The following is a 118,698-nucleotide window of genomic DNA, read 5'->3' on the forward strand; positions in this document are numbered from 1 at the left end:
TTCCATTCCATTCCATTCCATTCCATTCCATTCCATTCCATTCCATTCCATTCCCAGCATGTCTCAATAGCATCTTCTGATGACTCCCTCCTGATTCTATACAATGGTCCTTTTTCTGGAGAAGTAGGCAGATGGACTTTTTCATACGCCTCAAGAAAAATTCACGTTAACAGCACTTTCTCAGTGGGAGCCTCATCTGCCCAGACTCCCCTCTGACTCCGCCTCCCCAGCGTGGCTACCACAGGGATTCAAAAAGTCACGGAGAAAGTCAAGGAACAGTAGGCACCTTTGCTTATTTGATAAATTAGGGAATAAGCTCCAAAGATTGTGAGCTAAGAAGGAGAAACCCAACCAGCTGGTCCCAAGAAGGTTCCTCAGTCCTTTCGAGAAGACTGTCTAACGTCTTGTGCTGGTTCTGAGCCTCCCTTTACCAACCGATGGGTGCTGTCCTATGGTGGAACGTCATCTCCCTCCACTCTTTCATCCTCCCAGGCCCTAGAAGAAACAGCAGTCTTCCCGGGTCCCTGGCCTCATTAGGGTACTGCTTCTCAGAGGTGGCCCAGTGCCATCAGAAGGTGTACAACCAGACAAGCCGGGCACAGATCTTAGCTCTGCGCTGTACCACTCGCTGACTCCGGGGAAGTGAATTAACTACTCTGAGCCTCGGTTCACTCCTCTGTGAAGGTGAGAAGGACTAAGTGAAGCGATATATATAAAGTAAAGCACTTAGTAGAATAACAGGCGCTCAAATTTTTATTTTCTTTCAGTCTTGCCAAAGAGTTGTTCATTGTCTCATCTCACAGAGAAGAAAGCCTTTCTTTCCTCTCAGTCTAGGGTTCTCGTCCTCTGAAGCACATGGTCCCTCAAGTCCACGGCCACTGGAGCTTCAGAAAGCCCAGAATATAGCATCTAGTCTTTGCACATGCACACATAAATGGCAGGACATATTTTCGAGAAGGATGAAAAATCCTTTGGTTGTAAGTCCTATGATCTTACCAACCTGTAGTCTGAGACCCAGAAACAGAAGAAAGAGAGAGCGAGAGAGGAGAAAATGTCACCAACCTTAGTGCAGTTGCTGCCAGAGGTCCAGTCGGGGGAGAAGAATTATCTAAGGGGAAAGGGGAAGGTGCTGGCTATTTAAAGTGTGGCTCTGACCCCCAGCCGCACTTGTAATCCTAAACTTGGCCCGGCCCACATTCCGCCTCCTGCCTCCCCACCCCTCCCTCCCCTGAGCACCAGACCACTCACACGCGAGTGATTTCACAGCCCGGGGAGTGTGAGCACACCCCGGCAGGTCAAGCCAGCTGCTTGTGAGGCCGGCCAGGCAGCAGGCTGTCTTCCCCAGAGCTCACCGCTCTTCCTTCTGGCAACCTCAGGGGCTCCCTGGAGGGATCCCGCCTTCCGCCCCTTCTGCAGCTCCAGTGCTCCTATGCTCCCATCAGGAATAGGTGTTCCTTTGGTTGGGTGCCCCGTAGACTGAATGTACTTTTCTCTTATCCTTCTGCAGTTTATGATTTGCTGTGGACCGCGATGAAGAATAAAGATACATATGGGCACCTGAAATTAATGTCATATCAACTATAATCAACTATACCTCAATAAAAAAAAATACATTAATGGAATGAAAAAATATCAATCATTATTTTGGCAGGTTGTACCATATTATCTATTTTTTATTTTTTACTTTTTGTTTTACTGGCAAAATTATATGCATAAAATTCAATAAAAGAAAACTTGCCAGAAAAAAAGAATAAAGATACGTAGATCACAGAAATCTGAGAAGTCAGAAAAACTTCCTCAACACACACACACACATTTTTAAAAGATTTTATTCATTTATTTGAGAGAGAGAGCATGAGCCCGGGGGGAGGAGCAGAGGGTGGAACGCCCCGCTGAGCAGGGAGCCTGACATGGGGCTCCATCCCAGGACCCCAGGATCATGACTTGAGTCCAAGGCAGACCCTTAACCGACTGAGCCACCCAGGCGCCTGGCACACACACATTTATATACATACAAAAGGGGGCCGGGGGTGGGGCGGAATATATATATACATACAGAAAAGTCTGAAAACGTATTCACTAAACAATTAATACTAGTCCTACCTGGAAGGTAGGGTTGGGGCCCGGAAATGAAACATGAAGTAAGGGACATTTTTCACTTCTGCTTTTGAAGCTTCAGGATTTTTTGGATTGTTAAACAATGTGCTAGTTTTGATTTTTTTTTTTTTTTTTTTAATTTTTAAACCAATAAGGGGAAAAAATTGCCAAGCTTTAAAATAAAGCAAAGCCCTAAACTCATCCTAAGCAGAAGAGCTGGGTGGGAAGCGGAGGCGGCCGCCGGCCAGTCCTGGACATTGGGCACTTCGTGTGGGGGCAGGAGCAGAGCGGGGTGGCAGAGCCCCCAGGCCATGAGCTGGGGCGAACGCTGGGCCCGGACGTGCCCTGGGCGCCCAGGCCAGATGCTCCAGGGTGGAGTCCCGCCTCCATCACTTTCCCCTTTGTGGCCTTGTTGCTCCAAAACCTTGTTTTCGAGAAATCTATAAAAAGGGGTGCCGACTCCTTACCTTGCAGGGTTGAGTGAGGTTTCGGGAGATAATGAGCATTTGTGAAGGGCCTAATACTTAGCAAGCCTTCGAATGGTAGCTGGTATTGGTCCTTAGGAAATCATTCACAGTGAGCAGGGAAGATTTCCTGAAGGGGATGAGATCGGGAGACCCCTGAGCAAAGATGGGCTCGGGCCAGACAGTAAGAAGCAGTCAGGGGGTGGGGCCAGGGGTGGGGGTGGATGACGGAATAGGATAAAACAAATGTGCCTGGGGGCGCCTGTGTGGCTCAGTCGGTTAAGCGTCTGCCTTCTGCTCAGGTCATGATCCCAGGGTCCTGGGATCGAGTCCCCTATCAGGTGTGTGTGTGGGGGGGGGTCTCTGCTCAGCGGGAAGTCTGCTTCCCCCTCTCCTCCCTTCTCCTGCCCTCTGTCTTTCTCTCTCAAATAAATAAAATCTTTAGGAAAAAAACTATGCCTGAACATACACAGAGGAGAAGCACATCATGATATTACGCAGGGAGGGGCGCCTGGGTGGCTCAGTTGGTTAAGGAGCCAACTCTGGATTTCTTTCAGCTCAGGTCAAGATCTCAGAGTCCCGCGTCTGGCTGCCGGCTCAGCTTTCTCTCTCTCTCTCTCTCAAATAAATAAATAAATCTTTAAAATAAAAAATGCACAGGGAGCCTCGCAGAGACTATTATTCCTGTGTTTCAGCTGCCCCTTCTAACCATCCCTCCATCTTATTTAACTGTTAAACAAGAGACCAAAAGTGTTTTCCGAGAGAGGTTGCAAACTCATACAAAAAAGTCCATCTTCAAAGGCAATGCTATTAACTTCTATTCTTACTTACCATCAAGTGGTACTTACTAATGACCTATTAAATGAGCTGCTAAGCATTAGAAACCTAGTATTTGTGCTCTAAAATGACCAGGTAACTGGAGTGTACTGAGGCCTCAGATGGGGATATATGTATAGTATTCTAAGTTAGGACACCATACAACTTTTAGCAATGTTGCACAGCCCTCCTATGTCCTCTATGTGCAAAAATTGGGGTTCCCTGTTTCCAGGAAAGATTCTCGGTGACCAGGACATCATCAGGATCAGGCTGAGTTGCTTTAGACTTGTATTAGAGTTGTTTAGAGTTGCTGGTCTTGTACTAAGGAATGTTTGGCTTTGCTTGTTGAGCCTATTGTTTTTACATAACCACTTACATATTACCTTTTTTTAAAGATTTTATTTTTAAGTAATCTGTACATCCAACATGGGACTCGAACGTACAACCCCGAGATCAAGAGCCACACTCCGTTGACTGAGCCAGCCTGGTGCCCCTTACATATTATCTATGATTGCTATTTAATTCCTCTCCAAATCTTTGTTATCCCCAGTTTCTTTTTCTCCATAAAGTAGGAATTGATGCTATAAGTCTTTTGTCCTGTTTAGGTTGACCAAAGTTTTAAAACATTTGAGAACTACTGGTAAATGAGTGTTCCTGACAGTTCTTCACAACTCCCTGTCTGGGGTTTAGCACAAATCAGGCAGGACTAGCTTTGCTTCTACTTCACATCGCCATCATCCTTTGCCCTCTTGGGTCAAGAAACCTGGAAATAGGGAACACTAGAATCAGTCTTCAAGAGTTCTCACTCAAAAGGCTGCATTCGTTTTAAGCCTCACTGGAGGCTGTTAGGATAACAGAAGGATGTGCTTCCCAAACAGGATGTATGATATAAAGTGAACCATGGAGAAAGTGGGCCTGGCAGGTCTTGGCTTCTATCCTGTAGACCCTGGGCATATTTCAATGCCAATATGCCATGATATACTCCCCCACGCAATTTTTTCTCTCTGCTAGGAGTGACACAAGGGCAAATAAATTTTCGAAGGAGCATGATTCATTTCGGAAAGAATATTTCTGAGCAACACCAGTTTCAACATTGGAATGGGTTGGTGAAGGAAGTGGTGGGATATCTTTAAATTAATAGGCATTGGGGCGCCTGCGTGGCTCAGTCGATTAAGCATCTGCCTTTGGCTCAGGTCATGAATCGAGCCCCGCATTGGGCTCCCTGCTCAATGGGGAGCCTGCTTCTCCCTCTTCCTCTTCCTGCCGCTTCCCCTGCTTGTGCTCTCTCCCTCTCTCTCTCTCTGACAAATAAAAATATAAAATCTTAAAAAAAAATAAATTAAATTAAATAAAAAATAAAAGTAGAAGGAAAGCAAGAAATAGAAACTCACCATTAGACAAACACCTCTGTAATAATTGTTGGAGACAAGATCCACCGATGACTGCTAAAATTAGTGGGTGAGAAGTTTACATAGTCTCAAAGCATCTCCCCCAAGATGTTTATTAACTACAAAGAGAGAGTCACTTCATGGCGGAGACGTCAGACAGAAACCACCAGAATCAAGTGGCCCAGGCCAACATCTCCAGCAAAAAGACATATCACTATCCATACCACGAACCACAGGAGATGATGTACTAAGACAAGCACAACCACACTCTGCCAAAAACACAGCTCAGTCATGAGGAAACATAAGACAAAGCCAGAGTGGGGGACACTGGACAAAATAACTGACCAGTGCTCTTTAGAAGTGGCACAGTCATGAAAGACAAGGAGACAGGGACTATCTTAGGCCGCAGGAGACTGAGGGGAAGTAACACTCACATGTCCCCTGGGATAACTACCTCGGGTCCTAGACAGGATGCTAGAACAGAAAAGGGCCATTCGTATCAAAACTGGTGCCATTCAAAGAAGGCCTTTAGGTTGATGGTGGTCCGCACACGTCATGTTCCTGTTCCAACAATCATGCTACGGTCGGCTAAGATGTTAACTTTTGGGGTGTACGGAAACTGTACTATTTTTACAACATTTCCTTAAGTCTAAAATTAATTTAAAATAAAAAGGGTTTTTTCCAAAGATCCTGGTTTGCTCCCTGACTATTGCTGTCGAAGCACTAGACCCTGTTGGGAAAAGCGCTGGGACCGCAGGCGTACCAAAACGCTGGTGACTCTTCTCTTGTGCTCTGTTTGATTCCAGGTAGGATAGCCTAAACTCTATAAGCCCAAGGTCTCAAAGAAATAAAACTTATGACGAAGAATATTAATATCAGTCATCACCATTACTCTTTTTATTGGGTGCTTCCAATGTATCAGGCACTGTGCTGAGTGCTGGACTCACACCATCTCATTTTACCCTCAGAATAAGCCTATAAAACAGATGTAGAGGTCGCTTTTGGGCAAGAGGCTTGAACGATGGAAGCCTGAGTGAGGTAGAAGGGCCCACGGTGCCCCCAACCCCCTGGCTGAATACAGACAGGCCCATCAGGCGACCCAGCTCAAAGTATCTATAAGCTCTAGCTGACCGATAGGTTACTTACACCTGGACGCGGGTACCAAAAAAGGAGAATCCCATACGTTCCCATACCTCCTCACCCTCTCTGCTTGGTACAGCCTTCACCCACTGCCTCGTGCCACAGACTCTGCTCTGCGGTTCTGCTTTGCAGTCCTGCCCACAGCACCCTTCCCTGTCTTCAGTAAACCTCCATCTCCTTTGTTCTGCCTCCGGTGAATGCTTTTACCTCCTGCGCTTCTGGCTTCCACCCAAGTGGGTCCCCCCACATTTGGGGGCCCCCATCTGATCAGGAAAGACAAGAGAGATTGCTAGTATGACCTCTTAAAAAAGAGAAACCACCAGCGCCTGGGTGGCTCAGTCGTTAAGCGTCTGCCTTCGGCTCAGGTCATGATCCCAGGGTCCTGGGATCGAGCCCCTCATTGGGCTCCCTGCTCCGCGGGAAGCCTGCTTCTCCCTCTCCCACTCCCCCTTGCTTGTGTTCCCTCTCTCGCTGTGTCTCTCTCTGTCAAATAAATAAATAAAATCTTTAAAAAAGAGAGAGAGAGAAACCAGTAAATAAATAAATAAATAAATAAAATATAAAAATAAATAAAAACCCAGAAAGTAAATGACTTTCTTAAGGTCACGTAACTAGAAAATGGTTAGAGGCAGAATTTGAACTCAGGCTTGTAAGATTTCAAAGTCCACTAACTTACAGCTACCAGGCTACACTTTAACTCTGGGAGGAAAAAAAAGACAAGGGCTACCGAGCACAGCTCTGGCACTGTTTTTATTTGGGCTATTGCTGACCCATGGGCTTTCTTAGGAAAGAGGTCAGTAATGAAATGACAAGGAAAAAAATATTGCTTTCACTGAAAACTTCATCAGACTTGAAGAATATTTTAACAATCTAATTAGAGGCGTTCTCCTATCCAGATGTACGTACAATCCGCGCCCCTACTCTGCCTTCCCGAGCAAGGCAGGAAAAATCATAACTTTTCTCTTTAACTCCACAAAATTGTTATTTTCCAATTGTATCCAGTTTCTTCTGATCCCTGTTTCCCTGGTTTCTCATCTGATCCTCAGAATACAGAGAGAGGAGAGTTTGCAACATTGATGTAACTAGTCTCAGCAGGAAACTCTTGGCTGATTAACAGTTAGCGATAAGGAGCTCTGACTGGAGAAATTCTCAACATAGCTTTGACACCCGGACACCATAGCCCAGAGCCACGGTGAGAGGTTAGGGCAGAGGGACCACGCGTAAAAAGAACAGTTTCAACCTTTGGACAGTCTTTTATGCTAAACATTTTTAAACAGCACCGCAGGAGTTTATTTGTGATAGGCAAGAACATACATCCATGCACTATCACTTCGCTGATGGATACGGAATTGGAGGTATGCCCATAATCTCATCTCTCACTGCTGATGACTCTTTTCTTCATCCAGAGCAGGAGAGGGAACCCAGAAGGGAGCACGACGATATAGCTCTCCTCTGTCTCTGTTCCGCCAAACTAGAAAAGAACAGGGCCCACTCACACTGTTGGGTCAATGTCCACCTGCCAAAGGCCCCAGGGACACCCCCAGAGTTAAATAGGTTAACTACTTACTGCAACGAGGGAGAAGCAGAGCACAGGAAGTGTGGGGCGTCTCAGCAAGAGGGGGTTAGGAAGGATTTGTCATAAAATGAATTTGTGTTAGGTGATTTTGTGAGGGTTCAGGAAGCAGCGCTTTGCTCCGGATTGGATGCTGTTAGGAGGCAGAGATCATTTTACGATCGGATCTCTTAATCAATTTTATCTGGAGAGCAGGATGAATGAAGTGAAGCTAGCCGTGGGGACTAGTGGGGAAGCAGCAGTCCTCAGTGTCAGCCAGCACAGGGAGATGTTCGGTCGTTTCTTGTGATCTGGACGCTGTTCATGTCTTTGTCTCTCGTTGGACGTGATCACAGAGCCGTCTTATTTCTGTCTTTACCCGTCATGATCACAACGTGGACTTGTCTGATGCTGATGTGTGAGCAGGTTTATGTTCCCCGGGAGAACACCGGGCCCAACCGTGACTGTCAAGGTCCAGCAACAGCAAGGTTTTGGCAGGTGCCGCTGCAAGTTTTAGCTGCCATGGGCCTCTTTTCTCCATCATAGCCACATGCTTTCATGGAACTGAGTGGGGGGAACTGACTGCAGACAGGAGGAAACCTAAGGTTCGCTCTCAGAGGCCTTGGCCCCAGCTTCTCACGTGCCCTTTCCCCTGTTCTCAAGCCTCTGAACAAAGCCCTACCCCGACCTTCTTCACTCTTGTTACATCTCACTCCAGGGAGCTCCACTAAGAAAAAAGAAAAGAGGGCGCCTGGGTGGCTCAGATGGTTGGGCGTGCCTTCGGCTCAGGTCATGATCCCAGGGTCCTGGGATCGAGTCCCGCATCGGGCTCCCTGCTCCTTGGGAGCCTGCTTCTCCCTCTGCCTCTCTCTCTGTGTCTCTCATGAATAAATAAATAAAATCTTTAAAAAAAAAAAAAAAGGAAAAGATTTTCTAGAGTAGACTAACATCATTTGGCCATTTTCCTCTCGATTCTTCTAAGATTAATATGCAAAATCTTCTGAATCAGAAATCACAAAGCATTACCAGGGAGTCTGGAGGAAACCTTGCTTCCATGGGCTTTGTGTCAGCTAGGAAAGAAAGGATTAGGAGAGGATGACCTCCCTAAGGGGTTGCAAACCCTTCTTTGACATTAAGAACTCAACTGCTCCAGGAGGTTGCCAGCTTTGTTAGAAAGTTTACCACTGTGGCTGATGGCCTTGCACACGACAATTTGGCCCACGCACTCATGCCAACTTTGCTTCCCTCTCCTTTTTTTTTTTTTTAAAGATTTTATTTATTTATTTGTCAGAGAGAGAGAGCACAAGCAGGGGGAGCAGCCGGCAGAGGGAGAAGCAGGCTCCCCCACCGAGCAAGGAGCCCAATGCGAGGCTTGATCCCAGGACCCTGGGACCATGATCTGAGCCGAAGGCAGATGCCCAGCTGACTGAGCCACCCAGGCATCCTTCCCTCTCCTTTCAAACATGGTCCTCCCCTCCTGTCAAATGCTTTTTCCCAAAGTCCCCAAAGATGTCCTCCTCAGGCCCATCTCGCCTGGTCTACTCTCCCTCATTCACTCTTTCCAGATCCTACCTGCTCTTCAAGACCGGCTCAAATATCACACTTTTCATGAAGTGTTCTTCAGAACTGGACTTCTGTCGCAGTCTGTACCATTTAAAGATTTATTTATTTGAGAGCGAGGGAGTGCGGGAAATAGCAAGAAAGAGCACGAGTGAGAGGGGCAGAGGGAGAGAGAGGGCATCTCAAGCAGACTCCCCACTGAGCACAGAGCCTGATGTGGGGCTCGATCTCAGGATCCTGAGCTGAAACCAAGAGTCAGGCAGTTAACCGACTGCGCCGCCTAGGCACCCCCAGCAGTCTGTACTATTTAATTCAATAGTCTCTCATGTGTGTTTCCTAATCGGTTTCAATGCAAGAGTTTGTGAACTTCTTAAGAGGGAAGAAAAAACTTAGTTTTCTCTATTCTCAAAGAATACATAGTGTTAGACACACAGGAGGTTCTCGATGATATCTGCTGACTGATGGCTGCCAGGCTTCCACTTCAGGTAAGCATCTGTGGAAACTGGGAAAGGAGGCGGTGAACATAGATTTCTTCCCAGGTACACAGCCCAGGGTGTTTTTCAAGGCAAAGTTAATGCCGTCAAAATCTGCAGTATCTTTCCCAGAGCAGGTGTTAGTGAGAGGTGCTGCTAAACTAGGAAATCAGGAGTATGTGATCCTTTCCTAGAAAGTGAATCCCAACACTGACTGTACATCAGAATCACCCATAGAGCTATATAAATGTTAAGATAGCTATATTTAACTACATAGATAGATAGATAGATATCAATCTAGCTAGCTATATATACATATTATATATAACATATATAAATTTATAGTCTGGGTCCCATCTAAGAGATTTTGATTCAGTCTTCTGGGGTGGGGTCCAGATAGCTCTCTATTTTTAAAACTCTACAATGTGATCCTGATGCACACTGACCCTGATTCTAACAAAGATAAACTTGATGCACAACCAGGGTTGAGAACTCCTGCAACTGTAGAAGGCTACCACATCAAAACTTATCTCTAAGGGATATAGAGACAGACAGATAAACAGATAGATGTAGATATAGACAGATACCTGTATAGACGTATCTATCTATACCTATCTATCTACACCCCAAGAAGCTAAGGGTCTAAACCATTTCCAAATAGGAAGACGACACACTCCATTCAGAGTCCCCTCCCAAATCGCATCACTCTTAGCAGGTAAGGAGCTTTTATCTTCACTCTTAACCTTGTTTGCCCATTGGAATCACCTGGAAAACATTTTAAAAATTACTGACGCTTGGCTTCCAACCCTAAAGATTCTGATTTCATTGTTCTGAAGTGCAGCTTGGCCATTGACTATTTTTTTTTTAGATTTTATTTATTTGAAAGAGAGAGCGAGAACTCGAGTGCACACAAGCCGGGGGGGGGGGGGGCACAGAGGGAGAAGGAGAAGCAGGCAGATTCCCTGCTGAGCAGGAAGGCCAACACAGGGCTCAGTCTCAGGACCCCGAGATCACGACCTGAGCCAAAGTCAGAAGCTTAACCGACTGAGCCACCCAGGGGGCCCTGGGTCATTGACTTTTTTAAAAAAGCTCCCCGGATGATTCTAATGGGCAGCACAAGTTGAAAACCTCTGTAGCCAAAATCCTCCTGCTACAGTTACCTTATTTCTCGTTCCATCTTCAAGGAAGATGTGCTACAGCTGGCCTTATATGTGAAACTCTTTTTGAAAGCCTTTTCTTTTCCAAGATAAATAATCACAGATCCTTTTATCTTTTCTAAGAGTTCTCCTTCCTTACCCCACCCACTGCTTTCATTGCTGTCCTCTGGATGCTCTCCAGGCTCTTAATATCTCTGTCGAGCTGGAGTGCCCAAAACTGCCCCCTGACTCCCCCATGCCCTGTTGCTACTGACTGGTTTGGATTGCTGAAACAGTGGCTCTGCGCTGCTGACTTAATTCTTGGTTTCCACCAATCAAGAAATCCAGCAATCAAGGAATTCCACTTAGGCACTAGCAAACTAAGAAGCAGAAGCCTAAAGAAGTGACTGTTGGAATCAGGTGGTAAATCCTACCAGGGACCAATGGCAGGTGCACAGAGGAGGCAAAAAGAAAGGGCTTAAATGCAGAATGAGGGAAGAGCAAATCTCAGTGCGATGGGAAAAATGGGTAACCTGAAAGGCAGAAGTCCAAGATCTCTGCAAAGCAGAGAGGGTGCAGATATGACTCTGGAAAAACACAGCTTAACAGAGAAACCCCTTCAAACCTGGCAATTTCATGTGAACTCAGCACAGTATCTCCTTCTCCCTCCACCTGTCCAGTCATCATCTCCCATAGCCTCCACGCATCCCACAAACCAGACAAAGCTTTGCTTGGTAAACAAATAATTATTGTACAATGGTAGCTTAATTAGTAATATTAGAAAAAACAAGGTGGAACTAGGCTATTTATACATAATATTTCCCAGACATGTTTTTCATGCAAGCATTAGCCATGTTTTAGAAATGAGTTAGATGCTATTGTACTGGCAGCAGAAGCATGAAAAAGTTGACATTTGGATGCCTGGAAATGTTAGGGCTGTGTCATTCTAAGACATGATTTAGGACATATGTATATATATGCATATATACATAGAACTTAAAGCAGAATATTAAATATATCCCAGAAAAGACCTGCAAAACAAGACACAAAGCCGGCACTCACTCATGCCCTTGCTGAGGTATAAAAAGGTCTGTAGACAAGTAGATATATAGGAATCACCCATCAGTAGCAGAGATGGACATCTTACTACCTTCAGAAGAAATTACTATTAGTTTACAAACTTGGGATGAGAACCTTTAAAACTCCGAATTCTTCATCTAGTCCCTTGTCTCCTATCTTTTATTACCACATTTCAAGAAATCAGCTTACGAAACTCCCAACTAAACCATCCCTAGGAACAAAATAGAAACTCTCAAGATACACAGGAAAGATAAGAGTAATTTCAATGATGAGGGAATCCTCACATTTCCATATTTGTGAATGAAACTTAGGAATGGAAAGTACAACAATATTTGCTCACAGCATCCAAAAGCATGAGGCTACAGAAGACAAGAAAATGTATGGAGAGGAGGCAAATTTGCAAAGACTCTTAGCTATGCATACTGTGAATCTTATGAATTAAGAAATCCAAGGGGTGCCTGGGTGGCTCAGGCGTTAAGCGTCTGCCTTCGGCTCAGGTCATGATCCCAGGGTCCTGGGATCGAGCCCCATATTGGGCTCCCTGCTCAGCAGGAAGCCTGCTTCTCCCTCTCCCACTACCCCTGCTTGTGTTCCCTCTCTCGCTGTCTCTCTCTCTGTCAAATAAATAAATAAAATCTTTTAAAAAAAAAGAAATCCAAGAAGATTTGATTCCTTCCTCCAGAATTATAGCTTAAAGATTAAAAGAATGCTTTGCGCAGTCATTAAAAAGGATAGGAACCATTTGGAATGTGTTCAGAAGGGAACTACCAGGAGGGTCAAGGAACTCAGAACACCTAGGAATAGACGTAATGAGATCTGGAAATTTCTATTTCTCTAAAAAGCAGATAAGATTTGTTCCGCTGAATGCAGGAGGGGATTGGCCAAAGGGCAATTATAATTACTCCAAATTGCAGCAGTCTGATAGAAGTTTAGCCCAAGTGAAAAAAGTTACTGCTTTTCTTTCTCATGAACATTAGAAAAACAAAGCCATTATACTTTTCTTTTTCAATCTAACTTGAATAGGAAAGTATGGGAATTGTCAATGTTGCGAAGCCTAAGGAAGTCACCTTTTTTCCTCAGGCACTTCAGTCTTAAGCTGATGCAACGTATTACTCACACTCACTGTGTGTGTATGGGACAGACAGACGTAAGGTGGCCCCCCGACAATCACTGCCCCTTGGTATCCCTCGGTGATCTTCTCCCCCTGAGCGTGAGCAGGACCTGTTACTTCTAAGAACAGAATACAGCAAAGGTGACAGGATATATGTGATTAGGTGTACATGATTATATAAGACTGTAACATCTGTGGGACGCCTGGGTGGCTCAGTCAGTTAAATGACTTCAGCTCGGGTCATGGTCCCAGGGTCCTGGGATCGAGCCCCGCATCGGGCTCCCTCCTCCGTGGGAGCCTGCTTCTCCCTCTGCCTGCCGCTTCCCTTGCTTGTGCTCTCTCTTCCTCTGATAAACAAACAAATAAATAAAATCTTAAAAAAGACTGTAACATCTGTCTTGCTAGTAAACTCTCTCCCTTGCTGGCTTTAAGGAAACAAGTGGCCAGGCTGGAAAAACTCATGTACCAAGGAACTGAGGATGGCTTCTGGGTAGCAGCCAATAAAAACAGAGGCCTTTAGTCTGACAACCCACATGAACTAAATGCCACAACAACCACATGAGCTTGGGAGGGATTCTTCCCCAGCCAAGCTTCACATGAGACCACAACCTCAAACACCCTTGATGACAGCCTTGTGAGACCCGGAAGCAGAAGAACAGCAACATTGTGCCCTGACTCTTGACGCACAGGAATTGTGAGGTGGTAAATGTGTGTTGTTCTAAACTGCTAAATCTGGGGTATTATCGATACACAGCAGTGGATAATGATTGCAGCCAGTATGTGGGATGTATCCACATGCGTAGTTATGTTTGCATATTAGAGGTTTGGGAATGACTGTGTTTCCATATGCATAGAAATGCAAGGCTCAAATACTTTGAAGAGTGAATGAGTTATGCTATAAGAAACTTAAGAAATGTAGTCAACAGAGGGATAATCTAAAGAAACTTGTCATTCCTCACACCAATTAATTCAGGATGGAACAAAAATTTAGTATAGAGAATACAACTAGAAATGTAGTAAGCAAAATCACAGAGGTATTTTTATTATCTTGTAGAAGTCATTCTAAGCATGTCAAGAAAACCAGGAATTATAAAATTAAAGACGTTTACATCATAAAATAATAACTTTTATAAAGTAAAAAATAGAGTAAAAGACTAATAACAAAGTGGTCAAAAATTTGCAACCAAAGACAAAGAAATAATGTCCTCAATATACATAACTCTTAAAAATCATTAAGATTCCATTTAATGTAAAACTATACAGCCATTAAAAAGAATACTAATCTGTACTTTTGTCTTATACAAATGCTCTTATTATTAAATAAAAGAAGCAAGTTACAAAGCAGCAGAGTGTGACCTCATTTATGTAAAGGTGTACATATTTGTATACATGCCTACATAAATATGACAGCTGTCAGAAAGTAAATTTGGTTAAATTTTAACAGTGGTCATTTTTTGGTGGAGGGTCATTTTTCATTTATTCTTAGTATTTTTCTTAAACAAATGTGCATGTACTATTTTTTATTTTTTTTAATTTTTGTGAACATTTTATCTATCTATCTGTCTATCTATCTATCTGTCTATCTATCTATCTATCTATCTATCTATCTATCTATCTATCTATCTTTGGAGAGAGAGGAGTGGGGGAGGAGCAAAGGGAAAGGTACAAGGAGACTCCATGCTGAGCACAGAGCCTGATGCAGGGCTCGATCTCACAACCCTGAGATCATGACCTGAGCTGAAATCAAGAGTCAGACACTTTACAGACTGAGCCATCCAGGTGCCCCTGTACTATTAAAAAAACAACAAAAAAAAAAGCGAAATATATTTTCCCCAAAATGTTTTGGAAATATTAGTGCAAAAATCTATATTTGGCAGAGAAGTTAAACAGAAAACATTCAGTGAAAAAATACCAATGTGAAAGATACTGAAAGGAAAACAGCTTCATGGATGGGATCAATACCAGTATGTTGCAGTCATTTCTGGAGACTACATTATCTCAGGGAGAACACGCCTGAGATCACTTCTATCACTGGTGATTTACAAGCAAAAGGGATAAAAGCAGACTAGACATATATTTTTTTTTTTAAGATTTTTTTTTTTATTTATTTGAGAGAAAGGATGAGAGGAGAGAGAGAGCACATGAGAGGGGGGAGGGTCAGAGGGAGAAGCAGACTCCCTGCCGAGCAGGGAGCCCGATGCGGGACTCGATTCCAGGACTCCAGGATCACGACCTGAGCCAAAGGCAGTCGCTTAACCAACTGAGCCACCCAGGCGCCCAGACTAGACATATTTTAAAATAGCTTGGGGAGAGCATGGGAGGCAATTTTTTTTTTAAGATTATTTATTTATTTATTTGCCAGAGAAAGGGGAGGGAGAGAGCATGCACAGGAGGAGGAAGGGCAGGCAGAGGGAGAGGGAGAAGCAGGCTCCCCACTGAGCGAGGAGCCCGGTGTGGGGCTCCATCCCAGGACCCTGGGATCATGACCTGAGCCGAAGGCAGACACTTAACCAACTGAGCTACCCAGGAGTCCCGGCAATTTTAATTATGACTCTAAGAGGTATAAAAGGAAAATAATAGAATGGTCTATTAAGTTCCATTCAAATTAAAGATCTCGTCATACTAGTGATGGGTGAATACACTGGCATAGGTGGGAGGCACACACGTAAAAATACTTATTATACACAGCTCTTAAAAATCATTAAGACTGGGGCGCCTGGGTGGCTCAGATGGTTAAGCGTCTGCCTTCGGCTCAGGTCATGATCCTGGAGTCCCGGGATCGAGTCCCGCATCGGGCTCCCTGCTCAGCAGGGGCTCTGCTTCTCCCTCTGACCCTCCCCCCCCCTTACTCTATCTCATTCTCTCTCTCTCTCTCAAATAAATAAATAAAATCTTTTAAAAAAATCATTAAGACTCCCTATAATGCATTTAGAACTGTGGTTCTCAACCTTTGGCTGCATTATTAAAATCACCTGGAAACTTTTTTTTTTTAATCCTAATGCTTGAGTTTAGAAAAGGCAAAGCTATAGAGACATAAGTAGACTCATGGCTGCCTGGAGTTGGGAGTGGAAATGGGATGACTTTGAAGAGGCATGAAGTCTCTTTTTGGGGTGATGGAAACATTCTAAAGTTAGACTGTGGTGATGGTTGCACAATTCTGTAAATTTATTAAGGAGCTATGACTCATAAAACAAGTGAATTTTATGGTATTATATCTCAAAAAAGCTGTTCAAAAAAATACTGGCACCTGGGCTCTACTCCGAGATACTCTGACTCAACTGGTTTGGGGTGGGAGTGGCAGGGATGGTTTTCTAAAGCTCTCCAGATGATTCCAATGTGCTATCAGGACTGAGAACCACCAATTCAGTTATAGGAGACCACTTTACAGAATTACACTCATGTTACCAAGGCCAGATTCTTTGAGATTGGGAATATAGAGAGCTTCGGACCACCTCTGGTTTCCAGTGTACATATCCAACTGTGCAAATGGAATGTTAGTCATATTCATCACGAACTTCACTGTGTTGGGGTGACACCATACATATAGTTCCACCTTTGGAATCGTAGCTTGAAAGCTGAAAGGATGCTCTGAATATGTATTTAAGATGGATATGAAGTTGGACTTTGTTCAGATAAATCCATTGAGTTTGAGTTTTAAGAGACTCAAAGTCATAGCACATGAGAAAGAATTAATATTAAGCCAGAAGATTGACAAGGGGTCGGGAGGTAGAAATAACAGTCATTGTCAAATACTGAAAGGCTGCCAAACAGAGCCAGTTTAACTAGTTTTCATATCCTCAAAAGAATCAGGATTGATGTATGAAGCTACAGGAAGATGGATTTTAGTTCTTTGTAAGGAAGATCTTTACAATAAACTTGTTCTAGGCATTGTGCTAGAAGTTGGAGATATAAATGCAGTGACTATGATACAATCTAGTGGTTCTCACATTTCCGCAAGCATCACAACAACCTGGAGGGCCTGTTAAGATGCAGGTTGTGGGTCCCACCCCTAGAGTTTCTGATTCAAGATGTCTGGGGTAAGGCCCAAGAATTTGCATTTCTAACACATTCCCAGGTGTTGCTGATACTGCTGATCCAGAAACTACACTTTGTGAACCACTGTATAATCTAAAATGCTATCAGTTCCATGAAAGGACATCTAAATCAGATTAGGAGGAAAGGATTAATCTGAAAGACTTCTCAAAAGTTTTGGGGATGAGCTGAATGTCGAAGAATGAGGACTTTTCAAAAGACAACCATAGGCCCAATATGGAGTCACTTATGTCAGGCCAAATCACCAAACTGGGGCATAATACCTAACCTAATTGCAGTTTCAGCCTCCCCCAGAAATGTAGTCATAATCAGTCAGTTGGGAATTTTCTGGTGAGCACCAATGAAGTAATCTGTTGCTTGGGCCCTATCTATCCCCCTCCCAAAAAAAGATATGGTAGTCAGCTTGAGATCTTCCCCCTAAGGGAAAGTGACTTAGTTTGAAACAATCCTTTCTTTTCTTTTGCTAATAACTTCATTGCCCCACCCTCCTTCCTATAAAAATTTTCCATTTTGTACAGGTCCTCAGAGCTCCCCTTTAACTTGCTAGATAGGATGCTGTCCTCATGAATCATTTAATAAAGCCAATTAGATCTTCAAATTTAATCAGTTAAATTTTTGTTCTTTAACAGGAGGCAATGTGGATGAGGGCATGGCAGCCCAAACATAGAGTACGATAAACTGAGAGATAATATATAGGGAGGAACAAAGGCACGAAACAACATTCATTCAAATCATTTATTGAATGCTTACCATATGCAGGGGATTCTTTTTTTTTTTTTTTTTTTAAGATTTTGTTTATTTGACAGCGAGATATAGTGAGAGAGGGAACACAAGCAGGGGGAGTGGGAGAGGGAGAAGCAGGCTTCCCGCGGAGCGGGGAGTCCAATGCAGGGCTCGATCCCAGGACTCTGGGATCATGACCTGAGCCGAAGGCAGATGCTTAACAACTGAGCCACCCAGGTGCCCCTGCAGAGGATTCTTCTAGTTGCTGGGTATAAAGAGATGAAGGAAACAAAGCTCCTGCCCTCATAGAACTCATAAACAAATACCTCACATGTTGCCAAGTCCCATAAGGGAGTAGAACAAGCTGTTGTGAGAGAACAAGGGGACTCTGAAGAGCTGGCATTTAAACTGGCATTTTGAGAATGAGAGAGCTAGAAGAGCATTCCAGAAAAAGCCTAGGAAACCATCATCCATGTCTGAAGCAGTGACTGAGGGTGTGTGTGGAAATAGGAGCTTAGAAAGGTAAATGGGGCAGACTCCCTAGGCCAATGTGGGTTGTTTTTTTGGTTTTGTTTTTTTTTTCATAGGATAATGTGTTGAACAGACTGGCTCTTCAGATAATTCATTGTAGTAACTTGCAAGATAAACTAGCTTGACCGGACTAAAGACTAGTGCAGAAATCCAGGTGAAAACTGAGGAGGGCGTGAGTTAATGCATCACAATGGGAACAGAGGATATAATTGCATACAGGAAGGGAGGGGTCAGAAAGAATATAGGAGGGTTCCTAGAATTTTGGCTTGGGCACCTAGCTATTCTTTTGGAGGTAATAAAGAAAGAGGAACTGGTTTGGGGTTGGGAAGAAAAGTTCGGTTTTTGACACAAATAGTTTAGAGTGAATAGAAACACTTAGCAGGCAGTTGATTAAGGAGCAAAGAAAGCAAGCACAGGCAGGTCATACTGATTTGCGAAACATCTGTATAAAAGTGGTAAGTGGTAACTGGAAGTGAACTCGGGAATCCAAAGAGGGTATATCAAGAAGAGTCTCTGATGAAACCACTTTAAGATGTTGATGGTATAGTTGACTAGGGAAACTCAGAGCTCTCCTGTTGGCTTCAATTTGCTCAAGTCGGTGTTAGGAGGGTAGGCCTCTGCTGAGGGAAGAGGTGGCAGGTGGGGATTTGACAACAGTGAAAGCTGGAAGTAGGCTTTACAAATGGAAGAGGTTGCTGGACCACTGGGGCTTTGAGAGCCCACCTACTTGTGGTGCTACCAATCAGGGATGTGTACTCAGTAGTATTCAGCAGCCCATGAGAGCAAACAAGTCAGATGGCTAAAACCCAGAAATCGGTTCTGCAGGGCCAGAGTGATGGGGAAACACCATGAGTGATAGGCCATGCAGTCTATGCTAAATGGAGAAGAAAGAGGGTGGAATATTCAATGTAGTCTATATTCCCTCATCAGAGTGAACTGAAGGTTGAAAGAAAACAGCGACTGGATGTTTCTCAAGGTCACAGAGTAAACATACCGAGAGGACGAGATCAAAGGACAAGATATTAAAAATCAGACTAGTATGAATAGGATTCTAGACATTAACATTTCAGAAATAAGGTTTTTTTTGTTTCTTTATTGGTTTTTTTTTTTCTTTTTTTTAGAGAGGGGGAGAGAGAAAGAGGGAAGGGGGTGGAGGGGAAGGAGGGGGAGAGGGAGACGAGAATCTTAAGCAGGGTCCACACCCAGCATGAGCCCAATGTAGGGCTCAGTCTCACAACCCTGAGATCATGACCTGAAGGGAAATCCGGAGTCAGATGCTTAACTGACTGAGCCACCCAGGCACCCCCCCAAAATAAGTTTTTGAGAGTCCAAGCTATGACCTTGGAACTGGTTTGCTAAATGGAGTGAAAATAATTATTGGAGGTGTAAGTCCAGAAACGGTAAAGTTATCCATGATCAATGATATTGCCCAAATAATGGTAGGGCTGGAGGCAGAGATGCCCTTGAACCATCAAAGTCCTCAATGAATGTAAAAGAATAACTAGAGATGACAGTAATGAGGATAGATGGTGGTACAGCTGAATATCAGAGGCCTCAATGTGTGGTGGTGGAAACCAGTAATAACATAAGCACAGCACCCTTATAATCTATCGGTTCACACCTGTAGTAGTGAGAAAATGAGCACCCTCAACTTGAAATAGCCCTAAGGTAAGTGTGGCTGAGAGCCAGGTTCCACTTAAATGAAAAAGTAGGGAAGTTCACAAAGGAATAGGGAAGCCAGAGTCTCTATAATGCATATTTACTTATTTAGATAATAATCTTTCCACCCATCCTGGGGTTTGAACTCACAACCCCAAGAGAACCACATACTCTACCAACTGAGCCAGCCAGGTGCCCCTCTATAATGCAAGAAATTGGAAGAAAGGGCAGCAATGAGACCATGAATTGGGGATAGTAGGTAACAGCAATGGAATACAAGAAGAGAGGATGGATGACTGGGTGGGCTATCATTTATTTTCTTTCTTCCTTTCTTTGCTTTTTCTTTTCTTTACTGTAAGTAGGCTCCACACCCAACATGGGGCTTGAATTTACAACCCTGAGATCAATACTTGAGCTGAGATCAAGAGTCGGACACTTAACCGACTGAGCCACCCAGGCACCCCCCTGGACATCTATTTTAGATGGCAGCAATGAATTACCGGGATGGGAAGCCAAGTGTATTAAACCGGCCTTAATGTTCCAACTGGAACTCTGAAGTAATGTGTCTATGACAAAATAAATAGAAGCACTGAGCACTGACCAAGACTAGGTGTGCTTGAACTGTTGTTCTGGTTCCAAAGAGTATTAGTGATTATTCATTTTGTGTCTCAACAAAGCTTAGCCCCCAGCTCGAGAGGATGGCAAGGTTAGGCCAGAAAGAAGACTAAAGTAGCCTACTAAGACTAAAGATCAGTGAGTGACCTACTGGTTTCAGCACAGTGCAGCCTAGTGTGGAGAGGGAAGGAGCCTTTGCTTTGAATGGTGGGAAAATATTACTAAGGCCAAATACCAATTCAGGAGGAGGGAGTGGTACAGTTAGGTCCATCAAAATGTGTCTGATACTATCTACCTTACCTCCACAGAGTTGGGCACTGGATAGAATGGTGAGATGTCAGTCTTGGGGCATACATAAAAGCGCTTGATGAACTCTGCAAAATTCAGACCCAAGTGAAGACTATGGGTAAGCTCTAATATATGTGATTAATATTTAAATTTTCTAAAAATAGAATATTCACTATAGTCTGTATATTCCCTCATCAGAAGTACTGAATAGATCATTAAATAGTGATTTGGACTACCTGTCCAAAATCCCTCTACTATCTTCCTCTCGAAATTCTATAAAACTTTTAGTAGGAAACATCCTTAAAAATCATCATCTGTCTCACCTTCTCTCAAGAGGAGGGGCTATGACTTAATGTCTTTCTATCCACCTGAACTAACCCACACATGGTAGGAACTTGGTCTCAAAACTAATATAAGGTTATATGCAGAGCTAAAGCCCATTATTTGATTCCTAAATCTATGTTCTTTACTTTATGTAATCCTAAAGTCCTCATCTTTTTGAAGTTTTTGTTCGTTTTTGTAAACTACAAACAATTCTGACTTCATCCCAATATTCCGGGGGAACTCATCAGGGTTCCTTAATACAAGGTTTACCAGCTGGATCCATTAAGCCATTTACTAGACTGTGTGGCGCCTTCTTTCCCATTAATAAGATACTCAACCTAGCTCCAAAGACAAGGTTAGGGAAAATCTTTGGTAAAGAAATTTCATGGAACTTTACTAGACGGAAATGTGAAGTAAATCTTTCTTCCTACTAAGAGTAGTGTAGAAATATACTTTAAAGAACAAGTAGATAAAAAGAATCAAGAAATTCCTAAATTATTCTGTTTATTCATATAATATAGTATTTTTTTGTGTTCGTTTTCTCTACTTGTATCACGTGTTGACTTCCCAATTAATGGCTAATGGCCAAGATTCTGGATCTTCAGTTTATTCATATCAACCACAATGGCAAGGCCCCATGAAATATTTGCTAAACTGGGAGGATCTCACGTAATTTTTAAACAAAATCTGTCACTGTATGGAATTTCAGGGGTCCTTTTTTGCTGCTAAGAAAAATATTTTCCAATTTAAGAAATAACTAGATTTTTTTTTCCCTCCTTCTTCCCACCAATTTTTCTCACCAGCACACATATATACGCAGTCACATACTTCATATTTGAGGCCAATTTCACTGAAAGCAGAAACTTAACATTTTCATAAATGACTGCAAGACCTGGTAATTTTGGCAATAAAAAATGCTATCTTTGAAGTAAGCTGCAGTTTGAATTAATTTAAGCATTAGGAGGCCAAAATTAAAGTTTTTTCTCGTTTTCCCTGCTATTACTGGTTTGCTGCAAGGAACAAATTGCTCAAGAATCAAAGGTGGGGAAATGTCTGCTGGTCATTGCTGGATTCTTGCTGAAAATAGAGGACAGGTGAAATCTTCGGGAATCACTTCTTCCACGTCACACTTTCTGAAAACACTATGCTCAGGAATAGGCTAAACACACCACTGAAAGAATTATTTGAGGCCAGTATTTTATTTTATAGAGAGCAATTGCAATATTAGAAACTGCTTTGGCACAGGTTAAAAGTGGCTCTCATATCACTTGCCAGTTTTCCCCAGGATCATCAATACTCATTACCAAAATTGACCTTTACGTGGTTACCATTTAGAGTTGCCACCAATGTAATGACAGAGTAGGGGGGAACCTGAGCACACACACAAAACTTTTATTTTTCAGATGTAATGCAAATAACCATATCTAATATTCTTTCAGAAAACAAATGAAAAACATGCTCAAAAAAAAAAAACCAAGAAATCAAGTTATACTTTTCATAAGGCACCACAAAAACCCTGGTAAATTAGAGTCCATATTATATTTAAGTGTCTCACTAACAGGTAAATAAATATGTAAGAGAATAATCAATAGAGGGTCTTGAGGTTTACAAAAGACATTCCTGTTCAGACATCTTGGAGTATTGCAAAAATAAGAATAAGCAGGCTACATCTGAACCCGGCATCTCCTTTCCCAGTGCACATCATTCGTTGCATAGTGGTGACTGGATATGATCCAGGCCAAGAGAAGACTGCAATTCCAAAATATATTCACATTCCATTCTTTCCTTCTCATGTTGTGAATATCACTTGGCACCTCCATATCCAAAGAAGTAATGATATGCTTTAACTTTAAAAGGGGAGGGATTCAAAAGGTAAAAGACTAATCAGTTGCCTGCTTTTTAAAATTTATACTTAACAGACCTACTGCAAAAGCAACTTTCTACACACATATGAAGCTAGTTCCATATGTAAACCTTTATTGAACCTGGTTATATGTGGGACTTTAACAGCTTAAATTCTTCCACAATTTACAATTCTTAAATCCCACTCCAAATTGTCACTTTCTCCTTTAAAAAGTAGATAGTCCCACCATTTGAAAGAAGAGGTTTCTCAATTTCTCCTTTCATCCTCCTATTTTAAGTACTGGCTGATATTCACACAAATGTACTACAGAATTAAAATATTGACAAGCAGGGAGTTTCTTTTTCGTGCACTGAACTGCATCCAGAATCTTAAAATTAAGAAAAACAAATAAACTGACATTTTTTGGACACCAAAGACAAAAGCAGAGAAGAACAGAAGTGAAGCACAGGTAAAATTATTCTACTCTTATAGGTCTGCTAGCCTTTGCTAAGATTTTGATTATTAAGTAAGTACATGGTGGGCAATCACAGATTTAATGCTTATCTTTTCAATTATTCAAAGTATGACATATAGTAATTTGTAATTTTACTGAGGCACAAATTTGAATCATGCAGTGCAAAGGTGGTTTGCAGCAACTCAGGAAGGGAGTCTTAGCATCTAAATCTCAACATGGCTTTGTTGCAATAATTATCTGTACGTAAAATAAACATTTGTGGGAAGAAAATGTCCCCTCTTCTGCCAACAAGAAAGCAAACTACTAGTGCTATAGTTGTAAACTTGGGGATTTGCATAGTTCCAATGACCTACCCACTTTGAGAATATTAAAGACCTACATAGCATTTTTTCATTTTTCTTTCTATAACCTTCCCCAACATAGTTATAATGAAGGTAGTAAGAAATACCTTTGATAGAATTCACATAGAAATTAAAACACCAATGGTGAAAATTTGCAACTTTGGAGAGAAGGGTAAAGGAACATTTTAAATCAGGTTGTAATATGAAATGTAACAATGTTGAAGAACGGAATAAGTTGTAAGTAAGTAATTTCCTCTAACGGAAAACAATGTTTTATATTATATTAGGACACAGGCATGTCTTTAAATAGATCTTAGTTCATTATTTCCACAATTACAGACTTGTATATGTTCATTTTTCTCCCCCCCCTTTTTAAATTTTTTTAAACTAATTTCTCTTATCTGTTCTTCTCAGCCTTGGTCTAAATCTACACTCAAGAGTCAGACCAAATCCTCTGTGACTTTCAAATAAATACAGAAAAGCTCATAGTATCAACTAAATCATATATTTAAGTTTCAAAATACCAGAAGGTAAACAGAGAACTACTCATGGTTGGAGACTGCCTCGCATCTCTCTCTCATGTCTCCAGCAGGTAAATACCATATTAAGGACATAAATTATTCCCTAAACAGCCACCTATATCCATCCACCATATTCCAGGAAGCAGAGCACCTTAGTCATCTTTCTCAGCATCTTCATGCCCCTCCACTGATGGCTGAATAAGGTTAATAGGTGACTAGGAAGAAAAATGAAATATTTTTAAATGTATTCCACCCAGGCAGCCATCACTTAAAACTGCATTCAATTTTTTACTCACAAGTATTTGAAGATCTTTACAGAGAAGATGAAAAGGCAAAAAAATATTGTGCTTTCTTTTATAACATCAACCAGATGAAATTTTTTAACTAAGTAATATCTTTATATAGATTGGCAAAATGAAAACTTATGAAATTGGTTAATAGTTACCTTGCAATATCCACTGAAATCTTAAATCATATACACACTTAAGATCATGCACAGTGACACCTATGAACCTCTTAACAGGTCAAAACACTAAAAATATTATATAATATATTAAGGGAAGAATGACCAAAAATTAGGTAGTATGAACCACAGAGAATGCATTTACAGAAACTGGGTTTTACAGGAAAGCTTTTGCTTTTTTGGAGTAAGATGCCTTTTGAGTTAAATCTCATACCCACTCAAACTGTAACTGGACAGTACATTTCACTTCTAGTTACTAGAAGACATTTCTTTAAAAGAGATTGAGGCCAAAAGGGAAAAGCTGTTCTCTAGGCCCACCCTGCTCCTCCCTTTTAAAAAGAAAACTGATGAATTAAGTCAAACCACAGATTTTTAACCAAAATAAAGGGACACAGGATAGTGAAGACCAAACACTACTTTTAGGTTTTTTTGGTTGGTTGGTTGTTTTTTTTTTTTTTTTTGTCCTTTAAAAAAAAAAAAAGAGTCCCCTTCTAATAAACGTTTCCATATAGCTTACCTAACACCTTAACAAGAATAGAGAACACAACAGGAGGAAAGAGGACACAGCACCATAGTTTCAAACATTCACATACAAAAACAAAACAGCCACCACAGATAGAAAGACCAAGTTTCCCAACAGACAGGGACAAGTTCCAACACACAAAGGAAATGTAATTATCTATTTGAACAAAAACAACATGGAAAATCTGGTCAGGCTAGGACGGAGAAGGAAGTGCTAACTCCTTGTACTACAAGGAAGGAATGGGGTTGATTAAAAAGCAAAAAAAAGAAAGCAAGCCCCCAAATGGATTTTTGATGCTGTAACTCTGTCATATGCTGCTGGTAACAGTAAATATATATATTTATATATTCATATATGTATATTAAAAAAGGAAAAATAATCTATTTATAGAACAGTCAGTAGTCAGAGACATTTAGAAAAAAGTAAAAACAAGTCCTTTTTTTCTTTTTTTAAAAATGGATTTACTAAAACAACTTTATCACCCAGAGGTGCTACAACCCCACATTCTCTGATGAAGCCATGGTGTTATTCAACAGCATCTGCTGTGGGCCACAATCAGAAATTGCCAGTGTTGGAAACAGCAGACATTGGGGTCAGGGCTGCAAGGCAAAAAGCTGTTATTTGCTGGTCTTGCTCATGGCCATGCCTGAAGCCTGGTGGTATCTGGTATACTTGTGAATGAAGGTTTCCCCGAAAAGCATGCATCACTGTGTCTCAAGTAAAACATTCTGACTTGTCTTCTCTTCTTTTGCAGGAGGCTGGATCCGTGTACCTGCTTGTCTCTAAAATGCAGACCCAAGACAGCAAGACTTCTCAAAGCCAAAAAAAGGCTCCTTGACTTGAAATAAGAAAAGCTCTTCTTCCCAGAATCCAATCTAGTCAGACTTCTGAACTAGAGGACATACTCCTCTCCTTAGGAAGATAAGGTGATCTGCCTCTCACTTGGGGCTTTCTTCTTGGTACAAACACACACAAGTAGCTGGGATCTAGACTCTGGCTACTATCCCATGACTAACAGGAGTAACTTTGGCCCTGTTGCTCCCATAGTTCTATCTGCAGGGCATTATATGCCAGGTAACAGCAGAAGGAGAGTGGTACTCTCACTCCTCTCCAACTGTCCTAAGGAGTGCCAAGTCATCAGCACCTCAAGATGGTGCTGCCCCTGGGCTGTACACCACTAACTAATATCAACTGGCCATAAGCCACAGCCTATATGCCCTGCTAGCATACCAATGTATTAATGCCAACCAGCATTCTAGAGCTCAATCACATGTCTGGCTGTAAAGTAACAAACCATACTCAGAGGAGACATAAATTGAAATACTGGCTGCTGTACCAAAGACACCCTCTGCATAGATGTGTTGAAGAGAATGTAGGTCACACAGTCCATGCAAAGAGGAAGTCAGCTAAGAGGACTTTCTCTGAAGGCCATTCGTCTTTGGAAGCAACATTCTGAGTGGATCTACACCACTCTACTTGATGACTAAGGTCTCAACGTGGTCCATTTCTCCCCATGTCCCAAACTAACCCAGCAACTGCTAACTGGTCTCCTTAAGATCCTCCATTGGTAGTTTGTAGCTCATTATGAAGGAAGGAGGTGGTGCTTGACCTGGGCTATCTGGCCCTTGCTTCTTTGCACAGTTTATACAGATGTAATCTTCATTTTCAGCCATTTCTGGAGATACACCCACACAAACTTGATGAAACCACTCATCACAGCCACCATCACATTGTACCCAGTCTACCTGTAGGAGACAAGATTGGGGAATGTTTAGGTTACATAAACATTAAGCCTAGAAAAAACAAAAAAAACAAACCAAAGAGCTTTCTTGGCTTAAATGATAGCAATAACTGGGATGTCCAGAGACAATGACTTCTTATGGGGCTACTTTTTAAAGACAGAAATTGGGAAGTTAATACCCCCAAATTCTATTTTACCATAATATGTCCACAAAATTGGGCCTCTTAGGTACTCCATTACCTCATAATTACCCGGGGCTCCTTTTGAGGCAGAAACATGTTTGAGAAAAACTTGACAAAAAAGGAACGTCTAATAGAGCAGCCAAGTAGTTTTAGCTAATATTAACAATTTCTAGGCTCTAAGACAATGCAATTATCTTAGATCAAGAAAGGAACAGTACAACAATGTGAAGGCAATCCTGTGTATTAGCTTTATTTCAAAGAGATAAGCCAAAGTACTAAGAGCATTAAATACCTTTTTAGAAAAGCAGTCACATAGGCCACTTTTAAAACTAATATTTTTTATTCTTCTCTTCTTCCGTTACAAATACAACTCCCTATAAAAAGTTAGCAAATATCAGAGGTCAAATCTTACAAATTAACCAATTAAAACAGTCAAAGTCATAGGTCAATAGATCACCCTGGGGTTTCAAATTAAAGTCATTTGTAAAATAGGTCAGTGGCAGATACTAGGCAAACTTTGACCCTCCAGAGAATATTGTGATTATAGGAGGCTAGAAAGCGACTGTAGTTTGGTGACTTTAAGCCTTGGGCCTAGGGTTAACAATAAGGTGATCTGGGGCTTTGTATTTGGAGGGTGACTGTCGTAGTTTTTATTAGCTGACGTTACGGCAGATGAGAACCTTTAAGATTACAAGAGCTACTCTTCCTCTCCCCAGCACAAAGCGGATCTGGATCATCTCACTGGCAACTTACAAAGCCACTTATAACACTGAGCTCTGCCAGATTTCAGAGCCAAGAGGCATGAAAGGATCAAACAGGTACCTCAGTGCAGCTTAGGAGAAAGAACAGAGGAAGGAGGTTTTGGCTAGGCAAATGAGTTTCAGAGAAAGGGAGTAGTTTCCAAAATCAGTTTCCAAGTACTATAAGAATCATCAAAATGATGATACTCATGTTAGTGGTTTTATGGTTGTGATACAGTGTGGGAAAAATCATTTGTCAAAATCATCTTTCTATTCCAGAGTTCTAGATCTTAAGAGATGGTGCTGTGCAAAATGAAGATTACTGAATTCAGTCACAAGTTCTGAGTTCTGATACATATAATTTGAGGCCAATACTTAATCTCATTAAGGCTCAATTTCTTCATCTGTAAAATGGAGATAACATCTTGTTTACAGATTATTTAGAGGAACAAATGAAATAATGTATGGCAAAACAGTTAGTTCACTGCCTAGGATACTAGACGTGTTTTTTAAGATCACAGATTCATGGCTCTACTCATTATTCTATCTTACACGAAAATCATTTTGCACCTTGTAATAGCTGCTGCAGCACTGTTTCTCAAAATGTGTAGACCACTTACATAGAATTACCTATTGTGTTTGTTAAAAATGTAGCTGAGACCCATCCCAGACCTACAGCCTCAGAATATCTTGGGGATACAAACCAGAAGCCTGTATTTTCAGTCAGAGTCTAGGTAATTCTTATATATTCTAAATTTGATCATCCCTGGCACTCTGTGATACTGCTTGCTAGTAAATTCAGAGCCATTTTACAATTCATTCCTAAAACAAATTCTGTTTTTGTTCTGTAATTGTTTATGTAATATTTAGCTTCTGAAGTCTGTGTAGTGAAGAAAATTGATCAAAATGTTCCTACTGCAGCAAACTAGTACATGAAAGAAAGGGGCAGATAAATGACTTCTAGGCAACAAACTAAAAATATAGGTACCGCAGCTATGAAAATTTACGAAGTGCCAATCTGATGGTAAGTGCTTTGGCTATCTGGAGCTCGTTAAGAGAATTGGGAAGATGATCTGTTTCTTTGAGCTGCCCAAATCTGAGATATTATATTACCCTCTTTATGATGCCACCCTGAACCAAGAGACAACTCTACTCCTACCTCCAACCCTCTTAATCCAGTCCAGTCCTCAGTCATGCTAATCCACAGGATAAAAATTCCTAATTTATCAGTATTTGCTGCCAAGAAAAGTGGTTCCATGTTTCTTAAAATCTAATTCTGCACTATACTCACTGGCTTCCAGGTTTCCTCAAATTAAATCTATCAGTCTCTCTCAAGTAAGGAAGAAATGTTCTCTTCTGTGATTTTGGCTACAGGTCCATTCCTAAGCCTAGCTCTCCCCCACCATTCCAAAAAAGTATAAACTTTTCTTGAGATATTCATCAGTACACAGATTCTATCCCAGCCTACAGATTATATAAAAATTCACCCCAATCATCTAGCAGGGAAAAAAACAGTCCTTCCCTTACTACTATCTTTTTATCACATTCACGTACTAACAATCCAACTCCAGTGCTACTTTTGTTTGAAAAGGCCCACCGGATCATAAAGCAAACTAACGTTTGGAATGTCAACTCAATCCACTGATGATTTTGACACAGGGCAACAGACTATGTAGTGGCCTGAAGACTCAAGAAGACAGAATGTGGTTAACTGCATATTAAGTTCTAATAGTCACTTCCCCTTTCACTATCTTCGAGAGATCTACTTACCAAATCACAAAAATAATTATTAAAAAACTTCACAGCTATTAGCTGTTCAAATATTAATGGATAAGAGATTTAGAAGTATAGTACAAATAGGTTACCAGTTGGATTTGGGGAAATTTTAAGAGAAATATGTTAAATACAATATTAATTTGGTATTTCATGTTTTGCTATATGGTTTCATATTTACACTTAAAAATATTTGGCATATTTCATCTTGTTCACTTCACAGAGCGTATTACTGCAATGGGGGAAAAAGAAGGCCTGGAGATTTAGTGATATTCTTAGCTTAGTTCCCCCACGGAGCTTTTGTTATTTTGGCATTCAATCTCTACTGCACCAAGTTTCCTTGCAAAAACCAGATATAAAAAATTAAAACAATCTACTCAATGAAGTACAATTTAACAATGTTCAGAATCCTTGTGTGTATTTTTTGGTGCTCTCAACATTAAGTGACCAACCTTCCTAGCCAGCCCAAGATCGGTATTTCCCAAGACACAGGAATTTCAGTGCTAAAATTAGGAAAGTCCAGGCAAATTGGAAGAGTTGGTTAACCTATCTCCACATGGCTGAGACATCACCATGACAATCTTTTAAAATCAGAATAACTAACAAATAATAAATGTGAGAGACATAGGTTTATAAACTTAATCTCTACCATCCCAAACTTCTTATGGAAATAGTAATGGGTAAGGAAAAGGCCCACAGGAAGAGGGGGAAAAAAAGTCTATTTTCCTAAATAAGATGATTATTTATTCTAATACAGGGGAAAGAAAATGTTACTTAAATGTTAGCTTGAAAGAATTTGCTCCTTCAAGTTAACTTGTTTTACTCTTGGTAACAGTATGACTGAATGAAAGGGACAGACCTCAGGGAGAAAAAGGTTCTGAACCTTAAAACTAGTTTTTTGAAAACAGTTCTTAATATTTTATCTTTTCTTCATTATTTTTTAAATTAATTTCACCTTGAAGTTAATTTGATAATGATGGAAGAGACAGTTTTTTTTTTTTAAGCCCCTTACAACATTATTCTGATAATATTTTTCTTTTCTCTTTCTAAAACATCCTGAAATTGAGCCTAGGTATGTTTAGGTAGCCCTTCAAAGTTTTCTCAATCTGCACGTTTTGGGGGAAAAGTAATAGTAAGTTAGAAAAATGGTAAATGTACATTTACCTAAATATGAATGAACCCTAGAAGTTTTTTGCTGCATGATATTTAAAGAACATAGACTTCTCTAAAAACATGCTTTTCTTATCATTATTTTGTTCTGAAGATGTGTGTCATGCATCAACTGGTTTTCTTAGAGAAACACTATACTTCAAATTGAGAAAGTTGTAAAATTCTTTTACAAAGCAGTTAAAGAAATATACCTTTTATTTAGTAAAACTAGTGCTGAGAACAAACTTGGAGAACCATAAATATTGCAAAACAGCAACGATGGGCAAAATGTTTACAATCTGAAATAATTTGTTTAAAATTAAACACATTATAGAAATACATTTACTAAGTTTCTTTTATGTAGGATGATGACAGGTTAAGGCATACCTTCCTCACTTTTGTATATGTTTTAACAGTTTGAAACAGACATTTTCTCTGAATGTTCAGCTAAGTCTCCCTTTGTTCTATTAAGACAATTTTGAAGGTTTTAAAAAAATACCTTTAATGTTAGGAGCAAATCTTAGGGCTCACTTAAAAATAACCATCACATTTTAACAATGCATTTTGTTAGCAAGTGCTTTCATATAGATTATCTCCTCTTATTCTCATAACCCCGAGAGTATGCAGGGTTATGTGTTAATTTAACAATTTTACAGCAGATGAGGAAAAAAAAAACTGCCTATAGTGTTTATATGCTACAGGAAGGTAATAGATGACCTGAGCGATATTTAAAAATGCTGAGCAGAGGAGAGGGGAAAGATTATTAAGTGAAAAGGTGAAAAAAGAGAAAGCAAAAGGTTCATGATGGATATAAACACTGTAGAGGAAGGATGATAGGAAAGCTTGAAAAAGAACCACTACTTCTTGCTGCCACTCTGAAACTACCATAAAATCAGTTAAAAGAGAAACAAAGGGAGAAGGTTCTGCCAACACTAAGCTGCCAATACTTCAGTACCCAAAGAGAAACAGTTAACCTTTCATCAACCTCTTTAATGAACAAATTTAGATGAGAATAAATTCAAAATGAAAAAATACATACACATATTTATAAGGTAGCTACTAAAATATTTTAAAATGTTTATAAAATAGAAACATATTTAATCAGTAAAGATACAAAAGTGAGTAGATAGTATGACATGATATAAAATTATATGGAAAAAGGACTAGAAGGAAACACACTAAAATATGTATAGGTATTGTCCTTGGAAGGTTAGACTATGGGGATATGTGTCTTACCAAAAAATATTCATTTTCCAAAAATGAGTGGAAAACATTCAATAAGTATAATTTAAATATAAGTGTCATTTAGTTTTGGAATGTGTTTTTGTACTTACATCTTAATTACAGGTGGGGTGGGGATATTAGTGGTGAAAACCTGGTCCGGGAGCCAGGAAACCATGGTTCTACTTTTGGCTTTGCACTACTTAGCACTGTGACTTTGGTCACATCATTTATCTTCACTGAGTCCTGGTTTCATCATTTGTAAAATGAAGAGCCTGGCCAAGGTGACCTCTTCAAGCTCTAACAAGTATCTGACTAAGGAGGAAGTAAGGGAATAATGATGCAGTATATTTATTCTGTTCATATATTCAAATTGAGGAGGTATTAAAATTTTAAATATCAAGTGGTATAATGAGCATAATAAAATTAAAACTATGAATTTACTAATAATCTTGATGGGAACCATAACAGACATCTCCAATCACTGAATGAATTGGGATTTTTCATAAAGTCTTTCCATCTTTCTCAGAAGTTCATACTACCTAAAGAATGGCCACTATATAATTACTATACTTAAAATTTAGGGCTGAAACTTTTAAAATAATATCTTTAAAGGTCCTAATTATTTTTTGCAAGGTATTTGAAAAAAATCTTACTCCATTTAGAAGAGTGCACACAGGCCTGAGTGTGGGTACAGCACAGACCAAAAGGGAAGATTTTTTAGGTCTTTAGAACAAAAATTGTAATGCAATTTGCCACAGCTCTTAAAATACTGGCTCAGAACATTCTGAGGCCACTGTGACTAACTAACTGACAAGGTATTTAGTTCTCTGAGTCACCGTACAGGGAAGGCAAAAGGACTAAAGGACTACACTGCACCCGGCTAGGCCAACCACACACGAAATGCACTGCTACCCAGGGTTATCACACAGCTTCTCTCTGCTCTGGTCTCGTTACGTTCACCAAGTCCATGATTTTGAAAGCACAACATTTCTTCCATTAAGCACACTGACCTAAGAGCCTCATAATTCAAAACAGTTTATAGAAACTGTAGAAAACATATTCTGCTGGAAGCCCAAATCCTGGAATCAAAACCAGATTCTCATGACATCAGGCCTCTGTCTCGCGCCCGCCGCTGCTTGGCCGCTCTCCCGGGGGTGTACACGGTTAGAGCTCACCTTGTCCTTGCAGGGCCGCTGGCAGTTCTGTGCGGCGCACACAGCGTTTTCGTCATCGGACTCCTCTGCTCCGGACCAGTCGTACTTTGAGGGGATGTCCAGCACCTTTTTCTCTCTCTTCTTCTCAGTAGTCTCTTTCACAAGGTCAGCTTTGGCTGCAGCAGCCTTCTCCTTCTTTTTCTTTCTCTCTTCTTCTTTTGCCAGTTTCTTAGCCAGTTTATTCAGCTCCTTTGATTTTTCTGCACTTAGTTTTAATTTCTTCTTTTTAGGTTTATCCATTTTCTTTAACTCCTTGGACTTCTGTTTTCCTTCTCCAAAAAGCTGTTCTACTTTTTCTAGCTTCCGTTTCCGTTTCTTCTCTGAAGAGTCTTTTCCTTTTATTTTTAATGGTTTCTCTTCCATGCTGTCATCCTTCAACAATATAAAAGTAGAAAGAATTTTAAAGCCAGACATTTAAAAAAAGTTTTATTCTCTTGCAGGAGGTACCTTGAATAGACAATTTCATAGAGACAGAAAGCAGAATAGTGGTTACTGGGGGCTGAGGGAAGGCGAAAATGGGACTTACTGTTTAATGAGTACAGAGGTTCTGTTTGGGATGATTGAAAAGTTCTGGAAATGGACAGTGGCAATACTTGTGTAACACTGTAAATGCCATTAATACAAGTGAACTGTATACTTAAAATGGATTAAGATGGTAAATTTTATGTTGGGTACATTATACCACAATAAATGTTCTAAAGATATTTTAAAGACATTTTAAGAAAGCAAATATAATATTCAATGAAAACAGAAGATAATGGCAAGCCTGTAGAAAACATCTGACTTGAGCTTACCGGGGAAAAAAGATCATTGTCAGCCTGTATTAGTATAGTGCTGTAGCACATCTAATTGAGATAAAACATACATATAAAGCTAAAGTACTAAACGTACACTGAATTATGTAATAACTTTCTTGGTCTTCATTTACCACGACTACAGTTCTTTATTAACTCACAATAAATTCCCGATGGCTAAGAAGTGATTAAAATTGTTGGTAAAACAAAAAAATTGTATCCATGATCTCATTACAAAAGACATGTAGTGACTTTGGCAAGGGCTAGAGAATAGCTGATGTGACAAAGCAAAAAAACCCTTATTTTTCAATTTTCTAATATTGTTCCAATTTCTACTATATGCCAATATAATAAACATTAAAAAAATTTAATTTTTTGAAAGATTTTATTTATTTATTTGAGAGGGAGAGGGAGAGAGAGACAGAGGGAGCACATACGAATGGGGGAGGGGTAGAGAGACAGAATCCCAAGCAGACTCCCTGCTGAGCACGGAGCCCAGTGCAGTGCTGGATCCCACAACCCTGAGATCACAACCTGAGCTGAAAATAAGAGTCAGGATGCTTAACCTACTGAGACACCCAGGTGCCCCAGCATTAAAAATTTTTAATAGTGAAAGTATGTCTAGCAACAGGAAGAACAAGGAGGTAGAAAAAGAAATACTGAAAAACATAAGCTTGATAATTACTTAAGAAATACCACCTGAGAATTCATTTTGCGACATATTTGAGACTCAAAAATCTTTGACAGGAACCTAAGAAACTGCAGAATGCAGCAGAACACTGCATTATAAATGTCCTAAGTCTATCATATCTCAAACTATATATCTACCTTCTCAATAGTTTGTGTTTGCTTATGTGTAAAATAAAGAGGATCAGATGAGATAATGGATGTGAAGAAAACCCTTTGTATTTTGGAAAACACCATCTAAATCAGGCTACCTTTGATCTGAATTCCAAACCAAAAGCTAACTATCATCTGCCCAGTGTATCTGTATCAACTGTCAGTGACACTGTATCATTCCACTGCATGAAAATAAGTAATGCAAAAGAATAATGTAAAGAGGGGCGCCTGGGTGGCTCAGTTGGTTAAGCGACTGCCTTCGGCTCAGGTCATGATCCTGGAGTCCCGGGATCGAGCCCCGCATCGGGCTCCCTGCTCGGCGGGGAGTCTGCTTCTCCCTCTGACCCTCCCCCCTCTCATGCTCTCTCTCTCTCTCAAATAAATAAATAAATAAATAAAAAGAAGAATAATGTAAAGAATACTAGGAGTCAAAAGCCAGAGTTGGAATCCAGGTCTCTCTGTTTTTACCAAATGTCTGACCTAGGGAAGTTTCCACCTCTCTGACCCTTAATTTTTTCATATGTAGAAACAGGTCTATCCTTTCCTCTCTCCCATCCAGGATTATTTATGCTGAGCACTGAATGAGATCACAGATATAAAAACACTGTATAAACTGCAAACTGCTATTTAAGTATTAATATATGAACATAGTAGACTCTCCCACCCCAATCTGCTTTCTATTTAACGCTTCCCTCTTGTTGCCCCCCTCCTCCCCTACTTAACCCTTCCCTTGCGGCTTTTTTTTTTAACCACTGTATTTTCTTGTGCCTTCTTTTTTTGGGCCTTTCAACAGTGGGAATATGGGCTAAGGAAGCTGTTCCTTCCTTAAGAGAAAAACTGGGAGTTTTCAGTACCCTCCTTTCTTTTTAGTGGAAATGGTGTTTGGTTTTTTTTCCCCAAAATATTACATAAAATCGCAGTAAGACCAGGGCGCCTGGGTGGCTCAGTTGGTTAAGCAACTGCCTTCGGCTCAGGTCATGATCTTGGAGTCCTGGGATTGAGTCCCGCATCGGGCTATTGGGCTCCCTGCTCAGCAGGGAGTCTGCTTCTCCTTCTGACCCTAACCCCTCTCATGTGCTCTCTCTCTCTCTCTCAAATAAATAAGTAAATAAAAAATCTTAAAAAAAAAAAAAAAAAAATCGCAATAAGACCATAAAGCAGAACTACATTTGGCTTAATGGAAAAGAAGGACAGCCACAGTACTACCCACTCAGCCATTCCCATCCTGGCATTTGTGGCACCTCCAAAGAACCAAGGCATTCTAAAATGTTAAAACCACTGTTTAAGTAAGCTTTTTATCTTGCCTCCATGATATGCAGAAATCTGTCTTCAGAGGGTAGATGTGTGGCCTGCAAAATCCGCCATATGTGTTGAGTCTCATCCAGAGATACTTCTAGGAGATCTCCAACCATCATAAGTTCTTCCAGCTGGGCTTTAGCTCCAGGTGACAACTCTAACACTGGAGGTTCCAAACTTCGGGGCACCAAAGGACTCTTCCGAGGTTGTTTCCTTGGGGTGCTAGAACCTTTCCAATAAAATATAAGACAAAAACAAAAAAATGAAAACTATGGAAAAAACATAATGTTTCCAAAGTAAATATTTAAGGGAATGGTCCCTCCTCCTCCAATACCTACTTTAGATACCTGAATTCACTATATCCATATGAAAGTGAAAAGGAAATCTTCAAAAAATACAAAACAAAAAGATCTAGAATTCTAATGCCCACTCTAAAAAATTGGTTAAGAGTAAAAACCTGGTTTCTTATTGATTCTTTATTCTGTGACTGAATAGTGGAAGGAGAATGGGAAAGAATCTCTTAATCTATTCTCTCTCCATTTTAGAGGGGACCAAAAGATTAAGCACATGAGCTGCCCATAATAAACCAACAGTAATTTGCTAGTCCATAAGATCGTGAATTTTACTATGAAAAGAGAAACACGCCTTACTTCCCAGACGTGTGATCTACCGCAGTGTGATGTATTTTCACTGGGGAAAAGCAAAGTAGACGTATGAGGGCAATTATCTACCAAGGGAAGAACTTCTAACACTTAAAACTTTCTAAAACAAGAATGAATATTCTCAAAAAGCAGCAAGTTCCTCGACAACTGGTAATGAACAAACAGAGGCTTATCAGAGATTTTATATAAAGAGAGATGGGACTAGAGGACCTCTAAAGTTCTTACTAGGATTCAATAATTCCATGTAAGTTTTTTTTAGGTTACCACCTAGTAACATAAAATGCATATAGAGACTTAGCTTTTGTTAATCAAAATTGCATTTTTAGGTTTTACTATTATTTCATGGCCAGGATGTACATTTAAAGAGGGATTCATAGTCTGGGGCGCCTGGGTGGCACAGCTGGTTAAGCATCCGACTCTTGGTTTTGGCTCTGGTCATGATCTCAGGATCATGAGATCGAGCCCCGTGTCAGGCTCTGCCCTTGGCATGAGGTCTGCTTGAGATTCTCTCTCCCTCTCCCTCTGGCCCCTCCCGGTCTCTCTCTCTAAAATAAATAATCTTTAATAATAATAATAATAAATTTTAAAAAGAAGGATTCATAGCCTTGATTAATACAATGTTATCACTGGTTTCAGGTATATCTTCTTCACACTGTTTTAAAGGGTAATACCTTGAGTACAACTCTTAGAAGCAGAAGAATAAGCATGTTCTGCACAGAATGAAGGTGCTGTCCACATGTGAGTGACCACCTCTTCAGACTTGATGGGAATTTCTTCGTCACAAAAAAGATTGGGTTCCAAACTACTGGAGGACTTCACACTGGCTGTGTCCTGAGGAAGAAACCAAGAGGGGTATTCAGAATTAGAACCACTTCATTTACCCTATGACAAGGATCTAAATGCACGCTTTCAGGTTAAAGCCTGCAATATACTAAAAATATGACCTTAATGGAATACTATTCAGCCATCAAAAAAATTGAAATTTTGGGGGCGCCTGGGTGGCTCAGTCGGTTTAAGCGGCTGCCTTCGGGTCAGGTCATGATCCTGGGGTCCTGGGATTGAGTCCTGCATCGGGCTCCCTGCTTGGCGGGAAGCCTGCTTCTCCCTCTCCCTCTGCCTGCCACTCTGCCTACTTGTGCTATCTCTCTGTCAAATAAATAAATAAAATCTTAAAAAAAAAAAACTGAAATTTTGCCATTTGCAACCACATGGATGGAACCAGAGGGTATTATGCTAAGCGAAATAAGTCAATCAGAGAAAGGCAATTATCATATGATATCACTCATATGTGGAATTTAAGAAACAAAACAGAGGATCATAGGGGAAGAGAAGAAAAAAATAAAACATGACAAAATCAGAAAGGGAGACAAACCATAAGAGACTCTTATTATAAGAAACAAACAGGGTAGCTGGAGGAGAGGAGGGTGGGGGGATGGGGTATGTGGGTGATGGGCATTGAGGGCATGTGATGTAATGAGCACTGGGTATTATGTAAGACTGATGAATCACTGAACTCCACCTCTGAAACCAGTAATATATTATATGTTAAGTAATTGAATTTAAATTAAAAAATAAAATTAAAAAATAAAAATATGACCTTAAAATTAAATGCACAGTATTAAATAAGACAGAAAATGCCCACAGTAGGGGGCGGGGGGGATGGGGGGACAGGAATGACTACAGTTTTAAGCCAAAAGGGAAAGAGTAAATCTCAAAAACAATCCACAGAGATAACAAACCTAAAAGAAAATTACTATTAAATAATCTACCTTCTTCAGTCTACAGCTCATAAAAACTCCTATACCCAACAAGTTAGAGAACCTTGACACTTAAAATGGACTTAGGAAGGGAAGAAAGGTTTAGATATGACATCAAAAGGACACAAATCATTTAGTCCTCTCTAAAGGTTTTCAAACCTAGAAGCTTATCAATTGCTCTTACTTACCGATTGTTCTTACTTAATACAATGAAGAGCCTGACAATATTCAAATTATATACTTCTGACAGCTCTAATTAGTTCTAAGATGATTCTCCCCTGCAGTTAGTTTCCAGAGGTTCACATGTACAGCTTTAATGGTAGAATGCAATCAGGAAGGCAGAAATCACAGGCATTTCAACAAGGATAATTTAATGAAGTGAACTGGTTAGATGTATATTAAAGGTTTGAAAAGACAAAACAGAAACACCGAGCTAACACCAAGAAAGAGTTGTCAACCCTAGAGTTTAAGGTAACAAAGGAAAGAAGTGGGGTTATTAGAACCTACAAGCTCAGGGAAGGGGCCCTGCAGAGGTGGGAGCCAGACCTCTGAGAAAGAAGTGCTGCCCAGTTAGTTCTGCTCTCTCTAATGGAACGTGATGTGGTTGGTTTCAGGAATGTGAAAAAACAGCTACAAATTAGACCCAGTTCCCACTGCCCGAGTTAAAAAAAGCAAAAGGAAAAAAAAAAAAAAAACAAAGCATGCAGTTCAGATGATACACACAGAAAACAAAACAAGGAAAAGATCATGTCCCTTCTCACTGTTCAGGCCTTTTGATATTTCCTAATGTCCTCTATTGGCAGAAGGAAGGCAGCAGGCGGGAAACAAATGTGTAGAGCAGGAGTTTGTTGGCATACTGTGACCCAGTTGGCAGCTCGTTTTTTGTATGGAGTATGAGGTAAGAATAGTCTGTTTTTAAGGAGTTGTGGGGAAAAAAAGAATATGCACTAGGGACCATATGTGGCTTACAAAACCTAAAATATTTACTAAGCTTTATTGTGTGTGTGTGTGTGTGTGTCTGTGTGTGAATACACATGCACATACGTATACCCTATTAATATATATTATTGCATATTAATGTGTTCTGACATATATACATTACTTTACAGAAAAAGTTTACCAGCCCCTGGTGTAGAGCCCCAGTCCCAGTATCACAAAGCAGAGTACAGAAGTGTGAGTTAGGAGAGGAGCCAACAGCTTCATGACTAATGTGACACCTGATTCTCTCGGTGGGGTGCACGAGAAGATCTACTATTATCATGAGATAATCCTTAATTAAATAGGATACTTAAAAGGTTTTATTAAGAGGATTCTGGAAGACAATGCCACTCACTGAGAATTTAGGAATAGCAGTTCATAGTCTTCTTCCCTATTCAAGAATTTAAGTCCTAAAAAGCAGGAGATGAAAGAGTACTTTAGTTCTCTCCTACTTTCGTTCCCATGTGCTTTTTCTCATGGACTAGAATTGTCTTTTCTGACTTTGACTCTACTCATTTCATTGTTACTCACACAGGGAACTTTCTGTTAAACTTCCAAAACAGAAAGGACAGTGATCAAAAAATAATGACGGAAAATAATGATAGCAAAAAAGAGATTTGTTAAAAAAAAAAAAAAAATTACTTCCCCCAAGGTGAAGCATGAAAAGTGAACATGTACAATACTGACTTTGGTAAGTTAAAGACACATTGTTAATCCTGGAACAATCACTGAAAATACATAAACAAACAAAAAGAGGTATAAGGTAAGAAGTCAATAAAGGCAATAAAATCAAACATTAAAATTTTTTTTCAATTAACCCAAAGAAGGCAGGAAAAGAGCAACAAAGAAAACACAAGAGATTAAAAAATTAATAGCAAGATGATCAACTTAAACACAACCATGTCAACAACTACATTAAATGAAAATGGACTAAACACCCACAATTGAAAGACAGAGATCATAATACTACTTAAAAAATAAAACACAAAAAACAAAAGACTCAACAGCATTTTACAAATACATACAGACGCAGAATTACAGTCCAGAAAGGACCCTACTATATATGCTATCCTCAAGAGACACATTTTAAAGAAATAGATAGGCTGAAAGTAAAAGAATTGACAACAAGCTTAAACAAACTACTCTCCCTAAGGAGGAAAATTACAGTTCAGTCCCATTAATGGCAAATATACAGGAAAGGTAGAATGTCCTCTCTGTGAGAAATGTGTTTTATATACAGATCTGTCGCTCTACCTTATCTGGTATCATGCTGGACTAAACTCCCAGACAAAACTGACTCAATTTCCACCAAAGCTCAAGCCGTCCAAGCATTAAAAAGGGTGGAGAGGAAAACCTAAAAGAATCTAAGTGTTTTACTTGCCTTTCTCATTTTTAAAATAAGCAATTACTGGGCTGCAAAAAAGAACTTCCCGGAAGATAACAGCTACTACTGTTGTATATCCTCCTTTCTGATGTGCAATTCTGCACATACATGCATTTGCAAAATACAAACTGTGATATGGATAGACAGTTTCAGTAAAGGGAAACAATATGCCTTAAAAGGAAATGATCATGTGAGTATATGAAAGGTTATGCCAGGCACACAGGCAAAAGATCCATGACAGACTCTGCTTCATTAAGTAATGATTTTCCTGAATTGCTGCTCAGTGATTCAGTGCTGATTACAAGATATTACATGCAAATGAAGTAATCCAACAACGCACAGCACAAATTAAATGCTATGATAACTAAGATCAAATGACTGATTTTATTTTTCTATGTAATTACCTACTCTTCTTCCTAAACCGGTAAGGGGCTATCTCTCAAGCGAAGATACTAAATTCAAACTATTTTAAAGATGAATTCATGGTCACAATCAGGGAACATCATACAAAGGGAAAAATCACCAAACTAACTATAACTAAATCAACAAATAAAATTTTAATTATGCAGTTAAGTGCTTGCTCTATGGGAAAATACTCGATTAATTTTTTTAAATATTTTTAACCTACATCAAAGGTAAATGTGACCTTGAATTACCCTTTTTTAAAAAATTTAAATTCAATTAGCCAATATATAGTACATCATCAGTTCCAGATGCAGAGTTCAATAATTCATCAGCTGCCTATAACACCGAGTGCTCATCACATCATGGGCCCTCCTTAATTTAGCCCACCACTCAATTACCCCATTTCCCCACCCTCTTCCCCTCCAGCAACCCTCAGTTTGTTTCCTATAGTTAAGAGTCTCTCATGGTTTTTCTTCCTCTCTGATGACTTCTCATTCAGTTTTCTCTCCCTTCCCTATGATCCTCTGCGCTGTTTCTTATATTCTACTTATGAGTGAAACCATATGATAATTGTCTTTCTCTGACTGACTTATTTCACTCAGCTTAATACCCTCCAGTTCCATCCACACAGATGTAAATGCTAGTATTCATTCTTTCTGATGACCGAGTAATATTCCATTGTGTGTGTGTATATATATATATATCCATTTCTTTATCTTCTTTATCCATTCATCTGTCAATGGACATCTCAGCTCTTTCCACAGTTTGGCTATTGTGGACATTGCTGTTATAAACACTTTGGGTGGGGCACCTGGGTGGCTCGGTTTAGCAACTACCTTCAGCTCAGGTCATGATCCTGGACTCCCCGGATCGAGTCCTGCATCGGGCTCCCTGCTTGGCAGGGAGTCTGCTTCTCCCTCTGACCCTCCCCCCTCTCATGTGCTCTCTCTCATTTTCTCTCTCTCAAATAAATAAATAAAATTTAAAAAAAAAAACAAAAAACACTTTGGGTCACTACACTTATATCTTTGGGGTAAATACCTAGTATTGCAATTGCTGGGTTGTAGGGTAGCTCTATTTTTAACTTCTTGAGGAATGTCCATACAGTTTCCAGAGTGGCTATACTAGCTTGCATTCCCACCAACAGTGTAAGAGGGTCCCCCTTTCTTCGCATCCTCACCAACATTTGTTGTTTCCTGACTTGTCAAGAATTACCCTAAGTCTTGCACCTATTCTTCTAAGCTGTCAAATATATTGCTAACACTATAAATTCCTAATTTATATTATAAAGTCCCCCCTACCAAAGGAAAGCCCATAAGCTAACACCGCTATATAAATTTTATTAAAAAAAAGACTACTCTATACAACCATATCAAACCAGCTTTGGTCCCTAGCCCTAAAATCATGTAATACTTGTGATATTTTGTTTTCATAGGTTTCCAAAATGCTTCCAAACAAAGTCCATCCCGTTTACCAATTCTAGAGTACTGGCTGACACTTAATGTGCTAGAAAGAGAACAACCCAGGCAACCCAGGTATCAAAAGCCTCTAAACATAGTAAACCAGCAATTCTAGTATTAGCTAATTAACTTATATGTGGCATGGGCTGCATTCCCGTTCAGCTGCTCCTTCAGAACTTTACCTTGGTTTCAACTTTGCTCAAGTCTTTAATTCATAAAACTAAAAATTCCCTCATTAAAACATTCCCAAGATCAATTTTATCTTGAGAAAAATATTTTACAGCAGATAATTTATAAGCATCTATGATGGATGGTTTTAATTTTATATTTGTTGAGTTTTTTTTTTCTTCAAGATTTTATTTACTTATTTGACAGAGACACAGCGAGAGAAGGAACACAAGCAGGGGGAGTGGGAGATGGAGAAACGGGCTTCCCTGCGGAGCAGGGAGCCGGATGCGGGACTCGATCCCAGGACCCTGGGATCATGACCTGAGCCGAAGGCAGATGCTTAACCAACTGAGCCACCCAGGTGCCCCTAACCATTTTTTAATGCTGATGATATTCATGCTCTAAGAATGAGCTTACCTACCTGATTTGCACACTGAAAGGACAAAGGAAAGGTAGCTGAAGAGTAGGGGGAAAAAATGCACCCTCACTTTTTCACATATCAGAGTATAAACTCTCTGGTTACAGACACAAATTCTAAACAGTTCAACAAAGACTGATATAAAACAGATCAATGGAATAACTGTAACCTGGCAGAATTTCTGCCTAGATCACGTTATTACTAGGTAAAAGACAAAGGGCTTGGGCCTGACACAAAATAATAAAAGGCCAACAGGATCCAACACAAAACAAACTTGCCAAAACCAGTGCCGTGTCATTATCAAAAGAGCACATGGGGGGGGGGCATGCCTGGGTGGCTCAGTCGTTAAGTGTCTGCCCTCAGCTCAGGTCATGACCCCAGGGTCCTGGGATCAAGCCCCACATCGGGGCCTGCTTCTCCCTCTCCCACTCCCCCTGCTGGTGTTCCCTCTCTTACTGTGTCTCTCTCTGTCAAATAAATAAAATCTTAAAAAAAAAAAAAAAATCACATTGAGGGTAATTTGTTCTAGCTGCAGCTGTAACTCTGCAAATTCAAACCATGGGCCCAAGTATAACTCACCTCTGAATAGGACATTCTATCTAGCACCATCCAGATGAGAGATCAGAGCAAAAGAATCGAAACACAGCTAGAATGGGTTCTTAAAACATAACTATACAGATTTTAACAACTCAAAGGAAACAAAATACTGAAATAAGCCACGAAAGCTTTCAGTAATCTAAATGCCTTATTTTTCCAGTCCCTTTAGGTCATAAGGAGTTACAAGGTGAAGAAAATAAACACAGATTTTTTTAAAATTCCATCCTTTAAAAAAAATTGTTTTATCTATATTTTGGGGGGCTTAGAAAAAAATGTTATCACCATAAACCCAGGATAAATAGATTAGCTTTCTCTTCTACTTTCAGGCTTCAAACATCAGTGTTCAATAGTTTTAACAAGCCCAGTGATCAGGTATGCCTGTCCATTAATTACCTTCATGTCATAGCCATATGTCTCCCGGATATCCTCATCAGAATCTGTTTCTTCATCATCATAGTCCATCGTTTGTCGAGGGGAAGAAGATACACTGCTCACCACCCGGTTAAAAGCAGATTGCTGGAAACTAGGTAAGTGTCCCTAAACAACAAACAATTCCAAGATGAACAGAGGGACATACTAAATAAACAAGGGTAATGAATGTGCACTTCAGACCACCTAAATGTAATGAACTTGCAAAGTGGCCAACAGAATTCAACAGTTAGTACCGATCAAATTATTTGGTTATGATGCCAAGGTCCATCTCAATGATATTTCCAGGTAATGGTTCACTAAAATGACCTAGGTATATACCCGAAAAAATCCTATAGGTGTATCCAGAAAGATGTTATGGATAACATAGCTGCTGGCAACTTGCTGTTGTTTTCCTAATCACCTGGTAAGATATATTTGATTTACTATTTATACACATAATCCCATGAAATAAAAAAAGAAAACCCTAAACTTGCCTGTAAGTCTGGATTAGCAGCTGCTTTCTGGAGTTCTGCACTGATGATCTTCTCAGTCTTTTCTCGAGCTGCCTGCTCCACCATGCGCTGGCTCAACACAGACAGTTTGGCTAGGGCAGAGGACAGTTCATCTGTGGCTAGGGCCTGCCGTGCTCTATCTTGCCAACTCATAGCTCGTTCTGTCAAACACTGCAGGGCCTCTCCTTCAGGCAAACGTACAGGCAACTTCTGAAGGGATACCAGGAGTGAGAGAATAGTCTCTAACCTTGGCCTTCGAGACCGCATACAAAGAGGGCAAAGGAATTTTACTTCTTTAGCCTGCCAGCTAGACCCTTTTTTTTGGGAACCTGATTTAGGAAGGGGAACACAGCTGTTATGGAACCAGTCTTTGCAGAGCTCACACTGTAGCATAAACCCACTGGCTGTCTTGCGGCAAATGCAAAATTTTACTTCTTCTATGCGGTCCACCATTGTCATCTTGGCTAGGTTGGCTGCTCTGAGGGAATGCATGGCTTCAATCTCTTTTTGCTCCCGTTCTTTGAAAACCGCCACCTGTATACAACAAACATTTAATTAAAAAGAGTCACTGCAAAATATTCCAAAATGCCAAATCCTCAGAGCTGAGGGATCATCTCCACATTGTGCCCTCATTGTAACAAAGTATTTCCTTAAAAACAAACATTTATCAATCATTTCCTATAATTTGGGTGCAAACATTCCTCATCTGTGAAATGCGCAAAGTGCTACCATATTTGGACAATTTATATCAGTAGGGTACTTTGAACTCTTCTGTAGGGAGCAGTAGAAAGATAATATGCCTTGGAGTCAAGCAACCTGAGCAAAAAGCCTGGCACTTGTACTTATAAACGGTTGATCTGGCGCACAAGTTTTCTGAATCTGTTTTCTGAAAAATGAGGATACCAACCAACCTCGTTTTGTTGTTTTGAGGATTAAATAAGATAACACATGAAAGTGCCTAACTTGGTGCCTCACACAAGGTAAACACCCAATAAATATTACTTCCCTATCCCCTTATAATTCCTTCCCTGGGGGTGACTTCTATACAAATCAATTCTTATTTCTTTAAACAGCCTCTCCAACTCATGTAGAAGTAGAATAACAAAGTCTGATGGCCAATTATAACAAGGTTTTATGTAACTCATTTCAAAAAAAATAAAAGTAAACAATTTAATTATCAGGAACACTGTCAGTGTATTTTCTTTTTCAAACTGTGGTAACTCTGAAACAATTTTGAAATAATTTCCAGTTCTATTCATCTGGCAAGACTGACTTGTTAGGCTGGCTCGCTAATAAATCATTTCCACTGGCCTCAAAACAGGATCATTTGGGGGCGCCTGGGTGGCTAAGTCAGTTTAGCATCTGGCTCTTGGCTTCAGCTAAGGTTGTGGTCTTGGGGTCAGGGGATCAAACCCCGCATCAGGCTCCCCCCTATGTAGGGAGTCTGCTTCCCTCCACTCTCTCCCTCTATCCCTCCCCGCCCTGCTCATGCATTCGCATGCTGTCTCTCAAATAAATACATCTTAAAACAAAACAAAACAAAACAAAAAACCCCAGGATCATTTGTAGGCAAAAACATCTGTTATCAAGTGACTTAATGTATGTAATTCACTACTGTTACATATAGCCTAAACTCATTTTTTATTTCTCTTTACATCCTCAGGCTCCTAGTCATCTTCACACATTCCTCCTCCTCTCCAAAAATACCCATCATTCTAATAAGTTACAAGTATTTTCTTGGGCACTCACTATATTATGAATGAGACTAAGAGAAAGGAGATATTTTAAATAGCAGCTGGTATCATTAAACAGATATAATTCCTTTTAAAAGCACAGGATTAAATGTCACAAAATGCTATTAAATTCTAACCCAGTAATCACATTCCTAAGAGCTAAGTATAGGAAAATAATTTGAAAAAAGGAAGACTTTATAAAGAAGTTCACTTTATATTATCCATAATAGCAAACATTAGTAATAATCCAAATATTTGATGTATCAGAAAAGTATTAAACTACGGACAAGGGCGCCTGGGTGGCTCAGATGGTTAAGCGACTGCCTTCGGCTCAGGTCATGATCCTGAAGTCCCAGGATCGAGTCCCATGTCGGGCTCCCTGCTCGGTGGGGAGTCTGCTTCTCCCTCTGACCCTTTCCCCTCTCATGTTCTCTCTCTCTCTCTCTCCAATAAATAAATAAAATCTTTAAAAAAAAAAAAATAAACTACGGACAATTTGATGGAATATTAGACAACTATTAAAACAATAATAAAGAACAGAGATATGGAAAAGACAATTTTAGGGAGAGAGCAGACTAATAAACTTCTATTACAAATATAAAAAAATGAAATATTTTACTATAAAGCCAAAGATAAAGTATACACAAATAAAAATAGTTAAGAACATAAAACCAATGAATCTGCTAATATCTTCATAGAATTTTATATTCATGAAGCAGACTCAAAATGCATTACATAATTTCTTACCACCATAGCTGTATCTCTGGTTTCCTCTAATCCTTCCTCCAGATCACTCAGAGGCTCAAGGTCCAGATCCTTTTCTTTTTCTTTTTCTATTAGTTCTTTTACTTTTTTCCTTCTGTTCTTACCACTCCCGTATATACCAATGTCAGTCCGGGGACTTAGCACCTACAAAAATAAAACCAAACACTGAGTTCTAGTTTAAAAAAAAAATCTTAAAACTGAAAACAATAAAAAGGAACCATTTACTGACCACTCATCTTGTCCTAGGCACTTTCTTATGTACCTTCTACACACACCTAACTCAATCCTTACAACAACCCTCTGTATAGTAGGTGTATCATCTGTATTTCACAAATCGGGGAAACTAAGGCTCAGAAAGAAAACAACTTACCCAAGCACACAGGCTTAGCAATTAGAGAGCCAGTGCTCAACATGAAAGTACCTTACTCCAAAGCCTATGCCCTTTAACTATTAGGATGTTCAAGTGCTCAAGATGAAAAGGGTAACGAGTATAAAATATTTCAAGGACAGAATCCATTAGTAACAGAGATAAGATCCAGGCTGATTGCTTTATCTGGACACAGTACAAGATGAACCGGAGATAAGTCTGCCTAAGGATCCAGATTTCCAGTCAACATTTGATATCACTTAATAGGAATCACTTATATAACCATGACCAGATAAACTGAAAACCCTCACCAATAAAACCCCTACCTACAGGTATTAAATTACCAACTGTTCTTTACCTGCAACAAGGTATGGCTAGAATTCTTCTTAAGAAAGGTCCGCCCGGTCCGTTCTCTCCATGCCCGTGCAGCTGCTACTTGTGATTCTACCTGGGGCAACGCATCCAGGCGCACAGGGATAGGTCGCCCTTTAGCAGATAAGCTCTCCAGCTGCTCCAAGTAAGCATAGTTGCTGCCACTCTGAAAAACGAAAGTGCATTCTCACACAACTTGCACTTTCTTATGGAGTCTATCTAGTGATACTGGTCGGAAGATCTTACAAAGAGTTTAGTGTTAAGTTTTTTATTAAATGTTATTCTTTAAACCTAGAGCTTCCAATGTCCTTTTTAAAAATTCTGTAAATTCATACTGTCAGAGATTTTTATTAATTAATGAGGGAACCAGTTAAGATGTAAAAATCAGTTCAAAAGAATCTAAAGAACAGACATATAAGGGGCACCTGGTTGGCTCGGTCAGTTGAGCATCCGACTCTTGGTTTCAGCTCAGGTCATGATCTCCTGGTTAGGACATCAAGCCCAGCGTCCAGCTCCCTGCTCAGCGGGGAGCCTGCTTCCCTTCTCCTTCTCCCCTACCCCTCCCCTGTTCACACACACACTCTCTCTAAAATGAATAAATAAATCTTTAAAAAAAAAAAAAAGAAAGGACAGACATATATAAATACAATCAGGAATGAGACAAGAAATTTGCTAATAGATGGAAACAGATATTTAATATCATATGGGACAATTCAATCATCTTTTCTACCATGGGGAAATAAATTGTTCTGTTATAGATAAATTTAATTTTCTATGGACATAATTCATTTGTATTACTATCATTTTTTAATAATTGACAGAGCTGTAAAATAGCCTGGTCAAAGAAAATCTACAGCACACACTCCTAGAATGAGATAATCCTGGAGAGTTGACTAGACAATATCCAGTACTCCACAAAAAGGACATCCGGTAATTTCTTTTGCCTATTTCAAAGTCTTTCAAACTCTTCCAACAACAATACTGAACCATTGTGACTTAGGCAAATATCCATTCTCATCTGTAGCAGTATTTTATTTCTGATAACCACCTCCATTTTATGCTTTATAAATACAGATGAGAACGGATATTTGCCTAAGTCACAATGGTTCAGTATTTCCATGTAATGAAGTCTTTAGAACTATTACTGCTGTAAATTTACTAAATAAATCATTATATGAGATGAGAGGGTTAGTAAGTAATCCATTCCAGGGATTTGGCAAGAACACCCGAAGTGGGTTGACAGCCAACAGGCAGTAATTCAGATACCTTAGACTGGATGAATCTCCAGGCGGACAGAACACATAACCATTCCTGTAAGAAACTGTATATATGTCCTTAACATTCACTGTTACTCAGAAGCCCTGAATGAGGGAAAGGCATAGTTACATGCTATACATAGACATTCCAATAAAAGGTTATTTCCTATGTTAACTGACTCATTTGCCTATAAATTCATTTTGAAAGTTACACTGAAACATGTGGAAAAATAAAGGCAAAAAACTTAAGTGATTTTTTTTTTAAAGTAGGCTCCACACCCAATGTGAGGCTTGAACTCACAACCCCGAGATCAAGGGTCACACACTCCACTAACTGAACCAACCAGGCACCCCAACTTAAGTGAATTTTTAATAATAATAATAATAATAATAATAATGGGAAGGTTCTAGCCCTAAGAGATATTATAATGGTATCATTAAATCACTGTGGTACTAGGATTAAAGAATAGTGAAATGGAAGAGAAAAGAAAACTCAAATAGATACAGCTGAGAAATACCAGGTTTACTGCTACTCCTTGTACCCAACTATAGCTGTTTGACTAGGAAAGACCTCCTAGCTAAGACTTGACTTAGCCTGCTCCCAAGCGCTGTATCTTAAAGAAGAGTCTGCCTGTCAACAGAAGTTGTCCACTTACTTAGAACTACGAGTCAGTCTCCCCATTGAAGGAAGGGCCTGGCAGAGGGCAAGTCCTTCAAAATTATAGAGGAAACACAAGACAGCCATCTCTACTTGTAGACTTGGTCTTGTGGTCATAAATTAACAGCCAACCAAGGGTTATCAAACATTTGAGGACAACCAACCTGCTGAAATAGGTTAAAGATGAAACAGAGGAGCTGTCCTGATGAAAACAGAGATTAATTTTTTTCTTCCAATATTTTATTTAAATTCAAGTTAGTTAACATATAGTGTAGTATTGGTTTCAGGAACACAATTTAGTGATTCATCACTTACAGAGAACACCCAGTGTTCATCACAACCCATGCCCTCCTTAATGCCCATCATCCATTTAGCCTATCCCCCCACCCACCCACCACCCCTCCAGCAATCCTCAGTTTGGAAAATAGAGATAATTTTTATTTTTTTATTTTTTTATTTTTTTTTAAAGATTTTATTTATTTATTTGAGAGAGAGAATGAGATAGAGAGCATGAGAGGGGGGAGGGTCAGAGAGAGAAGCAGACTCCCTGCTGAGCAGGGAGCCCGACGTGGGACTCGATCCCGGGACTCCAGGATCATGACCTGAGCCGAAGGCAGTCGCTCAACCAACTGAGCCATCCAGGCGCCCGAGATAATTTTTAAAATAGCACAGAAAAATGCAGCTAAGAAGCTCCCAGAAAAAGTTAACTGGAAACAAACTAAAACAGAAGTCATTAGAACTTGACACCTAGAATATGTTCTTTCTTGGGACAGCAGAGAGTTGGTTTCATTTTCTTTGGATATAGGTTTACAATAAAGAGTATGTACATCCTCAATACTGAAAATGCTGCAAGGTTTTTATAATTCAGGAGGAATATTATATATTGTTTTAAATTAAAATATATAATACATGTCTTTCTGAGGGCCAAGGTACTGTCTTTATACCCTTCCCTCACATTTCTACTCCCAAACAACTAGAATAATACCTACCATGAGTGTTACGGTGTTCGGTAAATATTAATTTCATTTTCTTTTTTCTGCCTCTTATTTTAAAATTTATTTGCACACATGGCAAAGATTCAAAGAATACAGCAGGGAATAAACTCCCTATTGCTAAGAGTTAAATAAATAGCTAATTCTGTCATCTTTCATAGCAGGGAGTCAACAGAAACAAGTAACATTTAAATAGGTAATATTTATTTTGAATGACAAAATCAGATGGAAGAACAACTGAATTTTAAGTACTATTATTTTATTATGGTTTTTCTATTCTAAAAATTAAAGGCTTACAGGATTCATCTGTAAGACAACATTACCCAAATGGTGGGATAATTCAAGAGGCTCCTTACCTGAATAGCTTCCACTTTAGCTGTCCATTCTCGAGCCTTTTGTAACGCTTCTTTCAGGGACAACACATTGGGTAGAAAGGCTGGAATGTTCTTGGCTTCATTCACTATGCTTTCTAAACTTGCCACACTGTGCCGTGGTCTTAAAAAAAAAAAAAACACAAAGATAGGGTAGATGCATGAGGAAAAGTCGAACTGCTACCAACATTTAAATAACATTTTAGAATGTGCAGAGAAATTTCATATACATGATTTCATTTAGTTCTTACCACATCCTATAAGGGAGGCAAAGCAGCTATTACCTTTATTCCCAATATACAAATAAGAAAACCTTAAAAATCAATTATTTTCCCCAAGTCATTTAATACAGTGAATGGCACAGCTGAAATACTGATTCAGAATGAGTCTCAGATCCCTTGCTCTTTTCACTACTAAACTGGATCTATTTTAGTTCTCCACAATATCTGAAACTGTCAGAGATGCTTATCAGCAGTGTGGAAAGCAACAGTCTAGAAGTCCAGTAATGTTGACCATGTACATTTAATTCAACTACATTCAATACCACCCAGTTAAAAGATGAATAAAATAGACCTATCCTCAACAAATCAGAATACAAGATAAGAATTAAACTTGTACTGGGGACGAAGAGCAAATCACTACAGGCTTACCACTATGGGAAGTTGTGATTAATTCTGCTTAGAGGAGCTGAGATGGGCTTTGAGCTGAGGCTTAAAGAAGTGTGACTTTCTCAAGTGAAAGGTTAAGGAAAAAAACCCAGGAATATAATGAACAAAGACATGAAGAAACATTTAAAAATAAGTTAGAGGTCCCAGAGTACCCGGCTGGCTCAGTGGGTAGAGCATGTAGCTCTTGATTTCAAGGTCAAGAGTTCGAGCCCCATTTGGGGGTAGAGATTATATATATTCTTTTAATTTAAAAACTAAAATCTTAAAAAAAAATAAGTTAGTAGTCCAGTTTAAGATGGGAGCTGGTGTGAGGACGGGGGTGAGGCAGGAGTTAAGAGCAAGAAGTAGGGGAATTTGACAGGAAAGAAAGATGCAAAAAGATATAAGAGGGCTCAAGAGCCATGAATTTTGCCATGGAAGCATTAGGAAGCTAATAAGGGTGAGAACAGTTTCATTATCCATGAATCCTACTATGTGCTAGGCATTGTGCTAGGTCCTGGAGATTATTAACACACAGGAGTGATAGAGACCTTGCCTCATGAAACGTTTTAATCTTATGGTAGTAGAGGGGGATTATTCATAGCACGTAAGATGCTATCAACATATACAGCAGGAGGACCATAAACTAACTCGGCAGGTGACGGAAGGATTCCCAGAAGTGACTTCTAAGCTTTCTTATCCTTTTTGAATAGGAGTGAGTCAGGTAAGCTGGGACCAGAGGCCGGGTAGTGGTACACCACAGGGGATGGGCAGAAGGGAAGACTGTTCCAGAGGAGAATAAAATGAGCACATGCGAAGGTCCAGAGACAAGAAAGAACATGGCATATCTGAGGAAAGCAGGGGGATCACTACGCTTGGAACATATAATGCAAAGAAGAATGGCAAGGGATGAGGCTAGATCCTTAAGCAAGGGGCTAGATTACAGATGCTCTTATGAATCAGATGAAGGACTCTAAATGTCATCCCCAGGGAAATGGGAAACAGTGAAGGGCTCTAACCAAGGGAATGAAAAAGCCACACCTGTATTTTAGGAAAATACTAGTTGCAGTGTAGAGAATGGGTGAGAACAGGGTGAGGTCACAGAGCCTATGATTTAGGCCAACTATGACAGCACCCCCAAAGAAGAATGAAAGTGATAAACATTGAGGAAATATAATCAACATGACCTGGTAGTTAACTGAAGTTGAAGGTATGTAAATGGAAAGGAAAAGTCAAAGTTAATTTCCAAAGCTTGTTTAAAGGAGGAAAAAAAAAAGGTGTAATTCAAAGAAAAAAGGAGGAAAGGAAGAGATGATGGGAAAGAGTTAATGAATCCAATTCTGGATATGGGGAATTTGAGGTACCAACAGGACATCCAATGGAACTACCTAACAGGCAGATAGTATCTATGAAAAATATCTATGTTATAGATGAGAATTTGGAGTTAATCAGTATAAAGATGGCCAATGGAGCCACAAAATGTATTAGATGAAATTTCCAGGGAGATGTACAGAGTGAAAAAAGAAGTGGTCTAGGCCAGAATCTTGAGGAAAGGCATTATTTGAGAGGCAGGGAGAGAAGGCCAAAAGCAAAGAAGGAGGATATTGAGAATATAGTGGTCAGGTGTTAACCAATGCTAAGAGGCCAAGAACATTGTAGATGTGTTTCAGAAAGCTAACTTTGACGGAAGTTAGAAAACAAAAGGTTCTACTTTCCACTATCCCCACCAAACCCTATCACCCCCTATATCTTTACTAATTATATTTTCTTCATGACAATTATCTGAAATTCATTCATCCATTCGTTCACTCACTTATTCACCTGTCTCTCCCCACTAGAATGTTGGCTCTATTTTACACCAGGAACATTGTGGGTCTTTTCCCCTACTATCTTTATTGCACTTAGAAATAGTGCCTGGCGGGCGCCTGGGTGGCTCAGTTGGTTAAGCGACTGCCTTTGGCTCAGGTCATGATCCTGGAGTCCCAGGATCGAGTCCCGCATCGGGCTCCCTGCTCTGCAGGGAGTCTGCTCCTCCCTCTGACCCTTCCCCCTCTCATGTGCTCTCTCTCTCATTCTCTCTCTCTCAAATAAATAAATAAAAAAAATCTTTAAAAAAAAAAAAAGAGATAGTGCCTGGCATGTAGTAGGTACTCCATAAATACTGAATTGCAAAGATTAAGTAAAATACAAGAGCACCATAACTAGGTCAGTGACAATGAAATCGAAAAAGACAGATACGAAAGACATTTTGGAGGCAAACTCATTAAAACTTAGTGATTGATTAAATGTGGAAAAATGAGAGAAAGTGAGTTTTCAAATATTACTACCAACAAAATCTCATTCTGTAGACTACAATAAGTTGCATCAGGTATATCAAATCATGGTTTTGCATTCCAAAGTTATTTATCCTTTCCCATTTAATATGCTCCTGGAACTGTCATGAATCTGAAGACACAGAGTAATTTGAAGGTTTCAAACAAAAAGCTATGGATACATTTTAGTACGTATTCTCCATGATAACTAGAGAGCAAAATATCCAGCAAAAATATATGCAGCCTTTTCTTGGTTAAACAGAACTGTGTTCACTGAATTATCTAAGGCTTCTCCTATCAACTGCAACCAAAATAAGTGGCTGGCAATTAAGTACATGAAGACTTTGGAATGAAGTGGTAAAGGCTTTAAATTTGAGTTGTGTTGGGGCACCTGGGTGGCTCAGTTGGTTAAGCATCTGCCTTCGGCTCAGGTCATGATCCCAGGGTTCTGGGATCGAGCCCCACATCGGGCTCCCTGCTCAGTGGGAAGCCAGCTTCTCCCTCTCCCACTCCCCCTGCTTGTGTTCCCTCTCTCGCTGTGTCTCTCTCTGTCAAATAAATAAAGTCTTAAAAAAAAGTTAGTTGTAAGACATCCAGAGACACTTATAAATAAATAAATAAATTGATCAATCAATCTGAGCTGTGTATTTAATAACTATGGACTCTAAGTATGCCAGGTTCCTCATCCTCACAAGAGAAATTATAGATCTTAATTTTAGCTAAAGAAATACTTTCATAAAGAACATTACAGTCTAATTAGTTGATATACAGTCAAGTATGGTGAATGCTTTACTGAAATCTCAAAAATCCAATGGGGGTGCCAATGCTAATGCAACTGCGTAATGTTCTCCTTTCTTGCTTCTTTCCCACTACTTTCCTACATAAATCCTCCACTCCAAGAAAGCCCATTTAACTTGTCACCTAACCCTATATATATATTCCTTAAACTCAGCTTGATCTTTCTCTCACGCCCCTTCCACTTCAATTTCACTCATGCTTCAAAGCTCTACCTAAAGTTCTTTTCTCTCAAGCTTCTCTTCTGACCACCACAGGTAACAATGACCTCCCCTCCTCTGAATTCCTATAGCATTTTTCTGTACCTATTAGTTAATAATAACATATTGCAGTGAGCTTTACATTTCTTAGCTCTGAACTATAGTATAGGTAATGGGAAGGTTCTTTTTTTTTTATTTTTTTAAAGATTTTATTTATTCATTTGAGACACAGAGATACAGAGAGAGAGAGAGAGAGAGAGAGCATGAGCAGGGAGAGAGGCAGAGGGAGAGGGAGAAGCAGGCTCCCCGCAGAGCAGGGAGCCCGATGCGGGACTCGATCCCAGGACGCTGGGATCATGACCTAAGCTGAAGGCAGACACTTAACCATCTGAGCCACCCAGGCGCCCCTTCTTTCTTTTTTTTTTAAAGATTGGTAATGGGAAGGTTCTAAACAAAATACTACTTTGTTTCACTTAAAGTACCTAGCAAAGTACTCTGCACTAGCATGCACACAGTATCTGAAACTATTTGCAGACCTATTTGATAATTTAGTGGCTGGTCAGGGAAGGCATAAAACATCTAATTAAATATTTAATGAAACATGGTAGGTACTGAGCAGGGCACATTCTGCATGGAGCACTGGGTGTTATGCACAAACAATGAATCATGGAACACTACATCTAAAACTAATGATGTAATGTATGGGGATTAACATAAGAATAAAAAATTTAAAAAAATATTTAATGAAACAGAGCCTTATGTTCCTCCTTCGGTTCTACCCTTAGTTATTAAAAGAGGCAACAGTCACCAATGTATGTGTTCACCTTGCCTGTAGGCAGACCTTAGCCTTTTCTTCCCATCGCTCAGAGACTGTAAGGAGCTCCTGTAGTTCAGCCATTGCCTTCTCCACAGCATGGTGGGGTGCCAATCCCACCCCAGAGTCTATCAGTTTCTTCATGACATCCAAAGTGACCTGTTGTGGATCTGACAGGGTCAGTCTTACTTCATCCAACCATCGAGCCTGCTGTAGCTCTTGCTTTAGTCGGGCCAGTTCAGGTAGCTCCACATAGAGACTAGAGCCCATGTCTATCAACATTTGGAGTTTGGAAGAATCTGGGGTTTCATCCATCATGGCCTCTTGAGCACGTTCATGAAACTCTTCCACATCATCCAGCAGATTCTGAAAAAGTCAAAAGAATAAAAATAAAAAACTAATTTAAAAGATACAGAATGAGTTTGGAATAGACACAGTTCAGGAAAACTATCAAATTCTAGACTATCTAATCATCTCACCATTATAGCACCAGATATGATAGTTAAGAACATAATTATGCTTCTCTGTAATACTTACACAAACTTACTTTTAAAACATGATTAATTCATTCAAACAATATTTAATGACTACGGACTTAGATGCAGCCACTGTTATAAGCACTAAAACATACAAAGTCCTTATCTTTAAGGAACGTATTTTATTTTTTTTAAGTTTTTTGTTTTGTTTTTTTGACAGAGACACAGCGAGAGAGGGAACACAAGCAGGGGGAGAGGGAAAGGGAGAAGCAGGCTTCCAGCCGAAGTAGGCTTCCTGCCGAGCAGGGAGCTCGATGTGAGACTCGATCCCAGGACCCTGAGATCATGACCTGAGCCAAAGGCAGACACTTAATGACTGAGCCACCCAGGCGCCCAAGGAATGTATTTTAATATAAATAGACACTGAATATATGAATAAAATGTTCCAGTTAGTTTTAAGTGCTGTGAAAATAAAACAGGGCAACACAATAGAGAATGACCAGAGGGGGTGGGCATATTACTTTGCAATGGTGGTCACAGAAAGCAGATGAACTGAAACTAAAACGAGGAGTTAGAGGTGGGAACTATATGAAGATCTGGAGGAAGAGCAGTTCAGGCAGAGCGGATAATAACTGCAAAAGCTTTTACAGAGAAATGTCTTGCTCTAAAGTGGATGATGGGGAGCGAAGTGGAGAAATGCAGTTAAAAAATAAGCAGAGGTCAGATTACGTAGTGCCACACAGATTAGAAGTTTAGATTTCATTCTAATGGCTTTGGGGAAGCACTGGAGAATTTTAACCACAGAGAAGCGATATAATTTGATTTATAATTTACATGGTCACACTGGCTACCGAATAAAAATAAACTGTCAGGGACAAGAGAAGAAGAAGGGAGACGAGGTAAGAGGCTAGTACAGTGATCTCAGGGGCAGAATCTAGAGGCTCGGAGCACAGTGTAAGCAATGCAGATGATGGCAAATGGTTCACTTTGGGAAACATTCTGAAGATAACGGTAGCACTTGTTTAGAGACTGGATATGGGGTATAAGGGAAATAAAGGAATCAAGGATTTCTGATTCATTAAAAGGCTTTTAAGATGCCTTTTAGTCTGCCACGGGATACACAGAGTATGCAATGGATGTAGAAGCTTGTAGGAGAGAGCAAAGGCATTGAGAGCTGATGATCTGGGGATCAACAGGATACAGGTGATACTTACTGTCACTAAACCAATAAGATGTCAGGACCTAAAGAAAGAGCTGAGACTCTTAATACACTCCAACACTTAGAAGTCAAGCCAAGGAGAAAACAAACAGCCAAGAACACCGAAGAAAAGGAACTGTGAATGAATGAAGAAAACTAGAGCATGTGATGTCACAGATGTTCAGAGAATAAAGTCTCTCAGGAAGAAAGAGCAGTCAACCACCAAAATGCTTCTACGACATGGGGTCACAGCAGAAACACAACCGATACTAGATTTCACAAGCTGATAACCTTTTTTTTTTTTCTTTAAGATTTATTTCTTTTGACAGAGAGAGTGAACGTACAAGCAGGGGGAGTGGCAGGCAGAAAGAAAGGGAGAAACAGGCTCCCCACTGAGTAGGGAGGCCGGGTGATGTGGGACTCAATCCCAGGATCCTGGGATCATGACCTGTGCCAAAGGCAGATGCTTAACCGACTGAGCCACCCAGCCACCTCAAGCTGATAACCTTGATAAAAACCATTTTAGATACCCTGCCCATGGCCAAATCACAAAACATACCACAAACTATGAGAGGATTAGAACTATGCTGATTAATACATTTGATAGACACTTTTTGAGACTGTGTATGAATTCAAGAAACCATCAGGGATCTAGTAATTTCAGAGCTCACATTTTTAAAAGCTCATGAACTAATAACTTCCTGATACATTCAGGTTCTTTTAACTATTTTCTTGCATTTCAATTACATCTATGCTAAATGGGGATTCTGATCTAAGATTAATGCAGAAAAAAATTCTTTTTTTTTTTTTTTTAAGATTTTATTTATTTATTTGAGAGAGAGAGAATGAGAGAGAGCACATGAGAGGGGGTAGGGTCAGAGGGAGAAGCAGGTTCCCCGCCGAGCAGGGAGCCCGATGCGGGACTCGATCCAGGGACTCCGGGATCATGACCTGAGCCGAAGGCAGTCGCTTAACCAACTGAGCCACCCAGGCGCCCAATGCAGAAAAAAATTCTAAACTAACTACTCTTGGTTCCAGAATTTTAAAAGGAGAATTAAAGGCTAAGAATGAAACCAGGGGATTCTTACTGCTTACTGAAAAACTTCAAACAGCAGCACTTATGTGACAAACAAACAGAACAAAAAGCTAGTCTAGACACACTGTTTACCCAAAACAGAAACCCATACTACAAAGGATATTACCCAAGAAAAGAATGTAATACTCCACCTTTACTTGTCGAGCTTGGCTGATGACACATGGAAGACTAAAAAGTTGTTGGACAAAGGCCTTCAATTCTTCCACTGTCAGTTTGGTCCGAGTCCTCCCACTATCTGGGCTCTGCCTGATGTGAAATAATATTGAGATATAAGTAAGAAAAATCCATAGTCATCTGATATCAAAGGGGCTTCTAGTCTCTCTAGAATTCTAACCCAAGCAATCCCAGAATATGAGTGTTTGAGAGGTTCCACTGTAATGGTGATCACTTTCAAATTAGGTTTTTACCTCATTAGTTAATGACTCAAAGATTCAACTCTCCAAGTTATAGTTCCTCTAATCTTATAAGTATTGAGCATTTTAAACAGTCAATAAATTCCTCAGAGTAAAATAGTATGGTTGTTAATAAAACTAAATCTTCTACCTCAAAAAGCTTAAAATGTGGAACAAGGGCCTTTAACTTGGCTGGGGGCTAATAAACCCCTCTGAAACGGATTCAGAATTGTATATGTATGTGCATTTTTCTAAAAGGGTCCCTACGCTTTTGCCAGATTCTTCAAGGGGGTTAGTGACCCAATGACAGGTGAAAATTCCCTGATCAATGCTTCAAAGAAAGGTTCTCCAATCAAATGTACAAATAAAAAACGCACAAAGTAATTTAAAACCCAATGTGAAGGGCCATAGCAAAAGCCGTTCAGATACCAGGAAAGTGTTGGCATGAATACAAAACAATACCACAGAAAATTTAACACATGTGAATTCCATGAAATCAAGGGCACATACTTCTACACGTAATAACACAGCCTCTCCAGCATCCCTCAAGATTACTCTCTGCTGCCACCTGCCTTCAGCGTGTAGTATCATTTATTTATTTACAAGAAATAGAGCAACGAAAAAAGGGTAAAAAATCTCCAACATTCTAGTCTAGCAGGTGTCTAGTGGGACTGGGAAAGAAAGGAGGAGATAATAAATAAATTAGTATGTCAGGAAGTGACAGGACTAGGAGAAAAACAAAGCAGGAAAGAAGAATAAAAAGGCTGCAATTTTATAAAGGGTTGTCAGAGAAGGCCTCTTCAAGAATGTGTCAGCTATCTGAAAAGACCTGAAAGAAGTGAGGGAACAAGCCATCTGGATATCAGGGAAGAGCGCTCAAAGAGCGAAGAAGTGAGAAGGCCCTAAGCAGAACCGTGCCTGCCGTGTACAAAAAGCACAAAGGGGAAGAGGACTGCAGAGTGGAGCAAGAAAGAAGGGACAGTAGTAGGAGAGAAGATCGGGACATGATTGGAGGGAGGGTGGGAGGGAAATGGCCAAGACAAGAGGTCAAAGATAATATAGGGAGGGGCCAGCAAATAAACAAAACCAAAAAACCCACAGGAAACCACTGGAGAACTCTTCTTAGTCTTACCTGTGCTTCTGCTTTTTGCTCAGAAGCAGCTGAGCGACAGAAGCGCAAGTCTCAGCTTCTTTCACAGCATCTCTGAGTTTTCTAAAGAGATCATTCTCTGGGTATTTCCTATCCTCAGCATCTTCCAGCATTACTCGTAATTCAATCAAATCTGTAAAAACAAAGCTATATACTATGACCACAGACATACAAAGTCATTTAAAAATACTCACCAACCTCTCTCAAGTTAGTCATCAATCTATTAGTGGAAACACTGCAGCTGTAAAAATCTCACCACTGCAATAAAAGCTTAAGAGCAGGTGCTCATTCCTAATCCTTATGGACAATTTCTCTCCAGGAAGGTAATTCCTCTTTCTTAATTAACCTTTAGTGGCAGTCCACTGGTAATAATGACTCCCCAAAATACGTATCTACTGCCAAGTTAGCTATCTGTCCCATTTTATATTAACTTTTTATGTAAAAGAGAATTCTCAAATAGAAAACTAAATCTATAGTCAGTCAACCAACCCATTAGTCGCAAATCGCATATGAAGCCTATAATTTTTCCTTAATGGAGGAAAAGCACATAAAACAAAACAAAGCCTCTTTCAATGTGACAATAATTTCAGTGTATGCATACAAAAGGAGGAAACTTAACCTTTCTTGTGGTTGAAGTTGGCAGATAATGCTTCTGTAACACGGCTGACCCACGTGTCATAGGATTGTGCCCTGACCTTCACACCATACAGCAGAGAAGGGAGGTCCTCTAACGGGTAACGGTATCTAAAAACAAACAAAAACAAACAAAAAACACAGAAATTTAAAACTTTGCAAAAAACCAACTTGAAAATAAATTTTAAGTACAATCAGCTTAATACAATGACCAAGAAAATGGGTGTCTTAAATCAAACCACCCACAGAGTTTTAATGCAGGGAGAGACAGGGAACATGTGAAATCAATTGATAAAAAAAAAAACTAACATTAGTTGTCAAGTTTAGGGCCAACTTTAAAGGACTGGTCCTCAGCAGGGAGGCAGAGAGACAAGGAAAAGTTACCAGTGCACACATGGGGAAGAGGAATTACAAAGAACAGTGCATTTGGTTTTAAAAGAAGTAACAAGTTTACAAGAAACGTAAGGATACCTAAGACATTTCTTCTGCATGGGGCAGGGGCACAGATCAGTTGGATGGTAGAGACACACGAGGCGCTCAGGATTACAGGAACATGTGAGAGCAGAGAGAAAACACGTGGTTCTGCACGCTGAACACTGTCGCTCATCATCAGGAACAAGTTCAAATACTTCTTCTTCTGACATTAGAACACCCTGAAATACAATTCACATCACTACATCAACTCTTTCAAGGCTCTGAAGCATCAAAGAACTTAAAGTTACTAAATTTTTTTCTACAGGTAAATCTGACTTAAGATATATACATGGGAGGTAAAATAACACATCAAAACATTTTCTAAAATTAATCATTCTTAATTTTTTTAAAGTGGGAAAGACTAAACCTTGGTGTGGAAGAATACACATTTGACTGATACAACTATTTTTTAAATGTAAGGAACTGGGGCGCCTGGGTGGCTCAGTCGTTAAGCGTCTGCCTTTGGCTCAGGTCATGATCCCAGGGTCCTGGGATCGAGCCCCGCATCGGGCTCCCTGCTTGGCGGGAAGCCTGCTTCTCCCTCTCCCGCTCCCCCTGCTTGTGTTCCCTCTCTCGCTGTGTCTCTCTCTGTCAAATAAATAGAAAAATCTTAAAAAAAAAAAAAGATTTAAACATTTAAAAATAAATAAATAAATAAATAAATAAATAAATGTAAGGAACTTACTACTACAAATGTCAAAGCAGTCATTTTTGAGGGGGGAGGGAAATTGTAATTGGGAGGTACTTTTGGGGTGGCTAACAAAGTTCTATTTCTTGACCAGAATTGTGATGACAACAAAGGTTACTATATAACAATTCATGAAGCTATATATTTTGTCTTCTCCTTAAAATAAGAAAAAAATTGAATTTTTTTTTGTCCCAGGGATAATACATCCTTAAATCCTGAATACAGATATATTAGTTATCAATGATCCAAAAATAACACTAATAAATACAGATGCAAAGATAAAGTAGTAAAAATTAAACTATGCAAATCAAAATATAATCTACTTCAGCAAGACATCAAAAAGAAGCTTAATTAAATTCGATCTGCCAGCTTAGTAAGAGCATTTGAGTGCATTTTATAAAGACTTCCATTTAATACACAAGAAAGCAAACTCTTTTCACTTACCCAAGGTAAACCCCGATAATTTATTCACTGGCAGACACAATTCAATTCTTGCAACACAGATTTTGTTTTTGATACTGGTTTTAATCTACATGTCTCTTAACTACTCTCGTATCTTCCCATTTCTCATATTAGCATTTAATATTAGCTTTAAAAATTATTTCATGTAAAAATGGTTCCAAAATGCACTGCAGATATTTCTTAGCTTACAAGAATTTACACAGCGTCACAACAGTTGGCAAACAGGACATTAATACATCAAGAGAAGTGGAGCACCTGGATGGCTCAGCTGGTTAAATCGGCATGGGATTCTCCCTCTCTGCCCCTCCCCCCCCACACTCGCTTTCTCTTTCTTTCTCTCTCTCTCGGTCTCAAATAAATTTTACACCAAATCCTAAAGTATGCTCCAGGAACCCCTAGCCCTAGAAGATACTCTGCAAAAAACTTAGTCTATGGGGAAATGCTATGTATTACTATATCCCTCCCAATTTAAGAGATTATCAATGAACACCAGCATATCATAGAAGTTTTACAGTAAAGAATTACAGTAAAGTTTCACAGTTTTACAGTAAAGAATCATTTATTATTTCTTTATCCCCAATTGATTTTTTCTTAATCTACCATTTCCTAAGCTTTGCCATCACAGAACAATTTTTCCTTGTAATGCTTTCTAACATTACACAGCTCAGAAAATTATAAATTATTAGGAGAAAGTGGAGAGAAGAAAAAAGAGATACAAATTAAAAGGCTATTTGAAATAATCAAGGTGAGAAAATTAAGGAATGGAACCGAATGGTAGCAGTAAAGAAAAAAAAGGGGAGGAGTAGAAGTGATGAGAGACATTGCAAAATAAATAAAAACTTCAAATCAGATAGCAGATGACTATCGAAGAGACAGATGAGTCAAGGATCACATTAAGTTTTTAAATAATGATCCTGATACTTACCAGCAATTAATAAAGTGGTTTGTGAAAGGGAAGATGGAGAGGAGATGATATTCTATCTCAGATGCTGAAAGTGAGATTATAAAAAGCTAAATAGAAATGTACAGTAATCCCAAGGAGACCCGGATTACATATGGGTGACGGGACATGACACGTCTTTCAGAGTGACAATAATTTGTGTTTGCACAAACTAGGAGGAAACATCAAGACCTGAGAAATGAAACCACAAGGTAATAGCTGAAAGAGAGGTAAAATCCTAAGAAAGGCTAAGAACTCCTTGAAAAGTAGCAAAAAAGAAAAACAATAAAACGTCAAAGGCTGCACCCTGCAAACACTGGCAATTGAGGAAGATGAGGAAAATGATTAAAAGTGACTGGCAAGGGGCGCCTTGGTGGCTCACTTGGTTGAGAGGCCAACTCTTGGTTTCAACTCAGGTCATGATCTCAGGATCCTGGGATGGAGCCCCAAGTCAGGCTCCAAGCTCAGCAGGGAGTCCACTTGTGGATTCCCTCTCTCCCTCTCCCTGTCCCTCCCCCAGCTCATTCGTTCTCTCTCTCTCTCTCTCTAAAATAAATAAATAAATATTTTATTAAAAAGTGACTGGCAAGTATTATCAGATGCTAAAGAAACAGCAGAGCAAGTGTTAGCAAAAGGAACAAGGAAGCAAAATATAGTGCAACAAAGAGGTCATGGGGATAAAAGACAAAGAACAACGAGACTTGGCAATAAAGTCACTAGCAAATTCTCAGTTTCAGAATGACAGTGACAATAAAGGGATAAAAAGGAAATAAGGGCAGTGACCACAGAAAAACCACTCAAGAAGTTTTTTGGAAGAAAAAATAAAAACTTTTTCAAGATAGGAAAGACAATACGCAAAGAAAGGGTAGAGATTAGTGTCTCAAGGGCACAAGAAGAAGATAAGTTTATAGGAAAAGAGTCCCTAGAGAAATGTGATCAAAGGATAAATAAAATGATCAAGAGATGTGATATTCAAATTATTGTACAAAAAGGAAAAACAACGCTCCATTAATAACACAAGTTAAACCTGAAATGAGACTATGCCACAAAAACTCACTTCATGAGTCTCTACCAATGTACAAGCAGACCTGGAGATATTGCAGGTTTGGTTCCACACCACAACAATAAAACGAGTACCATAATAAAACAAGTCCAATGAACTTTCTGGTTTCTCAGCACATATAAAAGTTCTATTTAGGGGCGCCTGGGTGGCTCAGTTGGTTAAGCGACTGCCTTCGGCTCAGGTCATGATCCCAGAGTCCTGGGATCGAGTCCCACATCGGGCTCCCGGCTCGGCGGGGAGCCTGCTTCTCCCTCTGACCCTATCCCCTCTCATGCTGTTTCTCTCTCTCTCTCTAATAAATAAATAAAATCTTTTAAAAAAAATAAAAAAAATAAAAAGTTCTATTTACCCTATACTGTAGCCTATTAAATGTGCAATAGTATTATGTCTAAAAAAGCAATATATATACCTTAATTAAAAAATATTGCTAAAAAATGCTCAACATCATCTGACATTTTCACTGGTGGAGGGTCTTGTCTCCATGTTTATCATGCTGCTGACTGATCAGGGTGAAGGTTGCTGAAGGCTGGGGTGGCTGTGGCAATTTCTTACAATAAAACAATGGAGTCTGGGGCACCTGGGTGGCTCTGTTGGTAGAGCACACGACTCTTGATCTCAAGGTCATGAGTTCAAGCTCCACAGGGGGTGTGGAGCCTACTTAAAACAACAACAACAACAATAACAATAACAACGGAGTCTGCCACATCAATTGTCTCTTTCTCTCACATGTGACTTCTCAAGCATGCAATGCCGTTTGATAGCATTTTACCCACAATTAGAACTTCTTTCAAAACTGGAGTCAATCCTCTCAAACCCTGCCACTGCTTTAGCCACTAAGTTTATGTAATATTCTAAATTCTTTGTCGTCGTTTAAATAATCTTCACAGCATCTTCACCAGCAGATTTCATCTCAAGAAACCACTTTCTTGGGGCACCTGGGTGGCTCAGTTGGTTAAGCATCTGCCTTCGGCTCAGGTCATGATCCCAGGGTCCTGGGATCTAGCCCCACATCAGGCTCACTGCTTGGCGGGAAGCCTGCTTCTCCCTCTCCCACTCCCCCTTGCTTGTGTTCCTGCTCTCACTATCTCTGTCAAATAAATTTTAAAATCTTAAAAAAAAAAAGAAACCACTTTCTTTGCTTATCCATAAGAAGCAACTTTTCATCTGCTCAAATTTTATCATGAGATTGTAGCAATTCAGTCCCATCTTCAGGCTCCACTTCTAATTCTAGTTCTATTTCCACCCCATCTGCAGTTACTTCCTCCACTCAAGTCTTGAACACCTCAAAGTCATCCATGCCAAGATTGCAATCAACTTCTTCTAAACTCCTGTTCATGTTGATATTTGGATCTTGTTCCATCTATCACGGATTTTTTTTTTTTAAGATTTTATTTATTTGACAGAGAGAGATAGCGAGAGCAGGAACACAAGCAGGGGGAGTGGGAGAGGGAGAAGCAGGCCTCCCTCGGAGATGGGAGCCCGATGTGGGGCTCGATCCCAGGACCCTGGGATCACGACTTGAGCCGAAGGCAGACGCCTAACCATCTGAGCCACCCAAGCACCCCACCCCTATCACGGATGTTCTTAATGGAATCTAGAATAGTGAACCTTTTTTCCGGAAAGTTTTCAATTTACTCTGCCTAGACCCATCAGAAGAATCACTATCCATGGCAGCTATAGCCTTACAAAATATAGTTCTTAACTAGTAAGACTTGAAAGTCGAAGGACGCCTTGATCCGCGGGCTGTGGAACAAATGTTTTTTTTTTTTTAAAGATTTTATTTATTTACTTGACAGAGACACACAGCGAGAGAGGGAACACAAGCAGGGGGAGTGGGAGAGAAGCAGGCTTCCCGCGGAGCAGAGAGCCCGATGCAGGGGGTCGATCCCAGGACCCTGGGATCATGACCTGAGCCGAAAGCAGACGCTTAACGACTGAACCACCCAGGTGCCCCTGTGGAATAGATGTTGTTTGCCGCATGAAAACAACATTCATTTTGTTGGACATCTCCATCAGAGCTCTGAGGTGACCAGGTGCACTGCTAACAAGCAGTCATATTTTGAAAGGATCTTTTTCTCTGCAGAGTAGGTCCAAACCATTTGTAAACAGATGTACTGTCAGCCAGGCTTTGTTGTTCCAGTTATAGAATATAGAGTAGATTTAGCGTAATTCTTAAGGACCCTGATTTCCAGAATGGTAAATGAGCATTGGCTTCAACTTAAAGTCATCAGCTGTATTAGCCCCTAACAAGAGAGTCAGCCTCTCCTTTGAAACTTTGAAGCAAGGCATTAACTTCTCTCTAACTACAAAAGTCCTAGATGGCATCTTCTTCCAACAGAAGACAGTTTCGTCTACAATGAAAATCTGTACTTAGTGTAGCTACCTTCACTGATGATTTTAGCTAGATCTTCTGGATAACCTGCTGCAGCTTCTACATCAGCACTTGCTGCTTCACCTTGAATTTTTGTAGTACGGAGATGACTTCTTTCCTTAAACCTCATGAACCAACATCTGTTAGCTTCAAACCTCTCTCTGCAGCTTCCTTACCACTCTCAGCCTACATAAAACTGAGGAGTTAGGGCCTTGCTATGGATTAGGCCTTGGCATAAGAAAATGTTGTGGCTGGTTCCATCTTATATCACTAGAACTTTCACCATATCAGCAATAAGGCTCTTTTAGTTTCTTATTGTTCGTGCGTTCACTAGAGTAGTATTTTTAATTTCCTTCAAGAACTTTTCCTTTGCATTTGCAACCTGGCTAACTCTTTGGCACAAGAAGCCTAGCTTTTGACCCATCTAGTCTTTCCACATGCCTTCCTCACTAAGCTTAATCATTTCTAGTTTCTGATCTGAAGTAACAGACATGTGACTCTTCCTTCTGCTTGAACTTAAAAGGACATTGTACGGTTATTGATTGGCCTAATTTCAATATTGTTGTGTCTCAAAGAACAAAGAAGACTGACAATCAGACAAAGAGATACAAGGAAACAGCCAGTTGGTAGAACAGGCAGAATATACACAACATTTACCTACTAAGTTCACTGTTACATAAGCACAGGTTGTGGCACCCAAAAAAATGATAACGGTAACATCAAAGATCACTCATCAAAATGATCATAACAAATATAATAGTGAAAAAGTCTGATCCATTAAAAATTGGGCAGGGGTGCCTGGGTGGCTCAGTCGGTTAAGCATCTGACTCTTGATCTCAGCTCAGGTCTTGATCTCAGGGTCGTGAGTTCAAGTGTATTTAAAACAAAACAAAACAAAAACCAAAGGGCAGAAGACATAAACAGACATTTCTCCAAAGACATACAGATGGCAAAGAGACACATGAAAAGATGCTCAACATCATTCATCAGAGAAATGCAAATCAAAACCACAATGAGACATCATCCTACACCTATCAGAATGATTAAAATAACAAATGCAAGAAACAAGCGTTGACAAGGATGTGGAGAAAAAGGAACCCTCATGCACTGTTAGTGGGAAGGAAAACTGGTGCAGCCATTGTGGAAAACATATGGAGGTTCCTCAAAAAATTAAAGATAGAATCACCACATGATCTACTAATTGCACTACTGGGTATTTACCCAAAGAATACGAAAACACTAATTTGAAAAGATATACGCACCCCTATGTTTATTACAGCATTATTTACAACAGCCAAGTTATGGAAGCAACTCAAGTTGAATGGATAAAGATGTGATATATATACAGTGGAATATTACTCATCCATAAAAAAGAATGAAAACTTGCCATCTGCAACAATATGGATGGACCTAGAAGATAGAATGCTAAGTAATATAAATCAGTCAGAGAAAGACAAATACCATCTGATTTCACTCATATGTGGAATTTAAGAAACAAAACAAAGAAAAAACAAACAAACAAAAAAACCCCCAAGACTCTATTAGAGTATTCCACTTTCTTTTTCTAAGTAAGCTTTACACCCAACATGGGGCTCAAACTCATGACCCTGAGATGAAGCGTCACCGACTGAGCCAGCCAGATGCCCCAGATTCTATTAAATACAGAGAATAAACTGGTGGTTACCAGAAGGGAGGTTGGGGGGGGGGAATGGGTGAAACAGGTGAAGGGGATTAAGAGTACACTTATTGTGATGAGCACTGAGTAATGTACAGAATTGCTGAATCACTATATTGTACACCTGAAACTAATATAACAGTGTGTATATATATATATATAATTTTTAAAGATTTTATTTATTTGTCAGAGAGAGAGACAGAGCAAGTACAGGCAGGGGGAGAGGAAGAGGGAGAAGCAGACTCCCCACTGAGCAGGGAGCCCGATGCGGGACTCGATCCCAGGACCCTGGGATCATGACCTGAGCAGAAGGCAGACGCTTAACCAACTGAGCCACCCAGGCATCCCTGTAACACTGTGTATTATATGACAATGAAAAATGAACAAAATAAATAAATGAAATAAAAAGTTTAAAATATTGTGAGAATTACCAAATGTGACACAGAGACACAAAGTGAGCAAATACTGTTGGAAAAATGGGGCTAATAAACCTGCTCAATGCAAGGTTGCCACAAACCTTCAATTTGTAAAAAACACAATATTTACGAAGCACAATAAAGCAAAGGCACATTAAAATGAAGTGTACCTATGCTTAAATTACAAGCTTCAAAAGACAGACACCAAGTAATGGGAAAGGAATTCCTTTTTTTTTTTTTATTTTATTTTTAAATAATCTCTACACCCAACATGGGGCTCGAATTCACAACCCCAAAATCAAGAGTCACATTCTACTGACTAAGGAATTCCATTTCAAATAAACATATATAAAATGAATAACCTAAGTTTCCACTTTAGGAAACTAGACAAAGAAGGCCAAATTAAATCCAAAGAAAGCAGAAGAGGGGCACAGTGCCTGGTGGCTCAGTTGGTTAAGCATCCAACTCCTGATACTGGCTCAGGTCATGATCTCAGGGTCATGAGATCAAGCCCTGCATTGGGCTCTGTGCTCAGTGCATAGTCTGCTTGAGATTCTCTCTCTCCCTCTCTCTGCCCCTCCCTCCACTTGCTCACTCGCTCTCTCTAAAATAAATAAATAGGGCACCTGGGTGGCTCAGTCGGTTAAGCGTCTGCCTTTGGCTCAGGTCATGATCCTGGGGTCCTGGGATCGAGTCCCACATCGGGGTCCCTGCTCAGCGGGAAACCTGCTTCTCCCTCTGCCTCTGCCTCTCTCTGTCTCTCATGAATAAATAAATAAAATCTTAAAAAAAATAAATTAAATAAATACATAAAATCTTTTTTAAAAAAAGAGAGGGGCGCCTGGGTGGCTCAGTCGTTAAGCGTCTGCCTTTGGCTTGGGTCATGGTCCCAGGGTCCTGGGATCGAGCCCCCCATTGGGCTCTCTGCTGGGTGGGAAGCCTGCTTTTCCCTCTCCCACTCCCCTTGCTTGTGCTTGCTCTCTGTCAAATAAAAAAATAAAATCTTTTAAAAAATAAAAATTTTTTTAAAAAAAGGAATTAGAGGGGCGCCTGGGTGGCTCAGTTGTTAAGCGTCTGCCTTCGGCTCAGGTCATGATCCCAGGGGCCTGGGATCGAGCCCCGCATCGGGCTCCCTGCTCCGCGGGAAGCCTGTTTCTCCCTCTCCCTCTCCCCCTGCTTGTGATCCTGCTCTCACTGTGTCTCTCTCTTGTCAAATAAATAAATCTTAAAAAAAAAAATTAAAAAAAAAAGGAATTAGAGCAGAAATCAGTAAAATTAAAAAAAGGAAATCAATAGAGAAAAATCAATAAAACCAAAAGCTGGTCCTAAGAAAAGTTCAATGATATTGATAAGCCCCTAGCTGAGCTAACTAAAAAAAAAGAAAAAAAGACACAAATTACTAAAATCAGAAATGAAAAAAGAGGGCGCCTGGGTGGCTCAGTTGGTTAAGCAACTGCCTTTGGCTCAGGTCATGATCCTGGAGTCCCAGGATTGAGTCCCGCATCAGGCTCCCTGCTCAGCAGGGAGTCTGCTTCTCCCTCTGACCCTCCCCCACTTCGTGCTCTCTCTCTCAAATAAATAAATAAAATCTTTAAAAAAAAAAAAAAGAAATGAAAAAGGAGACATCACTAAAGATCCCATGGATATTGAAAGTATAATGCAAGAATACTATAAACAACTCTATAAACAACTCTATGCCCACAACTTTCATGACCAGGTGAAATGGACCAATTCCTGAAAAGACAACCTGTCAAAATTCACACACACACACACACACACACACACACACACACACAATCTGAATAGCTCTATACTTCTATTGAGGAAATCAAATCAATAATTAAGAACCTTCCAAAACAAAAAGCACCAGACCCAAATGGGTTCATTGGTGAATTCTACCAAACATTTATGGAAGAAATTATACCAATTCTCTATAATCTCTTTCAGAGGACAGAAGCACAAGAAACACTTAACTCATTCTATGAGGCCAACATTACCCTGCTACCAAAAACCACTACAGGCCAATATCTCTCATGAACATAGGTGCAAAAATCTTCAATAAAATTAGCAAGTTGAATCCAACAATATATAATAAGAATTACATGACAAAGTCAAGTGGAATTTATCCCAAGTATGCAACAATTAGAACTTCTTTCAAAATTGGAGTCAACCTCTCAAACCCTGCCAGATGATTCTATCAATAAATGCAGAAAAAGTATTTGACACCCATTCCTGACAAATTTTTCTACTACGATCAGGTAGGTACAAGACAACAATGTCCCCTCCCACCACTCCTTTTCTTTTTTCTTTTGTTAGTTTTACAATTCATTTAATCACAACTGGTAATCATCAAATTAGCAATGGCTATCTTCAAAAGTTGTGACACTAGCTTTGCTGTCATTTCTCAAGGATAATCAGATACCAAGTCACAGGCATTTCCCATATATGATACATCATATAATCAGACTTGGTTTATCACCAGCATTGATAAAACCAGACCTAGGGAAAGCACTAGGTCTGGGGACACATGCATGGTCTTAATATAGCGAATGTTTAGCCTGCCCTGATTATTACAAAATCAGAACAGCGAGAATATTTGCGGCCACCACTCCTTTTCAACAGGAAGGCCTAGCTAATACAAGAAGACAAGAACAGGAAATAAAAAGGATACAGATTGGGAAGGAAGAAACCAAACCATCTTTGTTCATGGATCATAAGATCATCCATGAAGAAAATCTGAAAGAACTGACAAAAACACTCCTGGAACTAATAAGCAATAACAGCACAGGATACAAGGTTAGTATACAATTCAATTTCTTTTCTATATGCCAGTAATAAACAAGTGGATTTTGAAATTAAAAACAAATTACTATTTATATTAGCACCCTCCAAAAATGAAATACTTAGGTTTCTAACAAAACACGTATAAGAAAGAAAACTACAGAACTCCTATGAACAAATTCAAAGAAAAGCTAAATAAATGGAGAGGAGTTCCATGTTCATGGACAGAGGTGTTCCATGTTCAGTGTTGTCGTCAGTTTTTCCCAACTTAATCTATAAATCCAGTACAATCAAAATCAAAATCCCAGCAAGTTATTTTATGGATATCGACAAGGTATTCTAAAGTTTATATGGAAAGGTAAAAGACTCATAATAGCTCAATATTGCAGAAGAACAAAGTCAGAAGACTAACACTACCTGACTTCAAGACTTACTATAAATTGTACACCTGAAACTAAACTGTGTGTCAACTATATCAAATAAAAAAATAAATAAAATTTTTAAAACACTATAAAGCTATAGTAGTAATGAAGACTATGTGGTATTACAAAAGAATAGACAAATCAATCAATGGGACACAAGAGAGAATGTAGAAACAGACTCACATAAATACAGTCAACTGATCTTTCACAAAGAAGGCAACACAATGGAGCAAAGATAGTCTTTTCAATAAATCATGCTGGAACAACTGGACAGTCACATGAAAAAATGAAAGGCAATCTGAAAAGACTACATACTATATGATTTCAACCATATGACATAAAGGCAAAACTACAGAGATAGTAAAAAGATCAGTATTTGCCAGTGGAAGGGGGGGTAGAGATGAATAGGTGAAACACAGTGAAATTTTAGTGAAGTGAAAATACTCTGTATGATACTATAATGATGGATACATGTCATTATATATTCATCCAAACACATAGAATATACACCAAGGGTGAACCATAATATAAACTATGGACTTTGGGTGATTATGATGTGTCAATGCAGTTTATCAACTTTAACAAAGGTACCACTCTGGTAGGAGACGTTGATAATGTAGAAGGCATTGCATGTGTGGGGATGTAAGATATATAGGAAATCTCTGTACCCTACCCTTTCCCTCATTTTGCTGTGAACTTTCAACTACTCAAAAAAGACAGTCTTTTTTTTTTTTTTTTAAGATTTTATTTGACAAAGAGAACAAGAGAGCACAAGCAGGGGGAGCAGGAGAAGGAGAGGGAGAAGCAGGCTCCCACTGAGCAGGGAGCCTGATGTGGGGCTCGATTCCAGGACCCTGGGATCATGACCTGAGCCGAAGGCAGACGCTTAACCATCTGAGCCACCTAGGCGCCCCTAAAAAGACAGTTTTATTTAAAAAATAATAATTGGGGTACCTGGGTGGCTCAGTTGTTAAGCATCTGCCTTCGTTGGCTCAAGTCATGATCCCAGTGTCCTGGGATCAAGCCCCGAGTCGGGCTCCCTGCTCAGTGGGAAGCCTGCTTCTCCCTCTCCCACTCCTCCTGCCTGTGTTCCCTCTCTTGCTGTCTCTCTCTTTGTCAAATAAATAAAAAAATATATTTATAAATAATAATAGGGGCGCCTGGGTGGCTCAGTCATTAAGCGTCTGCCTTCGGCTCAGGTCATGGTCCCAAGGTCCTGGGATCGAGCCCTACATGGGGCTCCCTGCTCAGCGGGAAGCCTGCTTCTCCCTCTCCCACTCCCTCTGCTTGTGTTCCCTCTCTCGCTGTGTCTCTGTCAAATAAATAAATAAATAAAATCTTTAAAAAAATAACAATAAGTAAATAAAAATAAAAATAAAATACACAGGCGCCTGGGTGGCTCGGGTGGTTGGGCGTCTGCCTTCGGCTCAGGTCATGATCCCAGGGTCCTGGGATCGAGCCCCACATCGGGCTTCCTGCTCAGCGGGAAGCCTGCTTCTCCCTCTCCCACTCCCCCTGCTTGTGTTCCTGCTCTCGCTGTGTCTCTCTCTGTCAAAAAAATAAAATCTTTAAAAAATAAATAAATAAATAATAAAATAAAATACAAAAGGCTAATAAAAAATAAGCAAACAACCAAGAAAACTTTCAAGAATACAAGTATAACATGAGAATATTAACTATATCAGTCATACACTTACCTCAAAAAAATTTTTTTTAAAAATGAAAACAAGATTCACTTGTATCTTGTTCTTTTTTTTTTTTTAAGATTTTATTTATTTATTTGAGAGAGAGAGAGCATGAGCGGGGCAGAGGGACAGAGGGAGAGGGAGAAGCAGACTCCCCACTTAGCAGGGAGCCTGCCGCGGGGCTTAATCCCAGAACCCTGAGATCATGACCTGAACTGAAGGCAGACACCTAACTGACAGAACCACCCAGGCGCCCTTCTTGTTTCTTATCACAGGTAATTCAAACTAGAAAAAGAAATCTGACTATTTAGTAAAAATTCTTATTTCCAAGTTAACATAAATTCTTAAAAATAATTAGCTTATAATAATACTTACATCATTTGTAATATGTATAGCTTTATACAGCTTTATATAGCTTTATATATCTATAGATGGTTTTTGTTTAAAGATCTTTTTCCCCATTTATGCCCATAAAAAGAGTGGTGAAATCGATTTCTCTTTTACTTTTCAGATCCAAATCGCTATCCACTACAATAGTTTTCTTCAGCTTAAACCTATATTCATTTTCTTAAAACTCTTCAAATCTAATTTAATATATATAGAGAGAGCCCATTATTTGAAATTCTTTCAAAATAGAAACAAAGGCCTTAATTTTGTGATTATATAAACTTTTCTAACTGAAAATGCTGTTTTCAAGAATTCTGATTTTATTGAGAGGAAACAAGGCTTCTGTTACATTCTACCACCTTGGGATATGTCAAAAAATAAAGTGCCTTCTCAACCTACCAATTGTTCTGGTTATTCTTGGTTACTTGGTTATTAAGCCAAAACAGGAGATCTCAAATTAGTATTCTCATAAGTGGGCGTGAAATCGTAAGTGACATATGCAAGAAAATAAACTTTGATCCATAACTCATTCCACATACAAAAATTAACTTGAAATAGACCATACGCATAAATGTATGAGCTAAAACTAAAAAATTTCTGGAAAACATAGGAGAATATCTTTGTGATCTTGAGTTAAGCAAAGATTTCTTAGATATAGCCTTTTGGCTATGCCAAAAGCCATAAAATCCATAAAAGAAAAAACTGATAAACCAAAGAAACTCCTGCTCTTCAAAACAATACTATTAAGAAAAGGAAAAGACAAGCCACAGACTGGAAGAAAATACTTCCAAATCACCTATCTGGTAAAGAATCTGTATCTAGACTATATATAGAACTTTCAAAATTCAGTAACAACCCAAGTTTTAAAAGTTGGGCAAATGATTTGAACAGAATCTTCCCTCAAAGATATAGACAGCAAATAAGCACCTAGAAGGTACTCAACATCATTAGTCATTAAAATTAAAGCCATGATGAACTACTACAACAAACCTATTAGAATATCTAAAGTTGGGGAAGCCTGAGTGGCTCAGTTGGTTAAATGTCTGCCTTCGGCTCAGGTCATGATCCCAGGGTCCTGGGATCGAGTCCTGCACTGGGCTCCCTGCTCAGCAGGGAGTCTGCTTCTTTCCCTCTGCCTCTCCCCCAGCTTGTGCACTCTCTCTTGCTCACTCACTCTCTCTGTCCAATAAGTGAATAAAATCTTTAAAAAGAAAAAAAAAAGTAAAGTTAAAATTCCAAATGTCAGTGAGATTGCAGGACAAATGGAACTCTCATATTCCTTACAGAACTATAAAAACTGTTTTGGGGCGCCTGGGTGGCTCAGTTGGTTAAGCGACTGCCTTCGGCTCAGGTCATGATCCTGGAGTCCCAGGATCGAGTTCCGCATTGGGCTCCCTGCTCGGCAGGGAGTCTGCTTCTCCCTCTGACCCTCCCCCCTCTCATGTGCTCTCTCTCAAATAAATAAATAAAATCTTACAAAAAAAAACTGTTTTGGAATACAGTTTGGCAGTTTTCAGAAGAAATTAAACACACACATGTCCTATGACCCAGCCATTCCAGTCCTAGTATTTATCCAAGAGAAATGAAAGTATATGTCAACATAGAAATTTGTTCAGAAATGTTCACAGCAGCTTAATTTGTAACAGGCAAAAGTTAAAAAAAATTAATATGTCCATTCTTAAATGAAGAGATAAACTGTGGTCCATATAATAAATAATACTTGGCAATTAAAAAGAATAAACAGGGCGCCTGGGTGGCTTAGTTGGTTAAGCGACTGCCTTCGGCTCAGGTCATGATCCTGGAGTCCTGGGATCGAGTCCCGCATTGGGCTCCCTGCTCAGCAGGGAGTCTGCTTCTCCCTCTGACCCTCCTCCCTCTCATGCTCTCTGTCTCTCATTCTCTCTCTCAAAATAAATAAATAAATAAAATCTTTAAAAAATAAAAATAAAAATAAAAAGAATAAACAATTAATACATGGAATAACATAAATGAATCTCAAACACTATTATGTTAAGTGAAAGAAACTAAACAAAAACTATAAACTGTAAGACTCAATTTAAATAATACACTTTTTTAAAAGGCACACTAAAGAAAGCAGATTGGTGTTTTCCTCGAAGGGGGTGGAGTAGGAGTAGTGAAGAGGGGGAATGGGACAAAAGGGAATGATCATAAAGGGGCATAAGAAAAATCTCAAGGTGATATGTTCATTATCTTGATTGTGACAAAGGTTTAGTTTATTCTAAGCATTCAAAATCCCAACACTTGTGGGGAGGGTATGGCCACCCCACTGCCCAACCACCACCATTATCAAGAACTCCACCAGAAATCCAACTGGCTTCCAAACTGGGGGGAAAAAAAGAAAAAAAAAATCCCAACACTTGGTTATTCAGTACTTCCTACTCATTAAATTACTTAGAAAGAGAAAAAAAATAAAACCAAACCACCAGATCAATGCACTCTGACAGCTGGAATCACAGAAACACAACTTTTTTTCAATTTCAAAGCTCAGAGAAAAGGATCTGAACTTTCTCATTTAAAGAAATAATACTGTATGTAGAAGGCTTAAAAAAATATATATGTAAGAAATTCTACATGACAGGATTCCATTTTTTAAAATCTAGAGGTGACCTAAAGATTCCTAAAACTTTTCAATTTGTAGAACCCAAAATAGCAAGTATGAAAATATACCTTCTCCAGGGTGCCTGGGTGGCATAGTTGCTTAAGTGCCCAACTCCTGATTTCGGCTCAGGACTTGATCTTGTGAGATAAGCCCCATGGTTCAGCAGCAGAGTGTACTTGAGATTCTCTCTCCCTCTCCCTCTGCCCCTCCCCACTGTGCACTTACTCTCTCTCTCTAAAATAAATAAATCTTTAAACACACACACACACACCCCTCCAAACTTTTTTGATTTTTGTATTCAACTTCTAAAGGAATCAAAGATGAAAATGGATTCTTTCTACAAGTTCAATTTTTAGTATATTCCATGAGCAGTATCAAATACAGAAAATGTGCTCCACAAACTCACCATTTGTACAACAGACTCCCTTAATCTTGTCTCTTCTTCAGTCATGAGAGTCAATTCTTTGCACACCATGGCAGCCAGCCCCACGTCTAAGCATTCTGGATCTGCTGCCATCTTGAAAATGAGTTCTTCATGTGAAAAGACACAATGGCGCCTCAGCCGTCGGTAATGATTGACACACTGACGTCCAATGGGCAACTGTAAACAAGATTGTCAAATTAAATTACTTGCTTATAACATCTTCCAGAACAAAACCACTATTTAGCCTACAGATCCTGTTTTATTATAAAAAAGGCAGAATATCAAACTCCATTTGAACATAAGAGGAACTGTAAATATTAAATCTTTATGGCCCAGCAGGAATTTCAAAGGCCTTCCCACAGAAAATTTCCATAATTTTGAGATGCTAAGCTTCTAGCCTAAGCTATTGATTTTCTACTCATTATGTACAACAAGAAGTACAAGTTCCTTGATATTTAAATGAAGCAGCAAACTCTTAGACCACTTTAACATAAGCTGCCTTTAAAGAAAGAAGAAAAAACATTTAGGTAATAAAGGGTTAAGTGGACATATTCAGCATGGAGGTTTCCACAGACCAAAAAGCAGAGATGTTATTAAAAGTTAAAAAAAAAAAAGAAGAAAAAGAAAAGAGGAGGAAAAAAGCACTATTTCAGCAATTCACATTAACTGACTTTTATTGTAAGAACCAAAGCAAAAGATGATTTACATTTTAGCATCTAGAAATTCTTTTAAAAACATCAGTCTGGCCTAAAGAGAATCCAAGTGAAATCACTACTTTATTCTCCCTAAGTGAATAAACAAGTCACTAGATGATCACTTTTCATAAATCAGATACACCCTTTAAGATAAATTCTGAAAATTCTTTACCCATCAAGCTTTAAGCCAAATTATAGTACTAGTTATACTATATAGGCATACCTTAGAGATACTATGGGTTTAGTTCCAGACCACCATAAATAAAGTATCACAATAAAGTGAGGAAAATGAATGATTTGGTTTTCCAGTGCATATAAAAGTTATATTTACATTATACTAGTCTATTTAGTGTGCAATAGCATTATGCCTAAAAAAAACAATGTACACAACTTAATTCAAAAATACTTTCTTGCTAAAAAATGCTAACCATCACGAGAGCTTTCAACAAGTCATAATTACTAATCACAGATCACCATAACAAATAATAATGAAAAAATATGAAATATTGACAGAATTCACAAAATGTGACACAGAGACATGAAATGAATAAATGCTATTGGAAAAATGGTGCCAACAGACTTGCTGTCTTGACACAGGGTGGCCACAAGCCCTCAATCTGTAAAAAATGCAGTATGTGTGGAGTACAATAAAGCAAAGTACAATAAAACTTTGCCTGTACACAAACACACACACATATATACACACACACTTCTTCCATCCCTCCTCCCTCCTCTCTCTCTCTCTTTCCCCAACTTCTATCCTCCTGTCCAGTGGAAAAACTTGGGTAATTTAAATGGGAGTTTTAGTTTATATTTGAAAACTATGATATAACAGAGAAAAAATAAGAAAATGGACCTTTAAAAACCTTTAAGAATTCACCTCTATTTTGAGAAAGGCAGAAAACAATCACAGGAATCACATTTTGAGAATATAAGACTATCTCTAAATCAAGCAGTATTCCCATATTTTTTTTTTTTTAAGTAGGCTCCACGCCCAGTGTGGAACCCAATGCGGAGCTTGAACTCATGACCCTGAGGATCATGACCTGAGCTGAGATTAAGAGTCGGATGCTTAACTGACTGAGCCACCCAGGCGCCCCTACATACTCTTTTAAAGAAACAATCTTTCCAAAGAAAATAATGATACTGAACTTATGATCAGGGATTATTTTGTCTATTAACAATATACTCTTCCATTTCCTAATTCATAAATATTTACTTGTTAAACATTTTTCATATAGATTAACAATGGCAAGAAAATATGCAGATCTTAATTATTACAATCTGTAAACAAGCCATATAAAATAGAACTGATTATCCATTGTGGCTTATAAAACTTAGTACCATCACTATATTCTAAATCTAAAGTTGCTATAACTCTTCATTTCTATCACACCCTTCTTCTAAAGAGTTTCAAGGACTTCTACATATAATCATCTCACTTGTCTGAGGTTATTAAGCGTATCTTAGTATCTTCATATACAAGGTAAAAAACTTAGGCTCAGTGAAATTAAAAGAGCTGCCCAAGGCCACATATCAATAATAACGAACACATTATAGGCAGAAACCATCTCTAATTCATTTCTGAATTATCTCTATTTCCTACCCTACATCTAGACAGGAAGTAAATCATAAATTCTAATAAATGTTAGTTGAATTTTAAAAAATAGACCTCAAACCCAAGGGAAAGTCCTAAGCTCAGTCTTGCTCATACTGCTTCCTAAGCCTAATAATGTTTTAAATTACTAGATCAAATAAGGTTACTCATCATGTCATTCATATTAACCAAGGAAACAAAAATCGTGAAATCATGAATCATGAAATTTAATATATTAATGTGCCTACAGAAAACGTAAGACCCAGTACTACTAAAAATATCTCCCCCTTGGGGCGTTTGGGTGGCTCAGTCGGTTGGCATCTCTTGATTTTGCTCAGGTTGTGATCTCAGGGTCCTGTCTTCAATGAGATCAAGCCACGTGTCAGGCTCTGTGCTCAGCGTGGAACCTGATAAAATTCTCTCTCCCTCTGGGTGCTCTCTCTCTCAATCAATCGATAAATAGATATATAGATAGATAAATAAATATCTCCCCAAATGTTGAGAGGAGACCAAAAACAGAGCATCACTAAAGGAAAAATAAAGTCAAAGAATGTATCATAAATTTGCAGTCTTTTCCCAACATGACATAATCATAACTAGTTACTTTTTGATATCTACCTCATACAAAAAAGCAAAATAGCAATCACTGGCATTATCATTTACTTTATTTTTTAAAAGATTTTATTTATTTGAGAGAGAGCAAGCGAGAGAGCGTGAGCAGGGGGGAGGGGTAAAGGGAGAGGGAGAAGCAGACTCCCTGCTGAGCAGGGAGCCCAATGCAGGACTTGATCCCAGGACTCCGGGATCATGACCTGAGCTGAGTCAGATGCTTAACCAACTGAGCCACCCAAGCACCCCTGGCATTATCATTTAAACAAAAGTATATCCCATAGAGATCTCAATACTATAGTTACTCTTTAAAATAAGTTTCTTAAAAGAAATACAAAAAAACATAAAATGATAGGAAGAATAAAATCATCTGTCTATAAGAAGGAAAGTAATAAAGGGGTATTTTAAAATAAAAATCTGAGCTAGATATTTGAAAATATGGGTAAAATTAATTCTTAAAAAGATTTGGTTGTCAAAAAAAAAAAAAAGATCTAGTTGTCATTATAAAATCCTTAAGTTGCTCAGAGAAAGCAAAGACTAGAGGAACGACAGTCTCTCAGAAAAGAAAGATTTAAAAACTATCGAGTGCTCATTTAAAATTCAAACAGAATGAGGAAAAGAATGAATGGATGAGAAGTAAAGAAATAAAAACTGTAATGGAAACTCTAACCGAACTTTCTAAATTACAATAGCCATTCCAGTCTCTACTGAAATATTCATGAATCCTCCCCCCGCCAGCTAAGTAAATATGGCCACTAAGACGCATTTTCCAGGAGTGTTAGTAGACGTACAACAGCTACTTGCTATAGAACAGACCCAGTCAGCAGTACAGAAGTTCACAGCTTCAGCAAAGTTGTAGCCCTGGTTAAATCCAGAATGATAGGCACGAGGAAATGTCACAACAAACTCGCCAGCACACTGATTGGTCCTGTACACCTAAATGCAAAGTGGGAACAGGGATACAAAACAAAACAAAATAAAAACAACAAAAAAGAGGAAGAGATTTTATCAGTCACTTTCAGAAGCATTTTCTAAAATTAAAAACAGTAAAGCATTCACCTACACATACCAGAAAATAGTATCAGGGTTTAAGAAGCAGCCTGAACTCTTTCCTTCTTAAAATAGTCAATGATAACAAAATACAATAATTCACAACAAGAAGTAGCAGACAAATTCTCAAAGAGAAAACGTTACTCTCACCGGGCTACTAGTTTCTGAAACTTGATAAAATTTTTACAATTAAGAGACTTTTTCTTTTATTCCTTTTATCCTCCTGTTGTCAGTAACATTAAAGAATGGAATTTCCTCCTACTCTTACATAATTTTTTGGAAATTAATTAATTAGATCATATGTTATATGGAGATATCCCCAAAATCAGTTTTCCTGGATCCCACTTATTTTTATAATATTACATCTTTACTTATTTTAGAGAGAGTGTGTGCATGCCACCCAGCCACCCCAATACTATGTGTCTTTAGAAAAATCCCAGATTCTAGTACGAATTCACTCTGCTTTAAGCTCAGGTCATGTTCCCAGGGTTCTGGGACTGAGCCTTACATTGGGCTCCCTGCTCAGTGGGGAGTCAGCTTCTCACTCTGCCCCTCCGCCTGGCTCGGTGGACATGTGCGTTGGGGCACGCACGCTCTCTCTCTCCCAAATAAATAAATAAAATCTTTAAAGACAAACTAACACTGGGTGCCTGGGTGACTCAGTCAGTTAAGCATCCGACTCTTGATTTCGGCTGAGGTCATGATCTCAGGATCGTGAGATCCAGCCCCACATCAGGTTCCATGCTCAGCGCAGAGTCTGCCTGAGATTCTCTCTCTCCCTCTACCTCTGCCCCTCCCCCCGTTCATGCTTGTGTGCTCTCACTCTCTCTAAAATAAATAAAATCTTCTAAAAAAAAAGTAAAAAAGGTATTCATAGTATTTCATTATCGCATATAAAAAGAAAGCTGTGAAATCTTTAATGAAATATGATCTCCAAAGGATAAGTATTAGTTACTACAACTATCACTTAAAATACTTACACTCTGGTTAAACAAAGATAATACAGATAATAAATAATACGGAGTATTATTATATACACTAGATAATAAAGAATATAAGATTTTTGTCAAAACCAGGATATGGGGCACCTGGGTGGCTCAGTCGTTAAGCGTCTGCCTTCGGCTCAGGTCATGATCCCAGGGGCCTGGAACCGAGCCCCGCATCAGGCTCTCTGCTTGGCCTGGAGCCTGCTTCTCCCTCTCCCACTCCCCCTGCTTGTGTTCCCTCTCTAGCTGTCTCTCTCTGTCAAATAAATAAAATAAAATCTTTAAAAAAAAAAAAAAAAAACAGGATATAATGGTTCACTGAAAACAGAAGGCTATTTTAATAGGTAGCTATACATAAAGTATGATTAATACTTTAAAACACCTCTTTCTTACCAAAGAAATGGCTGTTCCCTTCAGAATATAAATTCTAATTTGGCTAGAAGATGAAATAATCTTTTGCTTCCAGTTATAAAACAAAAGATATGTTGTGTTTCTAATGAAAAGCTAACATAACCTTAAAATAAAAATACTAAAAGGAGACACAATAAGACTCACAGGCACACCATGCTCCATCAGTACATTGGGGTTCATGATGGTGACTAACTGATGCAGGAGATCAGGCTGGGATTCAAATAACTCAGGAGCCAGCTCCCTCATCACCTCCTCCAGTTGTTCGGCAGCATGAGATGGCACACCATACCATGTCTTTGGCTCCCCCCTAGCAAAAAGAAGTAACTGTTTAGCTAGGTGAGCATGGTACCAATGAGGCCAGGGTCTCTCATTCGAATCCTCTAAACTATAATTAATTTTATCTTGTTCCATGGTCACAGATTATATACCCTGAATCTTGGCAAACCAACTCATAAATCTGTTCATAATAGGAGGTAAGGCAAAGGATATAAATAGGTAAATACATACTTATCACTACTATTAGAATTAATTCAATTCTAAATCAATTAATTTAATTAATTCAATTAATGCAATTCAAAGCACATGAACTCTTTAAGGTGGATAACTAAATAGTTTCTTCAAGAAGGAAAGACACTATATGAAAAATAAGCATCATTCCAAAGGATACTGACATACTACCTTGTTTCCCAAGTCTACTGGACATTCCAATTATCCCCACAATCCTCAAAGTTGAAGTCAACACTCTGTAGAATACCTTTTCATAACTTCATTAAGTTGGATTTTACTATCCAAAAAACTAAGGCAAGGGTAGAAATTGTTGAAACCTTGAAGAGTTCTATCTACAAATCTTAAGGACCAAAAACTTGGCATCATTAATGCACTAGACTTTAGTGGACTAGAGTTCATTTATGATACTAAGTTGTACTCCTAGGAAACGGATTTAGTGAGTCATGCTATTTATAAAATAGCTGAATTTCCTAATCCAAATACAATCCACTGCTATCTCCAACAGAACTTACTGCAACAATGAGAATGTTCTATGTCTGTGCTGGCCAAGACATAGGGCCCTAGTCACCAGTGACCATAAAGCACTTGAAATGTTTCCTGTAACTGGGGAAGTACATTTTTAATTTTACTTAATCTTAACTAATTTAAATAACCACATGTAGCTAGTATTACACAGCACAGTGATGAAGCAGAGAAATAAAATCACTATAGTTTTCCAGTACTACATAGTGTGATTTGAGTAGTATCATCCAAATGGAGAAAAATATCATTTAATTGATGATATAATAATGGACAAGGAACTGGGCAAGTAAATAAAAGCTGTGGGGGAGACATAAAAAAATTCAGCCAAAGAATTTAATGAATATGCATGTAACAGGCATTTTTAGGGAAAATGTTATTAAAAAGAAAAAAATCATTTAATAATTTCCAATCCTAAAGGTTTAGTCAGATCTTAATTATATATACTTTTTAAAATTATACATCCTTTAAAATCATACCTTGCATATCAAAAGATATATCAAAGTAATTTTCATGTATACCAAATTAAGTATCATTTGGTCTAAAACTCTAGGCTCCACTGCATGTTGCATGCACATACTTTAAAAGGGAAGATGTCTGAGATGTATATACCCTTAGGACCTTCTATACTTCTCAATATATTATCCTACTTTGGGTAGGAAATACTTTTAAATTCAGTTCTTGCTAATTTATCACCTAGTATCATTATACCTTTAAAAGGTTCCTAAGCACGTAACAAAGATCATACATACCAGTGTAAGTAGTTGATGGAATAACTCCAGTGATCTTCAATGTGCCAGCAGAAAGAAGAGAAACACATTCCTACATAGAGCCATGGCACTTTCATACCAGAGATGTCTACATTAATATGTGCAAGAACAGACTGCTCTAGGACAGGCATATTATTCAAATTCCAACCAGAAAGCGCATATTCCTATCAAGAAAAAAAAAGATGTAAATGCAAGATCAGAAATGACAAGTGCCCAATAGAAATTTCAAGGGAGTCTTAAAAAAACAAGTAAAAATTGTATATAATATTTAAAATAATCTAGTCCATCTGTGCTCTTTGCAACACATAACTCATATACCTATTTAATCTTATCTCCTGTCTAAGTGGTATTCAGATTTCCCTTTTAATTATTTCAGATACCTCTGGTTTATTCTGAAGCATATAAGCATTTTTACACTACCCCTCCCCCTAGCTTACTAGTAAAATAATGTGAGACTCATTTTAATAGGTCAGTATTATATTTCTATTTTACCCTCAGTAGTGTAACTTCCCAAAATGTTTACCACTGTATTTATAGAACGGTGTCAGATACTATGATAACAAAAAATAATAAGACACATAATCCTGCATTTATGTCAACACCAAAGACTAAGATGATGCAGAGAGTCACCACTACCACCCTCACTACAAACGCATCTAGAAATATTAGATAAATTATAATAATAAAAACATCTGTTTCATAGATGAACTCAAAAGAAAAAACAATTTCCAATTTCCAGAAACAAAGAAAGGAAGGAAAGGCAGAATGAAAAAGGAAAGCTATTGCTGAGTTTTCAGTGAGGTTTCTTACTGGTTATAAAGACCAGACACCAAGTTTCAAAAACCTACCCCTGAAGCCATATGAAGAAAAGCCTTAAAGTGCTTATCATCCTTCTGAAGAGCAGTTCTCAAAGTGGGGTCTAGGGAACCTAAGACTATTTCAGGGAATCTGCAAAGTCAAACTATTTTCATAATAACTGTAAGATGTTATTTGCCTTTTTTACTCTCGTTCTTGCAGGAACATAGTGTGAGTTTTCCAGAGGATACAGGATATTTGACATCACAACAGACTGACAACAGACTGAATGCAGAAACAGATAAAAGAATCCAACTGCCTTCTATTAGGAGGTTGGTAACTGCTGAACCTGGATGCCAGGTACTGAGGGAAGGAGGGAAATTCCTTATTATGTATACTTTTACACATTTGAAACTTTCTGTAATACAGAGTTTAAAAAATAAAACCTGCAAAGTAAGGGGTTTAACAGCCAAGGACAAAGCTGAAGAGAGAATATGTCAACTAGAACTCAGATTTGAAAGTATCGTCCATAATGTAGCACAAAAAAATGAAAACTCTATGTGTGATTAAGAGTCGCAGAGGATAGAATAGGAAAGTCCAGCACAGGTTTAAGTTAAGAATTCCATTAAGAAATAAAGACGTATGATTCATACCCTCAATAGGCTTTTTAAAAATAAGGCTTTCAGGGGTGCCTGGGTGGCTCAGTCAGTTAAGCGTCTGCCTTCAGCTTAGGTCATGATCTTGGGGTCCTGGGACTGAGCCCCACATCGGGCTCCCTGCTCAGTGGGGAGTCTGTGTCTCCTTCTCCCTCTGCCTCTCCCCCTGGCTTGTGCTCTTTCACTTTCTCTCTCTCAAATACATAAAATCTTTAAAAAAAAAATAAAAATAAAAAATAAAAAACACTTTCAGTTGTTTTATATTTTAAGATTTTATTATTTGAGAGAAAGCAAGCGAGCGAGAGTGCTCATGAGCAGGGGAAGGAGCAGAAGGAGAAGCAGACTCCCAGCGGAACACAGAGCCTGACTCAGGGCTCAATCCCAGGACCCTGAGATCATGACCTGATCCGAAGTCAGACACTTAATCAACTGAGCCGCCCAGGTGCCCCAAAAGGCTTTCAAAAATTACTACTCAATATGTTTTTTAGTTGGTCAGCTGGTTGTCTGAAAACATAATGAACCAGCTGAAGAGATAAGACCTACATACAAAAAGTTTCAAGACAAGGCCTGAATGGTTCAGTTGGTTAAGCGTCTGCCTTCAGCTCAGGTCATGATCTCAGGGTCCTGGGCCCCTGCTCAGCTGGGGGTCTACTTCTTCCTCTCCCTCTGCCCCTTGCCCTGCCTGTGCTCTGTCTCCTGCTTTCTCTCTCTCTCAAATGAATAAATAAAATCTTAAAAAAAAAAAGGGCGGGGGGCGCCTGGGTGGCTCAGTCGTTAAGCGTCTGCCTGCGGCTCAGGTCATGATCCCAGGGACCTGGGATCGAGCCCCGCATCAGGCTCCCTGCTCAGCGGGGAGTCTGCTTCTCCCTCTCCCACTCCCCCTGCTTGGGTTCCCTCTCTCGCTGTCTCTGTCAAATAAATAAATAAAATCTTTAAAAAAAAAAAAAAAGACAAAGCTGTATATATTAACCTCCAAATACAGATAAAAGAGCAATTTCTTTAGTTTTTCAGGATGGGTTTGCATCATTAACAAAACTTCATAGAAAAGGAAGAACCCCAGTACAGCTTGGAAAAAAGAGATAACCTTTGACAGTAAATAACAGAGAAACCAAAAATATACTGTTCTGTCTGGTGAAGGTGAAGAGTAGAACAGTCACACTCAGAAATACAAGAAATAAGATTAGAAAAGAAGAATCTTGTACCTTTAATCTTACATTTCAAACTAAGAAGCTTGGATTTGATCCTACACTCAGAAGGAATATAAAACAGAATTTGAAAATTGAAATAATATAAACATAGTATCTTAAGTATTTTTAAACTTTTGATTATGAAAAATTTCAAACATAAACAAAAATACAGAATTGCATACTGAACCCCCAAAGACCTTTCAACCTTAAAGTTTTAAATAAAGCAATATATGAAAAAGACTACAGAGAAAAGCAATAAGAAAATGGTTAACATAACAGGCCTAGGATTGCAAAAAGTCTGCTTAGAGTTCTGTCAGCTGGTATATGCAAACTTAACATGATCAACAGTTCCCTACACTAATACAGAGTGATTCACAATGCCTAGGATGTACAATGTGATTTATATACACTTGCTTTCCTTCTGGGAGTCTGGGATTTTAGTATGTGTTAAGTAGAGGATGCCTATGTCACCAGCCTCCAATAAAAACCCTGAGCACTAAGTCTCTAATGAGCTTCCCTGGTAGGCAATACTTTGTACATATTGTCCATTTGATACTAATGCATCCTGTGTACCTCCACTGGGAGAGGACTCTTGGAAGCTTCTACTTGGTTTTCTCTGGACTTGGACCATGGATCTTTTCCCTTTGCTGATTTTGCTTTGCATTCTTTCACTATAATAAATCATAGCCATGAGTCCTCCCAGAAAAATCACTGAACCTGGAGATGGTCTTAGGGACTCCCACCACAAGTGGTCATTATGTAAGAGCATGGCAAGCATCCCAACATGATGTGATAGGACCTAGACAAGGATGGTAGCAGTGGGTATGAAAAATAAGGCAATCCTATAGAAAAATAATGAAAAGTGAATTAGCAGGATTTAGCCAAAGATTTAATATGGAGCAAAGGACAAGAAGAAAAAAAAATGTTCCCAAGGTTTCAAGTCCTATGCCTCTTTTTATTTCTCAGAAGCCCTGTTGGTAGAGTACACTGTATTCATAAGACAAATACATTAACTTCGGAAGGACTTTTCCAGTTAACTACGATACCAGAGAAATATGCTATCAGATATCAAGAGCTAACCCATACAGAAGTTCAACATAAATGTATGACTCCTGGTGAAAAGCTAGCAGTTATCTGCTATTCTAATACAGTAACTTTCAGAGAGGAGTAATGAACTGATATAAATATATTAAAAAGTCTGAAGGCTTTTTTTTTTTTTAAAGATTTATTTGAGAGAGAAAGAGAGTATGTGGCGGGGGGCAGAAAGAGAGAGAATCCTGAAGCCGAATCCCCCACTGGGCGCAGAGCCCAACTCGCGACTTGATCTCACCACCCAGAGATCATGACCCAAGCTGAAACCAAGATTTAGCTGCTCAACTGAATGAGTCACCCAGGCACCCCTAAAAAGTCTGAAAGTTTTATACACATTGTCTAATTAGTCCTTAAAATCCCTTTGTAATAAACAGATTCTCTCATTCCATCTTACAACACAAAAACAGTATCCTGAGAAAAACATTATTGCTTAGAAAATGAAGAACAAGTCCATGACCCAGTCTAGAAAAAAAGGCTGTATCACCTGTCTCTGCATACTATGGTTTGTTACAACCCAGCATTTCTCCACATCCTTACAAGAACGTGAACTGAGCAAAAGCAGAAGTAGGTAAATGAATATTCATTCAAAACTCAAACATGGAGGATTATTTATATTATTAATATTAATCACTTAGGTTTGACACTGAAAATAATCTTTAAAAACTCTATGACCTTGTCTCTAAGATTAGAAGATATAAATACCCATTCAAGAACAACTTAAAAATTCAAAACAGAGGGGCGCCTGGGTGGCTCAGTCGTTAAGCATCTGCCTTCGGCTCAGGTCATGATCCCAGGGTCCTGGGATCAAGCCCCATGTCCGGCTCCCTGCTCTGCAGGAGGCATGCTTCCCCCTGCCACTCCCCCTGCTTGTGTTCCCTCTCTCACTGTGTCTCTCTCTGTCAAATAAATAAAATCTTAAAAAAAAAAATTCAAAACAGAAATAAAATTCAGAAAAAGGCAAGAGCTATATAATGAAATCTCTTCCCAATAATTCAATAATTGCCTACCACTTGGCAATGGAAGGGTATAAAGAAACTCAGATTGATGCATCTCTTTATACTTATACAAACCAGATTTAATTTAGTGATACTGAACAAACCATCCCTATATAATTTATGTTCACCATCTACTGTAATCATTCTTTCTCCCTTAGTAAAACCCAATACGTATTCTCTAATCTATATTACCCTAACCTGATTATCGTAACCTGTACTCCATCTTCACAGAAAGAAAAAAGTCAATTAACAAGGCTAAAATAATAAAAAACCCAAAAGACACTCACAACTTTTGATCATAAAAACAAAACAAAATCAAAATTTCACTCCGCACATATTAAGTGCTCAGATATTGGTTGGAATAATACACAGTGAGATGGTACTGTGAATAAACTGGGTAGGTAATGCTATAAGGAATTAGGATGGACTGGATAGGGCCTGAAGGGATTCAAAAACAAAGAACAAAAAAGGTAAGTCAGGTACAGACCATGTAAGTAGTATATTCCATTTCTGTTTAAAAGGAATATGTAAGGGACACCTGGGTGCCACAGTTAAGTGTCCAACTCTTGATTTCAGCTCAGGTCATGATCTCAGAGTTGTGAGATGGAGCCCCCCCATCAGGCTCCACGCACAGCAGGCAGTCTGCTTGAGATTCTCTCCCTCTGTCCCTTCCCTCTCCGTGCGCTCTCTAAATAAGTAAGTCTTTAAAAAATAAAAAAAACAAGTAAATAAAAAAGAGTATGTAATTCTGTATGTGTGATGTATAAATGTTTGTATAGATATACTGTATCTGAAAGGATGCACTAGAAAATAAAATAGGGTCTTCCCCTGTCACACTAGAGATTTGGGTAGGAGGGAGACTTTTTTTTTTTTAAGATTTTTTAATTAATTATTTGAGAGAGAGAGAGAGTGCAAGCAGTGGGGTGGGTGAAGGGCAGAGGGAGAGGGAGCTGAGCACGGAGCCCGACGCAAGGCTGAATCCCAGGACCCCAAGATCATGACCCGAACCAAAGGCAGACGCTTAACTTTACCGAATGAGCCACCCAGATGCCAGATGCCCCAGAAGGGAGACTTTTAGTCGTAAAGAATTTCCAGCAGTGGTAATACGAAGAGGTTGGGCAATTCCTCCATAGAAAACAAAGATAAATCTGGACAAAATTACCAAAACAACCATTTCGAGGCACTAGAAATCAACAAAAGGAAAAAAAAATTGAGCAGCATTTACTGCTGAAAGACTAAACGAAGGCTGAATAAAAAACATTCCCAAATAATCAAAGACTGAAAGAATTCATTGCTTAGGAGATCCACACTACAGATAAAAGCAGTCCTCCAGGGTGAAAGAAACGAACCCAAAAGGTAACTCGGATTCCACAGGAATAAATGAAGAGCATCAGAAATGATAAATTTGTGAGTAAATGTGTAACAGGGTATATGTGTATTTTTTCTTTTAATGTTTTTTAAAAGTAAAATGGTTTAAAGTAATAATTATATTGCTGTGTTGTAATTATACAACATGTAAATACAATATATAACAATAGACAAAAAAGACAGCAGGAAATAAAGAGACACTGTTTCAAAGTTGTTACAGTCACCCAGAATTAAGTCAATATTAACATGAAGTAGGCTGCACAGAGATGTACACTGTCAATAAACCCATTTAAAAAAAAGATGCATATTATAATTCTTAGAACCACTAAGTAACTAAAAAGTATACAGCCAAACAAAAAAATCTGGAAAAATTAAAATGGTATTACGAAAAATATCTGTTTAACACCAAAAAAAGGCCACAAAGGAGAGCTGGAGGAACAAAACATACGAGACATACAAAATCACAAAATGGCAGACATAAATCAACAATATCAATAATATTAAATGTAAATGGACTAAATAACTCCAATCAAAAGGCAACCCTCAGACTAGATTTTAAAAAAGCAAATCCAATCATATGCTGCCTACAAAAGACATACTTTACATCCTAAGATATAAACAACTTCACATTAAAAGAATGGAAAAAGATATACCTTACACTTACCTTAAGAGAACTGGAGTGGCTGGCTATACTTTTAACTGTATATCCTATCACACTATGTAACCCTTTTCTCTGTTTTTAACCATGTGTAACTTTTTTTTTTTTTTTAAGATTTTATTTATTTATTTGAGAGAAAGAGAGTGTGAGAGAGAGCATAAGAGAGAGAGATCACGAGCATGGTAGAGAGGCCCGATGCAGGACTTGATCCCAGGACCCTGGCAGATGCTTAACCAACTGAGCCACCCAGGCTCCCTCATGTGTAACTCTTTTAATAGGAAATAAAACCCTTAATCATTGCCAATTATAGAGGAAAAGAAAAAGTAAAAAGGACCAAAATAATGAGAAAAATGAATCATCATCTTAATTCAGCTTTGTAAATAGAGGCCATCTCCAATGTGACAGGACTTCATTGTATACAGTTTAAACATATTTGAAAACCTACCTGCTCAGTTACTGAAAGAAACTTAATTTTGGACCTATCAACGAAATGTAATTTTTTAAAAAAATTCTTAAATCACCTTCTAGATTCTCAAACAGAAAGAGCTAGGCAAAATTCTTTTAACTGGAATAATAGTTTTAAACTAATTAAATTGGTTTTAAAATGCAAAGTTAAATTTTTTTAAAATTTTTTTTAAAAGCAAAGTTTGAGTGATAGTACAAAGCTCCCAAAGAAGGAGGTGACCCAAAAGGGTTGTCCTAAAGTTAAATTTTTTTTTTTTTTAAGATTTTATTTATTTATTTGACAGAGAGAGAGATAGCGAGAGAGGGAACACAAGCAGGGGGAGTGGGAGAGGGAGAAGCAGGCTTCCCGCCGAGCAGGGAGCCCGATGTGGGACTCGATCCCAGGACCCTGGGATTATGACCTGAGCCGAAGGCAGACGCTTAACGACTGAGCCACCCAGGCGCCCCTAAAGTTAAATTTTTTAAAGATACTTTGAATATATTGTTTTTAAAACTGAAAATTATAACATACAAATCCTATATATTTAATATTTTAAATGAAAGTAAACCCTTAAGATTAGATTAGAGAAAGGTAGCTTTCTACTAAGCAAAGGCTAAATCAACTTGGAGTAAGTTTCAAGTACTACTATCTGCTCTGCACCTCTTCTTCTGGCAGCATCTTTCTCCGACCATCCTTTACAGGAAATCCACTTCCAAAGTCTTTTGAGGAGATATCAGCTCCATACTCTACAATAACATCTTCTTCAATGCTGCTCACCAGCCGCCAGAATTCCTTTTCTACTAGTTCTGTAGGAACCATCTATACAGGGAAAACAAAGATTACAGATTACTAACTCACTATAACCATAAACTTCTAAAACATAATATGCAGATCAAGTGAACACAAACCCATGATAAAATGAAAAAATCTTATTTCCAGAGCTGAGAAGACCAGGATCCACTAAGCTTTTCCCACTAAGGCTAGGGAAAAGCTAAAGACAAACTAGATGTTTAGAAAAACATAATATAAACTTGCACTGCCTTTTTGTGTAAGCTATTTCCCAGCTAAGAAATGTATAGATGACCTGGCAAGCACACCAAGGAGGAAAAAGGAAATGCAAAAATTCAAGGCTGCATTTTAACAGGTCTGGCAAATTTTTTGGATAGGGATTTTAAAAGCCCAAGATCCCCTAGGAAAAGAAGCAAACTTCATATTACAAATAACTAAACAAAAAGAGCAAATGCCACATACTTCGTGCTTTTCTATAAAAGATTACTCGCGCAAGGCTAATAAACAATTCAAAGATCAAAGCAGATTTCTCAACAGAAGAGTACAGACTGCCACATTAGCGAGTGAAAGATATAGAAACAGATACCAGGCCCCTCAATCTTTAATATTCTATCATCTTTTTCATGTGTCCCTGTTTTCCACAAAATGATGAAAGCAAACCAAAAGCTTTAGACTCAGATAAATCTTCATACCTCCCCAAACTGACCTAAATGACAGATACTCACATGAACTGGCATATTGAAGTAATCAGACTTAAAATTATCTGCCATCTCTCCAAAGCTCTGAAGTGTATACTCTCGTACAGCTTGTTCAAATCCAAAGGCCTCTCGAGGTTTATTACATTCCTAAGAAGAAGAAATACCCAAGATTAATTCACTGAAAATGTACCAACAAAATATTAAAGCTCTTGGTATTACCTTCTTTGATCATGTCCCTAGGTGAAGCAAATCCAATCAATCTTAGACAGCAAAACAAGTATTAATTACTTGCAATATAGAATCAGGAAATAATGTTCTAGAACCTCAACTACATTTTCACAGCCTTCCGTAAGGAAGGTGGTAATGAGAGAGCTTCAGACTCTGGAGTTGACATTAAGCTCTGGAACCAAGACAAACACCAGGAGAACTACTGACATGCAATCAAGCCTAGGGATGCCTATCATTCTGTTTCTCTCAGTGGATTTAGCTACAGAGAAAATAAATGTTCATGGATGAAGGAAAGATAATGGATAAAGGAATATCCACTGGATTTCAAGAATATCTAGCTATAGGAATGGTTGTTTCACACCATCAATCATCCTGACCAGTATTTTAACACAAATTCTCAGAGCAGAACTGCTTCTGAATCATCTCACCTTGAGAATAACTCAAAGCTCTGAATACACCTATATACAGCCCAGCCAAGTCCTTCCCTTCCATGTCCTATCACAATATTTTGTTAAAATAAGTAAACAGGAGCGCCTGGGTGGCTCAGTCGTTAAGTGTCTGCCTTCGGCTCAGGTCATGATCCCAGCGTCCTGGGATCGAGTCCCACACTGGGCTCCGTGCTCAGTGGGAAGCCTGCTTCTCCCTTGCCCATGCCCCCTGCTTGTGTTCCTGCTCTCACTGTCTCTGTCTCTGTCAAATAAATAAGTAAAATCTTTAAAAAATAAAAAAATTTAAAAAAAATAAAAAAGTAAACAGATTAGGTATTTCAGGACAATAATGTCTTTATAATCTTTCCATAAGAATAATCCAGTATAATCAAGTAAAAATTAAACAAGCTAATAGATACCATCAGTTTATCTGGTAACATGAAAACTGGATGCATAAATCCCAAGTTCTAGAGCTTCACGTCTTTTACATTTTTTTTTAATTTTAAAAAGACAAATAACCCACAGTTTTCCTTCATTTTTATTATTTTCCAAGAATACTAACGTTCTGAATAAAAGTATCATTCATCTTCAGCAATAAACAGAATTATCTAACCAATAGTCAAAAAAAGAACTTTTGAAAGGTAAGCTGCCGCAATACAATTATTATATTTTCATTCAATATTGCTCTTAAGAAAATCCCAGAGATTTTTTTTTTTAAAGATTTTATTTATTTTTTGATAGAGAGAGACACAGCAAGAGAGGGAACACAAGCAGGGGGAGTGGGAGAGGGAGAAGCAGGCTTCCCGCCGAGCAGGGAGCCCGATGCGGGGCTCGATTCCAGGACACTGGGATCATGACCTGAGCCGAAGGCAGATGCGTAACAGCTGAGCCACCCAGGTGCCCCAATCCCAGAGATTTTAAACATTGAAGAACAAAGCAAGAGCTTTTGAGAATGGGTTTACTGTATGTGTGTATGTGAACATCACTGCTATTAAAAAAGGATCTGTAAAGGTCAGGCTTGTACCTCAGCAACACATTTAGGACACCTCCAGTCTCCTTTGGGCACATCAGGTAGTGGGGGAATTAAACAGAATGTATGATAGCTGTCATCACATCCATCACACAAAAGCAACTTATCTTCATTATTTCCCCGACCACAAAACATACAAACATAGAGATCAACCTGTTAGAGAACAAACAAGATAAAATAAAAGTCTATTTTCTATAATAATAATATTAAATTTTTACCAGGAACTCCTTAATTGAAACAAAATAATGTACACTAAAAGTACACATAACTTAAATCCTGAATATTTTTTAAATGATTGTATTTAGACAAGTTTTCATAAAACTTCCTCAATTTCCTCAGTGCTTCTACAGGCAAGTTAATAAAAGCATATCAAGTTATCGGAATAAAGAAAGACCACAAATCCAGGTTACTTGAAAGTCAATTATATAAATAAAATACACCATGTCATCCTTCCTACATACACTCTTTGACAGAGAATGAATACTGAGCACTGTCCACATTACAGCTCAAGAATTTACAGATTCATATTCATTCTCTCACTCACAAGGTACATGTGAGGATAACTCAGGGAAAGAGTCAATGTAAACAGACAAAGCAAGGTTCACATTACATAAATGAAAGCTGGACTTTAGATTTACCATCTAGTCTTCTAACCAAATGAACTAACTAAACGGCATACCAATATATAACGAGATAAAAAGTGCAAAACTAAAAATAAATCCTTTCCCTCCTGACACATCTCAGAACACTTACAAAGTTAACAGAGAGAGTTCCTTTCCGTTGTCTCATTTGCATGTTAAATGCGTCTGACCTGTTGGTAACTTTTCGTCTTCGGGAGACCTCATCTTGAAATAAAAATAGTTATATAATAATAGTAAAAACTAATGTTGAGAGCTTACTATGGACCAGACACTATTTAAAATAATTTAAATTAAATCTCAAAACACTATGAGGTAGATATGCTATTATCCCCATTGAAGATAAAGAATCTAAGGTATAGAGAAGTTAGATAACTTGCCCAAAATCACACAGCCAGTCAGTGGCAGATTTGGAAATCTAATCCAGGCAATCAAGCTCCAGAGAGCTTAACTACTAATTCTATACTGCCTGTATGTAGTGCTTATCAGGGACTAATTGAGACGAGTTTTAAGATCACTGCCAGCCAATGCAGTAAGTACAAGAATGAAAAAGATAAACTGCTTAATTCTTAGAAGGGTGATAATAAACATCATGATGCATTTAGTAGGTCCTATCACACTGAATGTTTTTAGAGTGATGGGACAATATCATCTGACCCTCCAGAGTTCTCGTCCACAATCTGAATTGTGACTTAATTTCTCATATCATGAAAAGGGTAATAATACGACTTGTGATTACAGCATTGCATTAAATTCATATACATTAAAAACAAATCCAACACAATCTTTGTAGAGTTTTAAAACTGACATGTACATAGAGAGAATAGTGAAACTTGATCTTTGCATTAGCAATTTTACTCAGAAAGTTTCAAACCTACTAAGCTGAGAGTACAAGGCTTTCTTCAAACACAGTTTATTTAAATGAAGTGTCATATCAAGGCAATTATGGAAAAATAACAAAATCAGAATTAGAATTTTAGTCATAAGCTCTCCACAGTACATTTTGTTACTAAAGGTCAGAGAATCCTGTCTTTGAATTTGAAAGTTATAAGCTATGGATCACCAGGTAAGAACCATTCATTTCACCATTCTCTCCTAAACTAGCCTTTAGAAACTATAAATTTCTGCGTAACATATTAGACATGGAAAGGGAAAATTTCTCTCTTCCAAATATTACAAAAATTCAATAAAATATGGTTCCTCAAGTCTTAAATTTAAGATTATATGCCATAAAAGGTGATCCGTCTAGGAACCACGTTCCAATGTTTACACTCATAAGAAAATCCCAAGGCAAAATGCAATTCAAATATTTGAATCTTATTAGAACCATATGGCTATACCTTATTTCTTTTCATGACCGAATAAGATATTTTACCTTCTTTATCTTTTTCTCCCATTGCTAGGCCCACGACCTTAGGCCCAGCCCCAAAAATTCGAAGTTTCTTCAGTTCCGTGTTTCTGTTCACTTCTCCAGATTCTGACTAAAAAAATAATAAACAAAACTCACATTAATCATTCTGATTCATACATTTATTTTCTTACGCAAGGAAAGTTTCAAGATCCTCTCCAATATGAAGAAAAAAATATATTTCTTCTCTCTAAATCCACTCACTGCCTCATTACAACAGCTGAATAGTCATCCAAGCACTATGCAACACCCAGTTTCCTTTCCACAAAAGAAAATCTCTTTATTAAAACCACAGCTGTCAATTAGGTTCTGTCCAGAGACAAATGCCACTGGTTATAACCAGTATAATACTGGTAATAATAGAAATCCTCACTTCTACTTTGCTAATGGACACCCATCTTTGATCAGAAGGCAATATGCCCATCCTATTAGATGAATAATGATTATCCTAAGCCAACCATGCCATTTCCCTTTGTTAGTGATGACCTAACTAGGAGAGGAAATGTTATCCTGGTCTAGACCAACGAGACATAGAGAACATCTACTAGAAGCCTCGGGAAAGATTTTCATCTTCTAATAAAAGAGAAAGCTTCTTATAAAGAGTAATAAGCCTTTTACCCCAACTTCCTTCCCTACTGTTAGGAGATTCAGCCTGGTGAAAGCATTGCGCTGGACTCTAACAACCACATTGTAATTAGGAAGAGATATACTACCCACACACTGAAGAAAGCAAGGTAGAAAGATGGAAAGAGCCTGGCCCTTCATGGCAATGTGCAGTTGCTGCATCAGTCCTAGAACTACCTATTTCTGGAAATCTTATGTGAAAACTGTGTCCTTATGTGAAAATTGTGTTGTTAATGTTTAAGCTGATGTCATTTGGCACTCAAGTACTTGAAGATGAGAGCATCCTGATAGATGCAAATGTTACACCATGAATTCAGATGGACCATACACACTGAATGTACACTAAGTAAATAACTAAAACTTATTAAAAATACAGTCAATAAGAATAAAAATAAATCAGGATAAAATACAGACTTTATAAGTCTATGATCATATAAGAACCAAACCAACCAAAATGGCATTTTAATATATATATTTAAACTTTAGTAGATTGATTTAATTATACTAATCAACCTCTACAGTCAGTCCAGTGATAAACACGACACTATACATTCTTCATCACTATTAATGCACAGTACATAATAAGAAAACCTAACATAGGGGCGCCTGGGTGGCTCAGTTGGTTAAGCAACTGCCTTCGGCTCAGGTCATGATCCCGGAGTCCCGGGATCGAGTCCCGCATCAGGCTCCCTGCTCAGCGAAGAGCCTGCTTCTCCCTCTGACCCTCCCCCCTCTCATGTACTCTCTCTCAAATAAATAAATAAATCTTAAAAAAAAAAAAGAAAAAAAAAAAGAAAACCTAACATACACTAAGTAGATACTATGTACCATATAGAAGTATTTTAATCAATTAATCCTCACAATAACCGTTTCAGACAGACGACAAAGTTCCAAAAAGTACAAATAATAAAACATTATTTGATCTTAATAGAATAAAAACTAGAAGTAACAAAATAAAAAATAAAAAGACCTGTTAGAAATCTTTAACTTCCTATTAAAAATGATAACAAAAAAAAGACTATACATCAGAATCTTCAGAATAAATTAAAGTAGTGATCACAGGAAGTTTTATAGTCTTAACATCTCAGTCAAAACAGAAGAATGGAAATAAATTAAGTTTCCAACTCAAAAAGCTAGGAAAAGAGCTACAACATAAACCAAAAGAACTCTGTAATGCTAGATTAGAACTGGAATTATCAGTCCATTTCTGAAAATATAAACTCATAATGTTTTAAATTTTATTTCCCAGCCCTAACCACTAAAAGGGCCTACCAAAAGCAATGGCATCCCAGGAGGAACAAGCACACCTTGTGCTCAGATCTCAGTTTCTAAATATCATTTCACACTAAAATGAACCAGAATTCTGTGGAGAAATGGCTGATTCCAGGTCTAAAGCAAGGCAAGAAGACAATGAGCCTTTTTGTGCTAAATAAGTGCTCAAAAAGGATGGAGACATGTCAAAAGAGTATCATGAACCAGCTTGAAGGGGTTCCCATTAGCCAAATTTGGAACAACAGGATTATCAAAAAGGAGTAAGAGATTGTAATAAATTACAAGACATTGTATTTTTAAAAAATCATGATCTATAGTGATACTAAAAAGGAGCAGGGGTCAGTCATGGTCCCACTGGTACACACATTCATCAAAATTCACCAAACTGTACACTTAAGATATAAAACATTTTACTGTATGAAAAAAATACCTCAAGAAAGTGTGGGAGAAGAGTTCTCCTTTAATGAAAAATGTTAACAAATGTAAAAAATGACAGAGCTAGAAAATCACCCAGCCTGCAACCACCAACATAACAACTAACTCAGGTAAGATCATCAATGAATGTGAAAACTACTGGGTAAAACTTAACTGGAAGACAGGTTATTCACCCTATCTTATAGTTTACCCTGATTACTTTTATTACAAAGAGAATAAGTATAATGGAGAAACCTGGCTCAAACTTAGTGTCACCAATAATGAGATACACTGGCATTATGGGCTTCACTCTAATGTATAAATGTGTTAAGGGTCTAATAACCCTTCATACAGACAAACTATGAATCCAACTTTCAAAAAGCTCACAAGTGAGGTCACGGATGAAAAAACAATCATCACAGGGGTGCCTGGGTGGATCAGTCGGTTAAGTATCTGACTCTTGACCTTGGCTCAGGTCATGATCTCAGGGTTGTGAGATACAGACCTGCATCAGGCTCTGTGCTCAACAGAGAGTCTGCTTGAGATTTCCTCTCTCTCTGCCCCTTCCCCCACTTGCATGTGCTTTCATTCTCTCTCTCTTTCTCTAAAATAAATATTATTTATCTATTCTTAAAAAAAAAAAAAGAATAAAAACAATCATAGAGGAGTAAGGCAAGTGATGTGATAGAAGAAAGGGGAGTAGGATAACTTTCATAACTTCTGTTTCTTGTTTAAGATACTATTGGATGGCTGTGCTTGTCATGGACACTAAGCTAAAAAATAACAAAGGAAAAACAGATTTAGAGAAGGTGATAATGTTTGAGATACGCTGAATTCAGCATACCTGTTGTGGCCACCAATATGCATTCAGGGATATACATATAACATATGCACACACACATCCCTGGTAAACAGAAAAGAAACATGGGTGTCAAGACATATTTAGGAGTCCTGAGTGTACAGGTAGTAATCGAAATCATAGGGTAGGTAAGATAGCTAGGGAGAACAAAGACAGGAAAAGACTTAAAATACCATGTAAAGGGCAATGGTAAGAGAGAACAAAGATGACTGAGGAGAGGTCAGAGAGTGAAGAGGATAACCGAGAGAGGCATCACGGAAGCCAAAGAAAAATTAAGTTAACTGAATTTCAAGGAGAGGAGTCAACAACTGTATTAAATGTATATTTGACCAGAGATGAAGAAGAAATAAAAAAAGGTCCTCAGCTTTTGACAATTATTAACTCGGTGGTAACTGGGGTGGTGCAGTTTCAATAAAATGATTTAGCTCAATGTCAGATTACATAGCACAAAAGCTAAACAGATACTAAGGAAACTGAGAAAACATCAACTGTTTTTCAAGAAACTTCATGAAAAGAGGCAAAATCTCCCTTCCTAGGGAGATTTTGTTTTAAGATGACAGAGACTTTAAACACATTTACATTGGGGGTAGGAGGAGATCCAGCAGACAGAGGTAAGAGAGAGAGAGATTTCACAAGTGATCTATTAAAATCCCTAAAGAAGCCAGAAAGGACAGATGTGGGAAGATTATCGTTAGAGACAAAGGTACCCTTTGCTCACAGAGATTGGCAGAAATTAAGAATGAATACCAACAATTCTGTGTATGGGGCAAGAAGTCGAAGGAATTCTACCAGAAAGCCTTTCTCTTCTTTCTGAAATTGAAGACTAAGAATGAGGCAGACTAGGCAATACAGTAATTAAGGACAAATTGTGAGCTGAACAAATTCTTCATTGAAAAGCCGACAATGGTTCTAGTTTCTACCTGGTACCAACCAATCTGACCACAATGACAATTATTACAATGAGTAAAAACATTCTATGTAGTCCTTTCATATATATAGGCAATGAGCAACAGCGCTTTTTCATGGTTTCAAAAGGAACATTCAAAGAAATTTCATCACAAGCTGTCAACTCATTAGAGGAGCAGGGCCAACTGGGGCAACTCTTCAAAACTGAGTCACCAAGTCAGAGACTAGTCTTCAAGTGTTTCAGGTGTTGAAATAGAATCATCACTATACACCCAAAGATGATTAGAACTTTTGAGATCAACCACAGTAATAAAAATCACTTAATGACTAAACCAGAGTTTACTAATTTGTAATGGTTTATAACTAAGAATTCTCATTATGCTAAATATAAATTATAATTATACTATAATGCAATAAAATTATTTAATTATGAATTACTAAACAATTTATATTACATATTGGTAATTTACTAATAAATGAACATAAATTTATAATTCACTTTCCAGTGAATTTCCACTGAATTCACATTCGCAATCCAAGACACCTACCTTTCTCTTATCAAAGTACCTAAGAAGCTAAATTATTATTCAGGAGATTATTTAAGGAGCATAAATTCAGAGCAAGGAAAGCAGCATCTTACTGTCCCAACCTATGGACCTGTCAACTTTAAAAACACACTTTTGAGGGGGCACCTAGGTGGCTCAGTTGGTTAAGCATCTGCCTTCGGCACAGGTCATGATCCCAGGGTCCTGGGATCAAGCCCCACATCAGGCTCCCTGCTCAGCGGGGAGTCTGCTTCTCCATCTCCCTCTGCCCTCTCACCCTTGCTTGTGCTCTCAAATAAATAAATAAAATATTGAAAAAAAAAAACACCAAAAACACACTCTGAGGACCACAAATGAGAATGGGGAAAGGAGGACAGATGCAGACAAGAAGAAATTAGGGCATTTTTCTTCTGATGAAATTATTTTAGGCTACAAGAACACTACAGAAGTTAACATTGGAATGGTTCAAACACCAAAACTTATACCCTAGCTTTTAAAGGAATGAATGAAAAATAAAACCACCCTTCCCTACTCCTCTCATTTTTGCTAACCACGAAAATAAAATATACTACAGTTCATCAGCATGTCTATAACACTGACCCTACAGTACCCAGAGTCACTCTCTGATTTGTCCTCCTCGTCAAAACTGTTCAAAATTAACAAAAAATTTTCTAAATCAGACTGAATTTTACAATTTCTTCCTGTTCATCTTAAAGGTAAATGAAAGACAGGTCTCTTCACGTTCTAAAAAATAGTACATGAATGACTCCAATAACCACAAAATTGTTCTGCAGTCAATACACTTAAAACTCCTGTTAAAAATGATCCATGGAAGTTGATACCTGAGACTTGACACGCCTTGTTCTCTTCGGCAGAATGTTCATTCTTGTGCCTGGCTCTGGGGAAGTTTGGACATCAGTGCCAAGAACCTCAGGCTCTACTTTTTCCTTAAGATCTAAATTAGGCATCTGTACACCCTAAAGAATCAGAGCACAGAAAGAGAACAGGTTCACTGATAAGAAATCAGACTGGAGAATCAGGGGAAAAGTATTAAATTTCCAATAAATCCCCAAAACTACATGAAACCAGATGACAATTCTACCCACCAAATTGATCTATAGATTCAAGACAATCCCTATCAAAATCCTAGCAGGCTTTTGTTGTAGAAATTGAGAAGTAAATTTCTAAAATTTATGTGGAAATGCAAAATCTTTGGATATTCTGAAAAAAGAAGAACCAAGTTGGAAGACTAACACTATTGGATATCAAAACTTACTATAAGGCTACAGTACTCGAGACCAGTATAGTATTGGTGTTAGGGTAAGTATACGGACCAAAAAACAAAACAAAGACCAGAAATAAACCCACATTTGTAGTCAACTGATTTTCAACAAAGGTGCCCAGGTAAATCAACAGGAAAAGGGTAGTAGTCTTTTAAACATGACACTGGTACAACTGAATATTCATATACATATACATTTCCCCTCCCTTCCCCAAAATGAAATACTTCTACCTCCTACTATACACATACAAAAAAAAAAAACCTCAAAATGATCTCAGGCCTAAATATAAAAGCTAAAACTATAAAACTTCTAGATGACAACAAAAAAGAGTATCTTTGGGGCCTTGGGTTAGGAAAAGATTTCTTAGATATGACAACAGAAGCACAATCCATAAAAGGGGGGGAAGGAAATTAATAAACTACTCTTCAAACAGACACCATTATAAAAATGAAAAGATAAACCACAGACTAGCAGAAAGTATTTGTAAAATCATATACCTGATAAAAGACTTGTATCCAGATTATATAGCAAACTCTTAAAACAAGTGTAAGATGACAAACAATCCAATAAAAAAAAAGATCAGAACAGACACTTCATCAAGGAAGATATACAAATGGCTAATATGCACATGAAAAGATGCACACCACCACTGGTCATTAGGGAAATGAAAATTAAAACCACAATGAGATACCACTACACACCCACTAGAATGGCTATAAGCAAAAAAACTGACAATACCAAGTGTTGGCAAAGACGTGAAGAAACTGGAAGCCTCTACATTACTGGTGGGAATGTAAAATGGTTCAGCCTACTTTGGAAAACAGTTTGGCAGTTTCTTAAAAAGTTAAACAAAAAACTTACCATATAACCCAGCAATTCCACTCCTAGGTATCTACCCAAGAGAAATGAAAACATATGTCCACACAAAGACTTATTCATGAATATTCATAGCATTTATTCATAATAGCCATAAACTGGAAACAATCCAACTGTCCACCGACTGGTAAATGGATAAACAAATACGGTATATCCATACAATGGACTATTATTCAGCCATAAAAGGAATGAAGTACTAATACAGGCTAAAACACAGATGAACCTTGAAAACATTAGGCTAAGTGAAAGAAGCCAGACACAAAATTATATTGTATAATTCCATCTATGTGAAATTTCTACAAAGGCAAAAAACTACAGAGCCAGAAAGCAAATCAGGTGTTTATCTGGGTTTGGGGGTACGAACAGGAACCAACTACAACCAAACACAAAGGAACTTTGTAGGCTGATGGAAATATTCTAAAACTGAGCTGAGGTGATCACTGCATAAATGTGTAATTTATTAAAGCTTACTGACTGTGTATCTACAATGACTGAATTCTACAGTATGCAAATTATAACCTCAAAAAGCTGTTAAAAAAATACATGAAACCAAAGGAGGAATTTTTCAAAAAGCTTAATGAGAATTTATTTTAAATAAATAAGAAAACATCCTTCATTCCCATTGGCCTTCATCTTGTAAACCACCAAAACTAGCTGCAATTTGTAAATCACACCTTGCTACCCCAAATATTGGTACCTGGAGAAATCTTTTTAACTTGCTATGCTTAGCGAACTGCTAACTTGTTACGGTGAACACAGTCTAACATTCATATTTGGCAGACTGGATTTATCTACTCCTATAAAAAAAAAAAAAAATGATGCATCTCACCATAAGGCTGACACCAGATTGGAAAAGTTCATATGGGTAGAGAATTCTTTCATAATGTGACTTCAAAAGAGACCCAGTTCCTTTTCCTGGCAGATATCCCAAGCGACTACCCACTTTAGACCATTTCTTCTCTTTTGTGACCATTTCAAAACCTCCTTTGCTGGCAACAATCTGAAAAGAAAGTAAAACCTATTTAGAGAAAGAAGGCAGATTCATGTATTCTGAATCTGTATCTTGCCTGCTAAATAGAAAAATTATTCTGAGCTTAGATTTCTAATTTCCACAAATATCTGACAAAATTGAAACCTGTCAACATTTAAAGTATGAAATGAATGATTTTCGGAAGGTTTGAACTCTACTATTTAATGTTAATGTGCCCATTTTTGCATTCAAATACATTTAATGAATTTACACTTTGTACGTTATACACCTTGAGAAAACTAAACAGATTTATGTACTCGATATCCACAAGAAACTCAAAATATAAAATAAGAATTAAAACAAAAACAAACATAAGCATAAATGTAAGTTATATAGTATGAAATGAACATAAATCCTGAAATTGGGAAATGTACCAAATAACTTACAGAATTTTAACAAAAATGTCAAGGAAAAAGTGGATTCAAAGGCTATTTTAGAAAAGGCTGTAATTTTTCAAAAGGAGTTTTACATGGAAGATTATGAAGGAACGATGGGGAAAGATCAGATTACAGTGGTAGACTTACTAGAAAATATAGTACAGGATGTATTAATGTAGGAAAAGTTAAGATAAATTGGATAATTTGGCTGAATGCTCACATCAAACCAGGCACTATATTGATACTCTACATCTCTCACACTCTAAAATATAGGCAGTCTTCAGTTGACTGATGATAAAATAAAAAGGACTATGACATGGTTATTTGAACTCAAAAAAATTTCCTAGAGTGTACACTACTGTTATTTCTCTGTATCAAAAAAAGTTAAGGGCGCCTGGGTGGCTGAGTTGGTTAAGCAACTGCCTTCAGCTCAGGTCATGATCCTGGAACCCTGGATCGAGTCCCGCATCGGGCTCCCTGCTCGGCAGGGAGTCTGCTTCTCCCTCTGACCCTCCCCCTCTCATGTGCTCTCTCTCTCTCTCTCTCTCTCAAATAAATAAATAAAATCTTTAAAAAAAAAAAAAGTTAAGAGAGGAGTGCCTGGCTGGCTCAGTCAGTGGAACATGTAACTTGATGTCAGGGTTGTGAGTTCAAGCCCCACACTGGGCATAAAGCTTACTTAAAAAAAAAAAAGTTGGGACGCGTGGGCGGCTCAGCCGTTAAGCGTCTGCCTTTGGCTCAGGTCATGATCCCAGGATCCTGGGATCGAGTCCCAAATCAGGCTCCTTGCTCAGCGGGGAGCCTGCTTCTCTCTCTGCCTGCCATTGCTTGTGCTCTCTCCCTCTCTCTCTCTCTGACAAATAAAATCTTTTAAAATTTTTTTTAAAAAGTTAAAAGAAAAATTAAACATAGAATTACATGATTCAACAATTCCACCCAAAAAAAAGTGAAAACAGGGTTAAACAGATGCAAACCAATGTTCACGGCAGCATTACTCACAAGAGTCAAATGGTGGAAACAACCCAAAGGTCCATCAAGAGATGAATGAATAAACAAAATCTGATATATACATATAATGGAATATTATTCACCCTTAAAAAGGAATGAAACTGATGCATGTGACAACATGGATCCTTGAAAACATTATGCTCAAATACAAAAAGATGAATATTATATGATTCCACTTACATGAAATACCTAGAAATAAACAAGTTTATATAGAAAGGAAGTAGAAGAGCGGTTTTACACCAGGGGCCCGAAGGGAGAGGGGAAGTTTTGGAGTGATGATTGTACAACATTTTGAATGTACTTAATGCCATTAAATTATACACTTAAAAAAATGGTAACTGTTATCCTATGCATATTTTACCACAATTTTGTATAAAAGGGTTAAGAACATGGCCTGTGGAGCCAGATTGCCAGAGTTCAAATCTCAACTCCACTACTTAGTAACTGCGTGACCTTGGGCTAGTTATGTCATAATTTGCACTTCGGGGTCCTCACTATTATTAAAATATTAATAATTTAACAGCACTTACACTTTATTTTATGAGGCAGTTGTGAAGACAAATAAAATAAAACATGAAAAGCACCAGGACAAAATAAGCACTGTGTCAACGTTAGCAGTATTATAATGACTGTGTGTGTGGGCAAGTGGGGGGTGTGAATGCTATAAATAAATGAACATTTTGAGCTCTTAGACTCTACAATGCTCTTATAGACAAAGATGAACCTATACCAAAGCAAAATTTCCCTCTACTGAAATATGTGAAAGCTTGGTGGCAACACATAAGTTCACGTGCACAAGAGTTGAACACATCTCTAATTCTTTAGCTTCTTTTAGCACATCCTCAGAAAAGCCACCTCTCTTTAAAAAGGCTAGCCAGGGGAAAATTATAATGAGAAAAAAGTTTATTTTTCCAATGTTGTAGTGTAGAGGAAAACACAATGAGGGCGTTTTAGAAGGCTGTCTGGAAGCAACTGCATGAATCAGGATGCCTTTCATTCACATCTTTCCAGTGCTTCTGTACTGTCAAGTACTGTCAAGTACTGTTCTGGGTGCTTGAGATCCATCTGTGAATAAAACAAAGATCTTTGCCCTCATGGTGCTCACGTTCTAGCAGGAAAAACAGGCCATAAACACCGTATGTATATTTTAAAGTGATAAATCCCATAGAAGAAACTTTAAAAAGCAGTTAAAAGACCTCAGAAGTAGCAAAGTGAGGGTTTAACTAAAGTATTAAACAGTCACAAAAAACTTCATTATAAAGGTGAAATTTGAGCAAAGACTCCTTCTAGGTGAAACAGTTACCCAAGCAGACATACAGGGAATAGTCAGAGCAGGAGCCCCATGTTAGAAGCACACCTCAAATGTCTGAGGAACAATAAGGAAGCCAATGTGGTTGAAGCAAGTGGGGAGGAGTTCGAAAGGAAACAGAAACTCTCTTAGTAATCTTCATTATACAATACATTTATCACCATTACATACTACTCTAGTTTATATGCAAAGCACTTTAAGTTAAATTTCCATTAGTAATGATATATCTGCACGGATCCAGTCAGGCTGTCCCATCCAGTTAAGATGCTTACTGGCATGCAGTTGTGAAAATGACAGCCAGCACAGAGTATGGCTAAGAAATAAGATAAAACTATCTCACTAAGAAATCAACACTATGACTTTGGCTTCGTGCACACAAACACTCTAACAATCTAACAGGGCCTGATACAATAAAAACACACAAAACTTAGCACGTTTTTCTTCAGCTGACAGAGTCAAGAATTATCATGTATAATTTCAAAATATAATGCAGCCATCAAAAAAAAAAAAAAATGAAATCAGGGTGCCTGGGTGGCTCAGCCGTTAAGCATCTGCCTTCGGCTCAGGTCATGACCCCAGGGTCCTGGGATCGAGCCCCACATCGGGCTCCCTGCTTGGAGGGAAGCCTGCTTCTCCCTCTCCCACTCCCCCTGCTTCTCCCTCTCCCACTCCCCCTGCTTGTGTACCTGCTCTCACTAACTCTCTCTGTCAAATAAATAAATAAAATCTTTAAAAAAAAAAAAAAAATGAAATCTTGCCATTTGCAATGACGGGGATGGAACTAGAAGGTATTATGCTAAGCAAAATAAGTCAATCAGAGAAAGATAATTATCATATCTTACTGATAGGTGGAATTAGAGAAACAAGGCAGAGGATCATAGGGGAAGAGAGGAAAAAAATGAAACAAGACAAAACCTGAGAGGGAGAAAAACCGTAAGAGACTCTTAATCTCAGGAAACAAACTGAAGGTTGCTGGAGTAGAGTGGGGTGGGAGGGATGGGGTGGCTGGTGATGGACACTGGGGAGGGTATGTGCTATGGTGAGCGCTGTGAATTGTGTTAAGACTGACGAATCACAGACTGTACCCCTGAAACAAATAATACATTATGTGTTAACAATAAAAAATAACAAAAAATAAAATAAAAATAAATTTAAAAAATTTCAAAATAGGGGCGCCTGGGTGGCTCAGTCGTTAAGCGTCTGCCTTCTGCTCAGGGTCCTGGGATCGAGCCCCACATCAGGCTTCCTGCTCAGTGGGAAGCCTGCTTCCCCCTCCTTACTCTCCCTGCTGTGTTCCCTCTCTCGCTGTGTCTCTCTCTGTCAAATAAATAAATAAAATCTTTAAAAAAAAAATTTTTTTTCGGGTTCCTGGGTGGCTCAGTTGGTTAAGCGACTGCCTTTGGCTCAGGTCATGATCCTGGAGTCCCGGGATCGAGTCCCGCATCAGGCTCCCTGCTCAGCGGGGGGTCTGCTTCTCCCTCTGACCCTCCTCCCTCTCGTGCTCTCTGTCTCTCATTCTCTCTCGCAAATAAATAAAATCTTTAAAAAAAAAAAAATTTTTTTTTCAAAATATAAAACCATTTACTCCATTTTGTCATGAACTGTATCACACCATTATTACTAGAAAAATATCACTTACAAGCCATACCCTATAAAACGGTACATAACATGCAAAGATAAACTGAACAAAATGGAAACAAGCCCTTAATCAATACTTGACCAAAGAATAATGTCAACTGAGGCCAAAATTTCCATCCAATGTAAAAAAAACTAAGTCTGGCCAGTAGAAGACAATCTTAACAGACATAAAGTAGCAATAGTTTTCTACTTAGAAGTTCCCTCTCAAGCCTCCACTGAAAAGACAGTAAAGGAACAAAAAGGCACAGAACCAAGAGAAAGCAGATACACAAGTGATAATCTAGCAGGCAATATCAAAAACCCACCAAGCACCTTCAACAGAAGAAAGCCAAGGAGAAGCTTTTCCAATACAGAGCCTGGAAAGGCCTAAGAAATGGAAGCAACAATCCCTTTAAAATTAGAGATGGCGGGGCACCTGGGTGGCTCAGTGGGTTAAGCATCTGCCTTCGGCTCAGGTCATGATCCCAGGGTCCTGGGATAGAGCCCAGAGTTGGGCTCCTTGCTCAGTGGGGAGCCTGTTTCTCCCTCTTCCTCTGCCTGCCACTCCCCCTTGCTTGGGCTCTCACTTTCGCTATCCCTCTGCCAAGTAAATAAATAAAATCTTAAAAAAATAAAATAAAATAAAGTCAGAGGTGGCAATAAATAGAGAACAGGACTGGCTGAAAACCTGTATAAAAGCAATCAGACCTCCTCCAGTCAGCACAGCCAGGCAACTACTGCTCTCCAATCCCAGGACAAGACTAGAGATTTACTCTCAGGAGAGTCTGAAAAGAAGGAACCTAAGAGAAATAGGTAAGCAAACTATAGGATCAGTCTAATACTCTAATAGTCTAACATCAAGTTATTAGTCTAACATCCAACTAATAAAAGTTCAGAAAGAGAGAAAAGATAAGCGGAAGAAATTATCAAAGACTACAAAAAATACAAGAAAAGTTTTAAGACCTCAAAGACATGAGTTCAGATAAAGAAAGTTATCAAGTGGGGAGGGGGTGGGAGGATGGGGTGGCTGGGTGATGGACACTGTGGAGGGTATGTGTTGTGGTGAGCGCTGGGTGTTGTGTAAGAGTGATGAATCACAGACCTGTACCCCTGAAACAGGTAATACATTATATGTTACTTAAAAAAAAAAAAAAAAGAATTAAACATACATGCCCCAGTGCCTATACCCAAGTTTAAAAAAAAAAAAAAAGTTATCAAGTGCAATAAAAGTATTAAATGAGATAGTGGAATTCTCTCCTCAGAAGTGGTTTCACAGAGAATGGTATCAGGAAGGCTATGAAGAAGGCAGTAGTTTGGGTATAAATGGAGGAAGACAATATGGCATATCACATGGAGCTAAAACTGGATCCGAGATCAAGGGCTACTAAAATTTTGCTTTTGCTTGGAGAGGTCTCCTGCATAGCTGTGCCACTGAGAAAGACAGCAAAAAGATGAAAGTCTTAGAATCATTGACTGGAATGATTCACAAATTCCCTTATGATGACCCTACTTAGAATAAACTTCATGAAGACTTAGACAAAAACAAAAGGTAAATTTAAAAGCTTTGTTTATTATTAAATGTTCAGGTGGACTTAAAATTAGTGCTGAAGATTCCAGACTTTCATTTTAAGGATGACAGATGAACAAAGATGAAACATCAAGGAACAGATGTCCATCTATTAAGTGTTTAAAAATGTGATAAAAAGCAAAACAATAAATAAGTAAATAAACATATATGTATACAATGAAAATAAACACATACCAATGCATTTACCACTGTGAAATCTCAAGGCACTTGGAATAAAGATCAGATTCTACATCTTCAAGAAAAAGAAAGCCACACAGGAAGGAAAAATAATTAATATAGCATCAGTCTCTCAACAGTAACAGTGAAAGCTGAAAAGATTATGGAGTAAGGCTTTCAAAATACTAAAGGAAAACAATTTACAACTTAGACTTCTAAACCTCACCAAACTACCACTAAAGTGTAGAACACTTTTAAATAAGCAAAAAATTTACATTCCATTTATCTTCTTGTTCAAGAAACTAACAGAAGAAATGCTTCACCAAAATAGGAGGAAATCAAATAATATGAAGACTTGAAATAAAGGGAAAGGCAAAGGGAATTCCCAGAATGATAAAAGCAAAAGGAGGTTCCAAGCTGACAGCTGACCTTAAAAGAACAAGGAATCTGGATTGGAGCAGAAAAAAGAACTCCAGAGAAATGGCTCCAAGAAAAAATGGAACTGACAGATTACCTGACAGGTAAAGATTTATACTGCTGCTGGAAAATCTGAAAATAAATTTTTGATGGTTACAAAGAAAACTTAAAAAATAAAAACAGGGAGGGGGATTATTAACTCCAAGGAAAATAAAAATTGTAAGGAAAACAATCATAGCACACTATAAGGCTCAGGTACAAACAATATTTGTATTTATAGTCACAGTAATAACTTCTGATTAATAAAAAATTGATCTAGGACACTCAGCTGGCTCAGTTCATGGAGCATGCAACTTTTGATTTGGGGGTTGTAAGTTGGAGCCCCATGATGGGGGTAGAGATTACTTAAAAATAAAATCTTTAAAAATTTGATCTAACTACACTAGAATGGAAGAGGGGAAGTATGTAAGGATTTACACTCTCCATCTCTAATAGTAGAAAATCAGTGTATAATATTTAAAACTGAAAAGTGAAGAACTAGCATGAGCATATTATTTGGAAATACAAAGATCTAAATCAGAAACAGCTAAAAGAATTGAAAGTAATTAGTTCTGAGGAGTGGGAATGGGAGTGGAGAGGTGGAGAGGAAGAATGCTGCTTTTCATTTTATATTTTAAAAAGTATTACACTGACCGGGCGCCTGGGTGGCTCAGTCGGTTAAGCGACTGCCTTTGGCTCAGGTCATGATCCCAGGGTCCTGGGATCGAGTCCCACATCAGGCTCCCTGCTCTGCGGGGAGCCTGCTTCTCCCTCTCCCACTCCCCTTGCTTGTGTTCCCTCTCTCGCTGTGTCTCTCCATCAAATAAATAAATAAAATCTTTAAAAAAAAAAAAAAAAAGTATTACACTGACCAAAAAAAAAAGTTTTTAAGGGCTAGAATGAATGTTCCTTGCTGCACTGATTATAAACAGTAATTGTTAATGTAAAACTCCATTATAGACATTCTGAGTAACACTTTTTATTATTAAAAATAATAAAACAAAGTGATAATTTAATCAACACAGGAAACCATCAAAATGAGAAATTAATGACTGAGACCGGATAACTGAAAATTCGCTTCCCATTAGAAACTAGTGGAAAGTGTTTCAAAATCATGTCTACAATAACACAAACTCCAGAGATGCTCACCAGCTGTCAGCCAAATATAATATTTTTTTTAGTTTTAGTATAAAATTTAATATAAAATTTTTAGAGCATTGTGACCTGACACTAAATTTAAATTGCATTACAAAAAATAACTTAAATATGTTTGTCTTGTTTTTTCTTGGAAGTGAAATCTCCAAAATTAACTCTATAATTTGAGTAACATTTTATTTCAAAACAGTTTATCAATCAGAGGATATCAAAGGCCACACAGAAAAAGATACTTTGCAAAGTTCCTCAGATAATCAAGCTATCTTCACTCACAAGTCAGAAGGAACATAAATTTTTATTATTGTATTAACAAAACATGTTTTGAAGGTAATTTAAATGCTGCTGCAGGTCAGTTAGTTCTTTTCACATTAGGAACAAAGTTAACAAGTTTAGGCAAAAATTAGTCTAAACTCTTCACCCTTAAGTTTTCAAACTCTTATTCATTCTGGATAATGCTGGCTTCAGTTAACCATTAGCACTACTTACAGATATTGATAGATATCACACATGAGAATGGTGAGTAACATGAATCTCTTTTAATATAACAAGTTTTCAATTAAGAAGTAGAAAAAAGATGACAAGGTCAACATAAAACATTATACACTCAACACCAAGATAATATTAATAGATTGGTGTCATTTCTTTTGCATATTGTTTATCATAGAGCCCACTAATCTGTCATTAAATAAGTCTTATAATATAAAATAATTTTAAAGATAACTTCAAAATCTGTCATTTACATTTACTCATGCTTGTATTTCATTGTCAAACAAATCCTGCACAGGAAACGATGTTTTCCATCAAGTTTATTGGAAATTCCTCATTTCATAGATTCACTAGCCTCTGCTCCAATTTCTAAACCAAGTACAAGCCTCACCTTGCTCAAAGCATACAGATCCAGGATTTTTCTCTCCACCACTGGAATCTTCAAAGTAGATCCTTGGAGTTCCCAAAATTTTGCTAATTGATCCAAGAAGTCCAGTCTCACTCTGGTCATTGCCTAAGATTATTAAAAAACAGAAATCAGAAATAGGAATTAAGTTATGATTGAAAATAAATGAGTTTTACTTAACAAAGGTACTCATTTCTCTAAAGAAATCCAAAAACTTCATTACTGCTTAGTCCAATCCTGTAAAATAAGGCAATAAAAAACAAAATACTTCTAATAAACTTTATTCACTAAGGCAAAAAAGTCACTCCCTAATATATTAGAAATGTTCTTATATTTAATCAACCAAAGCAATTTTTTTGTAAAAGTTGGCTTAACTTTAAGCTAACCAGAAAATTTAGTAAATTGGATTATTCTGTTTCTAAGCATTCTATCATTTCATCCGTAGAAAATATGCCTACCTCAGGTACACCAATTCTCCACCCCACTGATATTAAGATCCTTCATGTATCTAATTACAAGAGACTAAAGGGAAGAAATAAAATCTCAGAAAATAAATGTTTCAGAAGCATCAAGGGGGGGAAAAAAACTTCACTATGACATATTAAGCCTCAGCTAGCTAAGATTTCTCTTTTGTACTCTGAAACACTTTTCTACCACACTGAAGTATCTTCCGATAACCCGGCAGAGAGGAAAAACAGCAATATTTAAATAGACTTCAATCTAGAAAATTTAAGAGACTAGTAATATTTAAAGAGAGAGTTACTAAATCAGATTAACAGTCCTGGGAAAGTTCTGTTAAAGTTAAAAATAACCTTTGAAAAGCTTTGATAAAATATTAAAGCCTACTTTTCAAAGACGCCCAAGAGACAGAATCTCCCAACATTAACATAAAATTTTAGTAGAATAGTAAGTGCTGAAGAAGTAGAACTTAGAATTTCAGGTCTCAAAATGAAAAAAAAAAAAAAAGAATTTCAGGTCTCTGCAGGTAAGCAATGGATATTTCCACTATGAAAAACATAGCTAGAGATAGTTTCCCATAGTCCCAGTTAAGCAGAAAAACTGTTAACAACTACTTTTTACAATTTTTTTTTTTTTTAATCAGAAACTTCCATTCAGGCGCACCAGGGTGGCTCATTTAGTTAAGCAGCCAACTCTTGATCTCAGCCTAGGTCTTGATCTCAAAGTCGTGGGTTCAAGCCCTGTGTAGGGTTCACCCCCAAAGTGGATCCTACTTAATAAAAAAGAAAGAGAGAAAGAAAGAAAGAAAGAGAAAGAAAGAGAAAAGAAAGAAAAGGGAAAAGAAAAAAGAAAAGAAAAGAAAGGAAAAAAAAACTTCCTTCCATTCAATCCCAACTAACGTTAATTCTAAGCCCTGGTACATGAGTTGCTCAAAGTTCTCTACTAGAACCCTGACATTAAAATGAATCAGGAGGCAGAAATCCTGATATAACACTCACCTCAAGTTCATTCAGGCGCTGGACTCTGGGAGTGAAACGAAAACTTTTTACTTCACATGCAAATGGAGGTTGCCAATCCTAAATAGAAATATATATATATATATATATATATCTTTAAACACACTGATGTATAAGCAAAGAATGCATTATTCATTCCCTTAATTTAAGGGATGAACAGCCATAAATCATAATGAAAACAAGTCAACTTTAAGTCTTTTTCATTGTAGAAACAGAAAAAGTAATATTTTTAGATGAGATATTTTTAATATTACTTATCTCCAATCATTCCTCATATTCTATTATTAAAATTATTTTATCTATAAATCCTCCTCAAACTTCACCAGTCCCATTATTTATAAGCCACAATTATGCTTTCCCCAATTACTCAAGTGGAATGCAGTGAACTCATGTATCATAAAACAGTGTCTAATAAACACCTAAGTTTACCAAATTATAAACAGAATTTGAAAGAAACTAAAAAGGGTAAAATTGAAGATTAAAAAGTGATTTTTTTAAAGTACTTATATAATTGGTTAATATCTTTTTTTATTCATGTCTAATGTGACACAGCACTTTACAGTCCATGTTACATAAATGTTTTGTTCAAAGCCTGGTATTTCAGCGCCCAAATATTAAAAAAAAAAAAAAAAAAAAAGTAAGCAAATCCACAGAACAAGGGCAATTTCCAGATTGGAGTTGTGGTATAACTGAAATGAGATAGCACAATTCAAGCAGGGTTCTAGAAAACATATTTTGATTTGGCCTAAATAACAGTAAATCTACTCAAACATGTGAAAAGTAGTCAAAAAAATTTTTTTTATCTTGGAAACTAAAGAACTTCACCAATATTGAAATTAAATTCTGCTTATAAACAAGATTTATTTTTAATAATAATATAACATACAAAGAGAAGCTACATTATTTCTATCTTTTTTTAGTAATAAAAGGCATACATATACACTTTTTTTACCTAAAGGAAACCTGAATACAATTTCTAACTTCATAAAGACAACAGAGTAGATGAATATATGGTTTAAGAAAAACTTCAGGGCTTAAAGTTTTGCCAGTATTAGAGGTAATTTTGATGGCTAAACAGTTAAATGAAGCTTTAGGAGGATGGCAATGCATATACCATCACTCATCATAGCAATCAGCTTTTAATCTTTTGCCTGTGATTAATAGTTTATAAATCTTAATCAAATTCATTAAGCACCAACAGGTTTAGCAGCATGTCTGGGTTTTAGAATCAAATAGATTGATCTAGGTTCAAAATACACTTTGCCACACACCCAAGATCATACATTTGATAAGTTATATAACTTATTCAAACTTGTCTCATCTGTAAAATGAGATATTATTTAACCCACTAGGGCTTCAAAGAATATTAAGTGAAATAATCTGTAGGTGCTAAATTAGCTCCTCCTCCTCCCTCCTATCTTAAGCTCTTTTTATTCTCTATGGTGCACACCACTGTGGTAGTGTGGTGAGAGCAGACGCTTTTTTAAAATGCAGTATGGAGAACAGTACTTCACCATTTATTCTTATAACTAGTAAACAAAACACAAAGCAAGGTGTCCGTTTAATAAGCACTGAAGGCAACAGTTCACAAACGTTAATGTGCATTAAACTTCATCTGAGAGTACGTGCTAGAAAAGCACATTCTAGAACTTCCACATCTAGAAATTTATCCTAGTCTGAAAAGGGGCCTAGAGATCTGCATTTTAGCCAGCATCTGGTTGAGCCTTATCCAAGTGGACAAAGAACAGCATTTGGAAACGTAGGTCTTATGGGTAAAGAAAAAAAAACCTTTTGACCTTGAGCAAATCACTCAACCTCTTGGGGCACTAATTCCCCCAAAGGAGCAGTTTCTGCTTTCCTTGCCTTAACGATTGAGGATTATAAAAAACCTACAGGCAAATAGTTATTTGCAATAATTGCAATTCATAAATCTTTGAACCCTGGTTCCTTATGTCAAAAGAGTAAACGTTTTCTTCCACCTCTATTGTTGACTAATTCCTCTTAAATCACCAAATTCTAAAATAAATGCTGCTCCTTCTCTTCCCCTGGGAAGACTTTTTCATTGCAGCAACAAAGTCTAGGGTTATTTTGTAATAACATTCTACGGGACAACTAGATCTCAGACTACCGTTTAAGAAACCTTACCCTTGAGATGAGGCCCGCAAATATTTAATAAATTAAGCATTAACAGAACTTGGATAAAAAAAATAGTCAATGCAAGGGCAGTTTTTACTATAGCACCATAACGAGAGAGCACCATACATGAGGTAAGATATGTCCTGTCCTAACACTTCAAACACCTTCTCGGCCAACGAAAGGCCTTAGGTCTTTTGTTACCCTTGCCTACAATCAAAGGAGAAGAAAAGTACCAGCTCCCAAGTTCTAGGCAGAAAGGCTCCTGGGACACCACTCTCGCGTTCAGACGTGCCTACCGCATAAGGCTGCGAAAGAAACCAAGGCAAGAACATCCAGAAACTTAGCTTCTAGTTGTTGAGAAGCGAGAGAGTAAATATGAGAGGGCAGAAGGACCGGAAAAGTAAAGCTAAAGCACTCTCCCCTCTCTCCTCGGACTCCGGTACCTTGGGCGGTCGGATTTTGCAGATGCCGGTTTTCTCCGCGAGAGGCCGGATGCGGCCGATAAAGCTGAGAGGGTCCGTGAACTCCTCCCAGCTGGGCTCAAAGACTGGACACTCAGGAGGTGGCACGAACTCCGCCGCGTAGCCCCCCGGCCCCACGCCTGCCATAGCAATACCCGGGGGGCCCCCGGGGGAGGGGGAGGGGGAGGGAACAGGTGGAGAAAGGCTGGCTGAAGCCCACCGAACCCGCTCACGTCTCCTGACAGGGGCCGAAACTCATCTTCTCGGACAAGAACCGCTCAACACAGGAACCCCACAATCGCTTCCTCTTCTCGTTTGTTATTGTTTCCTTCGGGGTTTTTCCTCTCTGGGTCAGGACTTTTCCGGAAGTTAACGTACTGTCAAATCCCTCCGCCACCACAGAAACAGAATCCCTCCGCAGCAACGCGACGCCTCATCGTAGGGCCTTCCTTCTTCCTCCCTTTGCCCTTAGCCGCGTGTGCTTCCTAGTCTCCTTGTCTGCGAAAGTTCTGCGCTGTCCGAAGACTACAAGCGGCACACCGTGGAGGGCCCACGAGCTCTCCTTTAGGAAAGAGCTCTGAGAGGAGAGCAGCCGGGGCTCAGGGGGAACGCACTCTTCCGGCGCGGAGGAATGTGTAATGCCCCAGAGGGCAGAGGTTCTGCTTCCGGTGAGGAGGGTTCTGTACCTCTTTGTGTATAAATGACACGAAAACAAACTCGGCCGGCCCGAGGTGGTACTATCTCGCTTAGCGGGTACGCTTGTTTTAACTTGCCATTTTCCACGTAACTAACTTTTTCGGCCTCTGACTTTTTCTTTAGTCTTTTGACCGTTAGTATCCCTTCTGAATACTCTCACTCGGCCACTTTATAGCCGCCTCATCTCCATGACGACAGGTTCGGGTCCAATGTAACCCCCAAATCCTGCCAGCCGGCCTTAGCCACCATCTAGGAATTGCTTTTCGTGCACATGGAAGCAACCGCTCTTGACCTTGCTTTTCCAGCAATTGACCCCAAGTCATCTCAACAGCAAGCACTTTAGTCTGCTACCACACGCTCCATAAACCTCTCAGTACGCTGTAAAAGCTATTACAACCTTCTGATCCTGCTTGTCAAAAATTTCTATGCCAGTGTACATCTCCACTTACTCCAAATTGTGGCAAATAACGTAGAAAGAACTAAAGAAG

The 118,698-nt window shown here is 38.6% G+C and overlaps 2 protein-coding genes and 1 non-coding gene across 6 annotated transcripts in view; all 3 read right to left on the reverse strand.

Moving 5' to 3' along the window:
- The window catches only part of SLC6A13 (solute carrier family 6 member 13), a 37,909-nt gene extending 36,468 nt beyond the window's left edge, over nucleotides 1–1,441 (reverse strand). The window contains exons 1-2 of the mRNA XM_035028492.1: nucleotides 1,353–1,441; nucleotides 1,063–1,108 (exon numbers count right to left, since the gene is read on the reverse strand). The gene's annotated coding sequence lies outside the window, so the exon portion shown is untranslated. The remainder of the gene's footprint in view (nucleotides 1–1,062; nucleotides 1,109–1,352) is intronic.
- Nucleotides 1,442–22,200: 20,759 nt separating this feature from the next.
- On the reverse strand, nucleotides 22,201–118,078 carry KDM5A (lysine demethylase 5A). Of its 4 annotated transcripts, none has more exons than XM_035028493.1 (28): nucleotides 117,497–117,661; nucleotides 114,900–114,977; nucleotides 113,428–113,550; nucleotides 104,684–104,854; nucleotides 102,538–102,672; nucleotides 97,043–97,148; nucleotides 95,783–95,874; nucleotides 95,024–95,182; nucleotides 93,371–93,490; nucleotides 92,517–92,675; nucleotides 84,643–84,824; nucleotides 83,009–83,171; nucleotides 81,234–81,353; nucleotides 77,499–77,693; nucleotides 61,580–61,761; nucleotides 61,095–61,219; nucleotides 60,458–60,608; nucleotides 59,065–59,179; nucleotides 56,174–56,529; nucleotides 51,381–51,519; nucleotides 48,105–48,284; nucleotides 47,362–47,523; nucleotides 44,864–45,415; nucleotides 44,352–44,495; nucleotides 37,463–37,622; nucleotides 36,138–36,358; nucleotides 33,161–33,571; nucleotides 22,201–26,921 (listed from the first exon to the last, which is right to left on the reverse strand). In XM_035028493.1, the coding sequence occupies exons 1-28, from the start codon at nucleotides 117,659–117,661 to the stop codon at nucleotides 26,715–26,717; spliced, it is 5,073 nt and encodes a 1,690-aa protein (XP_034884384.1). In that variant the 3' UTR covers nucleotides 22,201–26,714. The 4 variants fall into 4 exon arrangements, with proteins under 4 accessions (XP_034884384.1, XP_034884388.1, XP_034884385.1 ...); XM_035028497.1 differs by having other exon boundaries at nucleotides 114,900–114,924; nucleotides 117,497–117,595; XM_035028496.1 differs by lacking the exon at nucleotides 22,201–26,921 and adding an exon at nucleotides 27,389–27,473 and having other exon boundaries at nucleotides 117,497–117,717.
- On the reverse strand, nucleotides 71,668–71,799 carry LOC118025859. The gene has a single exon (XR_004683420.1). It is a non-coding gene; the product is annotated as a small nucleolar RNA SNORA72 (small nucleolar RNA).
- Nucleotides 118,079–118,698: the final 620 nt, after the last annotated feature.

This window comes from Mirounga leonina, unplaced genomic scaffold (genome assembly GCF_011800145.1).
Source record: "Mirounga leonina isolate KUSES-001 unplaced genomic scaffold, KU_Mleo_1.0 Mir_201, whole genome shotgun sequence".
In the NCBI taxonomy this organism is placed as follows: Eukaryota; Metazoa; Chordata; class Mammalia; order Carnivora; family Phocidae; genus Mirounga; species Mirounga leonina.

What these genes read in the sequence shown, in the direction of transcription:
- KDM5A (XM_035028493.1), bottom strand. Translation starts at nt 117,661, where the DNA reads ATGGCAGGCGTGGGGCCGGGGGGCTACGCGGCGGAGTTCGTGCCACCT. An exon ending in TGATGGAGCATGGTGTGCCT is followed by an intron (nt 81,354 to 83,008) that starts GTGAGTCTTATT and finishes CTTTGCATTTAG; the next exon opens with GTGTACAGGACCAATCAGTG. An exon ending in CTAGCCATACCTTGTTGCAG is followed by an intron (nt 47,524 to 48,104) that starts GTAAAGAACAGT and finishes TTATTTTTGTAG; the next exon opens with GTGCTAAGTCCCCGGACTGA.